General features: G+C 47.1%; 10 protein-coding genes and 2 long non-coding RNA genes across 19 annotated transcripts; 6 read left to right on the top strand and 6 right to left on the bottom strand.

Moving 5' to 3' along the window:
* Nucleotides 1-1,104: 1,104 nt before the first annotated feature.
* On the bottom strand, nt 1,105-44,476 carry PELP1 (proline, glutamate and leucine rich protein 1). 3 transcript variants are annotated; one of them, XM_058559924.1, is made up of 17 exons: nt 44,226-44,476; nt 15,801-15,865; nt 15,302-15,407; nt 11,545-11,694; nt 11,112-11,183; nt 6,522-6,581; nt 6,058-6,208; nt 5,757-5,886; nt 5,518-5,605; nt 4,965-5,053; nt 4,768-4,884; nt 4,490-4,637; nt 4,188-4,347; nt 3,402-3,457; nt 3,032-3,238; nt 1,407-2,894; nt 1,105-1,252 (listed from the first exon to the last, which is right to left on the bottom strand). In XM_058559924.1, the coding sequence occupies exons 1-17, from the start codon at nt 44,289-44,291 to the stop codon at nt 1,160-1,162; spliced, it is 3,246 nt and encodes a 1,081-aa protein (XP_058415907.1). In that variant the 5' UTR covers nt 44,292-44,476; the 3' UTR covers nt 1,105-1,159. The 3 variants fall into 3 exon arrangements, with proteins under 3 accessions (XP_058415907.1, XP_058415906.1, XP_058415908.1); XM_058559923.1 differs by lacking the exon at nt 44,226-44,476 and adding an exon at nt 23,282-23,629; XM_058559925.1 differs by lacking the exons at nt 11,112-11,183; nt 11,545-11,694; nt 44,226-44,476 and adding an exon at nt 23,282-23,630.
* On the top strand, nt 28,571-37,554 carry ARRB2 (arrestin beta 2). Of its 3 annotated transcripts, none has more exons than XM_058559929.1 (15): nt 28,571-28,681; nt 31,919-31,949; nt 32,579-32,639; nt 32,750-32,794; nt 33,011-33,207; nt 33,499-33,558; nt 33,961-34,028; nt 34,150-34,285; nt 34,515-34,599; nt 34,901-34,973; nt 35,254-35,391; nt 36,280-36,363; nt 36,460-36,539; nt 36,653-36,707; nt 37,001-37,554. In XM_058559929.1, exons 1-15 carry the CDS (start codon nt 28,659-28,661, stop codon nt 37,089-37,091), a joined length of 1,227 nt encoding a protein of 408 aa, XP_058415912.1. In that variant the 5' UTR covers nt 28,571-28,658; the 3' UTR covers nt 37,092-37,554. The 3 variants fall into 3 exon arrangements, with proteins under 3 accessions (XP_058415912.1, XP_058415913.1, XP_058415914.1); XM_058559931.1 differs by lacking the exon at nt 28,571-28,681 and adding an exon at nt 28,695-28,990; XM_058559930.1 differs by lacking the exon at nt 35,254-35,391.
* Nucleotides 44,477-44,680: 204 nt separating the features above from the next.
* Nucleotides 44,681-47,023, top strand: MED11 (mediator complex subunit 11). The gene is made up of 3 exons (XM_058559933.1): nt 44,681-44,776; nt 44,976-45,106; nt 46,032-47,023. Exons 1-3 carry the CDS (start codon nt 44,692-44,694, stop codon nt 46,167-46,169), a joined length of 354 nt encoding a protein of 117 aa, XP_058415916.1. The 5' UTR covers nt 44,681-44,691; the 3' UTR covers nt 46,170-47,023.
* On the bottom strand, nt 46,526-50,709 carry CXCL16 (C-X-C motif chemokine ligand 16). The gene is made up of 5 exons (XM_058559932.1): nt 50,111-50,709; nt 49,607-49,745; nt 49,253-49,335; nt 47,621-48,040; nt 46,526-47,170 (listed from the first exon to the last, which is right to left on the bottom strand). The coding sequence occupies exons 1-5, from the start codon at nt 50,175-50,177 to the stop codon at nt 47,124-47,126; spliced, it is 756 nt and encodes a 251-aa protein (XP_058415915.1). The 5' UTR covers nt 50,178-50,709; the 3' UTR covers nt 46,526-47,123.
* A 79-nt stretch (nt 50,710-50,788) lies between these two features.
* On the top strand, nt 50,789-57,665 carry ZMYND15 (zinc finger MYND-type containing 15). 4 transcript variants are annotated; one of them, XR_009222673.1, is made up of 14 exons: nt 50,789-51,986; nt 52,411-52,645; nt 52,735-52,890; nt 53,148-53,308; nt 53,845-53,997; nt 54,310-54,390; nt 54,540-54,656; nt 54,774-54,862; nt 54,949-55,047; nt 55,199-55,352; nt 55,440-55,498; nt 55,768-55,928; nt 56,297-56,570; nt 56,996-57,665. XR_009222673.1 is itself a non-coding variant. In XM_058559926.1 (13 exons), exons 1-13 carry the CDS (start codon nt 51,404-51,406, stop codon nt 56,466-56,468), a joined length of 2,220 nt encoding a protein of 739 aa, XP_058415909.1. In that variant the 5' UTR covers nt 50,789-51,403; the 3' UTR covers nt 56,469-57,665. The 4 variants fall into 4 exon arrangements, 2 of the variants coding, with proteins under 2 accessions (XP_058415909.1, XP_058415911.1); XR_009222674.1 differs by having other exon boundaries at nt 57,353-57,665; XM_058559926.1 differs by having other exon boundaries at nt 56,297-57,665.
* LOC131417017 (uncharacterized) lies at nt 53,974-56,136 on the bottom strand. The gene is made up of 3 exons (XR_009222676.1): nt 55,343-56,136; nt 55,137-55,259; nt 53,974-54,034 (listed from the first exon to the last, which is right to left on the bottom strand). It is a non-coding gene; the product is annotated as an uncharacterized LOC131417017 (long non-coding RNA).
* A 4,343-nt stretch (nt 57,666-62,008) lies between the features above and the next one.
* LOC131417015 (uncharacterized) lies at nt 62,009-84,097 on the bottom strand. Its single transcript, XR_009222675.1, has 3 exons — nt 83,425-84,097; nt 67,006-67,164; nt 62,009-62,258 (listed from the first exon to the last, which is right to left on the bottom strand). It is a non-coding gene; the product is annotated as an uncharacterized LOC131417015 (long non-coding RNA).
* An 8,467-nt stretch (nt 84,098-92,564) lies between these two features.
* Nucleotides 92,565-98,572, top strand: TM4SF5 (transmembrane 4 L six family member 5). Its single transcript, XM_058559936.1, has 4 exons — nt 92,565-92,735; nt 97,411-97,491; nt 97,873-98,009; nt 98,237-98,572. The coding sequence occupies exons 1-4, from the start codon at nt 92,565-92,567 to the stop codon at nt 98,442-98,444; spliced, it is 597 nt and encodes a 198-aa protein (XP_058415919.1). The 3' UTR covers nt 98,445-98,572.
* Nucleotides 98,573-99,357: 785 nt separating this feature from the next.
* Nucleotides 99,358-100,713, bottom strand: VMO1 (vitelline membrane outer layer 1 homolog). The gene is made up of 3 exons (XM_058559935.1): nt 100,266-100,713; nt 100,042-100,157; nt 99,358-99,760 (listed from the first exon to the last, which is right to left on the bottom strand). Exons 1-3 carry the CDS (start codon nt 100,449-100,451, stop codon nt 99,463-99,465), a joined length of 600 nt encoding a protein of 199 aa, XP_058415918.1. The 5' UTR covers nt 100,452-100,713; the 3' UTR covers nt 99,358-99,462.
* Nucleotides 100,714-101,237: 524 nt separating this feature from the next.
* On the top strand, nt 101,238-103,989 carry GLTPD2 (glycolipid transfer protein domain containing 2). The gene is given in 3 exon segments (XM_058559934.1): nt 101,238-102,681; nt 102,943-103,109; nt 103,206-103,989. Coding segments are annotated over 3 exon segments (984 nt in total). The 5' UTR covers nt 101,238-102,402; the 3' UTR covers nt 103,744-103,989.
* Nucleotides 103,990-112,581: 8,592 nt separating this feature from the next.
* On the top strand, nt 112,582-114,584 carry PSMB6 (proteasome 20S subunit beta 6). Its single transcript, XM_058559938.1, has 6 exons — nt 112,582-112,698; nt 113,128-113,195; nt 113,526-113,657; nt 113,773-113,902; nt 114,108-114,252; nt 114,367-114,584. The coding sequence occupies exons 1-6, from the start codon at nt 112,597-112,599 to the stop codon at nt 114,507-114,509; spliced, it is 720 nt and encodes a 239-aa protein (XP_058415921.1). The 5' UTR covers nt 112,582-112,596; the 3' UTR covers nt 114,510-114,584.
* A 2,132-nt stretch (nt 114,585-116,716) lies between these two features.
* On the bottom strand, nt 116,717-117,587 carry C18H17orf114 (chromosome 18 C17orf114 homolog). Its single transcript, XM_058559280.1, has 2 exons — nt 117,515-117,587; nt 116,717-117,021 (listed from the first exon to the last, which is right to left on the bottom strand). Exons 1-2 carry the CDS (start codon nt 117,585-117,587, stop codon nt 116,849-116,851), a joined length of 246 nt encoding a protein of 81 aa, XP_058415263.1. The 3' UTR covers nt 116,717-116,848.
* Between the last annotated feature and the right edge of the window lie 310 nt (nt 117,588-117,897).

The raw sequence follows: 117,897 nt of genomic DNA on the forward strand, positions 1-117,897 counted from the left end.
TATAGAGAGATAAAAACATGGCAAAATGATAATAATTGGGGAATCTGCACAAACGTTATATACTGTACTATTTTTCCAACTTTTCTACAGGTTTGAAATTTTTCAAAATAATAAGTTAGGAGGAAAATTTTTTTAAATCCCTACTAAGTTTCCAAAAATTAGCTCAAATGTCTCCTCAAAGAGGCCCTTCAGGAAAACACATTTGGGAAAAATCACTCCCTTTTCTGCATTTCCAAGGCACTTTACTTATGTTCATACTTCAATAGTCTGAGAGAAAAAATCATGGGGTATCTACCTGAAGTCCATGTACTTCGATACCCTCTCATATATACACCTCTAGGCTCATGCTCACACGTGATCCCAACGAGGCCTAGAATAACTACTTAAAGGGACCAAATACTGGCTGGGAAATGTCCAAATCTCAAGAGCAGGTAGGAAGGCCTGGGGTGAGGAGCTTGTCTAACTCCTGCCAAGGATGTGTGGGGGCGGCGGGGTGGGGGGCTGGGGAGTGTGTGTTTATACTGGGATGTTGTCACTGGAAGGACCAGCCCCAGAACAGAGCTCATTCTCCATACACACTATGGATGTCCCTGTAATCTGGGACACCCAAGGTTCAAATTTCACAGAATCCAATGACCAAACTCCTCTATACTTTTCACATTTTTCTAAACTTCCATCAAAATCACTCAGCCTACTCTTTCAGACCAAGAACGGCTGTGTCTGTGTACGTGCGTGTGTGTGTTTACAGAGGTTCACTCACTAGGACACTTGATCCCATCAACTTCCCACATATTCCCACAACTGGATTAGAACCTCAAAAGCAGGGTTACATCTTCTTACTCCTTGTAGTCTTACCCACACAGGCAACGCAGCACATATTCAGCATCAGCGAGAGCAGAGGGCAAAAATTCTAAAATTCTGGCACTGACTTGCTGAGCAACAGGACAGTCCTTCCCCCTGCTAGTCAATGGTTCCTCCTCTGCACAATGGACACAGCAGGACAGCTATGGAGACATTTGGGGACAACTACGGATACCTTGAAAAGCCCAGCAGATGGGGGCTTCTGGCTGGGCACACAGTTGTGGCAAAAGGCGGAAGCAGCAGTCAACATTCAAGCCCATAACTTTATTGGAAACAAGGAGTGGGGTGTAAGAGAAAACTAGGAATCAGGCTCTGTCAGAGGCGGTGGCTTCTCATCATCAGGGGGACAATCGATGAAGTCAGCCAGCATGGCAGCTGTGTCATCCTGCTCCTTTTAGGGACAAAGACATAAGATTTGAAACAGTCAACACACATACACGGAAGAGTGGGTCAGAATGGGGACAAACACAAGGAGCTGCAACCTCTTCTCCTTCCCACCCAGCCCTCCCCACTCCAGAACCACCCTCCCTGCCTAGCCCACTCACCTTCTCCTGGAGAGCTGCCCCCTCTGTCTCCGTCTCCGTCTCCATTTCTTCTGCTGCAGATGTCTCTGGTGGGGTTGGTACCTTCTCATCCCCACCCTCAGTCCCCTCTTCCAGGAGGGTTGGGGGAGCAGAAGGCTCCTCTTCAACAAGCTCCTGAGGAGGTGCCCCTGCTGGGGGGCTCCCCTCTTCCCTCGCCACCTCTCCCTGGGCGGGGAGCACCTCAGGGGCCAGCGTGGGGGCTGTCTCGGCCCCATGGTCCTCCTCGGCCCCGGGCTCCTCCACTTCCAACAGCAGCCCGGGTTCCGGCTCTGGCTCAGGCTGCACCTTGGGGGACTCAGCAGGGGGCAAAGCTGGAGGCAGGCTTGGGGGTGGAGGTCCACCTTCTTCTACCTCCCCTCCTGCTGAGCCAAACTCCAACTCTTCTACCTCTTCCAACTCTTCCTCCTCCTCCTCCTCCTCCTCCTCTTCTTCTTCCTCTAACTCACCTTCCTCTTCCTCAAATTCCTCCTCAAATTCTTCTTCCTCCTCTTCTTCCTCTTCAAAATACTCTTCTTCATCCTCTTCTTCTTCCTCAAAATCTTCTTCCTCTTCTTCTTCTTCCTCCTCCTCCTCTTCCTCTTCTTCCTCCTCCTCCTCCTCCTCATCACTGCTGTTGATATTAATAACTGTCAGATCTTCTTCCAGGGCTGGGGGTCCTCCCCCACCAGCAGTCCCTTCAGGGACCAACTGAGGTGGTGGGAGTGTCACAGGGCCAGGAACGGGAGGGGGTGGAGGAGGAGGGAGAGGCCCCGGGGCTGCAGGAAGCTCTTCAGGTTCCTCCTTGGCTGGCACAGGAGGGGAGGCTGTTGGTGGCCCGGCTGGGGCTACAGGGGGGGGTGTGGTGCCTGAGGTGGGTGGGGGCGGCAGGGATGGCAGCCCTTCAGGCACAATGACCACACTGTCATCAGAGTCGCTTTCCAAGGATATCTCCACATCAGATGCCTCCTCCTTATCATAGTGGACAAAGGCTGGTCTGGGCATTCTTCCCCCAAAAGTTTCATCTGGGGGTATAGTAGGTGGAGGAGTGCCACTAGGGGCAAGGACGGGATCCTCATTTGAGCCTGCCCGGTGGTTCTCAGGGCCAGGAAGGAGCCGGGGGGGTACAGACACCAGGCCTGGGACAGAAAGGCCTAAGTGGTTGGCTGTGGCTGGAGGTCCAGGACGTGCTGGGGGCATTGGGCCTGCTGAGGGCATTGAGCCCACTGAGGGCAATGGGCCCACGGACGGGATGGGGCCTGCCGACGGCATAGGGCCTGCTGAAGGCATGGGGCCTGCTGAGGGCATGGGGCCCGGGGGATGGAAGGGTGGAGCCCTGAACGGAGATGGGGCCTCAGGAGGGGGAACTGGGGCAGGTGTGGAACAAGTGGGGCCCACAGACTGAAGGGGAGGAACCCGGGGGTGGGTCAGAGCAGCACAGGTCACCAATGCTTCTGAGCAGAAAGAGGAGACCTGAAGAAGGAAGAAAGAGTAAGTGTGAGCGTCAGGAATACAGGGTTTTGCAGCACCGGAGAGAGAGAGCCCACCAGCATCAGAAACAAGAGAATCCAGAGACCAAAGAGGTGGACTCAGTCCCAGTCAGCAGTTACCTCAAGGCTGTCTTCTCTCTGGCCAAGGGAGAAGGCTTGCAGGGCACAGGCGAGAGGAGGTGGGCAGCGAGGAGAAGGTGCCAGCAGCAGAGCCAGCAGCAGGCGGTAGAGTTCATGGCGGCAGCGGGAGCTGGTGTATGGGGAGCTGCCTAGGACCTCACCCTGCTGGACACCCATGACCAGGGGTAGCACTAGATCATGCAGTCTCTGAAAAGGACACAGGGCACACCTAGAGACCTCACCGAGACTACTCAACCCTTCTCAAGGGCCTACTCCCAGGTTTGAAGGGACCCACCTCTGGGGTCACCCCCTACACATGTACAGAGCAGTGGCCCCTCCCCAATCTCCATGGGGACCAGGCTCCACTAACCCTGTGAGTCTCCTCCTTGATGAGAGGCCCGCACATGAGGATGGTCCGGCTGAGGCCTGGGGAAGGAGAATGGTGTCTAAGAGGCAGGCAACCAACAGGATTAAGAGCAAGGGCTTCTGAAGCACTCAGCCCAAGGTGAGCATCCAGCTCTGCCTCTGCCTAACTTGGGCAAGGCATTTAACTTCTCTAACTTTGTTTTTTCAACTATAAAATGGGGATCATAAAAGTACCTCTACTATATAGGACTGTTGACAATATGTAAATGAGATGATGTAGGTACAACATAAATGTGCATTTATCTTGCTGGGGACAGCTGGCTCTCCTCTTCACATGGGGTGTGGTGGCAGGAACCCAAAGGAAAGTCACCCACTAACTACACAGTATCTAACTACACTTCTGCTTCCAGATTAGCAATTGTGTTGGAAGCAGGAAGCCCCAGTGAGCGGCCTGCCTGGGGAGAATGTAAGCTCCACAGGGCAGTGATTTTCCCCTGCCAGGTACTGCTAGAACAGTACCTGGCATGCAGAGAGGATATGCAAACAAAGATAAATGACACCCTGGAGAAGCAGTGTAGACAACCAGAACCCCCCATCTAACAGCAGGATCCAAGATTCTGCCTACAGCCCTGGTGGTTGCATGGCGGCTTCTGCTCCTTCTTTCGACTTCTCTGCAGGTTTTTAGCTGGTTCTGCATTTTATCGACACCCCCACACTTTAACAACTGGTTTTGAGCTACACCTCAGGCCAACCCAGCGCCCCGAGAGTGCAGGACACAGGCCTCACCCACCTCTCAGTGCCGCTGCGCACACGTCGCTGTTGGCATTGCTCTCCCCTTTCCGGTGGCTGGGTGGCGCCATAGCCTCCCCTACATCCAGCTTTAGCTTCTTGGGGGCGCTGGGCTTCCCGGACTGCAGACCTCCATCAGGGCTCCCCCGAGGACTGCGCAGCTGGTGGTGGAGGGAAACATAAATCACATACACAGGCAAACAGGAAGGCAGGACAGTCAGGAGACAGCGTTTGGTCGGGAGGCTCATTTGGACAAGGGGCACAGGATGAGAGTCCTGCGACAGGAGCAGGGGCCTCACTCACCTTCAGGGCATCAGCTGGAGGGGAGATGTCACTGAGCAGGTGGGTGAGCAGGGCCTCTCCCGAGGCTCCTCCCTGAAGCATTCCTGCCGAGGCCCCGCACACCTGCACCCACAGCTCTAACACAGCATACACTTTGGTCCGCAGGGTGCTGTGGAGTGAGTAGAGGGCGGCTTGTGAAAGGGAGTCAACATGCCAGATCCTGCCTCTCCTCCCTCAGTACTCCCAGCCCCCGCAACCCCTAGCCCACCTGTATCCCCTAACCCTTCTGTGATGGTCACCTGTAAGGCCTCTCCTGGCCTGGAGAGAGGGTGTCCCTACCAATGCTCCAGGTATTGAGGACCTGGGGAAGCAGGCGGCTGATGAGGGCCCCAAAGCGCAAGAGCCGGCCTCCACACCTGAGGGCAAAGACAGAACTGTGACCCCCGTCCCCAGCATGTCGCAGTCCCTTCCCCACACCCTGCCCAATCCCACTCACGCAAGGATGAGTGCAGAGAGCAGGTCTAAGGCTTCAAGGTGGATAGAGGGCAACAGCAGCAACCGCAGGGGACCATCTCCAAGCAAGCTCTGCAGGAAAAAAAGGTAAAAGTAAGGAGTCGGGGAAGAAAGTGAGACACAGAGAGAGATGGAGGCAGAGTAGATGTGTGTGACCAAATACACGTGTACACACAGGTAAGGAACCCACTGCTGACCCCAGCTCTCCCACAAGATTAAACCCCTATCCTCTAAAATGACACCAGAAGGAGGATGAGAAGGATGGCTGAACCTCTCAGCAATGACTCAGCTGACCCCAAGTTCATCATCCCCTAGGGAAGCATCTGCTACAAGTGTTCCTGCAACATGTGAGCAAATCCACTCTGCCATGCATGTGTGTCAGGAACAGCACAGGGAATAATGGCATTTGGACAAAAGGAGCTGTCCGGGACAACTTCAGGGATGACATCATTTTGGGAGCTTCAGATCCCACCCTGCTTTCCTGGCTGTCCTGGGTCCTGAGGAAGGGCTGTGAACAGAGGACAAACTCCACTTACAATATTCTTGGCACTGATGCTGAGAGTCCGGCAGATGACATCCAGGATTTCCTGCACAGGCACGGACACGGGAGCCCCAAACTCAGAGCTAAAGAGAATCAGAGCAGGGAGACCCTCAGCGCAGGTTCCACAGCACGACCCCACACCCAACCTCAATCTCCTTCCTCATGATGAAGATGACACCTCCTTCTCAACCCCTCTTGCTAAGGCCCTTTCTCCCCTGACACTCACTCACACACCTGAGCATGAGCCCCAGGCAGCGGGCCAGTCCAGAAAACCTCTGCCGAAGCCGGAGAAGGGCATGGGCATCACCGTCTTCTGATGGGGAGAGCAGCACCTCCACTCCAGGGCCCTCATACTGCATAGGAGCTGGACAGAAACACAACCACCTTCACACTCTAGGTCTTTCTTCCCTCCCTTCCTTTTTCATCTGTGGTGGATGACCCATCTATATTCTAATCCATTCTGCCAGAAATCAACTGCCCCGCCTCCCTGGGCCAACCTCCCACTTCCCTCCTGCCACATCCCCAACCACCCTACCTGCTTCTGCTCCCTCATACAGGGCCCCTAGTAGGCTGTGCAGTGAGGCCAACAGGCTGTGGAGCTCCTGCTCCCAGCTTTCGGTGTGCTTCAGGCCCTGGGAAAAGCCAGCCCCTAGAGAGGGCAGCCTGGAATAACACTCACAGGCTAACTGCAAAAGAAAGGTGAGAAACCTGGTCAGACAGGAATCCAGCCGGGCCACCAAGTCCCCCAACCCACCAATGCCAAGAAAGATGGAGATCAAAAAGAGCTCAGAGGGAAAATGGAAAGGGACAATAGGGCAGAAGGACACAGGTGGAAACACAGAGGCAGAAGTCACGACTTGTGTATCTTGGGTATGTTAACAGAGAGGGAAGTGGGAACATAGTCCAAAAGCAGTAACAGAGAGAAAAGCTAAGAATAAGAGATAAGAGAAGCTCTAACTCAGACCCCCCAGGCTCTCCATCTCCCTCCTTGCCCTTTACCTGCTGGAGCTGAGGGCTCAAGGCATCCACCCGAGACAGGAAAAATGAGGCCAGCTTGCCCTGGGTTAGTGGGAAAGAGAGGAAGAGGCTGGTGAGTCAGCTCCAAGGATCAGAAACGTAGACCCTGCCCTCTCCCAGCAGCAGAATCCAAGCCTGGCCTTTTCCTGTCCTGCAAACACAGGAAGCAAAGCACTCTAAGGGGCATCAAGCCTGGGAGCAGACATGCTCTCACGGTAGAAAGACATCCTGAGTGTCAGCTCTCATCTTTAGCCTCCCTGTTTGGGGAGAAAGGGTCTGGCCCATGTCTCACAGACACCAGGCTCCCTCCTGTCAATTTAAAAGGACACAGAGTACTGAAAAACTCTCTACCAGCTTAGACAAGAAGGGAGGGTCCAAGCTGGGCACTAAGGCACTAACCCAGAGGTATGAGGGCAGGACAAAGTCAAGAGAGAAGAGAAGGCTGCGGAGCAGACATCTCAGAGCAGTGACCTGTCAGCACACATTTGCTCTGCCTGCTAAGTGAAGGTGCTGGCGCAGGAGGGCTTAACCTGGGGCCGTAATTTATATGAGGGTAGAATCAAAGGGGCCCGTGAATGTGGATTGGAAAAAAAGTTTTATCATTTGCACTAACCTGCAAGTGAAATGTAGTGTTTCTTTCAATTATAGACAAAAAGCCACAGTGGTATTACAGTACCTCTGACTGTTACCAACAGAAATCACTTATTTTCATTTCACATTAGAATTATAATAGGTATCCTGAAATATCATTCACATGCATGGCCAATCTGAAATTTCAGTAGTTATCAGACCTGCTGCTAGATCTTATTTGACATGTTAATAAAGAAGCATATACTACTTTATCACAATTTTTTTAAATATACATTTCAACAGAATCGGTTTCCCTTGCAATTCCATGTATTTTACTTTATGAATTTAAAAACATTCTGAGAAGGGCTCCATGGCACAAAAAAGGGTAAGAACACTGAAGTGGAGCCGTAGAAAGGAATGAAACAGGATTTCCACCTTCAGTGGGATGTAAGAGTTAGTAAGGAAGACAAGATCAGTGTATGGAACCAATAGTGGCACTGTACCCAGAGAAGGGCAGAAGGATGGCTGAGAGGGACTGATGCCGGTAGGCAGGACTGGGGAGGACAGGATGGAGCTGAGCTTAGAAGAAAGGGGAGAATCCAGACAATGAGACCAGAGAGGGAGAAACACTGTGAGGAGAGCTACAGACTCAGGAGATGCCCACGAGAAGCAGACTGAGGCCTTAAGCACCAGGCTAGTTGAGTACGGATGTAATCGGGAGCAGGGGCATCACTTGCACAAAGGAAAACTTCCAGAAAACAAATTGGCTGTGACCCAGGGGCACGGCAGGGGACTTACAGGAGCACAGTAGGAGCGGGAGCGGGAGCCCATCAGTGTGTGGTTCAGAACCAAGCCTCCAAGGGCTCCCTCCCATCTCCCCTGGGGCAGGAACCACATTTAGTTTCCCACATTACACTTCTTACCGACATGAGACAAGCACTGTTTTAGGTGATCCCAGGGTAGAAGGACCATTTCCCTTGAGATCTGGAAAGCACTTTCATGTCTGATGTGCTAAGGTTCAGAACACTTTAAACCAAAAACAGTATCCACCCACAGGTCTCCTGATTCACCGGCTTCTCCAAGGATGATATTTCTTAGAGAGTTGCCAAAGCCCACCTATGGCACTCAGCCCTTTTGGCGAACTTACTGCTCAAACTTTCCTTGAGACTCTAGCTCAAAAAACTGGCCTGAGGCCAACAGAAGTCTGCTTATGTGACTGTAGTAAAACAGAGCACAAGGACAAGGCTCTGACCACAGGTCTACCCCAGGTGACCCACAAAGCAAACCAAAGCAATGGCGTGCTTGGAACATTTCACTTGAAACGCAAGCACACGCATGCACACGTACATACACACAAATACACACACATACATACGTCCTGGGTAACTCTCAAGAGTGGGGTTAGTCTTCCCACTTATTCCAAGGAACTACTAATCAATTTGGTGAGGAGGAGGAGGTAAAGCCTCTACCGGATTGACCTTATAGACTCAGTATGCTTGACATCATTTGGGAGGAGTAATCTTGAGCTTGGAGACTACAACTGCCCTGGGAGCTTCTGGGAGATGGGATAGAGAACAGACAAACACTCCAAAATGGCAATTATCAGTTTCCTAAGTACTGGTCTCCAAGATTTTCCAAGTACAAATTGCCCCTGGCAATTTCTTATCTGACATGTTGGCAATGCACAAAGCCAAAATCCTCAACAGAGGGAAGTTCTCCAGATGACACTTTATTCTTAGAGAAATAAAGGCACACATACCCTGTAACAACATATGAAAGTTTTGTTGTTTGGTTTGGAAAGAGTACTCAAAATGCCAGCCATAACTTCAAAAACTACACATCTGACAAAAGCTTGTAAATTATAGACGAATTCTCCTGCCCACTCACAATGAAAATTAAGAGGCACTAGCAGGGGCCAGCCCCGCAGCATAGCGGTTAAGTGTACGCACTCTGCTGCTGGCGGTCCAGGTTCGGATCCTGGGCGCACACGAACGCATGGTTGTCAGGCCATGCTATGGCGGCATCCCATATAAAGTGGAGGAAGATGGGCACAGACGTTAGCCCAGGGCCAGTCTTCCTCAGTAAAAAGAGGAGGATTGGCATGGATGTTAGCTCAGGGCTGATCTTCCTCACACACAAAAAAAAGACGTACTAGCAGAGAAAACACTTGGCATTCTAGTCTCCCTGACTATTCACAACCTGACCCTGCAGGTTAACACTCAACTCTCCCTCCACTTCTGTGGGAAGATGCAGGTAGATATAAGATAACCCCACACAGAGCTGAATCAAACAGACGTTTGCAGTAAAACCTCACAATGGGAGGTTTTCACCAATGGGAGGTCAGGGACAAAGACCTAGCCTGCATAATTTCAGAAGTTAATTTACAGTGCATTTTATAAGAAACACAGTTTTTACTAAACTTAGTAAAACTCCAGTAAAAGAACTTTACTGAAATTCACAAGTTACTCCAAATGCCTTCTTGAGAAAGCCCTGTCCTGCCTACCCAAAGATTCTATTACCTGTCATTAGTGGCAGTAATACGAAAACAAATAATCTACAAGGACATGACCCCATGTTCACTGAGAACCACCTGCTCCAGGACTTTTCAAATACTGTGAGTAACCAGTTACTAAAGCCTCAGTGAACACCACCCCTAGATCACAGCATACATAGCCACAGAGCTCCGAGTCTGGCTCACAGTCCTTCTCAAGTCACTGACAACGGATCAGAGCCTATCTGCCAATCCTGTCTATGTTCTTGAAAGTTTCTAGGGAGTCTGGTTTAGTGGGAAAAACACGGCTTGACGGGCAAACAGATCTGGCTCACACCCTGGTTTTACAGCTACCAGATACATAAGCTTAGGTTAGGTTAGTTAAACCCCTCTGTACCCGTTTCCTCCTCCATCTAATTCAGTGACACCAACTCCAGAGAATTACTGTAATGATAAGATGACATGACACATCTAGACACTCAGTGCAGTGCCTGGCACATAGTGGGTACCCACTAAATACCAGTTGCCTTTCCCTTTCTTTTACTTTCTTTATTTGGTCATAGAACCATGGGATCTTACTTTCAAGATCATTTGAATGGCAAACTCCCCCTTAACTGATAATACTGATGACCAATATAGTTAACCACACCAGTTACACAAAAAAATTATTAATTTGCCACTAATTTCAGTTCTCTATAGATTTGTGCTTCCATCTAAGAGGATGCCCAACAGTTTGTCAAGCAGTGATGAGTATAACACCACAAGGGAGAACATCTAATCCACAGGAGAACACCTGTTTGTTCTCAGGTACTGGTTGGCATCCAATTATACTGCAAACAACAAATGTGCCGATTAAAACGGCCCTTTAACTGTTACTGCTTTGGCAGAATTTGTTAACCATTCATATTTGTTATTGTATTTCCTTGAAAATAAAATTGATTCTTTCACTGACCTCCTCTCTCACCTGACCCTCATACACCCTGCCTGTGTGACCTAACAAGGCTTTGGTGTATGGCCACTTTGTATGGGTCATGACAGCTTGGGGGAAAGGGTGCGCAAGTGACAGAGGGAGATAAGTCAGGAATACAAGGAGACAGAAGCTTTGGGAAAGCTGATATAGGGAAGTGAGAAGTCAGGAAGGCTTCCTGGAGGAAATTACAAGAGCTTTAGAAACAAAGTAAAATAGGATGGTAGAAAAATGGGCAGGGTATTCTAGGTACAAAGAAGCCAGGGCAGAAAGAAGGAGTCCAGGGTTAAGAGCTTGGGCTTTAGCATCAGACAGGTTCCAATCTCTACTTATCTTAGGCAAGTTACTTAATTTCAATTTCTCTATCTGTGAGGATTAAATGAGAACGCATTTAAACTGCTACAAGGTGGTAGAATTCTAGCTGTGGAGATAGGTGACAGAACAATCAAAAGACAGGTGCTTAGAAATCCCAGTAATGGAATCTGAAGTAAGACAGCTATCAAGGTTTATGTTGGTGGGAAGAGGAGTTTCCATGAATACTTACTTTGAGAGACCCACAAGCCCGAGGAAAATAGGTCATACAAGCCTTCATTCCCTCCAGTGCTGAGAGCTCACACTGTGGGAAAAACAGAAAGTAAGGAAAGGCCGAGAGCCCAACGCCCCCACAGATTCCATCTCCACCTCGCCACCCCTCAAGGTCCCTTCTCCATACGCTTTTTCTTGGCCCTTCCCTCTTCTCACTTCTTCAATCCTATACGCCAGTCACTTCCCATCACATTCTTTAATCCAAACTTTCACATTCTTTAATCCAAACTTTCACATTCTTTAATCCAAACTTTTTCTTGGCCCTTCCCTCTTCTCACTTCTTCAATCCTATTCGCCAGTCACTTCCCATCACATTCTTTAATCCAAATGACGTGAGTGAGGGCAGGCACTGCAAGGGACCAAGGGGTAGGGGGACTGGGGAGGTATCTCACCTCTGGTCTGAGGCCCAGCAGAGAGGTGAGAAGGCCAGGGAGGTGGTTCATGGAGATGTCCCGGAAGAGTGTAGGAAGCTGGGCTGCATATCGGAGCAGGTCCCTCAGGACAGCCACGGCCAACTCCATTGTGGGAGGCGGGTCCTGGGACTAAAGAGCAATAACACCCCATGCTCCCAACCTCACCTTCATGGTCACCAAGAGGAGGAGGAATGAGAGGTATGACAACATGGGGTTTTTGAGAAATACCACAGTTAATGTCAATATTATCATCAAATCCACTAGGAATAGAGTGCATTAGAAATATGAAGGATCCAAAAGTAATATATTTCTCTACAGAAAGGACATGTGTTTACATTTAGTATTATGGGTATCTGGGGGTCCTAGGAATTCATTTGGGAAAAAAAATGTAACAAAGCCACGTCTTAAAGATCTCAAGAGTTTTTGGACTCTCCCACACTATATTTCCCTGCTAGGAATGGAGAAGAGCACTTCTCAGACTGAAAAAAAAGTCTCAGCCACAACAAAAACATCCCACCTCTCCAAGCTTGCTTGTGGCTGGCTCAGAGCTACCCTGGAACTCATGGATAGAAAATGATGTGGATTTAGAAGGACTTCCCTAGAAAATTAACATGTATCTAAGGAAAAAGCACTCAGCATGTATCTCCTGCTAGACCAGAGGCCATGTGTCAACAAAACAAATAAGAATGCTTATTAAGAAAGTATGAGAGGCGGGCCGGCCCCGTGGCTTAACGGTTAAGTGCGCACGCTCCGATACTGGCGGCCCGGGTTTGGATCCCAGGCACGCACTGACGCACTGCTTGTAGGGCCATGCTGAGGCGGTGTCCCACATACAGCAACTAGAGGATGTGCAACTATAACATACAACTATCTACTGGGGCTTTGGGGAAAAAAAAAAGGAGGAGGACCAGCAATAGATGTTGGCTCAGGGCTGGTATTCCTCGGCAAAAAGAGGAGGATTGGCATGGATGTTAGCACAGGGCTGACATTCCTCAAAAAAAAAAAAAAAAGAAAAGAAAGAGAGTACAAGGGGCTGGCCTGGTGGCATAGTGGTTAAGTTCACGCGCTCCACTTCAGCGGCCCAGGGTTCACAGGTTCAGATCCTGGGCACAGACCTCATCAAGCCATGCTGTGGCGGCGTCCCATATACAAAAAGTAGAGGAAGATGGGCACAGATGTTAGCTCAGGGACAATCTTCCTTAAGCAAAAAGAGGAAGATTGGCAACGGATGTTAACTCAGGGCCAATCTCTGTCACCCAACAAAAAGAAAGTATGAATAGGTGGGCTTCTCAACTACAAAGAGGCCCTCAACACTGTCCAGTAATCCTATTGTATGTCCCTCTGGTTAACTCTCTCTACTACGCAAACCTTCTCCCACCGTCACTTCTGTGTAACCTAACCTGCAACTTCACAGAGAAAACTGAAGCCCAAAAATTCCCACTACCCAACCTGAAAGTCCATGTTCATCCTCATCCACCCTCTCGCTCCCACCTGTCACACCAGAGGAGGTACTAGAGGAGGGCCCATCCAAGGACAACCCCTCCACTGTGCTTTAGATACCATCCTCTCCCTTCTTCTCAGAACCTTACACTATTAACCAGCCCCCTCTCTCCTGTATTTCCAACCAGTCCCTCTCCAATGGATTCTTCCCACTGACATTTATACATGCTAAAGTCTCTCCCATCCTAAAAATCCTTCTCTTAAACCCAGTCTCAGTTACTGCCCAATTTCTCTCCCTAACCATTAGAGCCTAAAGTCTTGAAAGGATTGCCTATCTTCCTTATTTCCATTCCTTCTCCCACTCACTTCTCATCCCAGGCCAATCTGGCCTCAGTGTTCACTGCTCCACCAAAAACTTTCACTACAGTCCTATAACCCTGGAGTTCCTAAATCTGATAAATAATTTTCAGTCTTCATCTTGTTCCACCTTGGAGGGGCATAAACAGAAATGAGTCCTCCCTCTTCCCTGAAGTACTCTTCCCTCAGATTCCATCCAACCCACAATCCTGGTTACCTCCTTTCTACTGCTCTGTCTCAGTTTGTAAGCTCATCCTCCTCTACCTGACCACTAAATGTGGAGTGCCTTAAAATCCAGTCTGTACAAGTACTCAACTTGATATCCTCATCCTCATCCTCAACTGCCATCTAAATGTTGAAGACTCTCTCACTGTAAAACATATTGACTGAAGCCCCCACCCACTGAACTCAAGGTTATACTCTGAGACATCTGGCCACTTCCACTCACACTAGATCAGGGCATGCTTACTCAGAGGGCTTCTACTCAAAGCCCAAGGCCACATTCACAGTATTTGACCCCTCCCCTCTGACCCTGGCTGCCTTCCAATGTTCTGAAATCCAGGAGTCTTCCTGGATACATCCTACCCATGATCCTATTCCATCATTAGGACATGTCCACTTTGCCTCTAACTCTCTCTTGAACTCATCTACTTATCATCATTTCTACTTGCACCACCCTAGTCCAAGTTATCAGGAATGTTCTCCGAGGGTACTTTAATAGTCTTCTACATAGTCATTCTGCTTCCATTCTGGCTCCTTTCTAACTCTTCACCACACAGCAGCTGGCGATACTTCCAAATGAAAATGTGATCATGTCACCACCACCTCCTCATCCCTACTCGAAACCATCCATGAAATTCCCACTGTCCCAAGAATAAAAACCAAACTCCTTAACATGCCTACAACGCCACACACGGCTTGGTCCCCATCTACCTATCCCCATCTGGTCACAGTTCATCAACTCCAGCCACACCAGCTTGCTTATAATTTTTCAAATGAGCCAAACTCCTCTTCTCTCAGGGCTTTTGCACACTTAGAACACAGAAAACCTCCTTAGCCCAATTTACTCTTACTGATCAGTTCATAAAAGCCCTCCCTGAACCACTGACCCTGATCACCATCACCCACACCACCCCAGTCTGGGTCAGATTCTCTTGCTCTTAAATGTTCTCAGAACTATAATCTTTACCTCTTTAGCACCTACCTCTATAGCACCTACACATTTCAGAGTCATTGTGTAATTATTCAATTAAAGCCTCTTTCACCAGAACAGGGATCAGTAAACTATGGTCTGTGGGTGCCTGTTTTTGCATGGCTCATAAGATAATGGTTTTTAAAGGGTTGGAAAACAAACAAAGAAATAATGTGCAACAGAAACCATGTGATTCACAAAGCCTAAAACACAATCTGTAAACATTTACTTCATAGAAAGTGTCCCAACCTCTGTGCTAGACCCTAAGCACAATGAAAGCAGGGTCCAAGTACATCTTATCACTGTCTCCCCAGAGCTTAGCACCCAGTCTGCGCTCAGGATATACCTATGAAGAACTAAGTGGAGATGTCATCAAAGGATGTAAAAGTAGAAAAAAGTTAAAATGTTAGAAGAGGAAGAAAAGAGTAGGCAAAAAAAACAATCAGACACCTGGAAAAGAACTTGAGAGATGTCACTCATTAGAAGAGCTAATGAGGAAGTGAAACAGTCAGAGCTTACAGTGTGTGAAAGGTCAGATGAATTAAAATAACCCAGTAGATAAAAATATCAAAAAGTTTAAAAGAATATTTCTATCCGAAGCTTATCCTTCCTGCTATCAGGAAACCACTTCTAATTATTCTGTCCTCAGAACTAAATGTCCAAGCTGCAAAGAACATACCACATCCAGAATGGAGAATAAAGGGATGGTTGGGGGAGGGGGTGGAGGGAGGGCGGCTGAATCCTTACCTGCAAGACCTGCTGAATGCTCCGAAGCCAAGAGACACAGTGTTGCTGGAACAGCTCTGTGGGGCTCTCCCCCACCAGGAGGGACAGCAGACACAGGCCCTCAAACCTTATAAGAAAGAAGTGAGTGATGACCAATGGGTGGAGGCTAGACTTCAGAGAAAGCTATTTATCGCTCTTTTACTCTCACTGGGCTAGAGCAAGATGTCACATCCGAAATCACTGTGGTTTCTAACTCCGGAAATACTTGGAGGACTTGGAGTGAGGTGCAGGCAGCGAGGAAAGAAGGGAACAACAGCAATCCCAGGTGAGGCATAGGAAACCTGGAAGCTGGAACAGGTGGGGCTCAACGTGAGTGAGCTCAGGAAAAGAATGAACTCGCCACCCTCTTGGGAATGGAGAGATCTCTTGAATCCATGGGGTGGGACAACGGATGGACAGACGTATAGCCCACTTCCTAAGGAAACATCCCCCTGGAGAAAAAACAGGGTGAAAGACTTACCGAGTTTTCATAGAACCAAGACGTGCATTACTGAGACCCACCAACGCCCCAACAGCCGAAAGGTTCTGGAGGAAAGAAAACAGGGAAGTGAGTCAAGAATAGGATTCTAAAGACACAGGAGAATTTCTCCAAGCCCTTCCCTGCTCCACCATCTACGAAGACTTTTCTGAAGTCACATCTCCTTTGAGGCCAAAATCCCATTCCTCTAGAGGCCTTCAGCCTTTGTCCTATTTTCAGCAAGTGAAACACACAGCAGCCTATCCCACAGGCTTTCCTCAAGTTACATCTTGCCTGATCGCTTCTCCCACTTCCCACCCAACAAATTAGTGCTATCCAGAGAAGAGCCCAACTCATCCAAGCTACCAGACTTCCAAGACAGGTCTCCTTCACCTCATATCCCTAGACGGCACCCAGCGCCAAGGAGACATCCACAAATGCTTGCTGAAAGGACACTGAACTCCTCTGTTACGCTTCTTCCTTCACCCCCAAATAAATCCTCCTCCTCCTGTTCCTGGCCTCCTCAGAGCTGTTAAGAACACCAACACAGACGTAATCAACCAAAGACTCCTTCCAACCCTCTCGTTCTCTCACATTCTGGAAGCCCCAAAAGAAGACATCCCTCAGCCCTCCCACAAGTAACCTCTCCATCCCCTGAATGGCCAGACTCCACTCATGGCCCCTGTATTGCCCTAACCGTACTTATCACTCATTCATTCAACAAATATTATGCACTGAGTCAGATGAAGGAATACAGAGCTGAATAAAATAAATAAGGTTCCTGCTTTCATGAAGGGAAATGTACATTCATGTATTCAGTAAATATTTATGTAACATCTACTTCACGTGAGACATTGTCTTAGGTGCTGGGGAGCTTATATTCTAGTGAGAGGAGACAGAAAATAAACGAATGACCAAATAACAAATGGTATGTTCAATGGTGCTAAGTGCCACGGGGAAGAAAAAAGTAGACTAAGGAAAGGAGAGCCTGGAGTAGGGAAGGTAAATAGTATCTTATGTGGAGTGGGCACCAAAGCCCTCCCTAAAAGGCCATTTGAGCAGAAACCTAAAGGAAAGTGACAGCAACACATACTGATACCCTTATACACTGCTGCTAAGAACATAAAATGGTGTAACCACTTTGGAAACACAGTCTAGCAGTCCTCAAAAGGTTATAAGAATATAGAGTTAACATATGACCCAGCAATTCCACCCTAGGCATACACCCAAGAGAAATGAAAACATACATTCTCACAAAAACTTGTCCACGAACACTCATAGCGGCATTATTCATAATAGTCAAAAAGTGGAAACAACCCAAATGTCCACTGACAGATGAATGGATAAACAAAACATAGTATTAGCCATACAATGGAATATTACTCAGGCATAAAAAGGAATGAAGTTCTGAGACATGGATGAACCTAAAACATGCTAAGTGAAAGATGCCAGACCCAAAAGGCCACATTTTGTAGGATTCATTTATATGAAATGGTGAAACAGGCAAATCTATAGAGCCAAAAAGTAGATTAGTGGTTGCCTAGGGCTGAAGGGCAGAGAGGGGGTGGGGGGAAATGGGGAGTGACTACCAATGGATACAGGGTCCTTCTGGAGTGATGAAATGTTCTAAAATTGATCATGGTGATGGCTGCACAACTCTGCAAATATACCAAAAAACACTGAACTGTATACTTCAAAATGGGTGAATTACATGTGAATTACATCTCAACAAAGCTGTTTTAAAAAAAGGCATACTGTTAACAACAACAACAAAAAGAATGTTTCAGGCAGAGCAGAGAAAAAGCAAAGGTCGTGAAACGACAGCACACTTGGTATACCTGATGAACGGCAAGGAGGCAAATTGTCACTGGAGAAGAGCACACAAGGGAGAGAGGAGTGATAAAAGAGGAAGGTCCCAGCAGCAGAGCCAGACCTTGTAAAGCCACAGAGGCAACTGCTGACTTTTACAGTGAATAAGTCAAAAACCATGGGACAAGACGGGAATTGGGCAGAGGAGCGCTATTATCTGACTTATGATTTATTTTTTAAAACACAGTAACAAGACTTGAGCTGCCTTGCTGAGAAGGCAGAAGCAGACAGAAGTAGGAGACTACTATAACAATACAGGAGACAGATGATACAGCTTAAAGAGGCCGGCAACTGTGGGGATACGAAGCATCAAACTCTGGATATATTCCAAACCTAGAGCCAACAGAACTTGATAACAAATTGGATATGGGTGAAAGATAAAGGCCAAGACAATCCAAGGTTTTTCACTTGAGCAACTAGCCATTTACTAAGAAGGGAGACACTACAGGAGGAGTAGATTTTGGGGGTGAGAATCAAGAGTTCAGTTTCAGATATGTTAAATCTAGGATGTCTATTTAACATCAAAATGGAGATGCCAAGCAGATGTTGGGTAGATGAGTCTGGAGTTAGGAGAAATTCTGGTTAGAGTATGAATTTGAGAGTTGTCAGTCATGAGGCTGGATCAGCTCACCTAGGAAGCGAGTATAAATAGAGGGAAAAGAGCAGTACAAGGACTAGGTTCTTGGGCACTCAAACATCTAGAGGTCAGAACAGTGAGGGGGAACCAGTAAAGACAACTAGAAAGGAGTGACCAGTGTGGCAAGAGGAAAATCAAGAGAAAGTAGTATCCCAGAAGCCATGTGAGGAAAATTATGCAAGAAGGAAGGAGTGATCAACTGTATCAAACACTACAGATAGGTCAAGTAATACGAGGACCTAAATTTGACCTTTGAACTTGATATCCTAATGGTCACTGCCGACCTTCAAGAATTACCATACAATCCAGCAAAAGGGTATTTCGGTGAAGCAGTTAGGCTGAAAGTCTAAATGGAATGAGTTCTATGTAACAACCATTATAGAAATAATTCATTCAGGGGAGAATCTTGAATGGATGCTAAAACAAGTGAGTGAAAGGCTGACAAGACACAAGACATATATATCCTCTCCTCACAGGACACTTATTAATTACAAAAGGAAAAATCCTAACTTTATATCGAAGAAACCACCTTAACCCAGCGATCAAAGTTAACATCACCAGTAATGAAACAGAGACATTATGTGTCTCATATATGATATACCAAGAATGTCACATCATTTCTACAGCATTCCTGCCAAAAATGCACAACGTAAATCTAACCATCCGGAAACAGCAGACACACCAAACTGAAGGACATTCTATAAGATACCTAACCTGTACTCTTCAAAAATGTCAAGATCGGGGCTGGCCCGGTGGCGTAGTGGTTAAGTCTGCATGCTCCACTTCAGGGCCTGGGGTTCACTGCATCAGATCCCAGGTACGGACCCACACCACTCATCAAGCCATGCCGTGGCGGCGGCCCACATAAAATAGAGGAAGATTGCCACAGATGTTAGCTCAAAGCCAGTCTTCCTCAACAAAAATTAATTAAAAAATTAAAAAACAAAAATGTCAAGATCATAAGACAAAGACTGAGGAACTACTTCAGATCAAAGACTAAAGGGATGTAACAACTCAATGCAATGTGTGATCCTGCACTGAATCCTGGACTAGAAATTTTTCTTTTGCTAAAACGACACTGAGGACAACTGACAAAACTTGAATAAGACCTATAGATCAGATAATTTATAACATCAATGTTTGGAGAATCTGGGTGAAGGGTATATTCTTTCAAATCTTCTACAAATTTTTAATTATTTTAAACTAATGTTTTAAAAAAAAAGATGAAGAAGAAGAAAAGAAGAATCAGAGACAGAAGTGCAAACAATTATTTTGAGGAGTTTTGCCATAAACAGAAGTAGAGAAATGGGGCAGGAGCTGGAGGGGGATTCTTTTTAAAGCAGCTTTGAGCTGTATGCTGATGAAAATAACCCACCAGAGAAGAAAATTGTGATGATGGAGAAGTGGGGAAGAACTGCTGAAGCAATACACCTGTGCGAGACAGGATAGATCTAGTGCACAAGCAGAGGGCTGGCCTTAGACAGGAGCATGACTAGCTCACCCCTAGTGGTGAGAGGCGAGGCAGAGCATATGGGCACAGACACAGGTAAGCTGACAGATATGGTGGTGGGAGCCTATAGGAATTCCCATCCAACTGTTTCTCCTTTCTCAGTGAAATGGGAAGCAAGGTCATCAGCTAAGAGTAAGGATGGAGAGAAGCAATCAGAGATTGTCTAGGAAAGTAGAAATATAACAGGACAGCTAGGCAACACTAAGGGTCCACTTGAGATGATGATGGCCATGAAGTTCAAGTGAGACCAGTCAGCAAGGATACATGTTTTTCTCCAGATATACTGAGCTGTGCAGGTGCAGGCAGAGAATAAACAGAGTTGAATTTAACACAGACAGGATATTGCCAGGCAAGTACAATGAAGGGAGAGGGGCAAGGAAGTGATTATAATAGAATTTAAACTGGGTAAGAAGGGAAGAGAGAACAAGACAGATAATAAGTTATCTTCTTTCAAATAATGATAAATGGCAGGAAAGCAGCAGAACAGAATAACGTGACAGAGAACGACTGGAACGGGAAGGACTACTTTATTTTAAGATGGGGTGGTCAGGAAAGACTCCTCTGAAATGGTGGCATGTAAGTTGAGATCTAAATAAGAAGCTCACCGTCCCATGAGATCCCAGCAAAGAGTGAAGGAACTGATGAACAAGGGCCTCAGCATGCTCTAAAAAAGATATTAGCTTAGGTGGCTGGAGTACAATTAACAGAGGCAGGGAGTCTTATGAGATGAGGTCAAGAGGTAAGCAGAGGTCACACTATGTAGGGCCTTGTGCAATGACAAGTTACTATAGGTTTTTAAGCAGAATGCTGTAATCTTATTGATATTTTTTAAAAGCTCACTGGCTACTGGCTGGGGAACGGAACAGTACAAAGCCTTGGGGATACAAGGCAGAACAAGACACTCTGCTCCTCAAAGCACATGCAGTTAAGTTATAGGGGAAAGGGATCAGGGATTTGCTTTCAAATGCTCAGGGGTGGCGGGGGGGCGGGCAGGGTTTGGAGGGTAGGAATGAAACAAAAGTGGTAATGTTCACTGCTAAATTTCAGTGATGGGGACAGCATATGGTGGAGAGGTTCAAAATACTATTTTCTCTACTTTTGTGTAATCTGATATGTTCCATAAGTGTTTTTTTTTTTAATTACACACAAAAACAAAACAAATCAAAGCCTAGTTGTGTAGGTGTGGGGGAAGGAGCTTGTATGTATATGTAAAATGAAAAAACGGATTATTTCAATATGGTGTAATAAAGAGCAGCTAATCATAGCTGTTTAGGGAAAGTTTCCCCCTGGCAGTGGCAAATAAGCAGAGAACTGAAAAGATTTTTGGAGGGAGCAGGAAAGCAGCACAGGGAGTAATTCCAAGCAGAGAACAGTAAGTACAAAGAACCAGAGGCAAGAAAACCCAGGTACTGAAGTATTTTAAAAGGCGGCAAACAGGATCAGAATTTTACTCTAGAAAGCTCATTCCAGCTGCTGTGTGGGAAATGAGTTAAAAAGAGCAAGACTGAGGGCAAGGAGACCAGTCAGGACATTGTTGCTATAATCCAAGCCAGAAATTGTGAACTGTGCTAAGGTAGCTCCATTTGGAACTGCTGAGTTTACAGCATCTATGCGAAAGCAAAGTCGGTGATTATGCCTAGATGGATGGACCAATCAATGAATCTCTTTTTCTCTCAAGCTCCAAGCCTATTACTTACTTTCATTACTCCTCTCAACTAGACTAGACATTCTCCGAGGGAAAAGACTACGTCTTATTTACCTACCTGGACATAAGGAATAGCACCTAACACATAACAAATACTCAATAAATGTTTGTTGAATGAAAATCGATGGGGAAGCGAAGGAAACACTCCACACAGTTCCATGTACTGAGGACCCAATACAAGAGACACAAGTAGAAAAACTTTCAAGGCAGGATATACCCAAAAATGTGGTACAGGCAATATTAAAGGGGGAGTCTAGTTTCCCACATCACCCTTAGATTCTTTACTCAAAATCCTACTACACTTTAGACACTTAAAGAAAATAAGTATGACACTAAAGTCATGTAGCTCACCTTCAGGGAGGGGAAGACTTGAAAGAGATGATGAAAAAAATCACATTTATATGCAAAATAGGTACTATTTCAGAAGTATTTAGGAACCACATGAATTTAGAGAAGGAAGATTTAGAGAGAAGAAAACTATATAATCAACTCCTGCTTCTGAAACTGGGCTGAGAAAGCAGACGCACAGTTTTGCCACCCTCAACAATGAGGAGTAATGTTAACATAAATGATAAATGAAGTTGTCCCTGATAAATTTGGGGCTAAGATGACTGAACCACCCAGCAGGTTGTAACAATCCTCTTCCTGGAAGGAAGTATAGAGCTGGGAGGGTCCCAGTAATAAAGGCTGAGACAGGGAACACCTCACGTACATAAGTCTCGGAGGATGGGTAGAATTTTGAAGAGGGTTAGGGGAGAGGATGGAGGGGGGAGACATGTTATGTCTTCTTAGAATCAGTGCCTTCACCTGGGCAAGATGATGGGGGTTGAAGCTAGGATGGGGGCAATGGGAAAGATATGGAAAGGAGTGGACAGATCTGAAAGCTACTCAGAGGAAAAAATCAACAGCACTTGATAGACTGCATACGGAGGTGTGTGAGCAAGAACAAAGTGTCTTGACAACGGAGTTTCTAGCTTGCAGAGCTGAGTGGATGTTAGATTCTACTCTTAGTATAATCCAAAGGACCCTTCTAAGCCAGTCTCCAAAGCTCTGTACCGTCTGTCCACTGCCTAACCACTTCACCAGCCTCATCACGCCCACTCTCTTCCCCCCCACCTCTGAGCCCCAGGCACAATGCCCTTCTTTTCAGTTCCTTCCTACCACAGGGCCTTCCTACATGAGTTTTCCACTGACTGAACCGCCCCTCCCATTTTCTTTCCCTATCCAACCCCTACTCATCCTTGGGGTTCTCGGCTTCAACTCCAGTACCTCAGGAAAACCCTTGCGATTCTCCAGATTAGGTTAGAGCTCCCTATTATACAATGCTCATAGTGTTTCATAACATTTTGTTCACCGCCATCGCATCTGTAACTGGAGCACCCAGTACTTGGCCCTCAGCGAGAACTCGGTAAATACTTGTTGAATACGTCCATTAACTCAGTCGAAACAACTCCAAAAAACAGATACTGCCGAAGGAAAAAGAAGCTAAGGATCATACGTCTAGTGAGTGACGGGGCGTGGAATCGAACGCATTCATGTGTGACTACCAACAGCCTAGCAATAGAGAAATGAGGCCCTTCCTCTTCCCTGAGTTTGCACTCGTGGCTGATAAAGGAGAAATGCGCTAATCTCGTCCAGCATGATACCTAGAAGCGGTTTCTGGCCCCAGCTCTCCTTCACTCCACCTCCCTACCGTGACCCCGGCGCACAGGTGCGGCGCCAACCTTCCAACAGGGCCTCAGGCACGCGGGCCACAGACTCACCTGGGCCCCGCCCACCGTCCCATGCAGCCGCAACAGGCACAGGAGCCCGGGCAAATGAGCGGCCGAGCGGACTTGAGGATGCACGGGAGCAACGGTGGACCCCGGTCGTGGCTGCAGCAACCCGGACACGCTCTCCAGCAGCAGCAGGCGGAGACGTGGGCCCGAGCCAACAGCCGAGAGACCCCCGGTCCCGCCGGCAACCCCAGCCGCGGAGCCCGCAGAGGGCCCACTAAGAACGGCTGCCGCCATCTTCACCGGGGCTCTGGTGGTGGCGTGGCGCGATGACGCAAACACAGCGCGACAGACGCCCCGTGGGGAGTGGGCGTGAGGTGGGGGCTGTGGCCCTGCGCGTTGGGTAAACGGAAGTTGGACTCCGGGCTCTGGCTGGCAGGGAGCATGCGCGGTGTGCAGGGGAGCGGAGGGTGTTCAGCTCCCGGAGTGTGAAGGACTGGCGGGTGGGCCCGGTCGAGGGCGGGCCTGGGGCGGGCCAGTGGCGCTTAAAGAACACGTGGTCAGGACAAAAGGCGCCCGAGTCTGAAAGCTATCTTTTAAGCCCACGGAGTCCCCGGGTACTTTCGCACTAGACATTACTGGTATCTAAAGAACTGAGATACCAGTTCAGAACTTTTCTGAACTCGTAGACATTTTTAACATTTACAACTACAGTAATGATACGATACATGAGCCTTGCAAAAACAAATTCAAACAATACAGAGGGCATAGGGTAAAAAGAGAAATCCACTCTCCCGCCAAATCCTTCCCCCAGTAATGTGTATACTTTCCTAATATTAGTCTATGCACAAACACATAAATACATAGTTTATTTTACAAGAGCAGGGTCTGCGCTTGGCTTTTTTCACTCAATATATATATCGTGGGTGCCCTTTGCTTTTTTAAAGCTGCATGGTACAATGAAATAGGAGCGCCATGATTTAACAATCCCATTGCTGAATACTTCCAGCTGCTCCAGTTTTTCACTAAAAAACACTCTAGTACCTCTATGCGTACTTTTGTGCACAAGATAATCCAATAATTTGAATCTAATTAAAGGCAAATCCAAGAGGCATCTTTTTTCCTCTCACTGCCCTCTAATCCTCCTTCAGGTTCTGGCATTCTGCCTCCAAAATACATTAACCTAATAGGGTTATTTTTTCTCTATTTCTCCATCTCCAGTGCCACTCTAGTCCAAGTCACCATTCTCCCTCCCCTGGCCTCTTATGATAGTCTCTTCCATCCACCTCTTCATTGCTCTCCTTGATTCCCTCTTGGCCCTCTGTAGTCCCTTCTCCACACAGCAATGAGTGGTCTTTGCAAATGTAAGTCAGTCCTTGTCTCTCCCTGCTTAAAGCCCTCAGTGGCTTCCAAATATGATGTGAATGAAATCCCATCTTTCACCTTGGCCTACTAGAATCTACATGATCTGACCCATACCCACCTCTCTGACCTCAACACATACCACATGTATCACTCTCCCTCTCTTTCCCTATCCTTGAGCCAAACTAGCCTTCTTTCTGTCCTCCAGCAAGCCCATTCCCACCTCAGAGCCTTTGCACATGCTGCTGCTTCTGCCTAGAGAAATTTTCCTTTGATTCTATATGACTGACACCATCTTGCCATCTTCAGAGAGGGCTCCTTTTTAAGAAGTCTCCACTGCAACTCCCATCACCCTCTATCACATTATCCTGCTTATTTTTTTTATAACTTACAGCACTATTCAAAATTTATGTATTTTCTTATTTATTGACTATTTCTGTCTAAAATACAAACTCCATGAGAGGGGTCTTATCTTCTTCACTATTTTATTCTCATTACCTAGAACAGTGCCTGGCACATAAAAGGTGCTCAATAAATATTTGTTGAGTGAATAAATGAATATTGGATGAAAGAGGATGCCTATTTTTAATTTTGATAGGAACTAGCAAAATGCCCTCTAGAAAGGTTCCATAGGTTTACACCGGAGCACTATGTAAAATAGTGCTCTATACCTTATATATCATCCCAATATTAGGCTTATTTATCTTTTTAGAATTTCTCAATCTGAAACATGAAAAATATCTCCTTCTTTTAACTCATTTTCCCTGATCATTATGAAATGGAGTAACTTTCATATGTTTAATAGACATTTGTATTTCTTTTTTATTAATTACTTTTCATACCCTTTACCCATTTTCCTATTGAGTTGTTCATCTCTATCTTATGAGTTTGTAGGAACTCTTTGTATGTGTGGGAAATTATTCTTGATTGTTATATGTGTTGCAAGAGGTTTCTTCCAATTTGTCTTTTTATTTTACTTGTTATTTTTTAATCTCAGTCTTTTTGAAATAAGGTGTTGTGATTAAGGGCACAGACTCTGGAGCTAGACTGGTGGGTTCAAACACTAGCTTTGCCTCTTGCTAGTCATGTGAGCCAGCAAGTTACTCAACTGTGCCTCCACTTCTTCATCTGCAAAGAGCAGATAATCATAGAACCTTAACTCATAGGGTTGTGAGGACAAAATGAACTGATGTTTGTCAAGTGCTTAGAACAATGTTTGGCACATGGTAAATACTATAAAGTGTTAGTTGTTATTATTATAGCCCTGGGGTTTGATATACTCCGAGGCTTTTCCTAACCTCCCAGAGTATAAAAATATTCTCCTGTATTTTCTCCTAATACTTGCATAGTTTTACTCTGTGCATTTAGATCTTTAACCCATCTGGAATTTATTTTGTTTAAGGTATGACATAGAGGTATAACTTTTTTTTTTCCCCAAACATAGCTGATTGTCCCAACCCTATTTAGTGAATCTGCCATTATTTCTCTATTGACTCGAAATGCTACCACGTGGATCTGTATCTGGACTCTATTCTGTTTCATTGCTCTGTTTAGTATTATTGCACCAATAACACAATTTTAATTACTGTAACATAAATTATCTTATCTGGTAAGACAAATGCGTGCTATACTCTTATTTTTCAAAAATTTCCTGGCTATACTTGAAAGTTGATTCTTCTGATTATGTTTAGAATCAAGTTCCTCCCAAAAAAGTCTCGTTGTTATTTTATTTTATTTTATTTTATTTATTTATTTATTGTGAGGAAGATCAGCCCTGAGCTAACATCCATGCTAATCCTCCTCTTTTTGCTGAGGAAGACAGGCTCTGAGCTAACATCTATTGCGAATCCTCCTCCTTTTTTCTCCCCAAAGCCCCAGTAGATAGTTGTATGTCATAGTTGTACATCCTTCTAGTTGCTGTATGTGGGACGCGGCCTCAGCATGGCCGGAGAAGCGGTGCATCAGTGCATGCCCAGAATCCGAACCGGGGCTGCCAGCAGCGGAGCGCGCGCTCTTAACAGCTAAGCCATGGGGCCGGCCCCTTGTTATTATTTTATATGGCGTTAAATTTATAGACAATTTGCAGAGAAATGACGTCTTTATAATGATGGTTTTTCCCACCTAGAATATGGTGTATATCTTTCCTTCTTTCTGGCCTCCTTTACTATCTTTCTAAAGTTGTCTTTATATTAGTATCTTTTAATACAGTTGTTTTCATGCCACACAGACCACTTATCTTTCAGTTCCAAAAGCAGTTTAGATATGTAGCAATACACATCTCATTACCTTCTGATCCTGACCCTTTGACAAAAGTGATTCACGAGTCGAAAAGAATCTAAAACTTGAGAGGGGTGAAGAGTGAGCTTAGAAGGTGGTGATAGAACTGAGGGGTAGGGAGGTGGCAGCTGGTGGACAAGGTGTGTGTTTGAACCTTAAAGATGATCTCAGAAACTGTCTTGTGTGCATAGAAAAGTGGAGGGAGAAGTGTGAAGTTAGTTCATTTGGGAAAGATGGGGAGTATGGGAAATGAGATGGAAGAAGAAAAAATATTTTAGCTCCTTAAGTCCAGAAATGTCCATCATCCATCACCCTCCCCAAGTCCAGTCAATTTTGCCCTAGAAATGACTCTTCAGCCTCTTCTCCCTCCCACTCTATCGTTCATCATTTCCCCTTGACTGGTTTCAGTCTACAGCAGCCTTGCCCCACTCCCTCCACCCTCCACATTGCCCAGAACTATCTTCCTAAAAGAGAAATCTCATCATGCCACTTCTTTGCTTAAAAAACCACTACTGGATCCATGTGTCCTCCTCCAGGGCAGGGCCCCAGTCTCATTCCTTCACCTGCTATACAAAATCTTTGTTTTGACTCTGTTCCAGTCTCCTCAGCCTTCTCTCTCCTGCCATCTAACCCCACAAGCACTTCAGAACAGGATGTGCCTGGCCTTTCTCTCTCTTTGGAATACCCTTTCTCAACTTCTGCCCACTATTCAGAAAGATTGTCCTCAAATGTCTCCTCCTCTGTACAGCCTGCACTCTCTCCACCCCCGCTCCAGTCAAATGCTGGTAGTTGCTTTGTCTTCTGAGTCATACCTCCATTATAGCATTCCTGGGATCATAATACCAGTTCATGTGTGTCCTCACCTATACTACGAAGGCTGGAGCCATGTTAATTAATGTCTGTGTCCCCATCGCCTACCACAGTGACTGGCACAAAATAGGCATGGATGGATGGATGGATGGGGAGGGAGGGAGGGATGGCTGGGTGGGTGGGTGGGTGGATAGATGGGGAGGGAGGGAGGGAGGGATGGGTGGATGGATGGGTATTAGTTGGAATGAGTGGATGGAGATGGGTAGTTAGAGAAATTAGAAAAGTAACCCTGCGAAGATCAAAAATAGACACCAGGGGGAGCTGACACACCACAATAAAGAAGTGGGAGGGCGATCCCAAGAAGGCTGCAAGCTCTGGGATGAGCGGGTGAGCGGCGAGCACTAAGGCAAGCACCACGCAACTAGAACCGCTCACCCACGTGTGTATCCCCTCATTCTCCTTCCCCGACTGTGCTTGAGCTCATTGCACCGCCTCCACCGCCACAGAGAAAGCAAACAAAGGGGAGGGAACCCCTGCAGGGCCCTGGATGCAGGGAGCCAATCAGAGGGCTGTAATCTTCTGGCAGGCGGGAGGCTTCGTTTAAGGGAGCCCAAGCAGTTTCTAATGGGGTGCGGAGGGACGGAGAGATGGGCGGGAAGAGCAGGGAGTAGACACAGCGCTGGCCGGGGAGAGATCCCTCGGGAAGGGTGGAGATAGAGCGCAGAGGGGGCGGGGGCGGAGCCAATCGCCGCCGGTGTCTGTGAGAAGAGGGCGGGCAGCGCCGCGGCGCGCGCGATCCGGGCTGACGCATCAGGCCCCTGTTCCCCAGGATCCGAGGGGGGGCGGGAGGGGAGGGGGAGAGGAGAAAGATCGGAGGGCGCGCGTGCGCAGTGGCGCGGGGAGGAGCAGGGACCTGGCAGCGGGCTAGGAGGCTGCAAGCGAGCCGCGAACTGGGCGGGCGGCAGGCGCGTGCACCATGGGGGAGAAACCAGGGACCAGGTAAGGCAGGTGGGGCCACGCGGCGGGACGTGGGCGGCGGCTCGGGGCGGGTGCTGGAACGGTCCCCAGACAAGGACACCGGGGAGAGAATCCGGGAGCCGGACGCCTGGGTCCCTAGGGAGCAGCCATCCGGGGCCGCACGCCTAGGTCCTCGAGGATAATGAGGGGGATGCATGCTAGGGCCCCTGCAGAAAGCGAGGGCTGAGGGGATCAGGAAGCCGGCATCTGAGTTCTCGCAGGGATGTGGGGGCCGGAGGACTGGGTTCTCCGGTGCAGGCTGCGATGCAGAGGCGGAGGAAGGAGGAGCAGGTGGCCGGTCCCAAGGGGTCGGGTATGGGCAAGCTGGATGCCGGGAGGGGGATTCCCCCCTAGACTCGTGCCGAGCCACTGAAAAGCCTCCTGTCCAATACCCCACAGGCAGTTGGGCTGCCCCCACCGTCCCGAGGGCCGGCCCCGCTTCCAAACTTCTGCCTTCCCCTGGGTTGCTAGGAACAACAGCTTCATCTTAGGGAGCAGAGTGCACGGCGACCCTCCCCGATTCTGGGCCTTACCCCTCTTCCCGGGGGTGAGGGGAGGCAGTATCTGCCCTGGGCACGCCATCCACTCCCCGGATGTTTTCTGTGCAATCGAGGCTCTTTCCTTCCACTGACAGCTCGAGTTCTCTTTTTTGGTCTCTAGCAAAATCCACTTCCTGTTGTGACCCAACACCCCTAAGGGGCCAGTGGGTGAATGCCTGAGTCCCTGGGGAGCAGGAGCAAAAGAGGAAAAGATTGGGGTTGTATGCCTCTATCCAGAGGGCATCAGGAATGGAGGCCTGGTCCTAAGCTGTCACTCGTTCTACAAAACACTATCATATCAGCACCCCCATAGAGTAGGAGAACTCAGGCTTCTAAGCACCAAGTCGACTAGTATTGGAAAGAGATGATCAGAAGGAAGATTAGTGTCCTGTATTAGAGATTAAACACCCCAGAGAAAGGGGAAGTCGCTAACTTGAGGGAGGGCCCCGATTTCCGTTATGTGGTTCAGGGAGGAGGACGGATGGACCAGAGGGGGACTGCTGACTTGGCACAATTCCCCACATCCCCATCAAATTCTGGGCCACAGGAAACGGAGAGAATAGCAGGAAGTGTGAGGGGGCACTGCTTCTGCTGCCCCCGCTCATTGGGCATCTCCCTGGTCACCCCCACACTCTGCCTCCTCAGTATACACATGCTGCTCCCCCACCCTCAGCCTGGCAGGAGGTTGGCTGGGTTAGGATCCAAAGGGCAGGTGCCCTGCAGCTGCTCCAAGGCAATTATTCCAAAGCCACACTCCGGTTGGCCAACTGACTGTAGCTGTTGCAGCCCTCTGCCAGGGCTCCTAATAGGAAGAAACACTGGGACAAAGAGGAAAACCAGAAGCAAAGAGGGAAGAGAGCTGGATGATGCCATAGCAACCAGCCCCCAAGTTGGGACAAGAGGGGGGTGCTTATTCCAGCTGCCACCATATCAACGTTTGCTCTCCTTTATTGAATGGGAATACCTGAGGACCTCCATACCCTTTGCCTTATGGCCTTTGGATAGCTTCTGGGAAGAAGGGGCAAGTGAAGTTTTTATAGCAGAAACGGCTGGTGGGATTGGAGAAGGGATGGACCAGTTGGCAGGATTTCAGTTTCTACTATCTGGGGACCCTTCCCAGGGATCAGATCACTGCCGAGCCAGAGTGGATTGGGAGTGGATTGTAAGGTGGTGCAGCAAAGAACAAGCCCACAAGTGGCCAGAGCATTGGAGTAGCTAGACACTTCACTACCATCCCAGCAATGAATGGAGTCCATGCTTAAATTGTTTCAGCAACTGGGAAGCAAATCCCCTTCAATTCAACAAACCTGATGCCAATTACAGAGGCAGAGTAGTGTAGTCAGCCGTCTGTACCTGCGGGCTCCATGTCCGCAGATTCAACCAACCGCGGATCTAAAGGCCTACAATGGTCGTGTCTGTACTGAACATGTACAGACTTTTTTTCTTATTGGCTAAACAATACAATATAAATGCTATTTACATTCTATTAGGTATTATAAGTAATCTAGAGATGATTTAAAGTATACGAGAGGATGTGCATAGGTTATATGCAAATACTACCCCATTTTATATAAGGGACTTGAGCATATGCGGATTTTGGTATCCCCAGGGGTCCTGGAACCAATCCCCTGCAGATGCCAAGGGACAACTGTATAGTGGTTTAGCGATGAATGCATGGACTTGGAGCCAGACTGCCTCTGTTTGTATGTGAATTCCACCATTTACACTGTTACCTTAGGCAAAATACTTGACCTCTCCTGTACCTTAGTTTCTTCAACTGTAAAATAGGAATATTAGGACCTCCATCATTGGGTCATTAGGAGTATTAAATTAGGTGAAACACTTCAAACAGTGCTGAGCATGGAGTATTCACCCAATAAATGTTAGCCAGCATCATCTTTGTCATATGGCTGGCATGGTGCTGGGGATGCCTAAGTGAATAAGGCCTCTGATGCTCACAGTCTGTCTAGTGAGACAGATGATACACAGCTAACTGCCCTTGTTTGCTATCACACCACAAGTAAAACATAAACAAGGTGTGACAGAAGCCCAAAAAAAGGAGTGACTAGGGTCTGGGTTGGATCTGCTTTCTAAAGGAGGTGATATCTGAGCTGGGCCTTGAAAGACAAATAGGCTTTTAAGCTGCTGAGATCAGAGATGCGGACAGTTGGAGGTTAATGGAGTAGGGTCACACTTAGGTAGTGCCTACAGTAGAGCACTTGAGAGGCAAAGGCCAGGGCCATTGCTCTTCCAAGTACTCCAGCTGTCATTGGAGCTGGAGACCAGAGAAGATGGAAAGAGGGTTAGGTCTTACACAGACATTGCTGCGACCTGCCGTTCAGGTTCCCCTGGGGGAGGTCCTTTGGGAAAAGCCTGGGTGGTTCCTGTGGCAACCAGTGGCCATTGCCATGGGAGGAGAGGAACTAGTGAGGGTGGACCAGGGAGGGGTTGCCATGGCACCCAGCTTGGAGGGGCTGCCATGTTGGAAATATTAAGGACCTGTGGTTGCCTTTCCTTCAGGAAGAAGTGGGAGGGGCTAGGGCTGGGCAAAGCCCCAAAGCCTCCAGGCAGGAATCCTGGGTGAGCTCTGTTTCTCAGGCTGGGGAGGGAGAAGGTCCTGGCGTGGGGGTCCCTGCTGAGTCTGAGGGAGGCAGTGGGGTTTCCCTTTCTGTTTTGTTAGGGTCTTCAAGAAGTCGAGCCCTAACTGCAAGGTGAGTCTCCCACAGTACTCCTCCTCCCAACCCTCCCTGGGCCCTTACAAGGCCTAGCCTGCCCCTAGACGATCCCCAACCCCTAGCTCCCCACTTCCTGTGACAGCTCAGAGCCGACTTCCTCCCCTCCTGAAGCCCCTTGCCACAAAGGCTGCTCCGCCTGAGCCAGCTACAGCGCTGGGTGGGGACAGGCCTGGGTCCCTAAGCAAGACCAACAGGGAGGAGCCAGAAGCCCATGCCTGGAGCCCTCTTAGGAGCCGCCCAGGGTGCCTGGGAACAGTTAACAGCCCCCCAGGCTATGGCCTGTTTATCCCAGAGCCCCTTGAGGGGAATGAGTGAGGCTGACAGCCTGCTCTCTAACTGGCTGCCTAGGGCTGGGTTCTCCCTGAGAACTCACACACTTGAGTGGTGGGCAGAGGTGTGAAAAGATTTTAGGGAGCAGCTAAAAAGCCTCAAAGTGGCTAAAAACCCCCACCATCCTCCCCTTCCAACCCTACTGGGAGAAAACCAGGAGAAACTCCTTCCAGATACCCCAGCCTGGGAAGACCAGGGGCAGGGCAGCCACATTTGAGGGCTCTGATGCCCTGCCACCCTCCTACCCAATCTCCCGTTACCCTCTCCATCCTCAGCTCACCGTATACTTGGGCAAGCGGGACTTTGTAGATCACCTGGACAAAGTGGATCCTGTAGGTAAGTGCCCCAGAAAGTGGCGTCACATCCCCGAAGAGGGGAAGAAGTTCCTGGGCCCAGGAATGGAGGAGAGGCCCTGACAGGAAATGAGCTCATGTGTCCCCTTCCAGATGGCGTGGTGCTCGTGGACCCTGATTACTTGAAGGACCGAAAAGGTACTGGCCCCAAGTCCAGAGGCCCAAGGGAAGACAGGGAGGTGGGGAAGGGAACTGGCGTTGAGAGGGGCCCCAGAGAGACGGAGGGCTGAGGCGGAAGCCAGGCGTAGGATTCAGGCAGGATTCATGCTGCTGAGGAGGGGCAACCACTGCTAGGTACTGGGGGGACCGAGGAAGAGGGGCTCCTGACCACCTCACCTTGCACTCCCTTGCCAGTGTTTGTGACCCTCACCTGCGCCTTCCGCTATGGCCGCGAGGACCTGGATGTGCTGGGCTTGTCCTTCCGCAAAGACCTGTTCATCGCCACCTACCAGGCCTTCCCCCCAGTGCCCAACCCGCCCCGGCCCCCCACCCGCCTGCAGGACCGGCTGCTGAGGAAGCTGGGCCAGCATGCCCACCCCTTTTTTTTCACAGTGAGGATGCCCCCCACCGTCTGCAGGGCAAGGGGTCTGGGACTGTGTTTGGGGGGTGAGGCACCTATTATGGGCAGATCTGGAAGACACAGTAAAGAGGGGCCCTAGACCCACCTCCTTCAGGGTCACCCTGCATTCAGGAAGCCCTTGCCTCTCTGCCTCCTCCCTGGGGCCCCTTCCTTCTTCCTTTCTCATCCCCAGGAGTCCTTCCCCAGCCTCTTAAATTGAGATTGGGAGGAAGATTTGGGGGCTTTCTGGAGAAACTGAAGCCTCTCCTTTCCTCTGCCACAGATACCCCAGAATCTGCCCTGCTCTGTCACACTGCAGCCAGGCCCAGAGGACACAGGGAAGGTATGGGAGGAATGGCTCTGAGAGCTCATGGGGCAGAACAGGGTCCAGCAGGAGCCTGGGGTGCATCTGAGGGGGTTGGGCTGTCAAGGAGAAGCCAGGGTAACCAAGGGTAGGAAATGTCCCCAGTGGAAGTGGGCTGTGTATAGGATGGTCACTGCTCACATGGGACACTCCTGCTCCCAACCTGCATGTACCTGGGTATAGGGGCTCACCTTGCACAGCCCGGACCGAGCTTATACCAGGTGCTAGGCCTCAGGGAGGCAGAGGAGGACTCAGGCCCTACACTCCTCAGACCATGAGGGGGCGAGAGTCCTTGCCCAAGACCAGGGAAGAGGGAAGGAAGGGAGTGGTGGCGGCGGCAAGGGCCTTGTGTAAGATATGACCTTTTCTCCCCCTCCCGAGGCCTGTGGGGTAGACTTTGAGATTCGAGCCTTCTGTGCCAAATCATCAGAAGAGAAAAGCCACAAAAGGTGAGGGACGCAACCTCCCTATGGTTTGATCATTCCCTCCCTGCCCCAAGGAGCCGCAGGCCCCTGTGGGAGGTGGGGGCAGGTGTTTGGGTGTCTGAGGACTGACCCCTTCCACCCCCAGGAACTCTGTGCGTCTGGTGATCCGAAAGGTGCAGTTTGCCCCAGAGAAACCCGGCCCCCAGCCTTCAGCTGAAACCACACGCCACTTCCTCATGTCTGACCGGTCCCTGCACCTTGAGGCTTCCCTGGACAAGGAGGTGGGGTGCAAGAGGGTGATGCAGGTGCTATAGTGCAGGCCAGACCCTGGTGGGAGGGGGGAAGCCACATGTCAGGATGGCGTTTTTAAAGGAGGCTGCCTTAGCTGGGTGTGGAGAGTTGCTCTGGGCTTGGGTTTAGAGGGAGGAAGCCAAGCAGTGTGTGTGTCAATACTAATAACGGGACCAGTGAAAACAGATCCAATTAATTTGACGCCCCTCCCCTCAAAAGCTGTACTACCACGGGGAGCCCCTTAATGTCAATGTCCACGTCACCAACAACTCCACCAAGACTGTCAAGAAGATCAAAGTCTCTGGTAGGAGGTGGGGGTTGGAAGGAGGTCTTGGGGGAGGGAGTTGCTGCACATGTGGCTTCTGGCGAGATCTCAGCCCAAGGACATACCGAAGTGTGGGAGACCCCCCAGGGCTCAAAGAATTTAGGCTGTCCCAGGATGAGATACAGTCCCGCCCTGTGGTGTTTACCACTATGGGGAGGGGTAAGTGTCACGGGGTGGGGGTGGTGCTAGGCTGGGGCCTGGAGCCTTTGCCATGTGGTCTGCAGTGGGGCGGTAGTCTGTGCTCCATACAGAGCTGCTCGACCCCACCCCGCCCCCACAGTGAGACAGTATGCCGACATCTGCCTCTTCAGCACCGCCCAGTACAAGTGTCCTGTGGCTCAGGTCGAACAAGAGTGAGTATCAGAATGGCCCTGGGTCCCAGCCTCTGGGGAAAAGAGTAGGCCCTAGAGAATGTGAGGTGGGGGCGGAATTCTTCCCGAACTATCTCCACTTACAAGGGCGTTCCCTCCACAGTCGGGTGGCTCTGAGCTGTGAATTTTCATAAGCACGTTGAGGCAAAACCTACTCCCTGTGACCCATGCCCGAAGAGAGAAGGGGCTAATGGTGGGGAAGATAAGCCCCCTCGCCCAGCCTGGCCCTCCAAGAGCCTTGCTCTCTTGTCCCCACCCCCAGTGACCAGGTATCTCCCAGCTCCACGTTCTGTAAGGTGTACACCATAACCCCGCTGCTCAGCGACAACCGGGAGAAGCGCGGTCTTGCCCTGGATGGGAAGCTCAAGCACGAGGACACTAACCTGGCTTCCAGCACCATGTGAGGGAGGGGCTGGATATGGGGGGGGTGGTCTCCTGCAGCCCAGGAGACAGGTGTTCAGTGCCAGCTGTGTGCCAGCCTCTGTCCTAGATGCCAAGGCTCTATCAGTGAAGAGAAGAGACCAAAAAATCTCTTACATTCTAGGGGAGGGAGGACAGACAAATCAGATAAATGGTAAAATATATAGCATGTTTCGTGACAAGTGTCAAGGAGAAAAAGCAAGGCAGAGGAGGGAGATACAAAGTTAAGAGAGTAGCAGGGTATGTTAACTCTAAATAAGGTGGCTAGGGAAGGCATAATCCAGAGGGGAATTTTGAGTAAGAGCCCAATGGAAGTAGGCGGTGTGGACATGCAGGGAGAGTGTTCCAGGCAGAGAGAACTGCAAGCACAAACACTCAAAGGTGGACCGGGCCCGGTGCATTTGAGGAAGAGCCTCAGAGCCACTGCTGGCCGCTACAGGGCCACTGTGCCTTAGAGCAGCAGCAGCAGCCCCGGAGGTCCACAACTTCACAAAGTAAGGGCTGGATTTCAGCCCCACTGGCGCCTTTGTACAGGGTACATGCTGCACGAGCACACACTGCAGGCCTGGAGGCCAGCATGATGAGAGTGAACTATAAGGAGAGGAGTAGGAGGTGGGGTCAGAGGGCTAAGGGAGAGCAAGACACTGCAGGGCTGTTAGGTCACACGCACTTCAGCTTTTACTGTGAGAGAGGTGAGAAGCCACGGGAGGGTTTGGACAGAAGAATGCCATGAGGCACCTTACCATGATAACAGCACAGCCTATGCTGCTGGAGCCCTGGGGGCTGGAGCGAGTCCTGATGGGAGCCCCACGGGTGGGCTGCGATGCAGGGTGATGGGCCCTGGGCCAACTCCTCCCCCCAATTGCAGCGTGAAGGAGGGTGCCAACAAGGAGGTGCTGGGAATCCTGGTGTCCTACAGGGTCAAGGTGAAGCTGGTGGTGTCTCGCGGCGGGTGAGTGCAGTAGGGGAGCTTGGGTGGGGGGTGGCAGTGGTTTCCTCTGGCTCTGCGTTGTCGCTGTCTCTTCATGCCGCCTCTCTCCCTCCCCAGGGATGTCTCCGTGGAGCTGCCTTTTGTTCTTATGCACCCCAAGCCCCATGACCACATCACCCTTCCCAGACCCCAGTCAGGTGAGCATGTCATCCACCCTAAGTCCCCGAAGGGAGGGCCTGAAGCAAGGCCAGTGGAGAAAAGCTGGTCCTTCCAGCACCCACCCACCCACCCCCTCTCCTTCTCCCCTCAGCTGCTCCTGAAACAGATGCCCCTGTGGACACCAACCTCATTGAATTTGATACTAAGTAAGAGACTCATCCTCTGCCTTCCTACCTTTGACCCTCTTTGGCCAAAGATTCCTATAACATTCAAATCTACCCTCTACCCCCTATTTTTTTCTCCTGGGGGTGGGATGGTTGAAGCATCAAATCGGGATGACTTAGCCTTGAGAGCTGCCTGTTAGCGCCCCTTCTTTGTCCCTTCTTGCAATTACCTGCAGTCCCGTTGCTGCTCTGACACCTCGGTCTCTAGAAGGGGAGTGGGAGGTTGAGAGGAGGGTCCAAAGCCCTCGCCTCATCCCCTCCTTTCCACCACCAAGCTATGCCACAGACGATGACATCGTGTTTGAGGACTTTGCCCGGCTTCGGCTGAAGGGGATGAAGGATGAGGACGACGACCAGTTCTGCTAGGAAGGGGGGCTGAAAGAAGGGAGTGGATGGTGCTGGGAGAGGTAGGGGCAGGAACAAGATCCCCACTGTCATTGGGGGGGGCCCAGCCTCACTTCCCTTCCCCTCCATCTAGCGGCTTCCTCAACCATCCCTTTCCCTCCCTCCCTCTCCCCATCCCCCCTAGATACACACTGGACCCATCTCTTGTTGAATGTGGGCATTAATTTTTTTACTACAGCTATGCTTCCCCAAGCCCCCAATGGGCAGCAAGCTGTGTTCACACCTAAATTTTTTGGAGAGGGACACTGAAAAGAGGAGTGACAGTAGAAAAACAGGGGAGAAAGAACTCCCACACTCAGCCTCACACCAACACCCCCTTCTGTCACTATCTCTGCTCCCAGTCCTTCAAGATGAGACCCTTTGGGGGGCAAGGCCACTTCTTTGTTTCTGAGCATAAAGAAGAAAATAAACCTTTTAATAGGCATGAGTGTGTGTGTTTTCTTTGTAGCATTGAAGGAGGCTACAGCATGCTCATCCATGACGCTGTTAGATTGTGGGTGAGGACCCAGTCTCTTCTCTGCACCCGCATGGCACCTGGCCTACAGGCTGTCGATAAATGTTTACTGAATGACTGGGTCCAAGGTAAACATCAAAACTTTGATTTGGCCTGTCCAAACTCAAGGGTACAGTTTGGTAAAGCCGCAAAGTAAACTTATTCATTTACAGGGGGAATAATAACTCACTTCTCTGCAGACTAGATGCTCTTGGGAGCTGGGCAAGGCAGGCTCTTCCCTCCTGCAGCCGACACACATGACCACATGGTGACCTGTTGTGACCGAGTGTGTTCGTTTCCACCACTCCTATGGTTGCTCTAGCAGTGCGTTCCTGGGGCTCGGTGGGACCACAGCTACACGCCTAACCAGACAGAAGCTACACGACATCTCCATGGAACCTGGTACTTAGATCCTAACACAGAAGCCAAGGCTTTGGGCAGCCAGAGTCACGCTGCTGTGGCAAGTCTAACAAGCTACATCCCAGTGCTGTCCTCTGACGTCCCTCAGGGACTCCCTGCGGCTTTGCCAAAGCCCCAGGCTGGGTTGGAGGGAGGTAGCAACGCTCCACTGACATGCCTCACCTCTACCCCTCCTCCCACTCCAGTGGCCCAACCTTTCTCTCAAGGCTCATTCATTCATTCCCTGATCAATTTTGATTTTCAGTCCCTATTTTGTGCCAGGCACAGTATAGGAACATAGCAGTGACCAAAACAAACATTACATCATTCCCTAATTATTTAATTGCAATATCTATGCTCCAGAGGACAAGTACAGGAGCTATGAGGACTCCTGACAGGGAGTTCTGACCTAGGCTGGTGTTGGGGGAAGATTTCTCTGGAGGAAGCGACCTTTGAGCAGAAAACTGGAAGAAGAGGAAGAGTTCGAGCATTCCGGGCAATGGCAACACCATGTGTGAAGGCAGGAAGGAACAGAGCACATTTCAGGGACTGAAAGAGGCCAGAGGGACTAGGACAGAGACAGCCAGGGGCAAAGTAGTTTCAGATGAGGCTGGGCAGGCAGATTCGGCAGCTCATCAAGGCCTTTAGTCTATGTTATCACTCATGACATCTAATTAAATCATTATTTACCCACAGGCTTTAAGTGCTGCCAAAATGCCAATGACCTTGCTTGCTCCATCACAACAGCTGCCTACCCCGCACACCCCGGTATTTACCACGTGGAGGAACCGGCAGCATCCCTCGGACTCCCGTGAACCTGCTCCTTGATCTCTGAGCTCTTGGCCCATGGATCTCAAACTTCTTCAGGTGAATCAGAATCCTCTGGGACGCACGAAAAAGACACAGAGTCCCAGGCTCTACCTTCCCAGATTCTGACTCAGTAGGACCCAGAAAGAATCCATGAATCTGGATTTTTAATTAGCACACACTTTGAGAAACAATGCCTTTTTTCTTTTAGCTTTTTATGTTTTTAAGAAGGTACAACATGCACATGGTTTTTTAAAAAAATCCAAACAGTAAATAGTGAAAAGAAGTCTCCCTCCTGCCCCTGATCCCCAAGCTCCCAAATCTCATTCCCACAAGCAACCACCATCACCAGTTCCTTGATTATTCTTCCAAAGATATTCCTCAGGCTCAGTCACACATCTATGAATATACTTCCCTCAGATAGCAGCATATATGCACACTCTTCTACCCCTTGCTTCTTTCCCTGAATAGTGTAGCTAGGAGAGCATTCCTTTAACAATACATATAAATCTACCTCACTCTTTTAAAGAGCTGCATAGCTTTCCATTGCCTACATGTCATTTGCTTTTATGTTTCCTACCGATGGACATGAAGGATGTCCATTCTTTTGCTAATTCAAACAATATTATAATAATTATCCTTGAAAATATGTCTTTTTGCACACACAAAGTGTATCTGTGGGACAAATTCTTAAAAGTAGAACTGCTGGGTCAATGAGGGTGAGTGTCTTTTTGATCCTGCCAATCAAGCAGGTAAAATATGGTATTATCCAGTTTTAATTTGCATTTCTTTGATTATGAGTGAGGATGACCCGATTTATTGGGTTGATGTTCTTTTTCTGAATGTAGTCTAAGAGCTCTTCATATAGTAAAGAAATTAGCCCTTTGTCATATATTTTTCCCAGTTTGTCATTTGTCTTTTGAATTTGTGTCTAGGTTTTTTTTTTGTTAACTGAGGTAAAATTTGTATAACATAAAATTAACTATTTTAAAGTAAACAATTCAGTGGCATTTAGTACATTAACAATGTCACACAACCATCACTTCTAATTTCAAAATATTTTGCTTCTGGTATTTTTAATAATTCATAAATTTTTTATTTTAATTTAGTCAATTATAATCACCTTTTTATGGCTTTCTCGTTTTTTGTCACAAAGCTCTTGGCCTTTCTCTTTTCTCACTGTTGGAGAAATTTCTCACAACTTCCTTTTCTTTCCAAACTCAACTTCAAGATCATCATATCAACCATTATCTCATTAGCACCCTCAACTTCTCCTTTCACAATACCTCCTCTCAAACCCCACCCTTGGTTCTATCCACCCACCACCCCACCCTTCTCCACTCCAACCCGGGGCTGCTGAACACTGCCAGAGAAAAAACACACCACCATATTTATCTGTTCATTCAACAAATATTTCTGAACACATCTTAAGTGCTGGGTATGGATGTGGGGCCACTACAAACTTATGGTCTCTAACCTCAGCTGGGCCCTCAATACCTGATGACTCCTTGTCCCTCTCCCTGTCCCTGGTCACCTCCCTCTCCTGCTCCCATCCTACTCACTCATCTTCCAAACCTTCCTCACACTCATAGTGACTTTTCCTCCCATTTTTCACAGAGATTAGACTGAGGGATGAATGATTTCGATTTCCCACCTCCTACAGACAAACATTGACTTCTACACCAATTCTCCTACACACCAAGGTTAAGATGCCTTCTCCAGTTCAAAGTTAATCCCTCCACTTGTGCTCAGATTGCTCCCTTCCCACCTCCTCTGAGACCTTGCTTCATCAAACCACCACCCTCTTCAACCTCTGCCTCTCTCTACTGGTTCTTCCTCCATGGTAAATAAATCCACGCAAGTCTCTTCCATTAAAGGAAGGAAGGGAGGGAGGGAAGAAAGGAGGGAGAAAGGAAGGAGAGACAGAAACCAAGGAAAAGACACTCCTCCACTTTAGGTCTCTTTCACAGTCAAGTATCTCTCTATTTCCTCTCTCACTTTTCATTTTTATTTTCAAGGTTATATATGTATATAGTTTAAGGAGTCAGATAAGTACTACAAGGCATATTACAATAAAGAGTAGACCCCTTCCTTCTCCAGTTTCCTTCTCAGAGGCAACTACTTTCACCTCCTTTAGATGTTTCTTTTGGTATTTACCTCCATATCTCTAAACAACATGATCATTTTGTTACTTCTTGATTTTTGTTTTAAGCGTCATGTACTGGCTTCCCGCCATATAAGATCAAGATTGAGCTCCCTTTCACCCCCCTGCCCCACTGTGGAACACTTTCCATCCTGCCCCTGCCTCCCATACTCCCAATAGAATTCTATCCACTGGGGTTAGATCAATATTGTTTTTATATTATGCTTATGCAAATGTTATCCATAGCTGTCATGTAGTATATTGATTACCTTTCTCTTCTTGTACAACTTTGTTTTCCCTGAATAACTGTCATTTAAAGAATTTGCTTATTCTCTGAATTTATCACTAATTCTGCCCTACACTCTCCTCCAAAAGTCTATATATCCTCTAAAAGCATTCAAAACAAAACAGATGTTCATCTCTTTCATCTCCTTGAAGAAATCTCTCCAGGAGCCTTCTAATCTGCTCCATTCTGAACTGGATGTTCTTCATGCCTGTCACCCTGGATCTCCCTTCACCCTAAGCTAAGCGTACCTGGTTCACTTCTCTTGCAAGTTGAAGGCCTTGGTTCCTGGATCTTCTTCTTCTGGGTCTAACTCTAATAACCTCCTGAGAAAGGGTACTTGGGAGAAAAATTTGAGACCTTGTACATATCAAAATGTCTTTATTCTATCTTCGTTATTGATAGTTTTGCTGTTGTGAGATTCCAGATATCCCCTCAAATCTATTCTTCCATGGTGCTAGGACTACAGCTGGCCACCTCAGTAAGGACTGGATTTCCCAGAACCCCTGAGTTAGGTGAGACCACTTGACTAAGTCTTCATCAATGGAATGTGAGTAGAAATTATATGGGCCACTTCCTAGCCAGAACTCTGAGACAGGTGTGCCTCCTCCACATTTTCTCTCCCCCCTTCCTGCCAGCTGTGACCCAGGGATGGCAGCAGCTTGGTTTTGACATTGCAGACAGCAATGCCCTAGAGCAGTGTTTCTCAAATTTTACTGTACATACAGATGACCTCAGGACCTTCAAACACAGATACTGATTCAGTGGGTCTGGGGTAGGGCCTGAGATTTTGCATTTCTAACAAGCTTCTAGGTAATGCCAATGCTGCTGGCCTATAGACCACACTCTTGAGTATAAGACCCTAAAGGAGGGCAGAAGTGCTCTGCTAGCCTTGCTCGATATATGATTTGTGGAGCACACTGAACTACCCACACTGAACTGTTTCATGAGAAAAAATTAAGTTCTATTCTGTTGAATCATTGCATTTTTAGCCTTCACCCTAGCACAGCTGGAGTACAGAATTCTAGATTGGAAATCACTTTTCCCCAAAACCAAAGGCATTGCTCCACCATCTTTCTAGTGTGGAGTGTTACTATTAAGAGGCCCAGTGCCATTCTGATTGCTGATCCTTAGCATGTGGTCTTTTCTCTCTCTGGAAGCTTTTGCAAGACCATTTCCTTTGAGCCTAGCATTCTGATATTTCATGATGTGCCTTGATGCTGGGCACTTGATGGACCCTCTTCATCTGGAAGTGCAAGATGTTCCTTCCTCTTCATTTTCTCTTGTCTTCTTGTAGAATTTAAGCCCCCTGGACTGATTCTCTAATTTTCTCATCTTTCCTTTCCTATACGCCACCTCTTTTCTTTTGCTTTACTTGCTGGAGAGTTCCTCAATTTCTCTTTCAACCCTTCTGCTAGATTTTTCATTCCTTCCCTCACGGTTTTATTTTTCAAGTGTGCATTCTTGGATTCAATCTTTTACTATAGAATCTCTTACCTAAGAGTCAATAGTTTTTTTTTTCCCTTAAGTTTTACTCCATATTGTCTAAGGTGTTGTTTTGTTTTTTCCTGTTTATTTTGATTTCTGCCTTTCATGTTAAAAATCTGTTTCTTCAAATATCTGGAAATCCTTTGCCTTATGTCTGCTTATATTTAAGGGTGAGATGGTAAGAAGTTGACCAGAAGATCTACAGACACAGTTGGGACTTCAACTCTTAGTTTCACTATGGGGTGATCTGGCTAACTGCTTTGTTGGAGAACCCCTGATGTTAATACCCTTAGGTCTTTTCTCTGACTAATGAAATTCTCCAGACAGGAGTCTTCCAATCTCCAACCTGGAAGGTATAAGCCTGGTTGCCAGAGTTCTAGAAACCACCACTCAGTAAATAAACTTTCACTTAATCTCTGTTTTCAATACAACTGTGCCCAGGTGCCCCCCATGCCAAAGACTCTGTTTTCCATCTCCAACAAAGAAAGCTCCAGTAATCTGACGGGTTGGGGGTGAGTAGCTGCCGAGATATATGGTGTAAAGGAGGAGATCTGGGGGTCTAGCTATTTCAAATCATCCTCCTAATTTTAGTACCACCTACACCCCAGAGGTCCATGATGCCACTAATTTAAGGGTAATCAAGTTGCTTCTAAGCTCTCTTCACTGCTGGCTTAGTTACCACTTCACTGCTAAATCAGTTACCACTTATCCTTCTGTTTTCCAGTTTCTATCTAAAGTTTGCTATTAACTCCTCTCTCTTTCTCTTTGACCCTTTTATAAAATCTCCTTATTGTTATCTTATTAGGATTTAGGAGAGAAGTAAAGTTAAATACTAGATCCCTCAAGTTTAACTGAAAGTCTCCATTCATTTGCTAACCCTGTGCAAACTGGCTTCATTCTCAACCTTCCATAAGCTGTCAAGATTGATCTTTCCAAAAAGGTAAATCTGGTCGTTACGCACTTCTTGAAAATCCTTCAAAGGTTCCCAAATACCTTCACAACAAAGTCCAAATTACTTAGCTTGCAAGCCTTTTCCTGATCTGGCTCCCCACTCCAGTCTCATCGTCACATCTCAACACTGCCACACTCCAGTCAAACTGAATCCCTTGCTGTACTTCAAATGTGCTAGGCCCCTTCACAGCACCATGCGTTTGCCTATGCTGATTCCCTTTTCCACTCCAACCCTCATCCACGTGGTTAACCCTTAAAATTCAGTTCAAGCAGCACTTCCTCCCAGAACCCTTTCGCTGTGCTCCTAGGGGCACACCCCAGGCATATCTCTAAGAAAACTCTGTCCCACTACCACCTGAGAGTCCATCTCATTCATCTTTGTATCCCCAGAGTGCACCAAATAACAGGCAACCAGAAAGGTAAAGGGGAAAAGGCTGAAAGGAGCCAGCTTCTGAGAATATATTGATAGTCTGTGTTTCAGTTAGGTTCCTGTTCAGCAGGAAGCGCTAGGGCGAATAATGTAACACTCACCAAGTCACCAAGCTTTCCCCAGGCCCCGACACAAGGCGGAGCGGGGTGGGCAGACAGCGGGTCCATGGCTGTCCAATCTGGAGGAACAACCCAGAGCTCCCACTATCATCACCTAGCGCCAGCAGACGCTCAATAAACTCTTGCAGAAGAAATTAAATATAGACCACAACATTGTGTCCTGAAGGTGGACAGGTCTGAAGGGCCTCAAGCTAGGGAATGTTTCAAGACTGCCTCTTACCACAGGTGGTCCTGTGGCGGCGGCGCAGACCTGAGCATGCGCAACATACCCTGGGAGTTGTAGTTCGCCAGGTGAACCAAGAAAGGAGAGACTGGGCTGAGCATCCTGGGAACTGTAGTGTCAGCTAGAGAGCGCTCTCCGCGCAGGCGCAAATCGACAGCCACTTCCGGACTCAAGCGTCGCGTTTCGCAAAACGAGAAAATCCCGTGGAGGATTGCCAGAGTGACAATGGCTACCTACAGCCTGGCGAACGAGCGTCTACGCGCCCTGGAAGACATCGAACGGGAAATCGGCGCCATTCTTCAAAATGCAGGTTTGGGACACGACGACCAAAGGGCAGGGAGCGAGAGCGAGCCAGACCCGGTAGCACATCCGCCGACTGGGGAGTAGGAGGAGGTTGGGGAGGGATCCTAGGTGCTTGCGCGGCGCGTGCCAGGTGGGAGCGGCTGGCCCTGGGGCGGGGCTGTACTGTCCGTCTCCAGGTAGCCCCACACTCTCCCCCGCCTCGTCAGGTACCGTGATCCTGGAACTGTCCAAGGAAAAAACCAATGAGCGGCTCCTAGACCGGCAGGCGGCAGCGTTCACGGCGTCGGTGCAACACGTGGAGGCGGAGCTGTCGGCTCAGATCCGCTACCTCACCCAGGTGTGTGTGTGGTGGGAGGTGCTACGTGCCCACCCAGCTCTGTGCTTTAGCCTTAGCCTTCGGGGGTCCCGAGCGGAGCTTTGGCCTAGGGAGCCAGGCAGAACCAGACCTCCCAAGCCCGCGCTAGCCGCAGCCGGCGGACGACCCTGGCAGGACCCCTCCGTTCCAGGGCCAGTTTCTTCCTCTAAAAGGAGAGAATTAAAGGTGACCCTGCCTACTTCACTGGGTTGCATCTCATGAGCCACTGGATGGGGAAGCCCTGAGAGAGGCTTGTAAACAATGCCCAAGCCACAGGACTTTGCCCTTTGAAACTTGACCTCAGGGGCATGAAGCCCCAGGTGGGGATACATCTTGATTAAAGGGACAGGATTGAGAGGGTTCTGAAGTCATTACAACAGCAACCACCATTTACTAAATTTTTTTTTCTTTTTTCTTTTTAGGAAGATTGGCCCTCCGCTAACATCTGTTGCCAATCTTCCTCTTTTTTTTTTCTTTTTTCTCCCCAAAACCCCAGTACATAGTTGTGTATCATAGTTGTAGAGTTGCAGCTCTTCTATATGGATGCCGCCTCAGCATGGCTTGATGAGCAATGAGTAGGTCCACGCCCAGGATCCAAACCAGTGAACCCCAGGCCGCCAAAGTAGAATGTGTGAACTTAACCACTACGCCACCAGGCAGGCCCCGTACAATGTGCCGGACACTCTGCATTATCTTCTCTAATCTTACAACTCTAGAAAGTAGTTATTGTCACTCCCGTTTTACAGATGAGGTTAACAGAAGTTAAGTGATTTGCCTTAGGTCATCCAGTTACCATGTGGCATTATGGATTCAAATTCAGGGAAGAAATGAGACAAGAGACCAGATGCCTGGTTGGGGAGATGGTAAGGGAAGGGGTGCTTCACTGATCAATCTAACTGTCCTGTAGGTGGCCACAGGGCAGCCCCATGAGGGCTCTAGCTACTCTTCAAGGAAGGACTGTCAGATGGCCCTGAAGCGAGTGGACTATGCTCGCCTCAAGCTCAGTGATGTAGCCCGGACCTGTGAGCAGATGCTGGAAAACTAAGCCAAGGAGTCTGTGGAGCAAGAGCTTGGAGGGAGACCACCACCTGCATCCCAGGACAGAACCTGGAGACCTGTAGGATGGGGAGCATGGGCTGCCACATACATGCTCTGCTGGTCAGAGTACAGGAGGACAAAGGGGCAAAATGGGGGAATGGAGAAACTTAAAAGATCAAGCCTGCCCACACTATGCCCTGGCTCCTCCGGCAGGGTGCTCCTGCTCTTCTGCACTTCACAAAAGCGCTGACAAGCTGCGACGGGAGATGGAGATTCAGACACCTACCCCACTTCCTCACACACTTCATGTCCCTACCGCAGGCTTCCTGCAGACTTGACCCAGTGAAGACACATTCTTCTTCATCAGAAAAGACAAAACAAGAACTAAGGATTTTAATAATAAAAACATAACAATAAAAACAAGGAGCTCAGAGTCTCACTGGGGCATATATGGGTGATGCAAGGGATTGAGGAAGTAAAACCAGCCTATATGGCGTCTGCTGAGGAGGGAGGGTGGGAAAGCCTCGGGCTTCACTGTGGGGTTGGGAGAGGAAGGAGGAGAGGCCTGAATGTGAGGAGGAACAGCTAGTGTAGTATGAAGCGAGAGTTGGGACAAGGGGGGACCATCAGCAGAGAGGCTGAAGCCAGGAATCATGGTAAGGGGGCAAGGGCATCAGGCCAATGTATGCAGAAAGAAGAGTCAATAATTACAAAAATAATTTTTAGTAGTTAAAAAACATAAAATTTGTGCAAGATATTACCCAGTGTAAAAGATGATTTTACATTATAGCACAGAAAAAAAAACAGGTAAGGTCTAAGAGAGGGCAATAGCTGGTTAATCATGTATTAAACATTAACACATACAGAGTGCCTACCATGTGCCAGAGACTTCATAGTGTATTAAAAGCATGTGGTACTGAATAAATCACCATTTCTTCCCTCACAAGCTTCCATTCTTAGCTCAAGCCTCGGAGTCTGGTGCCATAGGTGTATAATGAAGTTGCAAATCTGGAAAAGATAAAGAAATTGAGATGAGCTCTGAGATAGAGGGAAGTGGGTGGGGGTGATAGCTTGAACTAGGGAATCAGACTCCAAAACATTAACCATAAGAGTTGGGACACAGTAAGTGCTGAATAAAGATTTGTGAATTAAACGAATGGCTCCCACTTTCCTTCCCAGCTTCATCTCCCACTAGCCATCTCTAGCTGTCATCTTCTTATTGCTCCAAGCACTGCCTGGCTTTGAACGTGAAGCTCCCTGGGCCAGTCGTGGCTTCCCTGCCTTCCCATTCCATAGTCTCTGGCTGACTCTTCTCTCATGGCCTATGGTCCATGGTGCAGACAGCTTTCATATTTGTCCGCCTAGGGCTGGTTTCCAGCCACCTGGGAGCTACTGGGGGTAGGCTCCCTGCCAGGGAGGCTCTGGTCCCTAGGGTAGGGGTTCAGAGGCCCAGTATACCTGGAGAGTACTGCAGTGACTGCTCCCTCCGCCTCTTACACAGCACATAGAGGAGGACTCCGGTGAGGCAGAAGACGATGGCCAAGAGGGATGGCACTGCCACTGTGACTGACGTCCCAGTCGCAGAACCCACATTTTCCTTCAGCTGCTTCTGGTTCTCCCCAGCCACAGGCCCAGACACCAGACTGTGGCCCGAAGCGGAAGTGGTGGTTTCGCTGGTGTGAGTGAGCTTTTTGTCCAAGGACAGTGCTCCTGTGGGACAGGTGGGCTGCTGGGTGGGCTGCTGGGTGGACGGCAGGTACGTCTGGGCAGGGGTGACCATGTCTGAAGGTGCCCTTTCTGTAGGCCCAGGAACCTGGGTGCTGGGGGGAGGTAAATGCTCCTGGCGGGCCACACTCCCAAGGTTACCATATCCACAATCTGGAGAGGCAAGAAGTGAGGAATCAGGGCTGTGAGGGGACAAGGTGAAGAAGTAGATAGAGGGAAGCATAGTGGGTCCAGGAGAACATCAAGGGAACAGCTGAAGGCCAGGAGAGGAAGGCAGGGGCAGAGGGTAAAGTTGGGGGGACAAGGAAGTGAGCAAACCACAACATGGAACCACTGGGACCAGCATGCATTCTGAACTGGGAAGTCAGGAGACCTGAGTTAGAACACCAGCTCTGTTACAAAGTAGCTATGTGACCTTACCCCTTGTCTCTTAACCTCTCTGGGACTCATTTCTTTCAGCTGTAAAGTGGGGATAATTTTAGTACCAGGGGCCAAGGTAGCTGGGAGGATTAAATGAAATAATGTAGGTCTGTGTAGCCCAAAGGGTAGTATGTGTACCACTGATGCTACACAAAACAACTTCAGGTGGGACATGGAAGAACATTTTGCATTTTAATGGTTGTCTATTTATTTTAGGAGAAAAATACAACCAGCACATCAAATTTGTGACTTCACAGATGCTATTGCCTAGGACAAGTTGCTACTTAAGTTTTTCAAAAGTGGCTTGTGTACACTTAAGATTTATTCATTTCATTGTATGTAAATTTTACCTCAAAATCAAAAAGGAACAATAAAATATTGAACTCTACTTAATAATATGCATGCTGAAATGTTTGGGGATGAAGTATAGTCATGCCTGCAACTTACTTAGAAATGCTTCAGAAATAAGGTGGATTGATGATGGATAGTGAGATGGATGTGCAATAAAGCAAATATAGTTCAAATGTTGTATACTCAATATTGTAAAATATATTTGCTTTATTATGTGCATATTATATAAAATATGTAAAATATAAAAATATATAAATGAAATATTGTAGACTCTAGGTGTGGGTATATGGATGTTCACTGTACAATTCTTTCAACTTTTGTATGTCTTTAAATTTCCATAAGAAAATATCGGAAAACAAAAACAGTGACTTGATTTCAAGAAAAATATTAAGTAAATAATAGCACAGGTGATAGGATGAATTGGCGAAAATCGTGAACGTGGTGGTGAATGATGCTTGGTAGACAAGGACTTAAGTGAAAGTAATTTGGCCTTCGCCAGTGTCAGAGGTACTAGGAATGTCGGGTGTCACGGGGGAAAGCGTAAAGTGGAGGCCGCTGAGCCCTAGAGCCTGGAGAGGAGGGGGAAACTCTCACCTTTGCGATCAAAACAGTTCATCAATTCACGAACCCACTGGTCTTTGCTGCCCCCGCACACACTCCGCAAACGTAGGTGGAACCTGCGGGGTAAGGACCTGGTCTCAGCTGCATCAACCGCCCCACCCTTTCCCCAGCTCTTTCCTCATTCCGACGAGGTGAAGTCACCGACAAAATATAACCCCTTCTGCTGGGGATGAGAAAATCCAGGTAGGTGGGACTGGGACATGAAGGTGAATTAGCAGAATTAGGGCAAACATAATCCGGAGAGGGGGCTAGGTCCTCCCAGAAGGAGTTCAAGTTTGACCAGAGAGGGTTCCGGAGGCGCTGTCCTCCAGGGGTGGGTGAGATTACCTGACGTAGGAAGGACAGCGTTGATAGAATCGCACTTGCTTCCGGAAATGTTCCGTGAACTGAACCGGTGGAGGGGAGTTGGAAGAAAATACTTTATCACAGCGACAACTTCCAGCGACGCTGCCCTCGTTGCCATCGCCTGAGCGAGACAGAGGCGGTCAGCACAGGTTTCTGCGCCAAAGGGCTCCCCCAGGTATTACTCAGCCTCCAACCACTGCCCCATCGCAGTCTCTCCCCTAGACCGGGGTCGGACCCCCAAGGCTCAACCCACACATCACGCCCCTCAAAGACGTCCATAATCCCACCTGGACCCAGGCGTCTCCGAGCCTCTGTCCTCAACCCCAGGCCCTCCCTCCGCCTCGACTGCCTTGGGGACCCTGGCGCATCTGGCTCCCCACTTATTTAACTCAACCCCGCGGCCCTAGTGCCCCCCCACCCACCCACACACACTCACTCCCTTGCCCGGATTCGGGGATCTGGGCCCCAGCCCGGCCCCTGACGAACCTCGCCGAGTCAGCAAGACGAGCAGAAGTAGGAGCTCGAGGGGCAGGGGTCCCCAGCTCCGCCTCATCTCGGGGCCGCCTTTCCCTGTCTGACTCCCAGACAGGCCCCGGAGCAGGACGTCCAGCTGATTTCTCTTGGGCTTTCGCTTCGCTCCCTGCTCCGCTGGAGATGCTGGGGGAGACGGCGGCCGCAGGCGCCGAGTCTCGGCCGAAGAGGAGGCGCGAGGTGGCGGTGCCTCCGTCCCGGCGCTGCGCCGTCTGGAACAGACAGCGCGGCCAGTACTGCGGCCCCCGCGCCCCTGCCCGCCTCCCGCGGCGGGGAAACCCCTGGAGGCGGAGCCCCTTCTCCCACGCCGGGCCCAGAGCCTTCTTCGAGGGGGAGGTCTGGAATGTCCGAAGAAAGCGAAAGAAAACTTAGGCTGCAGAGCGAGGCGGGGCAGGCGGGCAGGGGCCACACGGCTGATGCAGTTCGGTTCGGGGATGCCCGCCTGCCCCAGGTCACTCCACCGGGTCGGTGACGCGGGTGAGCCACTTCACCCCGCCTCTCCTCCAAGAAGCTTTCACTTTCCCGGCAAGGGTCCCGGCGCAGCTGGACCCGTCACATGGCTGGTGTGATGCCGGCGTCAAAGTCCGCGCGCCCAGCAGCGCGCGCTGGCCGGGGCCGCTCCGCGCACGCTCCAGACTGCCACCCCGGGCGCGGCCACCCGAAGGGCGGGTCGTGGGCGCGGACAGCCGTGACGTCACGACCGCCCAGTCCCGAGGTATTTACCTTCGAAAAGAGGTGGCGGCTGCAGGTACCGGAGTAGCGGAGCCGCCGGGAGGGGCTAGGTCTACTAGGGCGCACCGCCAAACCGATCCAAGCCAAAGGGATGCCTCGGCTCCTATTCCCTCCTCCCACACCCCACAGACCGATCCCAAATTCTTCCCTCCTCACCAAACCCTCCTCCATAGGATTAGCCCTCCCTCATCTCTATCTTCAATTCAAATCCTACTTTTGAGGGTTCGAGCCTCAAATTTTGAGACCAAATACCATCTCACTCCTGACGACTCATCTGTAACCCTAATCACCCACTTTCAAGTCTAGTCCCCATTCTCATCCTGAACTCCTATCTCCTCAGCCCTGAAAACCTTTTTCTGCGCTCCTAACACTATCCATTAGATACACCCTAAGTGATCCTCAAACACACCCTCCCCCATTTTGTGACCCAGCCCCAAACTCTCACCACTACCCTCTCCGTCACCAAATATCCCTTCCTTTGCTCAGTCTGGGCCCAGGTCCTGTGCCCCTGAGGACATGGAGTTTGTGTCTGGATACCGGGATGAGTTCCTCGATTTCGCTGCCCTCCTCTTTGGCTGGTTCCGCAAGTTCGTGGCGGAGCGAGGGGCTGTGGGGGCCAGCCTTGAGGGCCGCTGGCGACAGCTGGAGGCTCAGATCAGAAGGTTGCCCCAGGACCCTGCCCTTTGGGTGCTCCATGTCTTGCCCAACCGTAGTGTGGGCATCAGCCTGGGGCAAGGGGCAGAGCCAGGCCTTGGACCAGGCCTGGGGGCTGCCCGGCTCCTAGGAGATGAGCCCCCACTCCACCTGCAAGACCTAAGCCCCTATGTCAGCTTTGTCAGCCTGGAGGAAGGGGAGGAAGGGGAGGAGAAGGAGGAGGAAGAAGAAGAGAATGTTGAGGAGGAGGGTGCAGGCACGGAGAAGGTAGAACCAGAGGAGGATGGAGAGCCAGCAACTACCAGCAGAGAGTCCCCCGGGGAAGCAAACCCTCCAGGGGAGCCAGAGGAGGCTGAGCAGGAGGCAGTAGGGGGCGAGGATGGCTGCCGAGAGGACAGAGCAGAGGACGAAACGGGGCCTGAGAGGAGGAAGGGACGAAGAAGTGGTAAGAACCCAGGGCTGGCTCTGCCCTGCCCCCTGCCCAGGCATACTCCCCTTCTGAAGCCCTCCTCTACCATCCAGAACCAGCTAGGAGTCACACACGGGGGGCCTTCAGCCCAGTCTGGCCCAAAAAGGTATTTTCATTGACCTACAATGTTTTTTAATTTGAGCCAACATAAACACTGAAAGAAAGAAAAAAAAAAAACTCCAGAAGTCTGGATTTACACCTTCTCAAGAAAAATCTCAAGTTCCAACAGCAGGACCACATTTCTGCATGGCAGCAAATGCTGGTACTGTGTAGCTGCTTTCCCCTTGAGATGAGGCATACCTTCTCTACTAGGCCGCTTTACTCCCTTAGTTATTCTGCCTGGCCCCTGTAGGCATTTGAATTTGGTACCCCGACCCCTGACTTTTCCCTTCCTCCCCAGAGGCTGCCCCCCTGCACCTTTCGTGTCTCTTATTGGTGACGGATGAACATGGCACCATCTTGGGCATTGATCTGCTCATGGATGGAACACAGGGGAATGCAGACAGGGTCTCAGGGACAGAGAACCTGGCTCCTCGGGCCTATGCTCTCCTCTGCCATAGCATGACCTGCCCCATGGGCTCTGGAGACCCCCGAAAGCCCCGACAGCTTACTGTGGGAGATCCTCAGCTGCATCGGTACAGAAATCTGGTATCTGAGGGTGAGGAGGCCTAGGGGCCTGGACTCTTGAACCCTTCAACCTGATGCTGTCTCCACCCCCATTCAGAGAGCTGGTGAGTCTGGTCCCAAGGCTGGGAGTGAAGTTAGCCAAGACCCCAATGCGGACATGGGGTCCCCGGCCAGGCTTCACCTTTGCCTCCCTTCGGGCTCGAACCTGCCATGTTTGTCACAGGCACAGCTTTGAAGTGAAGCTGACACCCTGGTGAGCAGCCTGCAAAGATGGGGTGAGAGGGAGGAAGACCCCAACAGTAAGGAGAAAAAGCAGGCCAGGGGATGCCCAGCAGACAGACAGAGTGAGGGACTGAGAAATAAAAAGATGAAAGAAAAAAAAAGCCGTTACAGCAGCGAGTGTACAGAAAAACAGACCGAGTGACATATGGGCAGCTGCAGGGAAGATGGACAGCAGAAAGAGGACCTACAGAGGTTAACACCAGGTGCCCACCACCCTTGTGACCCCAGCCCCCAGTGTAGTGCTGTCTTGTACTGTGGAGAGGCTTGTCTCCGGGCCGACTGGCGGCGATGCCCAGATGATGTGAGCCACCGATTTTGGTGCCCGAGGCTTGCAGCCTTCATGGAGCGGGCCGGAGAACTGGCAACCCTGCCTTTTACCTACACTGCAGGTACCATAATGAGGTCAGGATGGTAGGGCAAACAGATGTTTGTGACTGGGGTCCGGGTGCCTGGGAACAGGGTCCTGGGGCTGAAGTCTAAGTGCCTGGGGCTGGAGTCTAGATCCCTGGATTAAGGGCTGGATGCTGGGTATTGGGGGCTAGGGGCTAGACCCCTGGAGCGGGAGACAGGGTCTCTAGAGCTGAGGACTGAGGCCCAGGTCCCTGAGAGCTTAGGAGATTCGGGAGTAAGGATTCAAACACTTGCTTCCCAGCTCCACCACTAACAGGTGACCTTAAACAAATCACTTCTCAGAGCCTCAGTTTCCTCATCTGTAACATAGGGATACTAACAAATGTTAAAACCCAGGGAATTGCTGTAAGGATTCTGTGAACTCAGTGACTGCTACATTGTAGACCCTCAGAAATGTTGTTGGCTCCATAACTAGAACCAGACTCAGAGCCAGGGTCCCTGGGAGAGGCTGAGGAGAGCCATAGTCTGGGCTCCTAGCCACTAGGCCCTCAACCCTCCCCCCCTCCTTCTCCAGAGGTGACCAGTGAAACCTTCAACAAGGAGGCCTTCCTGGCCACGCGAGGCCTAACTCGTGGCTACTGGACCCAGCTTAGCATGCTGATTCCAGGCCCTGGCACACCCAGGCACCCCTGGGGCAGCATGCCATCCCTCAGCCTTCTTCTCAGTGGTGCGTGAGGCCTCTCTTCAGGCATGGGCCCCTCAGCCTAGAGGGAAAGAGGGGACAGAAAAAAGTTGTCCAGGTCCCAGATAACCCCTCCACATACACACCACCAGAGCCACTTCAGCCCTCTCCCCAATCCTCAAAGAAGTCCGCCACCCACCCATCCAGAAGCCCCATCCATAGGCAACCGCCCATTTCCTCTTGCTGCAGCTCCAGGCCCTCTCTCGGGGAATACAGATCCTTTGCAAGGAAGGGGTGGATGGGCCAGGTGGGGGTCTCCTTGACACCAGGCTCCTCTTCTACCTTTCATCCTCTCAGGAGATCCCTACCAGCTTCTCCAGGGGGACGGGCCTGCCCTGATGCCTCCTGTGCCCCCAGATTCACCCAGGGGCCTCTTTGGTGAGCTGGAGGGGCCCTGAGGGAGCTAGAGGTAGGGACAGGGACTGGAGGGCCAGCAGTCTGGATGGCTGAGAAAAAGGGGGCCATTGGACTGAAGGGGTTGGGTTCCAGGCCTGGGGCCAGGTCCCTCAGTAATCCACTCTCCCCAGGCTCATGGCAGGATTACTACACATGGCGGGGCCTCAGCCTGGACTCCCCCATGGCTGTGCTTCTCACCTACCCACTGACTGTGTACTACATCATCACCCACCTGGTGCCCCAGTCCTGTAAGGAGAGCCAAGGCAGGGGAGGAGTGCATGGAGCAGGGGGGACAGGGAGCTGGTAGGGGACAGGAGGAAGGAGGGAGGAGGACCATATTCTCAAACGGCTAGCTTCTCACCCAGTCCCTGAGCTCAACATCCAGAACAAACAGTCACTGAAAATCCACGTGGTGGAGGCCGGGAAGGAGTTTGACCTTGTCATGGTGTTTTGGGTAAGTCCCTCCAGGCCTGAAGGTTGGGCATTTGGGTTTGCAGGTGGATGCAGGGTGGGACCCAGTCTGTCCTCTCTGTCCTTCAGGAGCTCTTGGTCTTGCTCCCCCACATGGCCCTGGAGCTGCAGTTTGTGGGTGACGGCCTGCCCCCTGAGAGTGACCAGCAGCATTTTACCCTGCAGAGGGTGAGGGCTGAGGGGGACCCTGCTCTCATCCTGCTGTCATCCTGATTGGGCCTTGCCCTTCCTCTCCCCCTCCCTCTTCCCTGTCTTACCTAATGCATCTTCCAGTACACTAACTTCCAGTGGTTTCTCCACCCGACTCTTGGCTCCCCAGGATAGCCCCGAAGTATCTGCCCGTCCTGGTCCTGGGGTATCAGCACGGCTCAGCTCTGGGACTAAGGAGAAGGGGAGTCGCAGGGACCTGCAGATCAAAGTGTCTGCACGGCCCTACCACTTGCTCCAGGGGCCCAAGCCTGACCTGGTTATTGGTAAAAGCCTGGGGTAGGAGTGTGGGGAAGGTGGGAGAGAAGACGACCATGGGAGCCAGCTTCTCCCTGCTCTCCTTCGGTCCGCAGGATTTAATTCCGGCTTTGGTCTCAAGGACACTTGGCTGAGCTCACTGCCCCGGTTACAGGTGGGAGATGAGGCCAAAGGGAACTTTTTCACCTCCTGCCCACTCCCTCCTCTTTTTCTGAAAGTCTCTTCCTCCCCACCATCTGCTCCACAGACATGGGGTGCGCCCACGGGTCCTCTTGCCCCTCTCTGTGTCTGCCTGGTGCCTCTCCCTCATCCCGGTCCGTCTGGGTCCTCAATTTTCAACCCAGTCTTCTATCCTTCTGGCTCGGGAGGTATCTGGGGGGAGGAGCCTCTCGGAGCGTGTCTGAGGCCCCGCCCCACCCCCAGTCCCTCCGAGTGCCGGCCTTCTTCACCGAGAGCAGCGAGTACGGCTGTGTGATGGACGACCAGACCATGGCGGTGGCCACAGGAGGGGGTACCAGCCCTCCACAGCCCAACCCCTTCCGCTCCCCCTTTCGCCTCAGAGCGGGCGACAATTGCATGCCGTGGTAAGGGTCCGAGACCCTCCCTATTTCCTTCCTGACCCTTAACTTCTTACTCTGGCTGTGCATCCTAAAAGGCCCGCCTCGACCCTCGTCTCTGCTCTGCTGAGACTCTCCTCGCCCCAGCCCTACAACCAGCCTTCTCTGCCTCCACTATTCACCACCCTCCTGGAGGGTCTCGACAACCCTAACACACCCCTCCTTAGATCCTGCTCACAAAATCTCTCCAACTCCTCGCCCACCCCGCAAAAGACCCTCCGACCCTCTGCCTGGCGGAGCCCCTACGTCTAGCCCCACCTCCTGGAACTTGGGAACCCCGCCCCTTGGGAATCCCGGCCTCTTGGCCCCGCCCCTGACAGCCACGCCCCCCTCAGGTACTGCAACGCCTTCATCTTCCACCTGGTCTACAAGCCCCCGCAAGGGAACGGGGCCCGCCAGGCGCCCAGGCCCGCGCCCCCAGCCCCAACTCCCGCCGCTCCTCCCGCCCCCGCCCGAAGGCGCCGAGGAGAAAAGAAGCTTAGGCGGGGGGCCCGCCGGCGGAGATGAGGGCTGAGATGTAGCAGTCCACTCCTTCCCCCAACACGCCTCTGAAAGGAACACAAAAACACGCGAGGCCGAGGGGGAGGACGGCTGGCGGAACCCGAAAAGGTAAATAAAATTACTTGTTTGAAACCACTGAGTCAAACGCTCACAATTGGGTCATTAAACGGGGAGGGAAGAAAAGGATTTAGGGATGACCTATTTTCCTCCAGCTTCTCTCAGCCCCTCGACGGCTGTCCCATCTCTCACTTGGGACTCTTACCCTCCTTGGTAATCCCAAACTTCTAATGTATATTTGGATAAGTCATTTTCCATCCCCAGTAACCCTCAGGGACCTGCCCCAAGGCAAGGCAAGACCAAGAAGCAGAAAGTGGATTCTTTGGGGGCAGGGGTGGGCAGGGGAAGCGTACAACCTCCTAGGGGCGCACAGACCCCTTAGTTTAGTGAAAGGCTCCAGCCACCCAACTGTCCAAGTTAGAAACCTGGCAGCCATCATTGACTCCACATTCTCTCATCCCTCATATCCAATGAAGAACCAACTCCTGCTGAGTCAGACTGCTAAAGTCACTCAAATGCAACAGTTTATGTCCAATCCCACTGCAAACTCCACCATACCTCCGTCTCCACGTATCAGCCAGCATATTCCTTCTAAAACAGACATTCAAATTACCCCCTGCTTAAATCCCTCCAGTGAGTCTCCTCTGCTTCTAAAGTCCACTTGAGTGTGGGCTGGACTTAGTGACTCTCACTAAGTATAGGAAGGGAAAAATAGTGGAGAAACCTGGCAGACACCACTTAACCAAATGATGAAGGTTAAGAAGAAACAATGTCACGTTGACATCATGTGCTCCCTGACATGATGCAATGACAAAGCTACGTCACCTCTGTAGTATTCTTCCCAGAAATCCATAACTTCAGTCTAATCATGAGAAAACATCAGACAAATCCAAGTTGTGGGACAGTCTACAAAATACCTGACCACTATTCTTCAAAAGTGTCCAAGCCATGAAAGGCAAGGAAAGACCAAGACACTGTGACAGATTGGAAGAGACTAAGGAGACATGACAACTAAATATGATGCAGTATCCTGGATTGGATCCTGGAACAGAAAAAGAACATTAGTGGAAAAACTGGAGAAATCCAAATAAAGTCTGTGATTTAGCTAATGGTATTGTACCAGTGTTAATTTCTTTTTTTATTTTTATTTTTATTTTTTTTTGTGAGGAAGATCAGCCCTGAGCTAACATCCATGCTAACCCTCCTCTTTTTGCTGAGGAAGACCGGCTCTGAGCTAACATCTATTGCCAATCCTCCTCCTTTTTTCCCCCAAAGCCCCAGTAGATAGTTGTATGTCATAGTTTCACATCCTTCTAGTTGCTGTATGTGGGACGCAGCCTCAGCATGGCTGGAGAAGCAGTGCGACGATGTGTACCCGGGATCCAAACCGGGCCGCCAGCAGCGGAGCACGCGCACTTAAGCCATGGGGCCCGCCCACCAATGTTAATTTCTTAGTGTTGATAAACATGCCATGGTTATTTAAGATGTAACATTAAAGGAAGATGGGTGAAGGTATATGGGAACACTCTACTATCTTTGCAATTTATCTATAAATCTAAAATTATTTCAAAATAAAAAGTTAAAAATCAAGTTCAGACTCAGTATGGCTTATAAAGTGTCTGTCATTCACTTTTATTATAAATATTTTATTATCTGTTTCCAAATATACTCAAAAGCCCAGAGACTTAGCGTAATGAATTTCTACATAGCCTTCACTCAGCTTCAACAATTATCAACATTTTTCCCATTTTATCATTATCCCCTGTGATATTGTGATGTAATAAGAAATATATATTTGGTCTTGTCCTGGTTCCTGGCAAGAGCTTCTAAAACCCTTGGAATTTCCTGAGTGATATGGGTGATAGGAGTGTCTTTTGTTTTCATAATAAGCCCCTTTCAATGTACCTGAGTCTGTGCTAATGAGGTTACCCTAGGTGGGTGTTGGGGCGGGGAAAAATCCCTTTTTTTCTCTTCTTGTGTTCTTGTGCTGGACTAATAGTAAAATTGACACAAGACCAGATTAACAGGAGAAAAATCCAATTTAATTACATGCACATGGAAGAATCATAAAGATGATGCTTAGAGAGTGAACAAAGCAGGCAGTATGTATATCTTTTACAAAAGGAAACAATAAATTTGTGAAGAATTGACAGGACAAAGAAACTTAGGTTTGGGGTACGTAATTAGCAAGGGTTGTTTATGCAGGCTTCTCGGCCTTGAATTCCCTAGCTCTGGTGATAAGGATGCAGGGAGAGCACCTTTCACATGGGAGATTTATTTTCTGCTTTCAGGGGAACAGAGACAGGAGGGTCAGAATGCCCTTTTTTTGCTTCTCAAGTAACTTTAATTCTAAATAATTAATATGTTATTGTGGGATATTTTGGGGTGGCCTGCCCTGGGCCCCAATAGTTCCCTCCTTTGAAACTTCCCTGGAAGTTTCATATATTAAAAGTTGACCTGGTAGGTTGTTCTATTATTTCATTGAATTAATCTTTTAGTCTTGAAAATAGGTCAGTTCAGTTAAACAATTGTGTCTCATTTCAGGAGACAGCGATGCAGGTGGGCTCCCAAAATTAGGTCTATGGTGCAAGAAATCAGGTATTTAATAAGAGATACTTCTATGGAAACAAAGAAAAACAATTGTTAATGGTTGGAGCAAATTATAAACCAGTTTTTGAGCCTAGGGGGTAGCCAGTCAAAAAGATCTCTACATGTCAGAGTTGAAGCATCTTTTGCAGTTTTAAATGTCTTTGATGATGTCACTGGGTGTTCAGGTATCTTTCTGAGTGGCTTACACAGCAACAGACATGAATCTCTCTTGAGTTGATATCAAGTTGTCCAGCTTCAGCTTGCAGGGCGTCAGGAAAAGGGCAGGTGCAGTTCTCAATGATTCCAAATGTAAATGATGGAAAAAATTGAAAACATTAGTTTGGAGATTTGTAGCCAAATATTTGGGGAAATTAGAAGAATTTAAGATCTAGTCCAGTTTTTAGGTAAATAAGAAACTTCAAGGAAAATTAACAGCACTAGAATTTAATATTTACAAGTGTGTATTATAGTTTTTACTGAAACATAAGTTTTCTCTCTAAAATCACCCTTATTTTTACCAAAGATAGCCAAGTTAAGACTAACTGGTTTGTAAAATGTCTACATTCAATAAATTTGGCCCAATTATTCACAGAAGCACAACAAAAATATCAATTGATCATATAGGCTCTTTTAAACCTGCTTTGCTGGAACTTTTTATAAGGAATATCAGATTGAACTTTAAAGGCCTCTCAAGGCCAGGAAAGCCAAGGACTTATCAGACAAAGCCTATAATACCTACAGATTTGGGTGAATTTTTCTCTTCTCTTGAGGTTCCCCAAAATATTGAGGTTCCTTGCACCTGCCAGATAAGTGACCTTCCTTACTTACCTAGTGAGATTGCCGGGAACCCTGTAAACAAGGGATTGGGCCAATATTTCCAAGTGGCTTTATTCCATAAAGTCCAATTTTTGCTCCTCAAAAACTGTCTGGTCATATCTGAGGTTATGCCTGTTTCTCTCAAATATGACATTGCAGTCAAAGCTTTGGTAATATAACCAATGTTTCCAATCGTGTCCTGTTATAAGGAGAACAGATTCTTCCTCAAACTTATACAAATAAATATATTGCCATGGGATAATATTTACTTACTAAGAGTTTCCAAATTCTGCGGGGATCAGGTAGAGAGAAAAAGATAAATTCTGTTTACAAAAGTATAATTCACCAAATTGCTGTAAGTCACAGAGAGTTAAGAGAAAAGGAAAAAAAGTTTTCCTTAAATCTGGAAAAATGAAAGATTAAAAAACCAGTAATATTTTAGACAAAAAGTTATAAAAATTATAATCATCTTCATCAGTTCATTCAGTCCCATGTATTAATTCTTGTTCTGCTTGAATCCAGTTTTTCTATTAGTTCTTTCAGTTTTGTCTGATGATTGAGGGTGACAGGAACAGTCATAATTCTAAGAAGTTTGCCAGGTTTCTGTTATAGCTTGGATGACTTGCCCAGTGAAGTGGGTGCCTCAATCACTGGAGACTGTGGAAGGTATACCCCAAGTGGGAAACACATTTTCTAACATTTTTTTTGTGTGTGAGGAAGATCAGCCCTGAGCTAACATCCATGCTAATCCTCCTCTTTTTGCCGAGGAAGACTGGCTCTGAGCTAACATCTATTGCCAATCCTCCTCCTTTTTTTTTTATTCCCCCAAAGCCCCACTAGATAGTTGTATGTCATAGTTTCACATCCTTCTAGTTGCTGTATGTGGGATGCGGCCTCAGCATGGCCGGAGAAGCAGTGCGTCGGTGCGCGCCCTGGATCCGAACCTGGGCCACCAGTAGCAGAGCACGCACACTTAACTGCTAAGCCACGGGGCCGGCCCTCTAACAGTTTTAATAGCCACTGTGAGGTCATCAGCCTTGTGGCAGAGGAAGGCTTCAACTCATCCAGAAAACATATATCTAATAACAAGAACATATTGACAATCCATACTAAGTGGCAGTTGAATGAAGTCCAACTAGAGGTGCTCAAAGGACCCAGAGGGAGGAGTTCTGAGATGTCTAGGGACAGAAATAGTTTTTCCTATTGGGTGAAGGAATGTGAAAACTGAAAAATGGAGTTTACCAGGGAGCTGGGAAGAACCAAGCAGCTCTCTTGGGTTTCCCATAGCCTGGACTGTTTAATTTACAGCCATTGTCTACCGATCTTAATTTCTCTGATTCAGGAGCAGACTGTTGCCATGTTACAAGGACATAAAGGATGGCAAAAGTCTGGCAACGAGGGGTCAATTTTTTCCTTTGGCAGAAGCAGAATGGACTTCATCCACATGTGTCATAACCCTTATAGATTCTGTTATTGCTGCCGTTGCATGAAAGTCAGCTAAAACATTTTCCTGATATTTAGTGTGAGCCTCACTCTTGATGACAGACAACATTTTATACCAGGACATGTTAGACTTCCAGGAATTTCACATAATTTCTGGATCTCTTCTAACATATAATTATATAGATACAACATAAAGAAGACAATGTTATTTCTTATTTGATAATGTTTTCCATGTCATTTAATGTATCAAATAAGTCTAATTAGTTTAATATTCCTCTTTTTATAAGGAGAGAGAATAAATCCTTTGAGATATTTCAGGGATCCTCTGAAAAATCCCCAAGTTAGCTAGAGGTCAAAAAGATTTCATTTAGAGTTTGATTTTGGGAAGTTTATCAAAAATATCAAAGAGGTTTTAAAACACTTGCCTAAATATGATCACAGATCATTTTTAAACAGTATTTAATTATTTATTTAACCAAAGTGACAAAAAGATTTTAAAGACAAATAAGGTTACATAGTCATAAAACTTTAGCTCTTTTAATAGAAAAGACTCAGCTTTTAAGATAAGGCACAGGGGGCCGGCCCCGTGGCTTAGGCGTTAAGTGCGTGCACTCCGCTGCTGGTGGCCCGGGTTCGGATCCCGGGTGTGCACTGACGCACCGCTTCTCTGGCCATGCTGAGGCCACGTCCCACATACAGCAACTAGAAGGTTGTGCAACTATGACATACAACTATATACTGGGGCTTTGGGGGAAAATAAATAAATAAATAAAAATTAAAAAAAAAAAAGATAAGGCACAGGAAGTAGTTCTGATAAAACACCACAAAGTAAGGAAAAATCTTTCATAATCTCTTATCAGGAGTAGACCAATATTCCAAGAAAATTTTGTTCTTTTGAGAGATGAAAAGAAAATTATGTTCCAGTTTTATATAAATATACTATTGATATTAAAGCTTATTTTTAAAACTTTTAAAATAATTTTTGTTAACTTGATCACATGAAGTAAGATTCTCTTTTCTCATTCTTTCTCTTTTTTTTCAGAAATAATCAGTTTTATTTTAAGACAAAAATGTTATTTTTTTTAACAAAATGTATTTTCATTTTTTATACCTTTTATGAAAAACATAGATCTTATTTTCTTTGTAGATAGAGATTTTTTCCTTATTAATTTTAGTAGCTTTAATTACATAAATTAATTAGAATTTTTAACCCTTAGAAACGTTAATTTCTAGTGAACACTAAGAAGGATTCAATTGTGAGCTGTATGTTGTAGTCATGTTTTTCAGATTGGCAAATTTATGAACATGTTTTATAATTTTTAGAAACATATTTTTTATAGTATAATCTTTTAATAAAACATATTTATTAATAGACCCAAAGTTATCTTTTAGTTTTTTCTGTAATAAGGAGCCAAAAGTGGAGAAATCCCTGTGCAGTAATTAATATTTTATTATTATATCTGGAGATGATATAGATATTTAATGAACTCTTTATCATTTAACCTTACTTAGTAAAACTTTAAAGTTTTAAACCGTCAAAAAGACTTGAGGGGGCCAGCCCAGTGGCATAGTGGTTAAATTCACATGCTCTGCTTTGGCGGCCTGGGGTTCTCAGGTTCAGATCCCAGGCGTGGACCTACGCACCACTCATCAGGCCATGCTGTGGAAGCATCCCATATACAAATTAGAGGAAGATGGGCACAGATGTTAGGTCATGGCCAAGCTTCCTCACAAAAAAAAAAAAAAAAAAAGACTTGGGGAAGTTATTTTTAAGTACATATACCATAAAACATAATTATTGTACCTAAAAAATCTTTATTTCATTAACATCTATATAATTTATTTGTTCTTAACAGTCATACTTAGATTATTTATGAAAATTTTATAAGACATTAAAGCAGTTAGCCATCATTTTAAGTTATCATTACTATTTTTTTTGCTAACCAATCTTATAACAGTGATAACATGAGTTTATTTGATTAATAACCAAGGTAGAATAAAAGTTGCATGTTTGCATTATATCCAATACTGATAACTCTGAAGGCATGCCTGTTTTAATTAAACCAACAAACTTCAGCAAGTTTTTATTTACCAAAGATTATTTTATATCATGTTAACTTGAAAAACATTTGGATTGGTTTTGTTATATTTAGAAATAATTTATATAAGTGCTTACTAAGTTAATTAAATAGAGCTCTATAGAAATGAATTTCATTAATACCATCCAGAGGTAGAAAAATATCATATCTATAACATACATACATATACATAGACAGACACAAACAGAGATCTTATAACTTTTATTTTAAAAATTTCAGCCATGAATCAGGTGAAGGGAAGGAAGACCTATCCTCTACCCACTCTGGGTCCTTCTGGCTGGGGTATGGATTAAATTGACATGAGACAGAGTAACAGGAGAAAATCAAACAAAGCTTTATAATATATATACATGGGAGAGACCTGGAAAAACTGGGTAACTCAACAAAATGGCGGAGGTTCTCATCTTAACTATCTTCAGCTAAAGACAAAGGAGGATGTTGGGGGTGGGGAGAGTCAGTTATGGGAGATTACCAGAAAAGTACAGTAAATAAGAGTAAGGTTATTATGCAGATTTAAGGCCTTGCCTTCCACATTGATAAGTTTCTAGAGATGTGGTCATCCCTCCTTCTTCCAGGTACAGAGAGGGAGATACCTTTACAAATGTTACAAAGAGATTTCCCTTACAAATGTAAATGTTTGGTAAACAGAACTTTGATAAGAATAGGCTTAGCAAGGACCCTCCCAGTCTATCCATACCCAGAGTTATCTAAGGTGATGGCCTGTCCTTAGGCCTAACTGCCTAAATTCTTTTAGGCGGTTAGTGGCAGGAAGGTCAAAGTTTCTTTCACAGAAAATAATCAAGGTAAAGAGACATATTTTGAGGTGGCCAATTCTGATCCCCCACACAGGTATAATATAAAACTCATTAATTTATAAATAATTGTGTGACTACAAGATGGAACAAGGTAAGGTTACATACTTAAAAGTTTTTTTTGTTGCTGTTGCTAATATTTCTGGGGAAGACTTTTAAGATATATTTGTCTTAGACAAGGAAGCTGTGAATTAGATTTGGGGCAAAAGAGTGTCTCTAGCAGCCTGTATTTAAAATAAAACATTTTTTCTTTTTTTCTCTAATCTTAGGCTTTACTGATTAAGTTAGCCAGGTTTAGTCTTAGGCAATTATGGGCTGTTATCTTTTGGGTTGTTTACATTTTAAAGACATGCTAAAATTTATAACTTTAAGGGACATTGAGAAAAAATGTAAGTTTTTTTATAGGAGTTTCAAGGTAATTGTGATTTAAAATTTTTCTTCAGTCTTAGGAATTGGGAACGGTCTAAATAAGGAGAGGTTACAAGTCTTTTGAGAAAAACAGGGGAGGTTTTGGGATTGGTGAAAGGGAATGGGTGGAATCTGAACTGCCTTTAGAGTCACATTTTTAGTTTTGCAAAGATTTGTAAGATAAGGACAGTTGTTCTTAATTTCTTAGAAATTGGGCTGTAACTTAATTGACATCATAGGTTGATTTACCCATCCAATTACGTTAATCCTAATTTTCTTCTTTTCTCTGGTACATAGTTTTATTTTAACTTAGGGAAGAAGGCCTATAAAAAATTCCTATCAGGGTCTGAATGTCACTTTTTAATTTGGCCTAGTTTTGACCATAGAGCTACTAAAAAAATCCTTCTAAATATCTTGTCAGTTTCCAGCTGAGACAAACAGTAAATATTTCTGGCAGTATTAAATAACTCTATGGACCCAAGAGGTGTCTTCAAAGGTTCTTACCTTCCTAAAATCCAGAGTCATTCTCAAAGATAGACAAAAGAAGAAACTGACAACCTGCATTCGTGTCCCAGGCAGACAGAAAGTTAAGCCAAGCTCTTAGAACACAAAGCAAGGCAAATAAGAAGGTTAATAGCTATCCCTGGGAGAGAAAATGTCAATAACCGATGGGTCTAGATTTGGAAAGGAAGGGACAAAGTAAAAAAAAAAAAAAAAATTTGTTTTGACTGAGCATTACAGAATGGCCATTGAGTAGAGGTAAAAGAGCTGTTGTCCAGGGGACATAAATTCCCTGGGAGGGAGTTCTAGAATAAATCTGCAAAGGATATTGCATAGGAAGCCCTGATGTTAGTAGAGCCTGTATAGAGCCCAGCAAAGCAAGCTTTATTGCCTGTCCTAGGTGCTACTGCTGAATTTATTTTCTGGCTTTTAGCATTTACATGAGTAACCTGTATACTCTTAGAGATTAGACTGGAGTACTTTATGTAAATCTTGTAGGAAAAGGAAGCTAAAACAGACGGATGGGGCCAGATTTTTAAAAGGGAGAGTTTACATTGGATTTTTGTGTTAAGTTTAAATTTTTGTTCTCTCATCTTGTTAGGGAGCCCTTAAGTCTAGCTGTTATATTATTTTTTTCTTTTTTCTTCTTTAGTGCCAGACAATTGTACTTTCAATGTCCTGATTTTTTTTTAAATAATATCTGCGAATGTCTGAAGGCAAATAAGGGGTCTGAGTGGACTTGATTTTTGTTCTAATTTCTGTCTTTCATTTTATTAAAGAAGTCTTAATGGCTAGCTGTTATACTAATATGAGAGCTCTCTAAAAATTTTTTTTCAATTTAGAAGTTTTTCCAATTTAAAGAATCCATTGTCTGGCCATGGATGAGTGGGACCTTAATAGCAACTCAAACCAATAAGCCTTTTTATGGCTTAACAAATGGATGCAAGAGGCATCCCGAAAAGAGAGTGCAAAAGGATGCAGCCCTCACAAGATCCAAAAGTTCAGTCTCAAAAATAGTCTAGAAAGGAAAGACCTTTGTTGCACAGGTGGTAAGGATGGTGTACTGAAAATGGTATCTCTGGTCTCCCTCAAGAGTGTGGGATGCCTCCAGTCGTAGACCCGATACTCTGTGATACCGGGTAGGCACTACTGGAATGGGATTTTTCCAGCACTAACAAGCAATGAAGGCTGAGATGACAAGAGGCCTTAAGGACTACACCCTTTATGACGAACTCCTCTGGAGGTAGCATGGCCAGACAGAGTGCTGCTTGTGACTGCATGTCTGAGAACCCCAGTCTTTCCACTGGCCGCCAGGTGCACCCCAGTAAACGCACCTTCCGGATGGTGGAGACCAGAAAATATATTTTCACTGGTCACAAAGCCAAGCTCTCAGGACATAAAACAAGATGGAAGGAAAAACCTCATCTGGTTTTTGTAGAGGGGACCCACAGCAAAGTTAAATAGACGCCCATCAGGTGAGAAGCATAAAACTCCCCTGTCTGTGAGGCTGGCTGGAACAGCAGGTTTATCAAGGGCCTGAACCTGCTGTTCTGCCCTATGGTTCTTCCTCCTTATGACAAACGACACAACGGACAGAGACAAAGGAAAACAAAGACTTTTTCTGGGAGGAAAGGACCAATAAAACCAAGAGTACTTGTTTACCAAATGCCAAATGGCTAAAATCCAAGAAACTAGTTTCACAAATATTTTCTCCTGCCAATCTAAATTTAGAGAGAGAGAAAGAAACTCTCACCACTTTCATTCCCGTTGGACTCTGCAGACAGAGATCTGGGAGGCTGATGTGGTAAGAAAACTTACCTTCGGGCCGGCTTCTGTGTCTGATGCCCCAGGATCTCTGAGCTGCAGCAGCCTCAGGGAGAAAGCAGTTTTCCAGCCAGTGGGTCTCCTAGCTGGCTCGCCAAAACTGTCGGGGCAGAGAAAAATCCCTTTCTTCCCTTCTTGTATTCTTGTGCTGGACTAATAGTAAAATTGACACAAGACCAGATTAACAGGAGAAAAACCCAATTTAATTACATGCACACGGGGGAATCATAAAGACGATGCTCAGAGAGTGAACAAAGCAGGCAGTATGTATATCTTTTTTTTTTAAGAGTTTATTTTATTTTATTTTTTTTGTGTGTGAGGGAGATCAGCCCTGAGCTAACATCCGTCCTAATCCTCCTCTTTTTGCTGAGGAAGACCGGCTCTGAGCTAACATCTATTGCCAATCCTCCTCCTTTTTTAATTCTCCAAAGCCCCAGTAGATAGTTGTATGTCATAGTTGCATATCCTTCTAGTTGCTGTATGTGGGATGCGGCCTCAGCATGGCCGGAGAAGCGGGACGTCGGTGCGCGCCCGGGATCTGAACTCGGGCCACCAGTAGCAGAGCCTGCGCACTTAACCGCTAAGCCACCAGGCCGGCCCCAGTATGTATATCTTTTACACAAGGAAACAATAAATTTGTGAAGAATTGACGGGACAAAGAAACTTAGGTTTTGGGTACGTAATTAGCAAGATTTGTTTATGCAGGCTTCTCGGCCTTGAATTCTCTAGCTCTGGTGATAAGGATGCAGGGAGAGCACTGAAGGGGAGGAAGACTATCCTCTACCCACTGTGGGTCCTTTCTGGCTGAGCTACAAATTAAATTGACATGATTGACATGAGACTGAATAGCAGGAGAAAATCAAAGTTTAATAACATGTATACATGGGAGAAACCAGGGAAACAGTTTCTCAACAAAAATGGGGGACGTTCTCTTCTTAAATAGATTTAGGTAAAGACAAAGGAGGATTTTTGGGATGGGGGAGTCAGTTATGAGAGATTACCAGAAAAGCACAGTAAAGTTATTATGCAGCCTCACCTTCCACTTGATAAGTTTCTAGAGATGAAGTCATCCCCCCCTCTTCTCAGTACAGAGAGGGAGATATCTTTACAAATGGAGATTTCCCTTACAAATGTAAATGTTTGGTAAACAGAACTTTGATAAGAATGGGCTTAGCAAAAACCCTAAAAAAAAACTAAATTTGGGGGAAGATCAAATTTTCTTTCAGAGAAAATAATCAAGGTAAAGAGACATATTTTGAGATGGCCAATTTTGATTTTCCACAGCACCTTTTAGGATGGGAGCTGGTTACTAGAAGAACCAACCTTGTGATTAGAGGGCTGGAACTTTCAGGCTCACCCCTCAACCCCTGGAGAGAAGAGAAGGGCTGGAGATTGAGTTAATCACCAAGATTTAATCAATCGTGCCTACATGATGGAACTTGCATAAAAATCCCTAACCAGTGGGGTTCAGAGAGCTTCTGGGCTGGTGAATACACTGAGGTACTGAGGATGGTGCACCTGGAGAGAGCATGGAAGCTCTACACACCCACCCACCCCCGTACCTTGCCCTATGCATCTTTCTACTTGGCTGTTCCTAAGTTGTATCCTTTATAATAAACCAGTAATGTGAATAAACTGTTTTCCTGAGTTCTGTGAGCCATTTTAGTAAATTATGAAACCTGAGGAGGGGGTTGTAGGGGATCAGAATTGCCCACCTCAAGATGTGTCTCTTTGGCATGAGGATTACGTTGGGCTGGTTACTTTTAAGACAGGGAAGAAGCTCTGAAAACCAAGTAGAAGTTACTCTTTGTAAGAAACATTTACATTTGTAAGGAAAAATCTCCATTTGTAAAGATATCTCCCTCTCTGTACCAGGAAGAGGAAGAGGGGGGATGACCTTATCTCTAGAAACTCTTATCAATGCGGAAGGCAAGGACTTAAATCTGCATAATAACCTTGCTCTTGTTTACTGTGCTTTTCTGATAATCTCTCATAACTGACTCCCCCCCCACCCCCAACATCCTCCTTTGTCTTTAGCTGAAGATGCTATTTAATGTGGCAGCTTCAGCCATTCTCGCTGAGTTACCCAGTTTTCCTGGGTTTCTCCCATGTATACATGCTATTAAACTTGTTTGATTTTTCTCCTGTTATTCTCTCTCATGTCAGTTTAATTCATAGCCCAGCCAGAAGGACCTAGAGTAGGTAGAGGAATTGTCTTCATCCCCTACAGGGGAAGGAACCCTTGATTTATAGTCAGTGGTCAGAAGTACGGGAGGCCCAGGACTTGTGATTGGCATCTGAAGTAGGGACAGTCTTATGGGATTAAGCTCACTCTGGGTATTTAGTGTCAGAATTGATTGAATTGTAGGACACTCAGTTGGTGTCTGGGTAGTTGGAGAATTGGTTGGTGTCAGCGGGGGGTGGGGGACCCACAAATTTGGTGTCAGAAGTGCTGGTAGTAAAAACAGCTAATAGTTGGTGTCAGAAGTGAGATTTGCTAGACTGGTCCTGGCTCACAGAAATATGTGGTTTGGAAAGAGAAAGAATGAAAGGGTGGCAGGTGAGAAACCTTTGATTCCTGGGTGGCTGCATGGCCACCCATGATATGGAACAGCAGCTGTGTGGCAATCAGTTCCTAAAGGTTAAAGTTACCAATGGAATTTAGAACTGGATCAAACTCCCAGGGAGTTGGTTCACCGGATGCATAAGGAAATGCAAACTAATAAGAAAAAAGTGAAATACACAATTCCTTGGTTATTATCTGTAATAGTAAAAAGAAATGTAGGGCCAGCCCCGTGGCTTAGCGGTTAAGTGCATGCGCTCCGCTGCTGGCGGCCCGGGTTCAGATCCCGGGCGCGCACCAACGCACTGCTTCTCCGGCCATGCTGAGGCCACATCCCACATATAGTGCACTAGAAGGATGTGCAGCTATAACATACAACTATCTACTGGGGCTTTGGGCGGGGGGGGGGGATAAATAAATAAATAAATAAATAAATAAATAAATAAATAAATAAATAAATAAATAAAAAGAAATGTAAAGAGTTCTGGTTTGGACTTGGATGCTACACTAAGCTCAAATTTTGGTCAGTCTAAGCTTCGGCCACTAGCCTCGAAGCTGTTCACACAGTGAAAAATTATGCAGTGACAGCAGAAAGTATCTCCAAGGCCTCTGGTCACCAAGAAGGGGGTCAACATGGGGGGAGGGCAAAACCAAGAACCTACGGAAACCAGGGGCTGTAGAGTGTGAAGGAGTTGCTTCATTTTGTAGATTGGTATCCTCAGTTTCCAGAAGACCCTTTTACTAAAATGGATTATAGGAGTGACTAACTTAGGGGCATATCTTTGGTTTTGAATGCTGCAGGGTAGAAAAGCATATTTGGGTTGATACAGGACCCACAGCTCCCTATTAAACAATCACAGATGGCTGTACAATCCAGACACATAGAAGGTTATTCCTGGGGAATAAACCAGAAGTTATCCAGGGGACCAGCAAGAGTCACCTCATTAGCATAAACTCAGGTATGATTGAAAGGGGCTTATTATAAATAACAAGAGATGCTCCTCTTATCCCTATCATTCAAGAAATTCCAAGGGTTTTAGAAGAACTTGTGCCAGGAACCTGGGTCAAAGACCAAATACATATTTCTTATTATATCACAATATCACACCCCCAGTTTTTTCCCAGTGTGTTTTAAAGCACACCCCAGACTTCAGTCATCTCATTTATATGTATCTATAACTAATAATGGCTTTTTAAAAAAGAACACCACCATGCCATTATCATATCCAGTAAAATTAACAATTATGCTTAAATAGCTTATAATATTCAGTTCATATTCAAATTTTTTCAGTTATCTCAAAGATGCCTTTTACAGTTGGTTTGTTCCAATCAAGAAATAAATAAGATCCACACCCGGCTTTTGGCTGTTATGTGTCCTAAATCTCTTATTCTACAACAGCCCTCCCTCCCTTTTCTTTCTTTTTTTATTTTCATGCCACTGATTAAATGAGAAACTGAATTATTTGTCCTGTAGAATGTTCCTCATGTCTGGATCCGGCTGATTACTTCCTCAGAGTGTTTTTTAATTTGTTCCTCTATCTCCTTTAGTTCCTAAAAACTGGTAGTTAGACCTAGATGACAAGGCCCTGTTAACGCAGTCCCCGCCAACCTCTGCAGGGTGATCTCATGCCACTTCCTGCCCCCTCTCTACCCTCCAGTCAGATGCCTGTAAATGAAAACACCACATTCTCTCATTGTGGAACTTCCCCACTTTCTTGCTCAACTAATTCCTTCTCAGCCTAAACATCACTTCTTTAGGGAGGGAGGACTTCCTTGACCCCCAGATGAGGATAAGCCCTCACCACCTTGGATGTCCCCTATAGCCATAAAAGGGAAACCCTACAGCCATAAAAGGATTGTTTTCCCTGGCAGGTCGAGGGGAAATAGAACTGTGCACCACTCCCTTGGCTGGAAGATAATTGTTCCCTAAACTCCCGCCCTCTACTGCATAAAAGTATGAAAGGATATGGTTCTCTCTGAGTCGTGGGATTACTAAGGATTTGTTTATTGATTTTGTTTACCTGTATTGCTCATTTTTCTTCTATGAACACAAAGTACCTTTGTAATAAAAAATGTTTAATTTACAAATTGCTCTCTTTAATAATTCAATAAATATTGATTGAATGCACACAAGGTTTTATGTTAGAGATGAAATGGGGAAAAAAGACAGATGGTGGTCCCTGCCTCCATGAAGCTTACGGTCTATGGCAGGGGTCAGTAAACTACGGCCTCTGGCCAAATCCAGCCTACCACCTGTTTTTGTATGGCCTACAAGCTAAGAAATCAAAAGAAGAAGACTATATCATGGTGTAAAAATTATATGAAATTCAAATTGCAGTGTCCATAAATTTATATTGAAATAGACCCACAACCATTTCTTTATGTATTGTCTGTGGCTACTTTCATAATACAAACAGCAGGGTTTGAGTACTAGTGACAGAAACCATATGGCCTGCAAAGTCTAAAATATTTACTAACAGGCTCTTCATGGAAAAAGTTTGCTGACCCCTGGTTTAGGGCAAGGCTTTCAAAATGCAGACTCATGAGATTTTGTGTGGGTCATAAAGTCAATTTAGTGGGCCTCAAATAGCATTCTTTTTGTAATGAAATAGAATAGAATAGAATAGAATAGAATAGAATAGAATAGAATAGAATAGAATAGAATAGAATAGAATAGAATAGAATAGAATAGAATAGGGGCCAGCCCGGTGGCGTAGTGATTAAGTTTGCACACTCCACTTAGGTGGCCTGGAGTTCATGGGTTCAGATCCCGGGTGCGGACCTACCCCACTCATCAGTGGCCATGCTGTAGCAGCATCCCATATACAAAAACAGAGGATGATTGGCACAGATGTTAGCTCAGGGCCAATCTTCCCCACCAAAAAAATAAAGAAAAAGAATAGAATAAAAATATTAGGTGTATCACATGTAGTAAGAGTAAATATTTTGGGAAACATTTGTTTTGCTTCTATATACGTGTGTGTATGTGTTGCATCGTGATATAAAATGTATTTCTTACTGTAGATCATGGTCAAATCATCTGAAAGTCATTGGCTTGGAGGGAGGCCTGGAAGAAACAGAAGTAACAGGAAAATTACAGTACAGTGTGATTGGTGTGATGATGAAAGAGTTATAGACTCTTAGAAACAAAGAAGAGGCATTTAAGATAGCCTCAGGGTGTCAGGGAAGGCCTTTTGGAAGAAATGACATCTAAGCAGTGACTTGAAGGACAAGTAGGAGTTACCCAGGAAAAGAAGAAAAAAGACTAACAGCATGTACAAAGGCCCTGGGGCAAAAGTAAACAAAGCACTTGAGACAAATTACAAGAAGTTCAATGTGGTTGGAGTTTAGGATGAGATGAGGCTCCCCTTACCCCTCACTCTCCATCACACAACTCTTTTATTTTCTTTGAGCACTTATCACAGTTATTTTATTGGCTCATTCATTTATGTATGTTTATTACCCCTCCTCCTCCAACACACACTAAAAAGTAAATGCCAGGAAAGGGGAGACCTTGTCTGCCTTGTTTATAACTATGCCCTAGCACAGTGCCTAGGACAAAATAGCCACTCAGCATTTCCTAAAGGAATTGTAAAAAGATATTCCTGCTATACTGAGGGGAAAATGGACTATGAGAGAGTAAGACCTGAGGAGAGAGATCAGCTAGGAGGTTTTGGTAATAATACAGGCAAGAGCTGATGGTGCCTCAATGTTGGAGAGAAACAGGTAGATCCTGGGCTCACGAGGAGGCAGAAATAACAATATCAATGAATAGATCTTGGGGCATGGGGAGGGCAGGGGAAGGAGCTGAAGGAGTGAAGGATGGCCTCCTGGCTCCTAGCTAGGGCAAATGGATAGAAGAGGTGCCATCTGCTCACAGTGGGGACACAAGAAGAAGAAGAGTGGAGTTAGAGTAGCTGGAAGAGGGTGGGAGAGAAAGGTCATGAATTCAGGGTGGGACTTGTGAAGTTTGAGATGCTTGTGGGACCTCCTGATGGAGATTCTGGTAGGCAGTTGATATGTGAAATGGAACTCACACAACTAGGAGAGTGGATGAAGGCACCTAGACAGAACGAGAAGAGGCCTTAGCGACAGAAGCCTGGTGAAGGCCAAAATGTAAGGCTGGTCAGAGCAAGGAGAGGGAGAAGTCCTGAGGGTAGCAGGGTAGGAGAGTTCCGAAACAAAGAAAGGGTGCTCAGCAGCGTCAGATGCTGCTTAGGTCAGGTAAGATAAGGGTGAAGAAGTGTCCCCTGGACTCAGCAACAAGGACACAGAGTGCAGTAGTCGCCCCTTATACACGGGGATACACCCCAAGACCCCCAGTGGATGCCTGAAACCGTGGACAGTACTGAACCTTATATATATATATATATATACACACACACCATGTTTTTCCCTGTACATACATACCTACGATAAAGTTTAATTTATAAATTAGGCACAGTCAGAAATTAATAACAATAACTAACAATAAAATAGAACAATTATAAAACAATATACTGTAATACTTACCGTAGATCTTAGCAACTTCAGCATATGATTTTTTTTCTTTCCTTATTAAGTCAAGAACTTTCACCTCTTCACTTAAAGGAAGCACTTTATGGCTGCTCTTGGGCATATCTGAATTGCCAGCATCACTACTCTTGCGCTTTGGAGCCATTATTAAGTAAAATAAGGGTGACTTGAACACAAGCACTGTGATGATGACTACTAAGTGACTACCGGGCAGGTAGCAAATACAGCGTGGATGCGGTGGACAAAGAGATGATTCACATCCCCGGCGGGACAGAGCAAGATGGTGTGAGATTTCATCACCCTACTCAGAATGGCGTGAGATTTAAAACTTATGAATTGTTTATTTCTGGAATTTTCCATTTAATATTTTTGGACCACAGTTGATGGTCCAGGTGGGGAACTGAAACTTCAGATGGGGGGGACGACTGTATTCAATAGAGTGGTCATGGTGCCGGCCCCGTGGCTTAGCGGTTAAATGCGCGCGCTCTGCTACTGGCGGCCCGGGTTCGGATCCGGGGCACACACCGATGCACTGCTTCTCCGGCCATGCTGAGGCCATGTCCCACATACAGCAACTAGAAGGATGTGCAACTATGACATACAACTATCTGCTGGGGCTTTGGGGGAAAAAAAAGGAGGAGGATTGGCAATAGATGTTAGCTCAGAGCCGGTCTTCCTCACCAAAAAGAGGAGGATTAGCTTGGATGTTAGCTCAGGGCTGATCTTCCTCACAAAAAAAAAAAAAAATAGAGTGGTCGTGGCAGACTGGAGACGGGAGAGAAGGAGAATGAGGTGTATTAGAGGCAACAACCGGGCAACTTAGAAAATACAGAAAACACTAAAAAGAAAATTCAAATGACCCTCAATTCCAACACCCAGAGATAAGCACCATTGCCATCTTGGTGTGATTACAGTCTCTTTTAGCAGAATGTACATATTTTTACAAAACTTTTATCATAGTTTACTTAATGCTAACTAGCTTGCTTTTTTAAATATAACAATGTTATGAACAGTGTTTCATGTCACTGGACAGTCTCTTTTCATGGATGGCTGTATACTAGATGAATGCAACATACCCAGTCCCACTTATGGACATTTAAGCAGTTCCTAATTTTTCTCTATTACAAATGAAGGAGGAAGTAGAAAGTGTCCCAGCTTGGAACCAAACCAGGACCCAAGATAGTCTGGGCCTGCCTGGCAGGTGGGGAGTTGATTTACCTGAGATGCTTTGCATGGAGTTTCTAGCCAAGGAAGGAGGAAGGCAGTTTGCAGGTACTTAGGTATAAACATGGGATGAGGAAGGCAACATAGGTCTGTGTGGAGTGCTAATCCCAACCCTTATGGCCTTATGGACTCAGGTCTGAGGCCTACAAGAGAGGAAACATAGGCAGAGGCCAAAGGAGCCACTGTGAAGCCGTGGGGCACAAAGAACACAGCAGAGTGCCTGGATCTCAGGAGACAACGTCACACACAGAAAGAGCTCCTCCCACTTCTTGGGGGACACAATGTGACTTTGGGGGCCACTGAGAACTCCAGAGAACCCAAAAGAATGGTGCTGGCACATGGCTGACTGGCAGGTTTGGAAGTTGTTGCTTTCACATTGGGAGCATTACACAGGTGAGACAAGAGCCAGCAAGCTACAGGTTGTTACCATGAATGGCCCCAGTTAGTACCCACGTGCTAGTGAGGCCATGGGTTTTTTTGTTTCCAAGCATTTGGAGATTTTCCCATTATCTTTCTGTTATTGATTTCTAGTCTGTGTCCATTGTGGTCAGAGAACACACTCTGTATGATTTCAGTTCTTTTAAATGTGCTGAGGTTGGTTTTATGGCCCAGGATATGGTCTATCTCGGTATATGTTCCATGAGTGCTTGAAAAGAATGTGTATTCTGCTGTTGTTGAGTGGAATCATCTACGAGTATTGATTACGTCCTGTTGGTTGATGGTGTTGAGTTCTTCTATATCCTTGCTGATTTCCTGTCTAATTCATCAATCAGTTACTGAAAGGTAGGCCATGGGTTATGGATTTAGATAAACCTGGTTTGAACCCAGGCAGATTCCAATCCAGAAACCCTGGAGAAGCTCTTCTGAGATCCACACTCTCTTGGCCTGGCATGGAAAGTGCAAAGAGCAAATATTCATATAGTGCTTACTCTGTGCCAGGCTGTGTTCTAAGCACTTTATATCAATTTAATCCTCACCACAAACCTGCAAGTTGGTATTATTATTATCCCGCATTTTACATATGAGGCAACTGAGGTGCAGGAAGGTTAAGTAACTTAAACAAGGTCGAGTAGGGTAGCCTGGAAACAAACCCAGGCAATCTGGCTCCAGAATACACACTTTTAACTTCTACACCATACTGCTTGTTGGAAAATGACACAATTTCCCAGGACAGAGATGTAAGTCTTACTATGAAAGCCCTTTTTTCCTTGATGATTAGCCGTGCAAAGAATCAGAAAAACTTCTGTCAAGTTTTCTTTGAAATACATGGAGGGATTTAAGGAAGGCCCACAGAGGTAGATCCATGAGCTCCTGGTAAGATCACTACTCCCCCCTCCAAACACTGCCCATCTCGTCACTACAGTGGGAGGCAGAATGGAATATGATGAAAGTCACAGCTCAGGAGTGAATACAGTGCCACTCACCCCTTGTGGCTATTGAACAGGAGAAATGTGGCAAGTCTGACCTGAGACAGGTCTCAAGTGTAAAATGCAAACCAGATTTTGAAGACCATATGAAGACTGTAAAATATCTCAATAACTTTCTATATTGATTACACATTGAAATGACATTTTGAATATATTTGGTTAAATAAAATATATTGTTAAAATTATAAAAAAGACAAGGCTTAGGGATCAATAGCCTGAGTTTAAATCCAAGCTTCCCAGTTACTAGCTTCATGACCTCAAGCAAGTTATCCAACCTCTCTATGTCTGTTTCCTCACCTGTAGAATGGGGATAGTAACAGGGTTATCGTGAGGATAAGGAAATTAATAAATGTAAGTGCTTAGAAAAGTCCTCAGCATGGTAAGCATTCAATAGATGTTATATGTTATTATTATTATTGCAAACTGCCTAAGAGACCAATCCCAAGACAGAGATGACAACTAAAACTAGCTTCCTACCTTTCACCGAGATACCATGCCTTATATCTCTGTTAATTGTAGGCACCACGCCAGAAGTTCACACTTGCCAGGGGATCCATTGTCACCTTGACTTATCCCCAATGACTCTCTCCGTCTGCTCTTGGGTTTCATCTCTACCTCACCCCCAACCCTACCACAAATCCTTTCCTTGGACCCTCTGGAACTTAAGGTCAACAAAATGCTCCCAATCGTCAACCTCCTCTCTCAGTTTTCTCTCTGACTTCTTGCTCTCATAGAAACTTCCCAGTTTCTATGGGAAGTTGGCTCTCCTCCGAAGCCACTGCTCTGTGGCAACCCTTTGAAGAGGCAGGTGTTTCTTCTCCCACATTCCACATACCCTGAGGTAAGGCAGGTGTGTTTCTTACACCCTGTCATTGCTTCCAGAAAACTTCAAAACCCCAGCCTCTTTGAAGCACTTGCCAACAGACTATATAACACCCATTACCCTCCTTGTTACAGTCATCTTCCAACATCTACCAACTTCATTGAGGACTTAAGCATTTTGGCTGATGTTTACTTCTGCACCATTAATCATGTCTTCATTTGTGTAGACTAAGACATCCACCTAGACAGTCCATCCAACACCCCAATCTCTCAGTTCCTTGTCCTCAGCACTCTAATCTCCTCCACCCCACCCCAACCACACACTCCAATGGCCAAACCTTAGAGCTCTGTCATTATCAGTAACTGCACCACTTCCAATCTCCTGATTTCAAGCATCCCTCCACTATCCATCTTTCTAGTCCCCTCTCTGGTACACTCAGTTCAACAATCCTTCAACCCTTTGGGCTCTTTACCATTGACTAGTCCACATTTTGACTGTCCATCACCCTCTTCATGTCTTCACATCTCACCTCACCCAGTTTAGATCTGATTATCCAATACTATAATCATTCCTTTGCACACACACTCTTAATTCTCTTGTCCTTCTCCCTCCATCTTATTTGCAAAATTGCAAGCATGATTAAACCAAACTCCACCAACAATGAGACATTCCCTGAGCTACTGAGCATTGCTGGAGATAAACAACTATGCTGACAGATCTCACTTCGGATTTGTAATGACGAATCAGAGGTAGGCTCTTAGCACTGCTCAACAATCCTAGGGTCTCCCCACTCTATTCTTTCTCCTGCTCTCTGAAATAATACTTCATACCCCTTCTGTCCTCAAATGGCAACACCCTGCCATCCTCAGATAGTGATCTTAATTCTTATTTTACAAAGAAAAGAGAAGCAACCAGAAAAGAACTTCCTCATCTACCAGTGCTTCTTATGACATCTATTCCCTGCAAATTCCTTTTTTCTATTTGTTTTTTGGTCTTTCATGTTGAATGCATTCCTCAAATGCCGGGTCACCCTTTCTTCTCCATTCACATCCCCACCACTCCAGTGAAAGCACCCTGGTTAAGATAATTTTGCCAAATCCAAATGGTCAGTACTCACCCTCTTAGGAGCATTTAACAGGGTTGTCACTCCCTTCTTGAAACACTGGCTTAGCCTCCAGGACATCACACTCTCCTGGTTTTCCTCCCACCTTGCCAGGGGATCCTTTTGCTGGCTTCTCCTCCTCCTGCCAGTCTCTCTATCCTCTACCCTCTTTTCTCTGACTACACTCACTCTTCCACTCCTGCCCCACACAACAGTCTTCCCTGTGCTTCTTCATGTTTATAAATGGCACCACCCAACTCATCACTGGGTCCAAATCTTAGGGTTCAGCCATGCATGCAACCCCTCAGCCGGTCCCAATGGCTCTATCTTCAAACTCTCTCCCAAATCAGATCACTCTTCATCAACGCTACCTTTTTTTTTTAATTTTATTTATTTATTTGTTTCCCCCAAAGCCCCAGTAGATAGTTGTATGTCGTAGTTGCACACCCTTCTAGTTGCTGTATGTGGGACGCGGCCCCAGCATGGCTGGAGAAGCGGTGCGTTGGTGCGCGCCCGGGATCCGAACCCGGGCCGCCAACAGCGGAGCGCGAGCACGTAACCGCTAAGCCACGGGGCCGGCCCAAAGATATTCTTTTTTTTTTTTTTTTTAAATAATTTTATTTATTTTTCCCCCAAAGCCCCAGTAGATGGTTGTATGTCATAGTTGCACATCCTTCTAGTTGCTGTATGTGGGACGCGGTGTCAGCATGGCAGGAGAACTGGCACGTCAGTGTGCGCCTGGGATCCGAACCCAGGCCGCCAGCAGCGGAGTGCACACACTTAACCACTAAGCCATGGGGCCGGCTTTCAACTCTACCTTTACCACACTGGTCCAGGCCACCAGTATCCCTCACCTGGGCTACTGTGATAACCTCTTCGCTGGTCTCCTGACTTCTAGTCTTGCCCTTCTATAATCCATTCTCTTCATAACAAAGGATAACAGTAAAACCTAAATCAGATCACATCGCCCCTGCTCCAAACTCTCCAGTGGCTGATGATGCCTGTGACAGCACTCAGACTCTTACCATGACCAACAAAGGTTAGGGCCCTACATCACCCCTTCAGCTCTTCTCTCACTTACCAAGCTCCAGCCACTCGGCCATCCCTTGCTGTGCCTACACGAGGCCATGGTTGTTTCCTCAGGGCCTTTGCACTTGCTCTTGCCTTCACTGGAACACCCTTCCTCCCAAATCTCACTTCCTTCCTGAGCATCACTCCCTCACAGAGCCCTTCCCTGACCTCCCTAACTAAAATAGCCCTCAATACCTATTAGTCTATCTCCTTCACTTGTTTTACTTTTCTTTATAACACTTATCACTACCTAAAGTTGTATATTTATTCATTTACTTGTTTATTGTCTGCCTCTCCCAGCTGAATCCCCAGCATGTTGAACAATGCCTGGTATGAAGTAAGTACTCAATAAATCTTTGTTGTATGAAAGAAAGAAGAGGAAAGAGAGAAGAAAGAGAGAAATAACAAGCAGGTAAGCAAAAAGCCTCAGAAAACCGGTTTTGGTTGAAGCCAGCTAAATCATCAGTCTTCCTCTCTGCATATTTTGTGAATCATGTTGATCACGCAGCGCAGGAAATGCAAGAACAAGAATTAGTCTGACAGGCCTGAGTGCAAGTCCCAGCTTGACTAGTCACAGCTGTGCAGCTGGGCAAGTTACTTAAGCTCTCTGGGTTGCATACGCTCGTTCAGCAAATATTTACTGAGTGCTACTTTACAATAGGGGCACTGTGCTCTCTGTTGTGAAGATCATATAAGATAACACATGACGAGTCTCGAGCACCAAGCCTGGCTAATCACAAGTACTCAATCACCCGGTGTTACCTATGCCCGTTCTTCAACTTTTGCCATGAGACATCCTGTCTGTTTATAATCATCTTTGTTGGCAATTTGGATTGTCTGGTTGATAAAGTAATTACTTAGGACTGTTTGGGGGTTTTTAAGAAGTAGGGTTTTGTTACTTAAATGTTTGTAAATTTCTTGTTTATTGTAATTTCAGCTTTGGGGAATTTGATATTTCTTTCAGAGCCTAATATTTGTAAATGTTTCGCTGGCATTGAAAAAGGTGTGTTCTCCATTTATGAGACGCAAGTTCAATAAATATCATTTATGGTATTTTTTGAAATGCAAGCTCCAGGATGGAGACATTATGTTCACTGCTGATTCCTGGTATCTGGCAAAGGACCTGGTGCATGTCATAGACGTTCAATAAATATTTGTTGAATGAGTAGCTAATTAATCAATCAACCTTATTATCTTTTCTTTTTTTTTTTTTTTTTTTTTGGTGAGGGAGATTAGCCCTGAGCTAACATCCGTCCTAATCCTCCTCTTTTTGCTGAGGAAGACCGGCTCTGAGCTAACATCTATTGCCAATCCTCCTCCTTTTTTTTCTTCCCCAAAGCCCCAGTAGACAGCTGCATGTCATAGTTGCACATCCTTCTAGTCGCCGCATGTGGGACGCGGCCTCAGCATGGCCAGAGAAGCAGTGCGTCGGTGAGCGCCCGGGATCCGAACCCGGGCCGCCAGTAGCGGAGCATGCGCACTTAACTGCTAAGCCATAGGGCCGGCCCACAACCTTATTATCATTTAGATTCTTGATACCTTTGTACACAACCTTATTATCATTTAGATTCTTGATACCTTTGTACCTTTGTATTTTTTTTTTCTTACTTTGTCTGCCAAAGACTGGTGAGTTACAATTTCCCGCTACTATTATATTTCTGACAGTTTCCCAGTGTATTTCTGACTATTTTGGCTTTATATATTTCAATACAATACGATTTAGTGCCTACAGGTTTATGGCTGTTATACAATCCTTATAAATATACCCTATATCAATATAAAATGACCATTTAACAAAACACTACCTGTGCGATATGGTTTAATTTTGTGTGTGTGTGTGTGAGGAAGATCAGCCCTGAGCTAACATCCAATGCCAAGCCTCCTGTTTTTGCCGAGGAAGATTGGCCCTGGGCTAACATCTGTGCCCATCTTCCTCTACTTTATATGGGACGCTGCCACAGCATGGCTTGACAAGTGGTGCGTCGGTGTGTGTCAGGCATCCAAACCTGCAAACCCCGGGCTGCCAAAGTGGAGCGCATGCACTTAACCGCTACACCACCAGGCTGGCCCGATATGGTTTAATTTTATTATGCATTTATTATTTTGAATAAGCAACACAATAATAAAATCCAAAAGGTACAAAAGTACCTTTTCACAAAAGTGAAAAGTAATTTCCCTCCCTGTCTTGTCTCCCATCACCCCGTTCCCCCCACCTCCCACTGTTAATAGAATTTTGTTAATAGAACCAGGCAACCACTGTTAATAGAATTTTGCTGATTAGCTCAATTTGAAAATATTAACTTTTTTCACAGAGGAGTTTAAAACATCTATGTGAATTGTTTCTACGCATATGTTTGGTATAGTCATCTTATTTTATGCTGTATGTTTTTTATGCTTCCTTGATGCTTTATCTTCTGCTATGTGGATTAAATCTTCTTTTCTTTTATCTTCTCTGTGCTTGGGAAGTCATATACCCCATTTTTTATTTCTCTAATGTTTTCATGTAACATTTTCAAAAGTATTCTTAACTTGTATTTCTCGACCTGGAGTCAAGAGTAAAATAACATGCTATGAGTCTCCCCAATTAAATCAGGAATTTAAGCATATCCCTTTCCTCCCCTCCTCAGATAATGTTGATAAAATGGGGGATTACAGAGATAGGTTGTTATCATTGTTCTAGTCTGGCCCTATGGTTGTAAGAAGATTTACCCACCTGTTATGGGCTCAACTGCGGCTCCTGAAAATTCATATGTTGAAGTCCTAACCCCCAGTAGCTCAAAATGTGACTATTTGAAGATAGAGTTTTTAAATAAGTTAAAGGGAGGTTGTCACATGAGCCCTCATCCACAATGACTGATGTCCTTATAAAAAGAGGAAATTTGGACACAGACATGTGCAGAAGGAAGATCATGTGAGGACACAGGGAGAAGGTCACCATCTACAAGCCAAAGAAAGAGGCCTCAGAAGAAACCAACCCTGGGACATCTTGATCTCAGCCTTCTGGTCTCCAGAACTGTGAGAAATACATTTCTGTTGTTTACACCACCTAGTCTGTGGTGCTTTGTTATGGCAGCCCCAGCAAACTAACATATCACCCAAAATAACTCAAGGAAAAGGGGACCATGTGGCAAGCCCCCACCCCATCTTCCCACAGGGTGTCTAACGACCCTCTAGAGAGGAACCTATGGAGGGGACCGAGCGTAATGTGTTCCCTGCTGGGCTGCCATCTGCTGGCAGCTCTTCTTTGCCACTAGTGCTCCCTAGTAAGGATGTGGTGACTGACACCTCTTAGATGACATTAAGCAGGAAGTGACCCTCCCCTGCTCCGGATTCTGCCTTGCTAGCCTCCCAGTATAAGGAGTTAAGCAGTTTTTACTGCACTGTTTAGATGTGTTCTCCTGAGGATACAAGGAGAGAGACACAGGCCTGAAGCTCCTGCTCTAGAACCTCGTTCCTTGCCCTGCACCCCAGATTGTGACTCACTTGCGGATAACTCACAGATGGCTCTCATTCCTAATACTCTGCCTCTTTCCACAATTCTCTCCTAACACCTGCTGAGTTGGTGCCTTTTTCTCAGGGAATGCCATCCTTCCTGCCTACAGAAAGAATCTATTCCGAGTACTTTCTTTGGTCTTGCAACTATTATAGCCAAATGCATTTTTCCCCTAACATCTCAGTGTCTACTCACCGCAAACATAGTGGAGGGCAAGGGGGGACAGTGAGCTCTGGTCCCATGGTCTCCAGTGGTCTCAGCTGTGAGAGGGAAGAGGCAAGAAATACTAAGGGGCTATAGTATTTGCAAGGTTTCTACTGAAAAATCTGAATTCAAACACTCTTTACCATCTGAAGAATATTTCTCTTCTAAAGATTCCATCTGGTCCTCATTTGGACCTTACTTCTCAGGAGCTAAAAACCCTGGTCTTACCAAGCTAAGAGAGCATCCAACCCCCATCCCTACCCCAGGTTACAATATGAAACATCCTCAGTGACAATTCATGGGGTCCTCTGAATAGTGCCACTCTCATTCCTGAGTCTCCCTTCATACCTTTCATTTCCACGGTTTTGACTTCTTACTTCAGGAAACAAAATCACTGTCCATTTGGTTGCCCGAGCCCCAAACTTAGAAACCATCTTTGATTTCCGTCTTTCTTTCCCTTACCTCCACATTCAATCCATCAGTAAGCCAGTGCATCACCCCGAGCCACATCATTTCTCACCTGGATTACTGTGATGGCCTCTAACACCTGGTCTCCCTGCTTCCACCCTTCCCCTCTACAGTCCATTCTCCAGGCACCACCAAAACGATCTTTTTGGTTTTTTGTTTTTAATATTTTTTTTTATTTTATTTCTTTTTTTATTATTTGTGTGTGTGTGAGGAAGATCAGCCCTGAGCTAACATCCATCGCCAATCCTCCTCCTTTTTCTCCCCAAAGCCCCAGTAGATAGTTGCATGTCATAGTTGCACATCCTTCTAGTTGCTGTATGTGGGACGTGGCCTCAGCATGGCCGGACAAGCGGTGCGTTGGTGCGCGCCTGGGATCCAAACCCAGGGCTGCCAGTAGCGGAGCGCGCGCACTTAACCGCTATGCCACAGGGCCGGCCCCAAAACAATCTTTTTAAAAATAAATAAAATCATGTCACTCCATTGCTTAAAACCCTCCAAAGGCTTCTAAACTCCTCACAAGGCCCTACATGATCTAGCCGCTGCCTACGTCTCTGCCCTCATCTTGGACCCCTCTCCCCCATTCTAATCACACTGGCCTCCTTCGGTCTCTTAATGCAACTATTCTCCCTGAGAGCATTTGCCTGTCCCTCAACGCAGAATGTTCTCTGCCTCCAGCTCATCATGTGACTGTCTTCTCCTGTCCTGTAGCTTCCAAGAGGCTCCCCTCTCTGAGTGGAGGCAACAGAGCATCGTGGTCAAGAGCACAGACCCTGGAGCCAAACTGCCTGGATGTGAATCCCAGTTTCCTCATCTGCAAAACGGGGATGATGATAATCCTTTCAGTTCCTCGTGGGTTTGTTATGAGAATTATGGGAGTTAATATATGTTAAATACTTAGAGCCTGGCATACAGGTTAGCCATTATTATTATGTTAGTTATTATTATTATTATATCCTGAAGGCCCACTGCTGACATTTGTAAGGCCCAGGACAGTGGCACAAAAGAAAGCCCACATACTAGAAGTCTAAATATTTTAATGTATAAATCAAGCTATGCCCAAGGCCTGGCCCACATTCACTCTTAGACTGCTCACCTCCTCACAATCCAGAGACTAAAGGAGCCAAATTCTTCCCTGGACTGGGGCCGCCTCCTGCAAGTCTGAGGGTTAGCCCAGAACTGCTGGGGCAGGGTGAGCAGAAGCTGCTCTGGGCCCAGACTCCTGTGTCACAACCCACACACCTGCACTCGCAGCTTCCCATCCACTCCACTGGCACATTCCTCTCTCATAATTCTCATTTGCTCAGTGAGTTACTGAACTTTCAAAAACTTTCTCACAAGGCTGAAAGGGGCTTTACGTTTCAGTATTTGTGATATGCAGGGCCCCCTACAGCCTTGCTACCCATAATGGGTCCTTGGAACAGGAACATCAGCATCACCTGGGAGCTGGGTAGAAATGCAGGCTCTCTGGTCCTGCCCCAGCCCTACTGAATCCAAACCTGCATTTTAACAAGATCCCCAGGAGATCTGCATGAAGTTCAAGTTTGAGAAGCACTGAACTAAGCAGAGAGCCAGGGAGGGGCCCCTCCTGCTCAGGTCTAAGTGTGGGTCTGGTTCCCCAACTACCAATCTAGAGCAGCCACCGCCCCAGCCACTCTCTATCACATCACCCTGTCTATTTCCTTCATATAATTTAGCATAGTCTCTAATTTCTAGTTTATTACCTGTTTCCCCAAACTATAATATAAAGTACAAGGAGGCACCGTGTCTGTCAAGTTTAGTGCTGTATCCACTGGGTCCAGAACTGGGCCAATACAGAGAGGGTGCTCTATACTGAATTTCACTGAATCTAAGACACCTTAATTGTAACACACACTATTATTTTATGTACCACTAAGAAAAAATGCTGCCAGTTAAATTATAACACGATGCTTTCTTAACACTTAAAATTTTTATTTTTTGCTAATTTAAAAGCTCTTTTAGACCCTTTTAAAAAAGTCATTCTGGTGCATACATGAAAACTATTAGTAAAACAAATTGGTTAAAATATTCCAAAAGTTTCTTCAGAGTCTGATTCTCCTAAATTGCTTTCTGACTGAGTTACAGATGTCTGTGTTTTCCCAAAAAATACTGTCCTCTGTGCCATCAAGGGCACTGGTGAGGGGCTGGCCCCGTGGCTTAGCGGTTAAGGGCTCGGGCTCCTCTACTGGCGGCCCGGGTTTGGATCCTGGGCGCACACCAATGCACCGCTTGTCTGGCCATGATGAGGCGGCGTCCCACATACAGCAACTAGCAGGATGTGCAACTAGAACATACAACTATCTACTGGGGCTTTGGGGAGAAAAAGGGAAAAAAGGGGGGGGGGCCCTGGTGATGCAGCATTTCTCAAGAGTGCTCCACTATTGTCTCTGAGAATTTCTCCCAAACTGCTAGTGCTTTTTTTGTGTGTGTGTGTGTGTGTGTGTGTGTGTGTGTGTGAGGAAGTTTGGCCCTGAGCTAACATCCGTGCTTATCTTCCTCTACTTTATATGGGACGCCAGCACAGCATGGCTTGACAAGCAGTACACAGGTCCACACTCGGGATCTGAACCTGTGAACCTCGGGCTGTCGAAGCGGGGCTCGTGAACTTAACGGCTATACCACCAGGCCGGCCCTGGCGCTCTCTTGTTTTACCAGGTGGTATCAGCAGAACTGACACCTTCACTCACATCAAATTTTCACCCCACTACTTTGTTTCTATGACTTCCTAAATACATCATTGGCTTTTTGTCTCAATTTTAAAGTACAATGTAATCTTTTTAGAGACTTTTTTTTAATTGAGATATAATGGACATATAACATTGTATAGGTTTTAGGTGTACAGCATAATGATTTGATACATGTATATATTGCAAAATGATTACCAAAATAAGTTCAGTTAACATCCATTACCTCAGGTAGTTACAATTTTTTTTTCTTGTGATGAGAACTTTTAAGATCTACTCTCTTAGCTTGGATACTTTTTTAAAAAATAGACTTTATTTTTTTAGAGCACTTTTAGGGTCACAGCAAAATTGAGTGGAAAGTACAAAGAGTTCCATATACTTCCCCCTGCACCCACACACCCACAGCCTCCCCTACTATCAACAACCCCCACCAGAGTGGTAGATTTGTTACAATCAATGAACCTGCATTGACACATCATTATCACCCAAAGTCCACAGTTTACATAGGGTTCACTCTTGGTGTTGTACATTCTATGGGTTTTGACAAATGTATAATGACATGGATCCACCATTATAGTATTATACAGAATAATTTCACTGTCCTAAAAATCCTCTGTGCTCTGCCTATTCATCCCTCCCCCATCCCCCAACCACTGGCAAACACTGACCTTTTTACTGTCTCCAGAGTTTTGCCTTTTCCAGAATGTCATATAGTTAGAATCTACAGTGTGTAGCCTTTTCAGATTGGCTTCTTTCACTTAGTAATATTCATTTAAGTTTCCTCTATGTCTTTTCATGACTTGAAAGCTCATTTCTTTTTAGTGCCAAACAATATTTTATTGCCTGAACATACCAGAGTTTATCCATTCACTTACTGAAGGACACCTTGTTTGCTTCCAAGTTTTGGAAATCAAGAATAAAGCTGCTATAAACATCTGTGTGCACATTTTTGTGTGGACATAAATTTTCAACTCACTTGGGTAAATACCATGCTGGGTCGTATGGTAAGAGTATGTTTGATTTTTTAAGAAACTGCCAAACTTTCTTCCAAAGTGGCTGTACCATTTTGCATTCCCAACAGCAATGAATGAGAATTCTTGTTGCTCCACATCTTCTTCAGCATTTGATGTTGTCACTGTCTTGGATTTTGGCCATTCTAACAGATGTGTAATGGTATCTCATTGTTGTAGGGAAATCTGCATTTCCCTGATGACATATGATGTTGAGCATCTCTTCATATGCTTATTTGCCATTTGTATATCTTCTTTGGTGAGGTGTCTATTCAGGTCTTTCGTCCAATTTTTTAATCAGGTTGTTTTTTCTTATTGTTGAGTTTTAAGAGTTCTTTGTATATTTTGGATAAAAATACAAACATAAACAGTCCTTTATCAGATACATCTTTTGCAAATACTTTCTCCCAGTCTGTGGTTTCTGTTCTCATTCTCTTGACAGTGTCTTTCACAGGGCAGATGTTTTAATTTTAATGAAGCTTATCAATTATTTCTTTTTTTTTTCTTTTGAGGAAGATCAGCCCTGAGCTAACATCCATGCTAATCCTCCTCTTTTTGCTGAGGAAGACCGGCTCTGAGCTAACATCTATTGCCAATCCTCCTCCTTTTTTCCCCCAAAGCCCCAGCAGATAGTTGTATGTCATAGTTGCACATCCTTCTAGTTGCTGTATGTGGGATGCCACCTCAGCGTGGCCAGACAGGCGGTGCGTCGGTACGCACCCAGGATCCGAACCCGGGGCCGCCAGTAGCAGAACGCGAGCGCTTAACCGCTAAGCCACGGGACCAGGCCCCTCAATTATTTCTTTCATGGACTGTGCCTGCAAGTTAGTTCTATCTTTGGATGTTTTGATTACATGAACCAATAAATTCCCCTTTTGTTTCAGTAAACTTGGGTTTTCTGTTACCTAATATATTTCCTTAAAATGGACTCTGGGTATGGCAGGCAATAAATAATTGACATCTTTACTACTGTTAATATAATTTTTAGAACTTATGTATTTTCTCTTTAAAGGATTTTTTTTGTTGAAATTTCCACTGAGTTTCATAACCGGATTTATGAAAATTATTTAGCGTTTTGCCAAGACTTCCCCAATTTGCAGTTTTTCTTTTACTATACCTCTTGTGAGTTAAAATACTTTTTTAAAAAAAGGAGAACAAGGAGACACAGTGGTATTTGCAAATCCAAGCATTCTCAGAAATGCAATTCTGTTGCCCTTCCCACACAAAAAGGAACTTGGATATATGCACAATAATTGAGTCACCTTTCTTTCCTGTCATAACTATAGACATTGCTCCTTTGTCTTCTGTCATGTAGTATTGCAGAGAAGTCTCAGGCCAGACTGACTTTTGTTCCTTTCTAGGTAGCCTTTTAATTCACATATTTTGTCAGGGTGAATCTAGGTTCAGTTCACTTTTAATATTTTACCTGGGGTACAGTACGCCTTTCACCCTGCTAACTCAAGTGGATCTATGCCCAGGGAAGCTTTCTGCCAGTACAAAGTTGTTAACTGTGGCGTCACTTCTACGAGCTCCATTCTTGTCTTTGGGAGCAGCCAACATCTCTGACATCTCTTCATCTGTTCATCTCAACATTACCTGACATGTCTGTTTTCTCTATCGTCTTCTCTTCCAGTGTTTTAATTGCTGGTCCTTTTTCCTAAACTTTTGGTCCTTTTCTTGTGAATTCAAGAGTTTTCTGCAGTTTGTCCTCTCCATCCCTCAATCACTTTGTCCCAGCTTCTAATCTGTTCTTTAGTGCCTCTGATCCATACCGTGGTTCTCTTTGTGCATTGTGAGTTTCCATGCAATTCTCTCTTTTCTCCCCCAGGTACATGCTGGCGCCTTTCCATCTCAGCCGTTTCTTTCTTCAAATACTCTGCTCCTACTTCCAGGAGAATTCTAGTGAAAACCTCCCTGAAAATTCCTTCCAAAGCCTCCAGTAAATATTTCTCGAGAGTTCTGTCTCTTTCTTTCAGTCTTCAGGATGATGTGCCCCTTCCCTTGTTTTGAGAAAATTTTTCAGAATCCTTATAATGTTTTTAACATTATTAACACTGTTTCATGCATACCAAATTGTATAAAATGTAATATAATGAATACCTGTGAACCACCCCACACACAGAACTTTTTTCTCTCTTTATTTATCCTGAAAAGCAGTACCATCTCTCAGACTCAGTATTGATGGACTTGTTACAAATATGTGGCTTGCTCTCTGCCACACTCTCTGTGCCTTGGGAAAACGGCTGAATCAATCCCCTCTCCAGGCCTAGAATGGGAAGGCCCACTATTCGGCATGATGGTTGTTCTAGCAGTTCAACATTATTCCTGGTGACTCAGCAGAACCTCTTTCAGCTGCTTCACCTAAGACCCAAATTCTCCATCTCTGCTTCCTGGTCCTTGTTCCTCTTCCTCCTGCACTGTTTGTCTACACAATTCTCTTCCATATGGCTTCTGCTTATTTATGGTTCCACTTGCCTCATGGCTTTTGCTCACTCTCTGCTTTCATATTTCTCTCAGTTTGGGGCCACCCTTCCCTCTGATGACTCTCCCAGGTTGTCTCACAGTCAAGTTTCCCAAAAATGAAGACCCAATTCATTGCTCAGTCATCATACAGTGAGGGTAGCTCTGTTGGGCAGAGTTCTCGCCTCAAGCTACCTCATAGGTCTCTGGCTACATGTCTGCCTTTGGGTTAGCAACTCATTCCCGGATCAATCAGCTGTGGCCTGGATAATGGGATTTGTGTCAGTCCGCTATTGCTGTGGAACAAAAAAGCCCACAAAGTCTTAGTGACATAAAAATATAAGCATTTATATCACTCATACATGAATGGGTTGTTGGGGACAGCTGATCTGGGCCTTTCCCCTGTATCTTATGCCTCCCTTTTACCAGTGGGCTAACTTGGGCATGTTCTTCCCATGGCAATGATGGGACACAAGGTGTCAAGTAGCAACACACAATGCCTCTTAAGGCCTAGGCTCAGAACTGGGATATTGTTGATCCTGCCCACATTCCATTGTGCACATACGGTGGGAGGTACAATCTACCTCTGGTGGGAGGGACTACAAAATGAGATAGCAAAGAGCACAGTGGATTAAAGAATTGGAACAAATAGTTTTCAATTTTTACCACAGAATCACATGGACATATAGCCATAAGCTATATAGCTAAGCACGGTAAACCATCTATACAGACCCCTCAGAGGAGGCTGCAGGGATGATAGGCAGTCTGAGGCTCCTCAGAAAGATGCAGGGTGACAAGTTAAAGGATACTTTTGCAACATGTACAAGCAACCGCTACCAGGATTTAAAATATGCCTTCTAAAACACAGGAGAATGTAAAAAATTTCATGCAAAGAGGCAGAAAACTTAATGAAAAGAGACATCAAAAACAACATGGAGATCTTTTTAAAGCATTAAACAAGACAACAGAAGCAAAACCAAATATCAGTTATCACAATAATTGCCTATGAGTCAGAGGCAGACAGTTGGGAGAGGTTCAAAGTATTTTTTTTTCAGGCATCCTCTGATTCAAGAGGTAAATTTTTCATAGATTTTTCTCAATCCAGCTCCTCTGTCTTTTAAGTAGTAGGAATCCCTCCCAGATTCTGGCATTCATTTTGAGCGGTAAGTTTTCTCCATTTTCCATGTCTCTGTAGTGGTTTCAGTGGGCTGTTGGGACAAGTTACAACAGAGGCCACTGGCTGGATGCCCCTTTCTGTGTGACATTCTCATCGCGTGCCCTCTGAAGTCCCGCAGCACTTCCTGCCACCCTCGTCTCTTCCACGGCACCACCACATCCTATTTGGGCCTTCGCTCTCCTTTTTGCTTTGGAGGCCCATGTCTGGGTCTGATGCATGCAACTGTGAATCCCCACAGTCTCTAGCACAAGGTCCTGTCCACAGCAAGGGCTTAATTAATTAATCTCTGCATCAAAAAGACTCTCTACAATGCAGTCGACAGAAACACAACTCTAACTGGTTTACATAATCAAAATTTTCCAAGGAATGATCAGGCTTCAGGCATCGCTGGATCTGCAAGTTCAATGATGTCATCAAGACTTAGTCTCTCTCCATCTCTCGGTTGTTCTTTCCTCTGGATTGACTTCACTCTCCGACAGGAAGACCCTCCCTCGTGACGACAATATGCCACCAGCAACATCAGCACCCCAACAAAAACAGAACTTCTTTGACCTCAGATTGTCAACAACAAAAACCAGAAATTGATTCTCACGAAACTGGCTTGGATCATGTGGCCATCGCTGAATCAGACACAGAGGTCAGGGGATGGAATGCTCTAAGCAATCAGGCCTCAGTCCAGAGCCCACCCTGAGAGACAGGCAGTGGCCTCAACCAGAGGAGGGTTTGATAAACAAATATCAAAAAGAAGAAATGAAAGGACAACGAATGTCCACTACCATCTTCTTAGTTTCTTTCCAGGAAGAACCCTCCCCGTGAGACTAACAGAAACAATGAGGCCACCATACATCTGCTTAGTGCATCCTGGTTTACAAAACACTTCTCACGTCGTCCCATTTAATCCTCACAACCAGCCCACAAGCCAAGTGGCATCACTGTACCCTTTACACAGCTGAGGGTACTGAGACTTAGAGATATTAAGGGGCTTGGCTAAGTCACAGAGCAGGTAAGGAGCCAACAGAGGGGCTATGGAGAGGTGTGTGCAGAAAAAGAGGAAGAACACACTGACCCCAGGCAACTTCCTCTGTGTGTCAGGCTCCCCCACCTCCTCTACCGCATCCTTCCCTTCACCTCCCCTCCTCTTTGCCCGTCTCCTGCCTCTCTCCCTCTCTCCCGGTATCATTGATCCTGCCAGTTTCTGCCACACCTCTTCCCCGACCTTTGTACCTTTGCTCCTCACTCCAGGCTTGTTTTCCTCTGGAGCTGGGAACCAGGGCTCACTTTCACTCACTGCCTGTCCTCCCCAGCTGCCTCGCCATGTGTACGGGAAAGTGTGCCCGCTTTGTGGGGCTCTCCCTCATCCCCCTTTCCCTGGTCTGCATTGTGGCCAACGCCCTCCTGCTGGTGCCTAATGGGGAGACTGCCTGGTCCGACCACCTCAGCTTGCAAGTCTGGCTTATGGCTGGCTTCATCGGCGGGGGCCTGATGGTGAGAAAGCTGGTGAGGGAGCACAGACCAGCGGGCTGGGCGCCATTCTATGGGGTTCTGAACAGGAGGGACTCGGAGAGAGGGCAAAGGACGGCTGCCTGGGAAGGGATGGCAGTGGTGTGGTGGGAACCTGGAGCACTCCCAACCTGCCCCCAAACATTGAGCACTCTGGAAAGTTCCTGGAGGGGCCACAGGGTCCTGAGCTGAGTGTCTGAGGGGAACAAGAAGAAAGGGAGGCTCACTGCTCTAAACAACTTCCCTTCTGGGTAGGGAGTATGTCCTACCTGCCCCTCACCACCCCCACTGCTGAGCAGATGCTGGGAACCTGCAGAAGGAGCAGCTGGTTATGTGGGAGCTTATCAGGGCAAGATAATAATGGGCATGGGGCTGGGGTGCAGGGACAATGTCTGGAACCAGGGAGCAATGTCGCAGATCAGTTATTCTGCTTATCAGCTCTTGTCACCCTCCCCCACCTCCATGTCCATTCACTCTCAGCCCACATTTCTGGATGCCCACTCTGTGCTTGGCGCTAAGGATAAACTCAGAACCTAGGTCAGCATGGCAGAGAAGGTGCCCCCACATCTTTCTGGAGAATAGGATCTGTCAGGAGAAGTAGGGGAAGGGAAGACACAGATTTCCTGGACTTCCTGACCCCCATCCTCCAACTCCCTCCCCATTTAAGGGAAGTTTTGGAAGGTCAAGCTAGTTTAATGTCTTCATGGGATGAAGACAAAAGATCTACTACGTATGGTTCCCCACTTCTCAGGAGGGTTGGAGAGGTCTCATTTTCCCTCTCTTTCACTGGTCACACCTCTTCTCCTTTATCCAACAATCACCTCTTACCCTCTGGGATCTTTTCTCCTACTCCCCCTCCCTCATGGATTCATTGCTGTTGGATTTTCCATCCCTCTGACCTCAACTCTCTCTGAGATGTCACACTCCTCCCAGGCCTACTCACTCACCCAGTGTCGCCTCGCACCACCCATCCTCCAGCCTAAACCACCCCATCCCCCCACCATCTAACCAGTGTGTTTCCAGGAGACCCCTGAGGATGCCCTCCCAACGTGCTCCTTCCTCCCGCCACCATGCCCAGAGCCATTCTTGAGAAGGCTTTCTGAAATGTACTCACTCAGTCCATGCTACACCATGGGCACACAGGCAAGGTCCCTGCTCTGCCCGAAACTGGTGTTCCCGCCAGGGAAACACACAGTATCAAGGAAGCAAGAATGTAAGCCCTGTGAGAGCAAGGACTGCCTGTTTTGTGGGCTGCTGTGTGCCAGGTGCCTAGATCGGTGCCTTGCAATTAACAGGCACTCGATTAATAGTCAGTGAATGAACAAAGTATGTAAATGAGCAAGACGATTTCAGATAGGAGCAGGTATCATCAAGAAAACAAAGCAGGGTGCCGTCATAAAGAGCTCCTAGGCTAAGGTGGGAGGCCACCTTTTACATTGTTTTCAAGGAAGGCCTCGATGAGGTGATGAGGTGATGTCTGAACCAAGACCCTAAGGACCAAAAGAAGGAATCAGCACTGCAGACAGGGGCACAGGCAAGTACAGAGCCTGAGGCAGGAACAGGCTCGCACAGCTGAGGACTGGACGGCCAGTGCAGCGGGGATTTCATGAAATGAAAGCTGAGGTGGGCAGAACCAGAGCCTGTGCAGAAAGCCACAGCGAGGAATCTGCATTTTATCACAAGTACAACAGAAAACTATTGAAGGACTTTTTAAACTTTTTTGGAATTAAAAAAAAATTTTTTTGAACTTTTTATTGAAGTCATCCAGACAAGTGCTCAGATCCTTAGTCTACAGCTCAATGACTTTTTACAAAGTGAGCACACCCATGTACTCAGCACCCAGAATCCCAGACATGCCTCCCACACCAAGCACTACCCCCCACCAACAAGGGTCCGCACTACCCTGACTTGTACCTTGTCAATTAGTTGCCTGTTTCCCACTTCATATAAATGGAATTGTACTGTATGGACACTTTTGTGTCTGGCTTCTTTAGCTCAATGTTAGGTTTGTGAGATTCATCCATATTATTATGTGTAGTTGTAGTTTATTATTTCTTATGCATTCCATTGTGTGAAAATACCACAGGGTATTTAAACTTTCTACTGCTGATGGACATTTGATAGTTTCCGACTTGGGTTTATTACAAATAATACTGCTATAAACATTCCTGTTAATGTCTGTAGGTGAACATATATTTGCATTTCTTTTGGATGTATACCCAGGAATAAAATTGCTGATTCTTAAGGTGTGCAAATATTCAGTGCTGACAGGTATTGCCAAATAGTTTTCTAAAGTTCTTATACCAATTTCATCCCCATCAGCAAAGTATGAGAGTTCTAGTTGCTCCACACTCTATTGGATTTAAGAAGATCCCTCTGGCTGCTGTGTGGAGAATGGATAGTAGGAGGTCAGCCGTGGATGCAGAAAGACGAAACTGAGGTCACTGCAGTTGTCCAGGAGAGAGGATAGTGACTTGGAGTAGGCCAGTGGCCATGGAGATGGAGAAAAGTAAGCGGATTCAAGCTACAAACTCAATTTTTCCTCCTGCATTTACAATGGCCCTTCTCTTTTCACTAAGATGAGTAGATGGCAGAGAGCGAGGCAGAGAAGCTCGGACAACAAAAGGAAACAAATACTTTGACTAAAAAAGTAAAAATCTCAAACAGGTAGATCATTTAAAAATAGTAAATCTAGGGGCTGGCCTGGTGGCATAGTGGTAAAGTTTGCGTGTTCTCCTTCAGTGGCCCCGGGGTTCACGGGTTCAGATCCTGAGCGCAGACCTACACACCACTCATCAAGCCATGCTGTGGCAGCGTCCCGTATACAAAGTGGAGGAAGATGGGCACAGATGTTGGCTCGGGGCCACCTTCCTCAACAACAACAAAAAAGGTAAATCCAAATTCTAGGTGTCTTTGGATCCAGGAGCTTCCCAGTAAGTGACCTAACTAGAGAGGCTAAGCAAGGGGGTCAGCACTGGTCCTAGACCTGCCCTGAGACACGGAAGAGGAGAGAGAGTGTCCATTGGAAAGTCCATTCAACTCTACAGGTGTTTCTGTGAGGTTGCTGTGGATGATACAACTAAAACTCTCAGCCCTTCCCCTGGAGAAGAACAAAATGCAGCCTTGTATGGTGTGTGCTGGACAAGACACACAGGAAAGCAAAGGTCAAGACAGCTGTGGAATTCCAGAGATGGGAGATGGGCAAAGAACCAGGCCTTGTGCAGCAAAGATAAGGCTGAAGCTAAAGTGAGAAGCCTCAAACGCCTTCCTAGAGTTCAGTCTTGATGGGCTACTCTTTGAGGAGACCCTAAAGGATTTGAACAGGAAAAACACCAATTGAAAGCTAAGTTTAATCTGATGGTAGCAATGTAGGATGGAGCGGCATGGGGCAAGAGATACAGAAATCTAGTAGGGAGGTTGAGAACATCATCCTCATGGGAGATGATTATGGATTGACGGTGGAGAAGAAAGGACTGACAGATTCAAGAGCCATTGAAGGAAAAGTTGCAAGGACTTGAGGTCTGGCTGGGTGTGGAGGATTCAGTTTTTCCAGCCTGAGTGACCTGAAGGATATTTCCACTGATGGAGACCAGAAACTCAAAGAGAGATGAATTGGGGGAATAAATTGTGAGGTCAGTATGAGGCTGGCTAAATCTGAGCTAAAATCAAGACATTCAAATGAACTTATCCTTCAGGCAGTTAGATTTGAATCTCAAGGCATCAATTTAGGAGGCAACTATTGTTAGAGGGAGCAGGTGATGCCCTGGCAGGGGATGGGCTCTGTGAGGAAGGCCACAGGGAGAAAGAAAAAGAGGATCAGGGCTGTATCTTGGGGATTCCCACACTTCCCATCAGAGCATTCACTAACTCCTCCACTCCTCCTCCACTCTGCACTATAATCCCAGCTCACCAGACACTCCAACACCACTATTTCTTCCTGCTGCTGAGGGAATTTATAGCTATCGAGCATTTACTCTGAGCCAGTCTGGACATCAAGTCAACCTGTTGTTTCATTAAATCCTGAGAACAGCCCTGTAAGGTAGATGTTGTGGACTCATTTTACAAAAGACAAAACAGACCCAGAGAGATGAATCAATTCATGGAGTGTGAAGTGAGCACAAAGGTGACATTAAACCCAAGCCTCCCGGGCTGGCCCGTGGCTTAGCGGTTGGGTGCGCGCGCTCCGCTGCTGGCGGCCGGGGTTCGGATCCCAGGCGCGCACCGACGCACCGCTTCTCCGGCCATGCTGAGGCCGCGTCCCACATACAGCAACTAGAAGGATGTGCAACTATGGCATACAGCTATCTGCTGGGGTTTTGGGGGTAAAAATAAATAAATAAAATTATTAAAAAAAAAAAACCCAAGCCACCTGACTCGCGTTCATTGGGCACCTACTATGTGCCAAGATTTATGGGGGATATAATGATATTGGGCCCTACACTACTGGAGGCTACAGTCTGGACAGAGATAAGCAGGCACATAAATAACGATAAATTAAGGTCAAGCCCGACAGAGCTCCAGAAGAAGTAGAGATAAGGTCTTCCTATAGTCCAAAGGGATGAGGGCATCACAGGCAGCTTCCAGGAGGAGGTAGGCACTGCTGCAAGTAAGGTCTTGGGGATCGGGGAGACTCGCTATCACACTGACTCTCCTCCCCTAGGTACTGTGTCCGGGAATCGCAGCCGTTCGGGCAGGGGGCAAGGGCTGCTGCGGTGCAGGCTGCTGTGGAAATCGCTGCCGGGTAAGATCCAAACTAAAACTGGATTCAGGATCGGTCTCGGAACAGGTGCTCGAAGAGCCACACCTAAAGCCACGGCCCACTCTACAGAATTCCTAGCTACACGAGCTCCTCTGCAGAGTCCCAGGCTCCACGTCACCCTCCCTCCCACCCGCAAATCTTAGGCCTCAGTGCGCCTGACCAGAGAGGACTACCCCCCCACGAACCTCCACAGCCTCCGGCTCTTAGGATTAGGGGAACTGCAAGCCCCGGGATTTGACGGGAAGTGTACTTCTAATGCGACTCCAGACGAGGGCGATAGGTTGGGGGGCGAAGCTAGGCGCGGTCGGCCCACGAATGGAGGGGGGTTGGCCCTACTCGCCTTTCCTTCCACTCGGCCTTCAGATGCTGCGCTCAGTCTTCTCCTCGGCGTTCGGAGTGCTTGGTGCCATCTACTGCCTCTCGGTATCCGGAGCCGCACTCCGAACTGGACCCAAATGCTTAATGAGCGGCACGTGGGATTACCACTTCGAAGAGACCCTGTAAGGCTTAGCCTGTATTACCGCCCCTCCATTCTCTGCGTCTCCCCACCTCCCCGTCTCACGTGGACCATGAAACCGCGGCCGGTCTAGCCTTGGAGAGAACTTCCTCCACGTGGGCCAAACGAGCCTTCTGCGAGTGCCCCTGCGCGCGTGCGCGGGGCGGTGAACGGGGGGGGGGGGCACTCTGCTTGACCTCCCTCTCTCACCTGGCCCTGCCCCGCCCACAGAGGCTCTTACCTGCTCAACCGCACCCTGTGGGGTCTGTGCGAGGAGCCGCCCGGTGTGGTCTGCTGGAATGTGACACTCTTTTCGCTGCTGGTGGCTGCCTCGTGCCTGGAGATCGTGCTGTGTGGGGTGCAGGTGGTGAACGCGACCGTTGGTGTCTTCTGTGGCGATTGCAGGAAGGAGGTGGGACGGCGTGGGGTGGATTTGTAGAGGGCACCTACTTGCTCCCTGGCTGCGTCCTCACTTTCTCTTTTCCGCAGGACGCCCCTCACTGAGGCTCCCCCTGCTTGCTCCTGGACGCCCCCCGCTCCGGCTCCCCGCCCCACCCCCGGCTGCCCCCCGCCCTTGAATAAACTGTTTTGAGCTCTCTTGCACGTCTCAGATTGTGTCCTCTGCGAGGAGTGTCTGATGCCTCTGTACACCGGGACTTGGAGCTCTCGTGTTTGGGGCCCCTGCACCCCACTTATTTTCTTAACAAATAGTGAGCTCTTAGTGTGCGCTAGAAATACAGCGGTAAACAAGATAGGCAAGTTCTGTGCTCTCAACATTCCAGGAGTGGAAGATGGGCAATTTTAAAAGAAGGGGCAATAGATTATTTCAGTTGGTGATAAGCGCTTTTTAAAAACAAGTTTGTAGTGGGATAGATATATACTGAAGCTTTCTTTTCATTTGTTTCAAGAATATAATTTGGGCCGGCCCCGTGGCTTAGTGGTTAAGTGCGTGGGCTCTGCTGCTGGCGGCCCAAGTTCGGATCCTGGGCGCACACCGACACACCGCTTCTCTGGCCATGCTGAGGCCGCGTCACACATACAGCAACTAGAAGAATGTACAGCTATGACATACAACTATCTACTGGGGCTTTGGGGGGAATAAATAAATAAAATCTTTAAAAAAAAAAAAGGAAACAACGTGGGCTCTTAATGGGGGCAGTGTGTCTGCCGGATGCCCTCAGAGAGTCAGGGACTTCCTTAACTTGTAGGCAAAATTGTGTTTGAGTTTTTCTGGACTATGGGTCTTTAACTTTCAGTAGCCTGTCAAGGACTCCTGAGGCCAAACTCAAGCTTGGGCCTGGCCCCATGCGAGGTTAGGAGGAAGACAAGGAGAGGCAGTCTCCCCCGCCCTCCACTACCCCCACCTCCACCTTAAGAGAAACCAAAGCCAAGGCAGAGAAGCTTTACTAGCGGGAGGTGGGACTAGGCTGGGGGCCAAGCAGAGGGTGGCTACACTGTCAACTTTGGCAGCAGAAAAAGCGCACGTCGTTAAGCGCGGTGTCATCGAGGATGTTTCTAGGCGGTTCGATCTTGGTCTGCAAGCCGCACACGCCTTTAGGGCATGCGTTGCTCCAGGCTCCATAGTCTCCCCAGGCCAGGCCACGCCCCGCCAGCACCGCGCCTTTGGAGCAGCGGAAGCGCACGTTGTTCGCAGCTGTGTCGTCCCCAAGGTCCTGGGGTGCCTCCACGCGAAGCGAAAAAGCCACAAGGAAGCCGCCGCCGGGACACCACAGCGGCTTACTCCACGCGCCCCACCTGCGAGGGAAGGGGAGACGCGCTGGCTCTGCGGGCGCCCCCTACCCACCTCCAGCCCGACCCAGCCCTTGGCACTTCCCAGCTAGGTGCCACACGACCAGGGTGGTTTAGGTCTAATCACCTGACCTCCACTCAGGTGCAGAGGGGAGGTCTTCCACCCACTCTCCAGATCTAAACTGCCCCACAGCTGTGGAGGAACCTGCCTGCAGGGAGGGTGTGTGTGCAACAGGGAGTGAGGGGCATAACCCCACTCTAGGGGATTTTTCGCCCCCGACCCCCACCTTCCAGACTCGGACTCCACCACTTGCGTGTTGCCCTTGGAATTTCCTCGCTTGCAATGCAGCCGGATCCCGTTCAGAGCCGTGTTGTCGCCAAACAAGTCTTGTGGGGGCTCCACCTGGGCGGCGAGGAGAGGCGGAGTAAGGACGAGTCAGAAGACTGCCATCCTCTGCTCTGGGGTCCCGCGCATCTCCGTCCCCTCCGAGACCCAGGCCTGAGCCCCCACCTTGAGCGAGAACCCGCTGGCGAAGAATCCGACAGGACACATCTCTGACTGGGCCCAGTCACCCCAAGGGCCTCCGTTGGTCACCTTGATGACCGACGTGTAGCGTCTCATCCCGTCTGTTCGTGCACATCCGCAGCACGTGGCCCACAGCAGCAGCAGCAGGTTGGCTCCTGCGACCGGCTCCATCCCGCAGCCTCTGTGAGCCTGGGCCGATTTCGAAGGTTTATACCACCTCTGCCCCTACGAGGGGCTCCGATTACAGAAGGGCCACCTGGATTAAGTGACACTCGAAACTAATCCACCTCTGGAGCCCTGCAGACTCGATTGTCTGCTCAGAGTGACAGAGGCTCCCAGAGCCAGAGGAGTGGGGGCAGTGAGAGGCAACAAGTTGAAGTAACCACCACCTACTGAACCTTTACTTATAGGCCACGAATTGTGGTTAGCTTTGTGCAGGCATTGGAAGTGGAAATTACCCTGCTTATTCTGCAGATGAGGGAACTGGGGTTTAGAAATGGCAAGCGACTTGCCTAAGGTCACAGTCAGCAAGCCAGGAAACATTCCAACACTGGGAAATGGGGAGCCCAAAGCTAGGGATGGGAGTGATGGCTCCAGAATCCCACTGGACAGGATTGGTCAGGAGCAACCCCAGGGACCTCCAGGATGTGAGGGAGTATCAGAGACAGATAGGGCAAGGGGCCGGCCCATAGTTTAGCTGTTAAGTGCGCGCGCTCCGCTGCTGGCGGCCGGGGTTCAGATCCCGGGCGCGCACCAACCCACCTCTTCTCCGGCCATGCTGAGGCCACGTCCCACATACAGCAACTAGAAGGATGTGCAACTATGACATACAACTATCTGCTGGGGCTTTGGGGGGAAAATAAATAAATAAATAAAATTATAAAAAAAAAAAGAGAGAGACAGGGCAAGAATCTACAAACTGTGGCAGTTTGGAAGGATTTTCTTAGCGATTGGGACCCTGACGCCTTGAGAATCTGGGATACCCCTTCCCTCCCAGAAGAAAACATACACAGAGGCAGGAACAATTCTAAGAAGTTTATGGACAGGGGAATGAGAACAGGAGATGCTGTTTCTTCGTTGCTCCCATTGTTTGTATACTTTCCCTGAATGTTTTCCCCTCCATGACCACCAGGTGGACTCCTAATTTGCAAAAACAAACAAAAAAAGTGGCTCAAATTTGTCATGGGGAACACCACCCCTGATTTGCCTGCCCCTCATACATATTCCTTTGTTCATTCAATAAATATTTATTTAGCAATAATGTATTTTGGCCCAGGCAATATTCTGAGTGTGTAAATAGAGCAGCAACCAAGAAAAACAAGGACCCTGTCTTCATCAGAGCTCACATTCCAGTGGGGGAAACAGATGATAAATAAACTTTTCCAATGGACCTTGAGCTCTGTGAAGGCACTTTTGTCTCCTGAGGCCTAGGTCAGGGCCTGGGACGTGGAAGTAGTTAATAAAGGCTGGTTTGATGAATGATTGAGGAACTAATTTGGAGTTTCAAAAGTTAAACCACAAAAATGTAAAAGGATAAAGCCTAAAGTACATAATCGAGAGATCATGCATCCAGATCAAGACAAGGCCCCCTGGGGATAGGATAGAGAATTTACAAGTGGGTGTTCCCTGCATCCCAGGTGGCCCGTGCTTGAACTTAATAGGTAAGATTTATGGTGCAATTGTGGTAAGCTTTTCCATTTGAAGTGTTTGCACACACATTATCATCTAATCCTCACATGAGGCTTGCAAAGTACCCATTATTATCCTCAATTTACAGTGGAGGGAACTCAAGCCCAGAGTTAACTTAGGGCCCACACCATTGATCAGTGGGGGAGTTGGTTCTGACCCCAGCCTCTCTTCCTAATACCCAGGCTGCCTCTTACTACAACCTGGCCCTACAGGAAAGGGAAATGCAGAGACGTGTCATCTCTCGAATCCCCCAAATCCCCTTCATCCAGTCCCTCACCCCTGGGATGCTGCCCTCAGGGGCAAAGGGCACAGAGGAAGGGGCCTTAGTAGGTTAATTATTAACTCTTAGCACCCCAGGGCACCGCGGGCTTCTCTCCCCTCCTGGAGGCGGAGAGAAAAGGACTGGCTACGGGCAGTGGTCCCAGCAGCAGCCATGAGGGTCGTGCTGCCTCCGCAGGTCCCGTGGCGCTGGTTCCACCGTGCAATTCTTCTCACTATCTTCACGCTGCTGCTGCTTTATCTCAGTGCTCAGAGGCTCCGTAAGTAGACCCTTCCCTCACCTACTCGGGCAGGAACCCAAGAATCCAGGCCCTTGGGACCTAAGTCCCCTCCTGACGCCCTCTCCGCTCCGCCTCGCCTCTCCCCAGGCGCCCTCTCAGGCTGCCGATCCGGAGCGCAGTCCTGCATTCCCGAGGGACCGCCGCCTTTCCAGGTATGGTCAAGCAGGTCTGGGACTTGGAGCTCCAGGTGGGAGTCTGAACAGAGGAAAGTGGAGCCAGGCTGGGGATCTGGTGAAGGGCAGGTCCTCCTTCTCGTTCCCCCTCTCCTGTCAGAAGCTGAGAGTACAGCAGGAGAGACATCAGCTAGACCTTGGGAATAGTTTCTTCAGAGCCCAATCGGACTGCCCAGCAAGGAGGCCCAGCAGGCTAGGGGTTCTGCTCCCGCCCCCTTCCCCTCATAGCTCCCTCTCCAGGTTCGGCAACACTCGGGACCCCTGGAGACCCCGGAGCGGGAAGAGCCTCAGTGTCTGGGCCCCCAGGGGATGCTGGGCCGCATGATGAGGCTGTTCCGCGCCAGTGTGAACCCCGAAAGGGATGTGGAGTTGTCGCAGTACGTGGCAGGATGGAGGGAACTAGTCAGGTGAGTGGTCTCCCACCCCCAGTCCAGTCCCCGCCCCCTTGTGGCTCCATCGCCCTCTCTCAAACCATCTCACTCTTCCCACCACCAAACACACAGGTTCCTAACTCCGCTCGGCTCCATCTTCGCCTTCGCCACAAGCGAGGCCTTCATTAAAGTGACAGCCCTGGAGGCTCGGGTGCATGGCCCAGATGCCGCGCACTACACGTCGCTGGCGGCCATGCTGGCGTGGGAGCGGCGGGCGGGACTTCTGGAGCGGCCTGGGATCGCCCCCCGAGACCCGGCCAAGTCCTCGGGCTCACGAACGATGCTCTTGCTGCACCGTGCGCTACACTGGTCCCAGCTCTGCCTCCACCGGGTGGCGACCGGGACGCTCGGAGGCCCGGACGCCGGCGTTCAGTGCAGCGACGCCTACAACATGGCCCTGGCGCCGCACCACCCCTGGCTCATCCGCCAGGCCGCCCGCCTCGCATTCCTCGCCTTCCCGGGTCGCGGCCGCTTGCTGGAGTTGGCATGTCCGGGAACCAGAGAGGCGGAGGCCCGGGCCGCGCTGGCCCGGGCCGCAGGCACCCTGGAGGATGTCTGCAACCGTACCCAGGCCTTGTTGGCCGAACGCGGCCTGCTCCAGCTGGCCTGAGGGCAGCCGCTGCCGGGACTGGCGAGGAAAGGAGCGCCCTGGGGCGGGGTCAGCGCAGCTCGGGGCGGAGCCCTCAGCACCGGCTTCCAGCGCCAGGGGGCGGGACCGCCTGATAACGCGCCCCTGTTGTGACGTCGTCGCCCCGGAAAGCCCGCCCCCGGCGGGGGTGGTTTTTGAGCTCCTCCCTCTATCTGCAGTATTGGAAATAAGGGAGGAGCTGTGGGGAATAAAAAGTAATTTTTGGTAGCCGTCTATTTAGGGCGTTTTGTGTGATGACGGCAGACGCTTAAGGGAAACAGAAAAAAATGAATGTGGGAAGATGTGTCATCCCTGTTCCCGGCAGCAGAGAGACTCATGCTCCCCCTGGCCTATTTCGACCGTTCCTATGGCTTCAGTTGCCAACTACATGCCAAGTCACCAGCCCAGAGCCGTCCCCTGGGCTCCAGCCCCCATAAAGCCAATTCTTTCCGGGACACCTCCACAGACACCGCAAATGCAACACGTCCAACACGGATGCACTCACCTCTTCCCAGAACTGCACTTCTTCTTGTGCTCCCTGTCTCTCTGAATAAATGGCACCCTCTCCTGTCAACTATCCATCCCTAAAACCTGTGCACCATGCCTCACACCAAGCAGACGCTCAGCTCAATAATGTATGTTTATTAAATGACTCCTTGGCCACTCCCACAATAATAGTGAACATGCAAGAGCCTGGCCATTTCATTAACTCCCAGATTATAACTCCAACCCACTTTCTCCTGGACTCCAGAATCCTATATAAAAACTTCCTTATTTGACATCTCCACTTGGATTTCAACTAGGCATAGCAAACTTAACATGTCCCAAACAGCTTCTAATACCCTCTCCTCCCAAAATACTCCCTTCATAGTCTTTGCTAGCTCAGTAAATGACAATTCCATTCTTCCAGGTCCTTAAGACAAAAACTTTGCAGTCATCCAGACCCTTCTGTTTCTCTTTCATCCTACTCACATCCAATCTGTCAGAATTTGACCATTTCCCACTATCTCCACGGCTACCACCCTTGTCAAGCCAACTTTATCACCTGGATTGTTGCAATAGCCTCTTTTTTTTTTTAATGGTTCTTGTGTGTGTGTGTGTGTGTGTGAGGAAGATCAGCCCTGAGCTAACATCCATGCCAATCCTCATCAGCCCTGAGCTAACATCCATGCCAATCCTCCTCTTTTTGCTGAGGAAGACGGGCCCTGAGCTAACATCTATTGCCAATCCTCCTCCTTTTTTTCCCCTTTTTTCTCCCCAAAGCCCCAGTAGATAGTTGTATGTCGTAGTTGCACATCCTTCTAGTTGCTGTATGTGGGACGCGGCCTCAGCATGGCCGGACAAGTAGTGCCTCGGTGCGCGCTCGGGATCCGAACCCCGGGCCGCCAGTAGGGGAGCATGGGCACTTAACCACTATGCCAGGGGGCCAGCCCCCAAAGTGAGCCTTTAAAATGTACATCCTGGGGCCGGCCCCGTGGCGTAGTGGTTAAGTGCATGCGCTCCTCTGCTGGCGGCCTGGGTTTGGATACCAGGCACGCACCGACACACCGCTTGTCAGGCCATGCTGTGGCAGTGTCCCACATGCAGCAACTAGAAGGGTGTGCAATTATGACGTGCAACTGTCTACTGGTGCTTTGGGGAAAAAAGAAAAAAAAAAGGAAGATGGGCACGGATGTTAGCTCAGGGCCAGTCTTCCTCAGCAAAAAAAAAAAAAAAGAAGGATTGGCATGCATGTTAGCTCAGGGCTGATCTTCCTCACACACACAAAAAAATGTACATCCTATCATGTCACTTCCCTTCCAATGGCTTCCTATTGCACTCAGATGAAATGGTTTTTTTAATTCAAGCAGGAAATTCTCTGGACCATATTTTCAGTTGAGAATGATGAAAAGCTTCGTAATGGTCCTATGTGATCTGACTCTCTACTAGCCATATTGACCTCCTCAATATGCATTCAACTTGTCAGGCATGATCCAGCTTCAGGAACTTTGCACTCGCTCTTCTCTCTGTCGAGAATGCTCTTTCCCCAAATAGACAAATGACTTCCCTCCTTATTTCCTTCTGGTCTTTATTCAAATGTCTCCTGTCAGACCTTCCCTGATTATTCTTTCTAAAATTTCACAACACACACACACTTCCTATCTCCCTTCCCTACTTTGTTTTTCTTGTTAGTATGATTCGCGGTCTAACATACTGTATATTGTACTTATTTGCTTTGGTTTTTTGTCTCCTGCAATAGATGTAAGCTCCACGTGGCTAGGAATTTCTGTCCGTTTTGTTCCATGTACCTCCAATGCCTTAAACAGTGCCTGGCACCTACTAGACATTCAATAGCTTTTTGTTGAATGAATCTATGAGCACTAAAAATAGTTCAGATGGCTGGAGCCCAGAGTGTCAAAAAGAAAAGAGGGGGTTGCACAACAAGGTAAATGTACTTCATGCTCCTGAATTATACACCAAAAATGGTTAAAATGCTAAATTTTATTTTATGTTGTATTATTTACATTTTACTACAATAAAAAATTAAAAAGAAAAAAGGAGATGTGATTCTGGACAGGTGGGCAGGAGCAAGTTCATGAAGGGCCTTATAAACTATGTTACAGAGATGGGACTTTATCTCAAGAGTTAATTTTAAGCAGGGGATTGTCTGGATCGCATTTTCCATTCAAAAAAGCAGCTCCAGGGGCCGGCTCAGTGGTGTAGTGGTTAAGTTTGCACACTCTGCTTCAGTGGCCCCGGGTTCGCAGGTTTGGATCCTGGGCATGGACTTACACACTGCTCATCAAGCCATGCTGTGGCGGCATCCCACATACAAAGTGGAGGAAGACTGGCACAGATGTTAGCTCAGGGACAATCTTCCTTACCAAAAACAAAACAAAAAAAACCCAAAAACCCAGCTCCAGCTTCAGTTCATAGAAAGAGTATGGCAGATTCATAGGAGGACCACTCCACACAACAACAGCAAAATATGCAATCTTCTCAAGTTCACATGTGACATTCTCCAGGATAGACCATATGTTAGGCCACAAAAAAGTCTCAATAAATTTAAAAAGATTGAAGTCATAAAATTCTCCAACTAAAATGGATGAAATTAGAAATTGATAACAGAAGGGAATTTAGGAACTTCACAAATATGTGGGAATTAAACAACACACTCTTAAAAAACCAATGGGTCAAAGGAGAAATCACAAGGAAAATATTTTGAGATGAGTGAAAATGAAAACAAAACATACCAAAATTTAGGGATGCAGAATAAGCACTGCTCAGAGGGAAATCTGTAGCTGTAAATGCTTATATTAAAAGTGAACGGGCCGCCCCGTGGCTTAGCGGTTAGGCACGCTCGCTCCGCTGCTGGCGGCCCGGGTTCGGATCCCGGGTGCACACCGACACGCCGCTTCTCTGGCCATGCTGAGGCCGCATCCCACATACAGCAACTAGAAGGATGTGCATCTATGACATACAACTATCTACTGGGGCTTTGGGGGGAAAAAATAAATAAATTAATTAATTTTAAAAAATAAATAAAATAAATAAAAGTGAAGAAAGATGAAAACAGGGACAAGACAAGGGTGTCCACTCTCACCACTCTTATTCAACAAAGTACTGGAGGTTCTGGCCAGAGCAATTAGGCAAGAAAAAGGAATAAAAGGAATCCAAATAGGCAATGAAGAAGTGAAACTCTCGCTGTTTGCAGATGACATGATCTTATATATAGAAAACCCTAAAGAATCCATTGGAAAACTATTAGAAATAATCAACAACTACAGCAGGGTACAAAATCAACTTACAGAAATCAGTTGCATTTCTATATACCAACAACGAACTAACAGAAAGAGAACTCAAGAAGACAATCCCATTTACAATTGCAACAAAAAGAATAAAATATTTAGGAGTAAATTTAACCAAGGAAGTGAAAGACCTATACAATGAAAACTATAAGACATTATTAAGCGAAATCAATGATGACATAAAGAAATGGAAAAATATTCCATGCACTTGGATTGGCAGAATAAACATAGTTAAAATGTCCATACTACCTAAAGCAATCTACAGATTCAATGCAATCCCAATCAGAATCCCAAGGACATTCTTCACAGAAATAGAACAAAGAATACTAACATTCATATGGTGCAAAAAAAGACCCCGTATAGCTAAAGCAATCCTGAAAAAGAAGAACAAGGCTGGAGGCATCACAATCCCTGACTTCAAAACATACTACAAAGCGATAGTAATTAAAACAGCATGGTACTGGTACAAAAACAGACACACAGATCAATGGAACAGAATTGAAAGTCCAGAAATAAAACCTCATATCTATGGGCAGCTAATCTTTGACAAAGGAGCTAAAGATATACAGTGGAGAAAGGAAAGTCTCTTCAATAAATGGTGCTGGGAAAACTGGACAGCCACTTGCAAAAGAATGAAAGTAGAGGGCCGGCCCCGTGGCTTAGCGGTTAAGCGCACACGCTCCGCTATTGGTGGCCCAGGTTCGATCCCACGCGCACCCACGCACCGCTTCTCCAGCCATGCTGAGGCCGCATCCCACATACAGCAACTAGAAGGATGTGAACTACGACATGTAACTATGTACTGGGGCTTTGGGGGAAAAAAAAAGGAAGAGGATTGGCAATAGATGTTAGCTCAGAGCCAGTCTTCCTCAGAAAAAAAAAAAAAGAATGAAAGTAGACCACCTTCTTTCACCATACACAAAAATTAACTCAAAATGGATCAAAGACCTGAAGGTGAGACCTGAAACTATAAAACTCCTGGAGGAAAATGTAGGTAGTACACTACTCGCCATCAGCCATAAAGGGATCTTCTTGAATTCCATGTCTCCTCAGACAAGGGAAACAAAAGAAAAAATAAACAAGTGGGACTTCATCAGATTAAAGAGATTCTACAAGGCAAATGAAACCAGGATCAAAATGAATAGGGAACCCACCAGCTGGGAAAAAATATTTGCAAACCATATATCTGACAAGGGATTAATCTCCATAATATATAAAGAACTCACACAACTGAATAACAAAAAAACAAACAACCCCATCAAAAAATGGGCAGAGGAAATGAACAGACACTTCTCCAAAGAAGATATACAGATGGCCAATAGGCACATGAAAAGATGTTCAACATCACTAGTCATCAGGGAAATGCAAATCAAAACCACACTAAGATATCACCTTACACCCATTAGAATAGCTATAATCACCAAGACAAAAAGCAACAAATGCTGGAGAAGCTGTGGAGAAATGGGAACCCTAATCCGCTGCTGGTGGGAATGCAAACTGGTACAGCCTCTATGGAAAACAGTATGGAGATTCCTCAAAAAATTAAAAATAGAAATACCTTATGATCCCGCTATCCCACTACTGGGAATCTACCCAACGAACCTGAAATTAACAATCCAAAGAGGCTTATGCACCCCTATGTTCTTTGCAGCATTATTCACTATAGCCAAGACGTGGAAGCAACCCAAGTGTCCCTCGCCTGATGATTGGATAAAGAAGATGTGGTATATATATATATATATATATATATATATATATATATATATATATACCATGGAATACTACTCAGCCATAAAGAAAGACAAAATCGTCCCATTTGCAACAACATGGATGGACCTGGAGGGTATTATGTTAAGTGAAATAAGCCAGAAAGAGAAAGACAAACAGGCATGACTTCACTCATATGTGGAAGATAAACCAACACACGCACAGATAGAACTGTTTGGTGCTTACCAGGGGCTGGGGGGTGGGGGGTGGGCACAAGGGGTGGAGGGATGAACTTATATGGTGACTGATAAACAATAATGTACAACAAAAATTTCACAGTAAAAAAAAGAAAAAATAAATAAATAAAATAAAAGTGAAGAAAGATCTCGAATCAGTCACTTAACCTTCCACCTTGAGAAACCAGAAAAAGAAGAGCAAACTAAACCTAAAGAAAGCAGAAGGAAGGAATTAATAAAGATCAGAGTGGAAATAAATGAAATAGAAAAACAATAGAAAGAATCAACTAAACCAAAAGTTGGCTTTTTGAAAAGATCAACAAAATTGACAAACCTTTAGCTAGACTGACCAAGAAAAAAAGAGAGAAGACTCAAATTACTAAAATTAAGAATGAGGGGCTGGCCCGGTGGCGTAGTGGTTAAGCTCACGCACTCCACTTCTGGCGGCCCAGGATTCCCAGGTTTGGATCCCAGGCACTGACCTATGCACCACTCATCAAGCCACGCTGTGGCAGGCATCCCACATAAAGTAGAGGAGGATGGGTACGGATGTTAGCCCAGTGCCAATCTTCCTCAGCAAAAAAGAGGAGGATTGGCAACAGGTGTTAGCTCAGGGCTAATCTTCCTCACAAAAAAAAAAAAAAGAAGGAAAGAGGGAACATTACTACCAATATTACAAAAATAAAAAGGATTATAAGGGAATACCATAAACAATTGTGTGCCAACAAATTAAATAATCTAAATGAAATGGACAAATTCCTAGAAAAACATAAACTACCAAAACTGACCCAAGAATAAACAGAAAATTTGACTAGATCTATAACTAATAAAGAAATTGAGTTAGTAATCAAAAAAACTTCCCACAAAGAAAAGCCCAGGACCAGATGTTTTTACAGATGAATTCTAACAAATGTTTAAAGAAAAATTCATGCAAATCCTTCACAAACTCTTACAAAAATAGAAGAGGAGGGAACACTTCCCTACTCATGCTATGAGGCCAGTATTACCCTGATACCAAAGACATGACAAGGGAAAAAAGACCCTACAGACCAATATATTGTATGAATAGAGATGCAAAAAATCTTCAACAAAATACTAGCAAATCACATATAAAAAGGATTATACACCATCATCAATTTTTGACAAGGGTGCCAAGACATTCAAAAGGGAAAGAATAGTCTTTTCAACAAATGGTGCTGGGACAACTGGATATCCACAAGCAAAAGAATGAATTTGGGCCCCTATTTCACATCATATATAAACATTAACTCAAAATGGATCATAGACCTAAAAATGTAAGAACTAAAACTATAAAACTGAGGTGCCGGCCCTGTGTCCTAGTGGTTAAGTGCACGCGCTCTGCTGCTGGTGGCCGGGGTTCAGATCCCAGGCGTGCACCGACGCACCACTCGTCAGGCCAAGCTGTGGCGGCGTCCCACATCAAGTGGAGGAAGATGGGCATGGATGTTAGCCCAGGGCCAGTCTTCCTCAGCAAAAAGAGGAGGATTGGCATGGATGTTAGCTCAGGGCTGATCTTCCTCACACACACACAAAAAAACTATAAAACTCACAGAAGAAAACATAGGGGCTGGCCTATGGTGTAGTGGTTAAGTGCATGAACTCCACTTCAGCAGGCCCGGGGTTTGCAGGTTTAGATCCAGGGTGCGGACTGATGCACCGCTTGTCAAGCCATGCTGTGGCCACGTCCCATACAAAGTAGAGGAAGATAGGCACAAATGTTAGCCCAGGGCCAGTCTTCCTCAGCAAAGAGGAGGATTGGCAACAGGTGTTAGCTCAGGGCTGATCTTCCTCACAAGAAAAAAAAAAAAAAGGAAAGATAACATAGATGTAAATCTCTGTGGTCTGGGATTAGGCACTGGTTTCTTTTTTTTTTTTTTTGTGAGGAAGATCAGCCCTGAGCTAACATCCATGCCAATCCTCCTCTTTTTGCTGAGGAAGACCGGCTCTGAGCTAACATCTATTGCCAATCCTTCTCCTATTTTTTTTTTTCCCCAAAGCCCCAGCAGATAGTTGTATGTCATAGTTGCACATCCTCCCAGTTGCTGTACGTGGGACGCCGCTTCAGCATGGCCGGAGAAGCGGTGCGTCGGTGCACGCACGGGATCTGAACCCGGTTCGCCAGTAGCGGAGCGGGCGCTCTTAACTGCTAAGCCACGGGCCGGCCCATAGGCACTGGTTTCTTAGCTACAACATCAAAAGCACAAGCAACCAAAAGAAAAACAGATAAATTGGACTTCATCAAAATTTAAAACTTTTGTGCTTCGAAGGACAGCAATGAAAGAAGTGAAAAGAATCCACAGAATGGGAGAAAATATTTGCAAATCATATATCTGATAAAGATCTAGTATCTAGACTATAAAAAGAACTCCTACAATTCAACAATAAAAAGATAACCCAATTTTAAAATGGGCAAAGGACTTGAATAGACATTTCTCCAAAGAAAATATGCAATGGTCACTTAGCACATGAAAATCTGCTCAACATCACTAATCATTAGGGAAATGCAAAAAAAAAAAAAAAAAAACCCACAACATACCACCTCACACCCACTAGGGATGGCTAAAATAAAAAATGCACAATAACAATTAGTGAGGATGTGGAAAAACTAGAATCCTCAGAGGTAGCTGGTGGGAATATAAAATGGGGCAGCTGCTACGGAAAACAGCTGCCAGTTCCTCAAAATGCTAAACACAGAGTTATTACATGATCCAGCAACTCCTAGTATATACTTCTAGATATATACCTGAAAGAAATGAAAACACAGTGTCGTCATTTTAAGTCAGAGACTGTCAAGTCTAGCTTGAAGGCTCTGTGAACTGCTACTACGATCAGATACCTCAACCTGGCGCAATCCGATAGGAAACTCAGTCCTAGCGGACTGTTTTCCGGGTTTTTAAAATGTTGTTTGCCTGCCACGCTGCCGTCAAGCGCTCACTGTCGCAAAATAATCTTCTCCATACATTTCTTTTCCGTTCTGCCGTCAACCGTGGCATAGTTTCGCCCCAGAAGGCCTCAGAGCACCACAAGAGAGAGTGACAGAGCGCTTTACGACAGTTGCTTTGTGGCAGTAGCGGAGGGGAAAGATGGCGGCCACCTTAGTAGCTGCTGGAGGACCGGGGCCAGCACCAGCCTGGGGACCAGAGGCCATTACCCCAGACTGGGAAAACCGGGAAGTCTCCACAGGGGTGAGGAAGGACTCGGGGTTCAGGAAATGTGCACAAGGCTTGATGCGATGGAAGGATAAGGCCTGAGTGGGTTGGGAGAACTGGGGGTCAGGCGAGGGAGATAGTCTGTGATGTGCTCGAGACAGAGGGAGAAGTATTCTGAGGATGCTGGAGTGGTGTGGTACTTTCGTGGTGGGAGGTGGAAGGTAGGCTGAAGCGTGGAATTCTGGAATCTTGCAGGACGATAGCTTAAGAGCGGGGTGTGCCTTTGGGAATTTGAGAATTGGAATTGTGGTATATTGCGGGGTGCTGAGACTCCCATGAAATTTGATAATGGGTCATTGGTACACGACTTTCGTACTCTAGGGACTGGGGAGAGGGATCATTGAGGCTTATGTATGCTGGAGAAAGCGGAAGGGCCCAGACTCACCCCATTCTCCTTTTTCCCAGACCACTATCATGGCCGTACAATTTGACGGGGGCGTGGTTCTGGGCGCCGACTCCAGAACAACCACTGGGTGAGCTCAGGACAGCTATGTGAAAGGTCTTCCCATCTTTCCCTTCCTTTCTTGCCTGCCAGCCTATCCTTAACCTTCCACAGACCGCTGTGGGGAGGGAGATTTTCCCTACTTGGAGATAAGGATTTGTTCAGCTTCTACTGCTTCTCAGTCCCCATTACTCTTTGGTGAAATTCTTGCAGAAGTGTGTTCTCTAGCCTGCTTCAGTTAGGATGAGAACTAATAGGAAATACTGGAGTTCCTTTTCCTGAGCCCTGAGGGAGTGGAGAGTAATGGGATGGAGGTGGGAGGCAAGTGGGGTCCTTCCCTCACTATTCTGCCATCTTGCAGGTCCTACATCGCCAATCGAGTGACTGACAAGCTGACGCCTATTCATGATCGTATTTTCTGCTGCCGCTCAGGCTCAGCAGCTGATACCCAGGCAGTAGCTGATGCTGTCACTTATCAGCTTGGTTTCCACAGGTGCTTGTGGGCAGGGGAGGAGCAGGAAACTGAAGGGAGTTGGGACCTGAGGAGCTAAATGGTCTGACTCCCAGGTCCTGACACTGCCTTGCCTATCACACCCCTCACCCTCTAGCATCGAGCTGAATGAGCCTCCACTGGTACACACGGCAGCCAGCCTCTTTAAGGAGATGTGCTACAGATACCGGGAAGACCTGATGGCAGGAATCATCGTTGCAGGCTGGGACCCCCAAGAAGGAGGGCAGGTCAGACACCATGACTCCCAGAGCGCTGGAGCCATACCTTTGATCCTCTCCCCACCCCAGCCATTTTCTATTTCTCTTTCCAGTCTCTAATTCGCTTACTCTTACTATTAATTCTTCCCAGACCAATCCCACAATGGACAGGTGAAAGTACATGTGTTGTGGGGAGGGTACAACTGGTGACTTTTCTCCTCCCTCCATCTGGCAGGTGTACTCAGTGCCCATGGGAGGTATGATGGTAAGGCAGTCCTTTGCCATTGGGGGCTCCGGGAGCTCCTATATCTATGGCTATGTTGATGCCACCTACCGGGAAGGCATGACCAAGGAAGAATGTCTGCAATTCACTGCCAATGGTGAGATCTTGGGCTTCTGGGCCCGTGAGCTTCAACCCCCAGGCCAACATTCCTCATTCCTTGCAGTGATCCCAGCATCTGACTCTGATCCCAACTTTCTTCTTTTATCCACAGCTCTTGCTTTGGCCATGGAACGGGACGGCTCCAGCGGAGGGGTGATCCGCCTGGCAGCCATTGCAGAATCAGGGGTAGAGCGGCAGGTACTTTTGGGAGACCAGATCCCCAAATTCAGCATTGCCACTTTACCACGTCCCTGAACCCTGGGATTCTAGGATACAATAAGAGATACCCCATACCGTTGCAAATTTCAATAAACAGTTTGTCGGAGAGAATCTGTGTGCTTTGGAATTCTTTTCCTGACCTCAAGCCTGAACTTGTCTGGCCACTCCTGTTTGTCCAAACACTGCTCTGAGCTCCAAGGGAGTTGAAAAGGAGCCTTTGCAAGGGTAGTTTTTAAGCCTCTTTCTCCAGACCACCTTGCCCTGCATTTCCTTTCTTCTACCGTATCCACGTCCTTAGGACACCAGAGTGTGGTTGATGTGGGGGCTACCAACAAATGACCCACCTCTCTCCCTATTCAAGCCCGAGGTGGAACTCAGAACCTAGCTGAGACTGGGGTCACCTCCCCTCAGTCTGCCTCCTTTCTGTCATCATGGGTGGCTACTGGCCTTAAGGCTGGGAGGACTCCAGATCTCCCACCCAGGCTCATGGTCCCCTCTCTCCACACTCACCTCTGTCACCTCATCTTGTCAGGAGCAGCAGTGTGACTTCCTTGGCTTTGGGAGAAAGGTGGACCTTGTTTGCACATGGAAGTTAAGGTAGATGTTGGGTGGGAGAGGGCAGCCGCTAGGAGTGCTGTGGGCCAGCTCAGGAAGCCACCCTTCCCCCGGGGAGTTTGATGGTAAGTCAATCTTTAGCCCCTTGGATGAGAGGCTGAGAGTGGACTCTGGCCTCTCCAAGGCTGTCCCCACTCAAGTGAGTTCAGTGCTGCTCATTAACAGTGGCCAACGTTCTCAGTCTCGCCTCCTTTTCTCCACTCTATGGATGAGGGAACTTTAGAAACCACATTTAAAACCTTGTTCTAGAATATAATCCTGCCCTGGAGGATTTTGGAGGGTACAGGGAGGCTTCCTAAGGAGGTGGGAAGGTCCTGGATTAAGTGAAGAAGAGCAGAGAAGCATCTCTGACCCCAAACATTGTACCTTAAACTTAAACAATGGAGAACTTTTGGTTTTCCTGCAAAACCTGTTCTCCCAGTCCTCCATATCTCAAGGCATCTTCCACTCCTCTCTCCCTTGCACTCCACATTCAGTCTAACAGTAAGTCCTCAAAACTCTGGGAAATATCTAGAACCCATCTACCTCTCACCATCTCCACAGCACCGTCCTGAGTCAAGCCACCATCATCTCTTGCCTGGAGGGTGGCGAACCCCCTACACGGTCTTGCCGCTTCCACACTTGCTCTGCTACAATCTCCCCACACAGCAACCAAAGTGATCTTTAAATGTAAGTGAAATCATGTCATCGCCCTGCTTAACGTTCTTCAATGTTTTCCCATTCCATCTAGAATAATATTTTAGTTCCTTACCATGGCCTAGAAGACCCAGCAGGTCCCCTCAATCTTGACACTCCAGTCACTGGCTTTTTTTCTGTTTTCTAGAACCTAAAGTGTTTTGCACTTAACACTTGCTGTTTTTTTCTGCTTGGGACTACTCTTCCCTGATTAAAAAAATAAACTATTCTGTCGAGGAGTTTTAGTTTCACAACAAAATTGAGCAGAAGGTACAGAGATTTCCCATTTACCTCCTGCCCCAACATGTATGCATAGCCTCTCCCACCATCAACATTCTTCACCAGAGTGGGATATTTGTTACAATCGGTGAACCTACACTGAAACATCATTTAGGTCTCAGCTCAAATATCACCTCATCAGAAAGGCCTTTCTTAACCACCTGAAATTTAAGAGACACCACCGTCCACCCCGCTCTCACATTACCCTGTTTAATTTTCCTTGTAGCAGCACTTACTGCTATCTTGTACTATCGTGCTTATTTGTTTATTTATTGTCTATTTTCCCTACTAGGAAGTAAGGTCAGTGGGAAGAGAGAATTCTTTCTGCTTGGTTCACTGATATGTCCTTAATGCCTGGTGGGGAGTGGATGCTTGATATTTATCGAATGAATATGCTCCCTAGCCCCATCCACTGTCCCTAGCCCCATCTGCTGTCCTGCCTAGCCCCCAGCCTCTCCAGACTGCCCTCACCACACTCAGCTCTGAAGGCTGATTGCAGCAAACTTACTTCCTGCTAGCCACACGGGCTCTGCATTAGATCAGCTGCATAATATTTACCACTCCTGTGTCCCCACTCCCACCCCATGCTGCACATCCCGCCTCTGCCCCATAACCCAGCCCAGTGCCTTGGCCCCCATCTACTCCCCCCACCAACACACACACACATACACACAACACTTGGCAACTTTGAATATATTGAATAAGAAGGTCATGAGGGACTTGGGGGAGCTGGACACTGGGATCACTAAGTGGGGGGAAGAAAGGTTGCCAAGGCTTCCTGGAAGTTCAGCCCCTGGTTGTCCCCTTCAAATGGTGGAGTCATTGGCCGATGCTATGTCATGCAGCTGGTGGCGGAAGGACAGTCGGGCTTTCCTGCTGAAGTAGGCACCAGGCCCTAGAGAGGGTATGTCTCCCTCAGCCACGATGGGGGCTATAGCTGGACTGGGATCTGGATCTGGAGGGGCAGCTGGATCTAGGCCTAAAAGGAAGATTGGAGGAGGAAGAAGGGAGTTGTGGATCAGGGTCCCCCTTCCCTCCCCACCTAACACCCCCACCCAGAGAGGAGGAAAGAGGCTAGAGAAGACACCTAGGGTCTGGGGGGTGAGTGTCGGTGGCATCAGCAGGGATAGGGAGAGGGGGTGTAGAGAGAGCAGGGCGGCTTCACTGGCCTGCGACCCTGTGCAGTTGCACAGGGCCCCACACTCAGAAGGGCCCCCCATGCTTGGTGTAATGATCTGCTGTCACCATCTTGAAATTGTTAATAATTTTTTGATGAGGGATCCCTCTTCTTCATTTTGCACTGGGCCCTGCAAAGTATTTAGCCAGTGCTTTGGGAAAGCGATAGATCCACCTCCCACCCAAGGAGACAGATTATCCTTTTCTCTTCACTGGTTTAAGCATTTACCTTTCTCCCCAGTGCAGTTTATCTGTCTGCCTGGCAGCCCCCCTTTTTCCTCAGTCTCCCCCCATACCTGCTCCTCTTTCAGTCCCCCGCTGTCTCCGGCACCCACACCATGGGAAACACCATGCCCCCTTGAGACCCATCTCAACAATGGAAGAGACCAGGATGCTAGGAGTGGCCAGGAGGGCCCCAGGGTGGGGGGTGTGGTTTCCAAGCCCCCCCACAGTGGGCAAAACTACCACTTAGCCTCAGACCGCCCCGTGATTATAGGCGCCAGGGGACCGAAGGGGGAGAAGAGGGGGGAGGGAAGAGGTGGAGGGATACCCTATTCAAACACCTATCCTTTTGTGCCCCCTTAATTTGGGGGTTCTCTCTTATCCCCACGGAGAAGCTGGAAGAGACTGGGAGGAGTGACATGGCAGAGACAGATGCAGTAAAAATTCTTTGCAGCAA

This window comes from Diceros bicornis, chromosome 18 (genome assembly GCF_020826845.1).
Source record: "Diceros bicornis minor isolate mBicDic1 chromosome 18, mDicBic1.mat.cur, whole genome shotgun sequence".
Taxonomy (NCBI): domain Eukaryota; kingdom Metazoa; phylum Chordata; class Mammalia; order Perissodactyla; family Rhinocerotidae; genus Diceros; species Diceros bicornis.

Excerpts from the sequence above, each read along its gene's own strand:
- VMO1 (XM_058559935.1), bottom strand. The coding sequence starts at position 100,451 with ATGGAGCCGGTCGCAGGAGCCAACCTGCTGCTGCTGCTGTGGGCCACG. Across the intron at positions 100,158-100,265 it reads CCAGCGGGTTCTCGCTCAAG|GTGGAGCCCCCACAAGACTT; the intron begins GTGGGGGCTCAG and ends CTCGCCGCCCAG. Across the intron at positions 99,761-100,041 it reads GTGGAGTCCGAGTCTGGAAG|GTGGGGCGCGTGGAGTAAGC; the intron begins GTGGGGGTCGGG and ends CTTCCCTCGCAG.
- TM4SF5 (XM_058559936.1), top strand. The coding sequence starts at position 92,565 with ATGTGTACGGGAAAGTGTGCCCGCTTTGTGGGGCTCTCCCTCATCCCC. Across the intron at positions 97,492-97,872 it reads GCTGTGGAAATCGCTGCCGG|ATGCTGCGCTCAGTCTTCTC; the intron begins GTAAGATCCAAA and ends CTCGGCCTTCAG. Across the intron at positions 98,010-98,236 it reads TACCACTTCGAAGAGACCCT|AGGCTCTTACCTGCTCAACC; the intron begins GTAAGGCTTAGC and ends CCCCGCCCACAG.
- PELP1 (XM_058559923.1), bottom strand. The coding sequence starts at position 23,530 with ATGGCGGCAGCCGTTCTTAGTGGGCCCTCTGCGGGCTCCGCGGCTGGG. Across the intron at positions 5,887-6,057 it reads GTATGAGGGAGCAGAAGCAG|CTCCTATGCAGTATGAGGGC; the intron begins GTAGGGTGGTTG and ends GTTTCTGTCCAG. Across the intron at positions 4,638-4,767 it reads GGCCAGGAGAGGCCTTACAG|CACCCTGCGGACCAAAGTGT; the intron begins GTGACCATCACA and ends CTCACTCCACAG.
- C18H17orf114 (XM_058559280.1), bottom strand. The coding sequence starts at position 117,587 with ATGGGTCTCAAGGGGGCATGGTGTTTCCCATGGTGTGGGTGCCGGAGA. Across the intron at positions 117,022-117,514 it reads GGGGACTGAAAGAGGAGCAG|GCCTAGATCCAGCTGCCCCT; the intron begins GTATGGGGGGAG and ends TCTTCCTTTTAG.
- CXCL16 (XM_058559932.1), bottom strand. The coding sequence starts at position 50,177 with ATGAGGCGGAGCTGGGGACCCCTGCCCCTCGAGCTCCTACTTCTGCTC. Across the intron at positions 49,336-49,606 it reads CGCTGTCCTTCCTACGTCAG|GTTCCACCTACGTTTGCGGA; the intron begins GTAATCTCACCC and ends CTTACCCCGCAG. Across the intron at positions 47,171-47,620 it reads GTCACTGCAGTACTCTCCAG|ATTTGCAACTTCATTATACA; the intron begins GTATACTGGGCC and ends TATCTTTTCCAG.
- PSMB6 (XM_058559938.1), top strand. The coding sequence starts at position 112,597 with ATGGCGGCCACCTTAGTAGCTGCTGGAGGACCGGGGCCAGCACCAGCC. Across the intron at positions 112,699-113,127 it reads ACCGGGAAGTCTCCACAGGG|ACCACTATCATGGCCGTACA; the intron begins GTGAGGAAGGAC and ends CCTTTTTCCCAG. Across the intron at positions 113,658-113,772 it reads TATCAGCTTGGTTTCCACAG|CATCGAGCTGAATGAGCCTC; the intron begins GTGCTTGTGGGC and ends CTCACCCTCTAG.
- ZMYND15 (XM_058559926.1), top strand. The coding sequence starts at position 51,404 with ATGGAGTTTGTGTCTGGATACCGGGATGAGTTCCTCGATTTCGCTGCC. Across the intron at positions 52,646-52,734 it reads GGAGATCCTCAGCTGCATCG|AGAGCTGGTGAGTCTGGTCC; the intron begins GTACAGAAATCT and ends ACCCCCATTCAG. Across the intron at positions 52,891-53,147 it reads GAAGTGAAGCTGACACCCTG|CCCCCAGTGTAGTGCTGTCT; the intron begins GTGAGCAGCCTG and ends TTGTGACCCCAG.
- MED11 (XM_058559933.1), top strand. The coding sequence starts at position 44,692 with ATGGCTACCTACAGCCTGGCGAACGAGCGTCTACGCGCCCTGGAAGAC. Across the intron at positions 44,777-44,975 it reads CGCCATTCTTCAAAATGCAG|GTACCGTGATCCTGGAACTG; the intron begins GTTTGGGACACG and ends CCGCCTCGTCAG. Across the intron at positions 45,107-46,031 it reads AGATCCGCTACCTCACCCAG|GTGGCCACAGGGCAGCCCCA; the intron begins GTGTGTGTGTGG and ends ACTGTCCTGTAG.
- ARRB2 (XM_058559931.1), top strand. The coding sequence starts at position 28,923 with ATGTGGGGGCCGGAGGACTGGGTTCTCCGGTGCAGGCTGCGATGCAGA. Across the intron at positions 33,559-33,960 it reads GCCCAGAGGACACAGGGAAG|GCCTGTGGGGTAGACTTTGA; the intron begins GTATGGGAGGAA and ends CCCCCTCCCGAG. Across the intron at positions 34,974-35,253 it reads GTGGCTCAGGTCGAACAAGA|TGACCAGGTATCTCCCAGCT; the intron begins GTGAGTATCAGA and ends CCCCACCCCCAG.